Raw genomic sequence first — 144,179 nt, forward strand, 5'->3', positions numbered from 1 at the left:
GACATGATAGCACACATGGTGTCATGCCACTGCATCAATTGGTCCCAGGCATGCTCCCGTCACTCCAAGTCGGCGCAGACCTTGTGCACCAGGGTCTCATGGATGTCGCGCAGGACACTCATGTGCAGGCGCATCATGTACTTGTGCACCCTGGCATGCCTTCGGGTCTCCTAGGATCAGGCAGGTGGCTGTGGTGGTGTGGCTTGGCCCTCAGTCCTGGCTGGTCCAGCTGTGGAGAACACACAAGAGGGAGAGGTGGTCGGTTATCCCTGCAGACGCTGTCCCTGAGGCCAAGCCCTCCACTGTGAGAAGTCCACGGCCCAGAGGAGGGGGATATCCCAAGTGCAAGGCCATGTAGGGCCTGTACATCAGGCCCTGTCTCACTGGGGTCCTGACATGCCCAGAGAACCGTGCTGCTTGCTGCCTCTTCCTCCCTCCCCCGGCCCATGGACAAGCAGCCAAAGGAAGTATCTGGCCACAGTGGCATGACCCCATGGGCGGCAGAGGAGCTAAAAGCAGCCTGGGCCTCCCTGGAGTCTACACACAGAGGTGTGGCTCTCTGGGTTGTCTGTGGGACCAGCTGCTGCCTCGCATGTGCAGACATGCCTGCATGCTGTGTGTGGCACTCCTCAGTCTGTGTGGAGTCATGCCTGTGCCCTTGTGGCTAGCCTGCTTACAGCTGGGGCAGCCTCCCTCCCCATGGCAGGACATGTGTGGCCTCCCCTGAGCAGGATCACACCCATGCTCAGGGGCTGCCTACTGCATCCACGTGCCACACAGTAACTTAGCACATGGTTGCACATGCACAGACCACTGCTCGATGTCCAGCCCAAGCAGCCCGAGTGACATGCACTCCCCACCCCATGTACACCCTCCTCTCCCGCCCTGTGTGCCTGAAAGTGAGACCCATTCACCTGAAGATCCCTCCCAGGTGTCTGAGGAAGCCTAGGAGTCATCCTGACTCCCTTGCACCGGCTTGAGGGAGAGGGTCACAGTGTTTGTCTCCTCCTCCTCCTACTCTGCCGTGGATGGCTGGCCCAGGCCCTCCTGCTCTTCCTCCAGCTGGCTGATGATTGGGGTTTCCTGTCTGGAGTCCACAAGGATGGGTGGGGATGACATTTCCCCACCCCTAAGATTTGGTGCAGCTCCCTGTAGCAGGGGCAGGTGTGGGGTCCTATTGCTGAGCGGAAGCTGTGCTCGGTGGCATGGACATATCCCTGGAGAAGCTCTTTCACCTTACTCTGGACCTGTTCCAAAGTCCAGGGTAGGTGTTCGCGTTCTGCCAGGGACTCAGCCATCCGGCCATAAATGTCTGCATTGCAGTGCTTTTCCTGGGGATCCTGCAAGGCCTCCTCCTTGCCCCACAGTTTGAGGAGGGACTGGGTGGGTCCTGGGATCACTGGGGCTGCTCCCAGCGAGGGCCAGGGGAGTTGCGGGGGCCTTCAGATGTGGACATAGTTTGCAATTCCTGTGGCAAGGAGAGCCACGTGGTCAGGGTGCTGCTCTCTGGCCGGCTTCCTGCCACAAGGCTTATCCAGGATGCCTGCCCCTGAGTGTAGATAGGGAAAGTTATAGAACTCACCTGAGTTACCTTCCTCAGGATTGTCTGAAGCCTGGAAGACATCCTGGGAGAGGGGAATAGCTCTAGGGTGAGGAGCAACTCCTACCTCGTGGGCATGATCCCTCCTCCTCCTTGGCTGGCCTCCTCCTCCTCCTGCTTCTTGTCCACAACCCCACTCTAATGGAGGCTGATGCTGGGTGTGTCCTGGCTGGAGTCCATGACAATGGGGGAAAGGTGACCACCCCCTCCCAGGATGGCATCCAGCTACTCAAAGTAGCAGCACGTGTGTGGTGCCACCCCAGAGCATCTGCTCTGGTTCCTGGCTTTGTGGCAGACTTGCCAGAGCTCCTTTACCTTCTTGTGGACCTGGTCAAGGGTCTGGTCTGAGGACTTTGTCAGCCAGGCTGGCAGCGATCTATCTGTACATGTCCATGTTCCTTTTCCTGGTGCAGAGATCCTGGCAGTTGGTCTCCGTCCTCCATACCCTGATGAGGTCCAGGATCTCTGCACCAGTCCAGGCCAGAACATCTCCTGCATCCTTGGACACTGACAGTCGTGGGAGGCTCTGAGGGAGCTTTAGGATTGTTCATGGCTACCTAGGTTGCTGCTGTGTGGCATGGGGCTGGCAAAGCTGGCCAGGTGGCACAAGCCCTTCTCTTGCAGCTTGGAGTTTTAAGCTCTGCACGAGAAGGGGAGCAGTGTGGATGCCAGGTGTGGCCAGAGCGGTCAGAAGTGCAGCTGTGAGAGGTCTCTGGAGGCCAATTCTTCCAAATTAGTAGCTCTGGATCATCCACACTAATGCTATTTTGAAATAACAATTTCAAAATAAGTGTTATTCCCTGAGGAAAGCAGGAACACAGATTTTGAAATAACCAGCCCATTATTTTGAAATAATGGGCTTGGTATTGTGGACACTCCACTTATTATTTAAAAATAAAAGGGTTATTTAGAAATAACTCTCTGGTGCAATCCAGGGCAGGGTGATGCATTACCTGTCATCCAGTCCCAGCTTTTGGCAGTCAGTGATTTAGAGACACCCACAGTAGGGTGTTAGCATTCCTGAGCATATTGGCTAATATCCTCTGAGAGACTTAACTTTCATAATTATTTTTGAACCCACTTATAGTTTTCACCTTCATAATAGCCCATTGGCAACAAGTTTCACAGTTTGACAGTGCATTGTGTGAAGAGGGTTTCCTTACGTTTGTTTTAAACCTGTTGTCTGTTAGTTTCATTGGGTGATTCCTGGTTCTTGTGTTAGGTGAAGGGTTAAATAAACATTCTTCATTCACTTTCTCCACACCTATGCATGATATTATAGACCTTTATCATATCCCCATTACTTTTATTTTTATTCTGAACAGTCACAGTCATTTTAACTTCTCCTCATAAGAAAGCTATTCCATAGCTCTAATCACTTCTGATTCCCTTTTATGTACTTCACCAGTGTTCCCAGAATTTATCCCACACTTTACAGTGTTTTAAAATATTTTTTACACAATATCCAATTTATAAACTAGAAAACATACAATTTTCCATGTATAGTTAAAAAGGAAAATATCTCTTTAAATAAATAAATAAATAACCCAAACAGATAACAGAGCGTTTTTTCATGCAGAAAGACACCTATGACTTTTTAGAAATCTGTCTGGTCTAGCCAGTGATGGGAGTATCTATCAGAAATGAGACCTTGCTCAATAATGGCAGGAGCTGAAGAATCTTCTTCAACAGTCCCAGCTTGAGCTCAGGATTCACCTTAGCACACTGATAATTTACTATTTGATCATGCAATACTCCAGGTGGCCTGCCACAACTTCTGGCTTTTCTACAATTGCCTTAGCTTGTCCCTCAGTTCTCCTGTTACTGTTCCTACAATACTTCTTGGTCCTTCCTTATACACTGCTCATCTACCACAGCATCTTCTTGCCAGTATCCACTTTTGCTCCACAACTGTAGCTACCCAGTGGTGAACCTAATTTCTATCCAACCATCTATCCCAAGGCCTACACTGCCACTGTTCTGGTTCAGCTTCTGGGTTCTTCTTAGCTCCTTCCACATGGATCCTTTTGGTGGCAATTTGTCTTCTGAGCCATACATGTCCCTATGCTGCAGTGAATCCATCAAGAGCTTGTTCCTCAGTATCATGTCCCACCTTTCCTCGCTCTTGTTACACACAGAAGCTCTTCTGCATACCCAGGGACTAGAACATGGACAAGAGAACTTACTTCATGCTGGTGGGGCAACTGGACTACTCACTTTCCTAATCTCCTTTTCTAGAGGATTGGAAAATCGTGATCAGTTGTAAACCAGTCATTATGACTTTACATCACAAAAGAGCCTAGTGTGTGCATAGCTCTCCTCCTATGAAGAGTTATGCCAGTATTGAAAGCTTGTGAAAAATCCCACTCTGTATTTTTTAATGAATTGGTTTTACTGTTTTTACCCCCTCCCTAATGCTGAAACCCACAAAACAATATATAATAACCATACAAGTGACTCTGGTACAAATTATGAATATGCATATTCTCATGCAAATAAGCATATTCACACAAATACCATTTTCACATTCTGTTGAAAACATTTGTTGGAACAGTAATTGCCCACATGAATATGCATGTGAAAAATGAAATGGAAAGAGGTAGAAGTATGGTCAAATTGAAACAGCCTGAGAATTCAATTTAATGGTGGAAGAAAAATACCTCAGATTATTCACTCCACTTTGGTCTTTGTTTAAAATGCATTGAGCAGAGAGTGTAGATTTAAAATCTCACTGAGTGGCTCAATTACCTAATGATATTCATTAAGAACCTTTGGTAAAGTGACCACTCTTTTTCTTGTCAATGGTATTTACAATAACCAAACAAACTGTGTACTCAGAGGATCAATTTGTACCTGTGTACATAATTACAGTTGCATTCTCTGCAGAATATGCAGAGGGACACACACTCACAGCTGCAGCATAACTTTAACTGATGTTACAGAATGGATGTTTTCATGTGCTTAAAATGGTATAGTACAAATTTCATGAAATTCTTTTCATGGATTTTTCCTCTGATGGCTTGATAATTAGTTGCAAATGTACAGAATGCATTACTTTAAAGATAGATCATATATCAACACTCAAAATATGAAGACATCCTATTTAAAACATTGTGACATATCATACATGAAGCCTTATACGTGTGGGAGGACATATCAGTGGTATTTTAGCTATATTTTGTAGTAGGGATTGTTTTCAGAATGATCCTTTAATACAGTATGAAATTTGCTCACCTGTAAGGGAATGAGATATGGGCTAATGAATGCTGGAATAGGTCAAGCCATTAGTCATCTATAGTCAAATATTAGAAGTCAATTACAAAAAAAAAAAAAAGTTCAAGATACTCCTATGGCTATAAGAGGAAAAATGAATTTCCAATTTCTTCTTTTGTTTTTAGCTATCAAAAAGAGTAATGCTACAAAAACCAACCAAACAAACAAACAACCAAACAAAACAGAAACCACCACCAACAAAAACTTTTACCTTTCTTAATATGAAAAAAATCCTTGAAATAAGTAGCGATCTTCTCCTTATACTAGACAGGTATAAAAAAGTGAAAACAAGATGAATCTGTTATTTACCAGCATATTTTGATTTAATTTATTTTAATATATGTTTATTCATAACAAGAATATTTCTTCTTTTAGAAAGAGAGGAGATCCAGAGGCAGAACAGCTGCAGATCCAGACAGCGAGAGCCAGAAAGCCAGGAGACTGTGCCAGGAGACACCACTCACACATCCTCCCTGGGCCACTTCTTTCCATCTCTGGCAGTGAGTCAATCCAGGAGGCTTGCGGGTCCTCCATCTCTATGGCACAGGTCACTCCCCAAGGTTCCACCAGTTCTGAGGGCTCATTCCAGTCTCCTGGCTCTCTGGCTCCTGCTGTCTGAATCTATGTTTGCTCTGTCTCTGGTGCTCCTGCTGCAAGTCCTTCCTCTCCAGCATCCCACTCAGACTGAGCTGAGTTGCTCCCCTTTATGCTAGTCCAGCACTTGGAGCATGCCCAGTATTGCTGGGGGATGGGACTTCCTCCACCCACAGTGGATTAATCCCAATCCCAGTGCAGAATATGCACACCTCATCATAGTGATATATCTCTTCTTGACATATCACAGACAACCAAATACTTTTGGGTCTCAAGTAAACCCCAAAATGTTTAAGTATTAATTTTAGACAAGTAGCCTAATATTATCAACAAGTTGAAGAAATTACAACAATACTAAGACATGCAGTAAAAAATAATAGCTGGTAACATGTAAAAGAACTAGTAGAAAATTTAATGCTGCAGTGGTCATGACGGAGTATTGGCCAGACTCTGATAATCACAGGATAAAAGTAGTGGCACTCCTAAAAGTAAAACAATATACCCATCATCCCACCTATTTGTCACAGAAAAATGGTTTACAAGGGACACAGAAAAGTGTTTAAATAGGAGAAATATGCACCACATATCTCATGAAACATACAGATCCTCAGTGGACTGACATTTCATGGAGACCCTCTTCAGAATACTAAAAGCCATCACATTGGTTGACACATGATATTCATACAAAGCTGTTAAATTATCCAGAAGAAATTTACTAGCTCACAAGCTTTACAGTGAATTAAAGAGAAAGCATTCAAATATTCTGTAACCTTCTGGACAACATTTTTCTACACTTTATGTCAGCAGATAGGTAATAACAAAGAAAAAAGGTCTAGATCACTGATTTGATCTGCCTCGATAAAGAGAACAGAGGGAAAAAATCTGTCTCCTACAGTTAAAGTCCCTCTGCAGCCTGATATTTCTTATGACACAAGTTTTCAAGATGAATGCTTTTATGGTTTGTGCCTGCATTCTGGGATAAGTTTGCTGCCAGAATAAAAATAGTCTCTATTTATTTAGATACATAACACCATCATAATATAACTCTGCCGTATGACACAGGCATATGTTGAAAAATAAGAGTATTGCTTCCATTTAAAATAGAAACACTGACTCTTTCTGCAATTGACCCATTAAGCCCCCTACTGATTGAGTGTGCATACTTATCTGATTGGTTTAAGAATATTCACTTTCCATATCTTGATTTGTAGATCAAATTATACCCCTTTAGGTTTTGAGTTACATACCCTTTGGCTGTAAGCAGAATGGAATGAGGGACGATCAAGGTGATTAAGCTTTTGCTTGACTTTCTATCTGTGTCATAGACATTGCTATCCTAGTTTCAAATGTCAGCAACAAGGACAAATCACAGTCTGCTGATGAAACCATTGATTTTTAAAAAATGTATTTCACTTTAGTTAGACAATTGAAAAGTGGGATATTTCAGTGTCTTTAAAAAAGTATGGGACAGCGCTTTAAGAAAAAGCCAGTGTCATTCAAAGTGAAATGATTAGGCACTTACTTATTTAAGCATTTATTTTGGATATTTGATTTTCTGTACAGTCAGCCATTCACATAAGACAAGGTATTAAAAATGAAAAAAAAAGTTATATTGATGACTAGGTTGTATCCTGGCTCAATTTGGAAGAGTAACAAAGAATCAGTATGACCACAATAGTGTTCCGCTCATTGTGGCTCCATACATGACTTATAGAGTTCAGCTTTTAACATCTAAACATGATTTAATTGGTGTTGGTCCTGATTTTAACAGGGAATTGGACTAGATGACTTCCTGAGGGTATGTCTACACTAGTTCGTTAATTTGAGCTAGGCAGGCAAATCAGGCAACCGGAGTTGCAAATGAAGCCTGGGATTTATATTTACCCTCATAATACTCCATAAACCCATTGAACAACATGACTCACAAGCTGGAACACTGAACCATCCAAGAGGAAAGATTCCAGAATGCAGAAAAGCAATTGGCCTGGGGGGCACAGAAACAGAAAAGGCTGAAACCCTATGTGAGGACAAGAGCTTAAGGCCATAAGACAGGAGGCTCAAAGTTGAAATTTGGAAACTGAAAGGTAGTGCTTGGCACTACCATCCTTAATGAGTTTCCTTTTTTCTCTTGCCTTAAACTTCCCCAACAAAGGAGGAATTCAGAATAGCCCCAAACCATCTGTGATTGACCAGGCTGGGTCTGGGCACCGCTGAGGGCATCCGCTCAGGGTAAATTGCTCAAAACAAAGGCTCTTTATAGCCCCTGATCGGACACCTTCCCAAACAGGTCACAAATCGGTCACACCGAGCAAAACCCCTCAGACACTCCACAATCAGCCCCAGGCCTATCACACAGGCGAGGGGTTATAGAACCTAATCCCACCTACCCCAAATGGGTCTTTCCGGTCCCAAAGAACCAGCCACAAATCCCCAGTCAATTTACACTGTGCCACAAGATCACGTTGGGTCAATTCTTTAGAATCTAAAATCTTAAGGTTTATTAATAAAAGAAAGAAAAGCATGAGAGTAAGGTTATTAAGGAGAATACATTACATGCATCAATCACCAAGTTCTCAATGCAGGCTCTTAGCAGGGATGTTATAATCTGCTATCTTAAAAGTTTCTGGTGTAAGGCAGAAATGCTGAATAGAGAAAGAATTGTGTAAATTTTAAGGCCTACTACTTGTAATGAATCTAAGTGATATAATCTAGCGCTGTGTACTCTTGTCAATGCTGGGAGGAATTGCAAATTATAAGAAAATGTTTGTAAAGACCATTAATGTTGGAGAAACTGTTTAAATTGTAGTTTTCCAAAATGGAGTCCAAAACTCCATTTTGTATTTAGAACTTTGCAGAGTTGCTTTTACAGTTGAGTATGGCATCAAATGTGCAGGTAGAATATTTGAGTTTAAACCTTGAGCTACCTGACAGTTAAATTTGCATAAGTATGAATATGCATGAGCATTCATATCAGCCAATCAAATCATACCACGCTGGAAGAGCATCTTTGTCACATCCAATCAATTTAAACCATCTGGTTAATGAATATGTATGAAGCTACCTTATATAAGTTGTGACTGAACGTCAGTTCGTGCTGGTTCCCGGACCTAGCTGGGGCCTGCAGCGTCGTGGGTTCGTCGGGTTAGAGCATCCTAGCCTGGGCTCTTTTCTAGAAAGAATACCTTAATGGTATTTGTCCTGTACAGCATCTCTTAGTATCTTAATGGTACTAGATATCCTTGTGATACCGGACATCTTCATGGTGTTCTAGTTCTCCTCATCGGGTTATATGACGGAAGGTCATGATTCCCACTTTTAAACTAATTTAGTCCTTTTAGAGGTAGGCTAACGGAAGGTCAGACCTCCTCTTTCTTAGATTAGATTTTAGTTAGATTAGTACCTTAGATAGACTAGATACCGTCATCGTGTTTGTCCGGCAGGCTGCGTCGGTGGATGCATATCGGCCGTCGTCGAGTTTGTTCGGCGGGCGCGTCGGTATCTAGATAGGGTTTTGTTTTAGGATAAGGTTAGTGTAGTACAGAGTCATCCATCGCCTGATCCTGCTGCACCGAAGCGCAGGAAGAGGATCCGGAGACCAGAGGCTTCATGGAAGGTGAACCGACCGTCACCGAACTCAACCGGTACTTCGAGGGATCACCTTGGCTGTTCCTCTCCTGCGGCTTTCAATTAGCCAAAGGATTGTAGGTCGCCAAGCGACAGGATCATCCAACAAGGGACGCCTGGTAGTTCCTCCCTGAAGGCTTTCAATTAGCCCGAAGGTCGTAGGTCGCCAGCATCACATCAATCGGCTTCAGCGTCGTTGACTCTGTTGTAGGTATAGGGACCTTGAGGGACTTCCCCTCCTGGTCCATGTATTGAAAAGGGGACTGCCCCCTTGTGTGTTCATTAGAGGTATTGTTGTTAAAATTTTTGTTAAACAATATAGTCCTGTGGTTTTCAGTTTTAAAACAGACTTACGTTTTATTTTACGCGCCTGATAAGCTAAGATCTGACATTCGCCGTGATTAGATACGGAGTAGAGGGTCGTTACCTTAAGTACCATCCCTTGCGGATTGGTCAGGTTATTAAATCAACCTTCGGAGGGCTGTCCTTAAGACATCCTTCCTAATTCTGTCGATATACAGGCAACACTGGTGTACATCCTATGTCAGGATGGGTCAACGATTCTTTCTGTCTCACTGTTCCTCACAAGGCTGCATCTGGAATCAGTAGCAGAATTGAAGGCAAGATGGAGTCTGCCTCATGGCATTTTATATCCATCCCTGGTATCTTCCAAGCTGGAGCAGGTCACATGGCCCAGTGACCTATCCCTGCATCCCAAGTCAGCAGTCATGATATTACCTGGTTTGCAGGTGCCAGACACATTCCTCAGGTGTGTATTGGCCTCTCTGTGAGCCTTGCTAATTAGCATAGTCACTGACTGAACATTCCTGGCCCATTGCTCTGTCTCAGACAGAATCTTTCAGCATCAATAGAGTACATATTTATAACTCCACATACAGATATCACACAAATAAACAAAAACAGACATAAAATCAGTAGAACATAAGCTTTCATTTGACATTTCACATGGTCCCCTTTGTACAGACTTTAGGGTAAATCCCCCCTTCCCCTTGGGTGCAGCAGTGACCTGTCTGATCCCTTTAAAATACAGTAACAGGACACCATCCATTACCATTATTTGTTATTTTTGCAGGCTACTGATCAATGCACTTAAATTAATGGTGTAATAGTGAAGAGATACTTAGTGTCTTATTTACCACATTTCTCTTAGGTAAGAAACAACTTCATCAGAGACTATGATTAAATATCTGTGAACTTTTATGATGTTTTTGCTAATAATTATGTATAATTTATATGAACATCAGTTCATGGCTGGTATCTTATCCTGCACTGGATATATTCAAGCAGAGAGGACTTGATTTGTTTATGGGATTCTGACCTCTCTTAATCTTGCTATATCTTGGATCATAAGAGCCAGCTTCTCCATCTGGTACTAGATCCTCCTCAACCCAAAGCCCTGCCTCTTCCCACCCCTGCTCAGCTCTCACACCTTTTCCCCAAGCCATATCCCTGCCCCCCATTCCTCTAAGACCCTGCACATGGAAGGCCCCAGGTATGCCCCATCCTTGCTCTTCTCCCGATCTTCAGAAGCTTCTTGAATGCCACAAATCAGTTGTTCACAATGCTCTGAAACAGTGAAAGGGATGGGGATGAGTTGGTCAATGAGGCTACTGGGCAAGAGGCATTGGCAGGGATAGAAGCAGAGGGGGAGCTTCGACACTAATGGATGCTCAGCACCCACTAACACTTGCCTACAGGTGCTACAGCCTCAGAGTACTCAGGACGTCTGTGCCTATGTCTCAGATGCTAGTTTTATTAAAATTATATTCAGTTAATGTGGCTTTGTTCATCACACAGAACTGCCTCGGTTGTCTTTTCATTAGCATACCGTATTTAAGGAAACTTTTAAATTTATACTTAATAGAAATGTTATTGACAGGCAATTAACTCACTTTTATTCCCTTTTAGGGGTTACCTAGAGTAGGATAAAGACATGTTTTCAGAACAAATTAGCTAAAATGTTTTTAGTACAGTATTCTAAAACTGCGGTATAGACAGGGCAACTTGTATTTTATATGTTAGCTGGTCAAGGTTAGATAAAATGTGTTAAATAACTTACTTTATTTTTAAGGTAAATGTCATTCTAGTCTCAGTGGATACTTAAAGGTTCATGCATGGTTATGACTAAAATAATTTGATTTTACACTGTTCCCTTCAATAGGATCTTTCCATCAAGTTCAATAAGATTGTTATAGATCCTATATCGGCAAAATTCAGTTAAAGCAGACTTAAACATAACTATTTGATGTTCCAGTTCCAGCATTCAGGAAAAAAGCCAACAAGAACAAAAAAGTCATCATAAGACTAGAGTTGAAAGAAATTATGTGCAACTTTTTTAAAAAAGAAAGAAAGAAAACAATCATGTGGTTAAAGCACAAGACTAAGACTAATAAAATCTGGGTTCAGGTACTAACAATCACAGATTTGACATGTGACCATGGATATGTCACTTAAGACTAGGTTTACAAAACCATGTAGGAACCTTTAGGTATAGATTGGAATATAGTGGGATTCTTAAAATTCCCTGAGTTAGGCACCCAGGTTTCTAATACAATGAATGGGGGCTGGGGAGGGATAGATATCTTTGAATAGGATTCACAAAAGCCAGCTTCATAGGAGGTTCTTCACTTATAATTCCCAATAGGAGATGCTAAGAAGTGGTGTGTATTCTAAGCCCCACACATTTCTAGCAGTTCCATCTCTCCTTTGGTTTCTCAGTATCAAACCATTTCATTTTGGAGGTAGAAGCATAACTTTTAGCCCAATGATTAGGATGCTCAGCTGAGATGTGAAAGACTCTCAGTTCAAGTTCATGTGACCCCCCCCACAAGCTTTCCCGCTGAAGCTGTTCTACTTTGGTTAAATAACAAAAGACTTCCTGGATGAAAATATCCCACATTCTAAATGAGTGCTACACCACCTGGATTTAGAGCCACTCTCTCTATTATTTATCTGGCCCGTTGCCCCTGCATGGAACAAGTTCAATAGGAGAGAATGAGAGAGCCCTTTAGCAGAATATTCCATAGCACAGTGGTAAATACATACATCTTAGAGCTGAAAAAGCCCTGTTCAGACCCTTTTCTCTCCCTCTCAGCAGGAGGAAGTCGAACTGGAGGTCTCCCACATTTCAGTTGAGTACTCTAACCACTAGTCTAAAAATTCTTCCTTCTCAGCTATTTTGGTTATAAGAGCCAGTGCTGGTAAGCAGGCTCTGGGCCCCCACAGCTGAGATAGGCAAAGGAAAGCCTATCATTCCCTTATTCTTCATCACCCTATGGCTTAGAGTTCTGGTAACCAAGCATGAGGCAGTAGTACACATGCTCAGATTTAGAAAAAAATAGGTAACCAGGAGGTAGGTACTGCAAAAAAATTAGATGCCCAGCCAAGATGGGCACTTATAGAATTTGGTGGCAGCAGGGCTGGTTTGTTGTTGTTTTTGAATGCCACGAAGGCCTGATTCTGGGCTTTTGTGGCTCTAACCTAAGTTCCTGCCTGCATTTTTAGGCAACTATATATCTTTGTAAATCTGACTCTTCATCTCTGTGTGCATCGATTTACCACCCCAAAATGTGCATGACAATACTTCCTTTCTATAACCATTTTTTCTATATTGACTATGTAGATTGCAAGCTCTTTGGGGGCAGTGACTATCTCATGTTATGTATTTTTATATTATCTAGCATAGTGGGGATTTGATCATGTATCCTTTACCATAATGAGTTAATATAGATTTAGCTATTTTTTCATGTTTCTGTTATCCTTGAGGAGGTCACAACTTGTACAAATGTGTAATTTGCAGTTACATTATTTACTATTTTTGTTTGTGTTCTAAAACTAGATGTCTAAAACTTTATTTATCTAATTTCTTTTGACTAAGGGATTATGGACTAAGGGTACATCTAGACTATATTCTTCTTTCGAAAGGAAATATGTAAATTTGGTGCTAATTTGCATATCTTCTTCAGATTGTTTTTTCAAAAGCCTTTTTTTCAAAAGTGAAAGTAGTTTAGACAGGATATTTTTGAAAGAACCTCTCTTTTTTCGAAAGAACACTTCTTCCTTAAAAATGGGGTGTACCGGGGTCTTCAAAAAAGGGGGTTCTTTAAAAAAAACCCATCTAAACTGCTTTCACTTTCGAAAAAATGCTTTCAAAAAAGTGATCAGAACAAGATATGCAAATTAGCACCACATTCGCATATCTCCTTTCAAAAGAAGAACATAGTCTACATGTACCCTAAAAGATTAGAGACTAAGAGGAAAGATAATAGAGCAAGTAATTAAGGAATTCATTTGCAAACACCTGGAAGATAATAAGGAGATAGGTAACAGCCAGCATGGATTTGTAAAGAACAAATCATGTCAAACCAATCTGATAACTTTCTTTGATAGGGTAACAAGTCTTGTGGTTAAGGGAGAAGTGGTGGGATGTGGTATACATAGACTTTAGCAAGACATTTGATATAGTCTCATGATATTCTTATCAATAAACTAGGGAAATACAGTTTAGATGTGGCTACTATAAGATGGGTGCATAACTAGCTGGGTAACCATTCTCAGAGAGTAGTTAATAACAGTTCACAATCATGCTGGAAGGACAGAATAAGTGGGCTTCCACAGAGACCAGTTCTGTTCAATATCTTCATCAACGATTTAAATATTGGTGTAGAGAGTACCCTTATTAAGTTTGCACGATACCAAGCTGGGAGAGGTTGCAACTGCTTTGTAGGATAGGATCATAATTCAAAATGATCTGGATAAACTGGAGAAATGGTCTAAGGTAATTGTGATGAAGTTTAATAAGGACAAATGCAAAGTACTCCACTTTGGAAGGAACAATCAGTTTCACACAGAATGGGATGTGACTGACTAGGAAGGTGTACTGAAAAGACGGTTCTAGGGGTCATAGTGTACCACAAGCTTAATTTGAATCAGCAGTGTGACACTGTTACAAAAAAAGCAAACATGACTCTGGGATGCATTAACAGAAATGTTGTGAGTAAGACACAAGAAGTCATTCTTCTGGTCTACTTTGCACTTATTAGGCCTCAGTTGAAGTATTGTGTCCAGTTCTGGGCACCATATTTCAAGAAAGATGTGGAGAAATTGGAGAAAATCCAGAGAAGAGAAACAAGAATGATTAAAGATCTAGAGAACATGAGCTAGAGGGAATACTGAAAGATTTGGGCTTGTTTAGTTTAGAAAAGAGACGACTGAGGGTATGTCTAGACTACTTGGCTCCATTGACGGAGCCCTGTAGATGAGTTTACTAGTCATAGGAAAATGAAGTGGTGATTTAAATAATTGCCACTTCATTTACATCAAAATGGCTGCCGTGCTGTGCCGATAATCTGTTTGGCGGCACAGCGGGGCAGTCTGGATGTGCCGCAGTCAACAAGGGAAGCCTTTGTCGACCGCTCTGGTAAACCTCCTTTCAAGAGGCAAAACCTCATTTTCCTATGTCTAGTAAACTCATCTACATGGCTCTGTTGACGGAGCCATGTAGTCTAGATATACCCTGAGAGGGGACATGAGAGCAGTTTCCAAGTACCTAAAATGGTGTTACAAGGAGAAGGGAGACAAATTGTTCTCCTTGTCTTCTGAAGACAGGACAAGAAGCAATGGGCTTAAACTGCAGCATGGGAGGTTTAAGTTGAACATTAGGAAAAACTTCCTAACTGTCCAGATGGTTAAACAATGGAATAAATTGCCTAGGAAGGTTTGGAATCTCCATCTCTGGAGATATTTAAGACCGGGTTAGATAGACATCTATTAGGGATAGTCTAGATGGTGCTTGGTCCTGCCGTGAGGGCAGGAGACTGGACTCGATGACCTCTCGAGATCCCTTCCTGTTCTAGTGTTCTATGATTCTATGATTATTCAGAAACTCTGTTATTTTTCTATTATGTGAATGATGAAACTGGTTTAGAAAACATAGAGAAAACCCCTTTGATCAAGTTTTCTTTAATGGTATTTATGATTTTTTTTAAAAAAATTTGAGTAAAAGAAATATTCAATTGCTACTTGTTAATCAGATAAATAAGTAAGGAGATTTTAAGGGAGCATCTACACGGCACCGTTATTTCAAGATATCTAGCGTTATTTCGAAATAACAATGCGAGCATCTACACAGCCATTCCATTATTTCAAAATAATTTCAGAATAACGGACAGCTTATTCTGAAATCTGTAAACCTCATTCTATGAGGAATAACACCTATTCCATAATAGCTATTATGGAATAATGCCTGTGTAGATGCTCCACTGGTGCTATTTCAAAATAGCCCCTCACCGGGGCCATTCTAAATTATTCCTGCCCCTTGCCTCCTGTGGCTCTAAATCGAGATAGCATGTCTACATTAGGGAAACCCGCCTCAGATGAATTTTGAGACTTCCCTGCAGTGTAGACATGCTATTTCTAAATAAACTATTTAAGAATAACTATTCCAAAATAGCTCATTTTGAAATTAGCGTGCAGTAAAGTGGAATGAGAAGTAACAGTTAATTTGAACTGAGGACTTAGTTCGAATCAACGTTTCACTGCTGCGTGTAGCCGCGTGGCAGTGAGTTCGGGCTAGTGAAATTTCAAAATGGTGACTGGCCTGGAACATGCAAATAAAACCCGGGATATTTAAATACCGGGCTTCATTTGCAACTCCGGTCGCCTCATTTGCCTGTCTAGCTCGAATTAACAAGCTAGTGTAGACATACCCCAAGTCACAACTCTGTACCTTGACTTGAGGTATACCACTATTCGCACAACAAGTCATGGATTAGTGTTGTTCTAGATTCACAAGCAGTAATAAAATATAGATTGTAAGGTGTGTGGGGCAGGGATCACCTCTTTGCTGTGTGTTCATACAGCACCTACCACAATGAGGTTTGAGATTGGAGCTCCGAGGTAGTACTGAAATATATACAAAAATAGTAATGGTAATCATAGATACCTGCTTTATCTGTGGCTCGTATATGTTCTAGTGTGCATACAGAGCTGCACATACAAGTGAAGAATATGGGCCTTTAAAGAGAGAATCATCATCAGACCCAATTGACATGTACCAATAGCTCAATATTTCCTCTTTTGCACTGTCTCAGTTCTACTTTCCAGCTCACTGAGGGGACATTGCCAAGGCATGTAGAATAGCTGCACTGCAGAGGACAGGGATCTGCCTGCACAATGACCTCCAGTGCAAGTAATTGGCATGGGGTAGGTTCTCTAACTAAGAATCCAGTTAAAGAGAGAAGAAAACTGAGGGAGAGGCCTGAAGAGACAATTCTACAAAAATACCTGCTTTGACTATCACTTCCAATTGAGTTGGGAATAAGGACATGCTAGGTATTCCTAATGAATTTCAAATTAATATCAAGAAGTAATGCAAGTTGCACTTTTTAAAAATAATAAAGGTCTTATTTTTAATCCAGATTTATTACATAAAAAGGGGGGAGCATCCTTCGTGATCCAGAAAACCATGTTCTTCTACCCCTCAGCTGCTATTGCTTTTGCTTAAAAATGATAGTTTGTTAACTTAGGGTACATCTAGACTACAGGCTTTTGTTGACAGAGGCTTTGTCGACAGATACTGTTGACAAAGCCTCTGTCAAGAAAGAGCATCTAGACTTCAGTCAGTTCTGTCGACGAAGGAAGCCACTTTTTCAACAGAGAGTCTAGACGCTCTATGTTGAAAAAGCACAGTTTGCATGTAATAGCAGCTTTTGTTGACAGAACTCTGTTGACAAAAGATATTATTCCTCGTAGAATGAGGTTTACCGCCATTGACAAAACTGCCACGTTCTGTTGACAGAACGCAGTGGTAGTGTAGATGCAGGTATAGTTTTGTTGACAAAAGTCCACTTTTGTCAACAAAACCTTGTAGTTTAGAAACACACTTACGGTATCTATACACATCAACGTTAATTTGAAATAACAGCCGTTATTTCGAATTAACTTTGCTAGCCTCTACAAAGCCAAACCGCTATTTTGAAATAAATTCGAAATAGTGGAGCACTTATTTCGAATTCGGTAAATCTCACTCTACGAGGAATAACGCCAAATTCGAAATAGCTAATTCAAAATAAGTGTTGTGTAGACACTTATTTCGAAATAGGGGGCCTCCAGCCTTCCCAGGGTGCACTGGTGGCCACTCCAGCCTCAAACAAGAACACTCCTCTTCCTCCTCTCTCTCCCTGGAGCCCTTAAAGGGGTTGACTCTGGCCACAGTGCCTGTGCCTGTGCCAGCTCCAAGCCTGCTGCCCTTGACCCAGTGGCCCAAAACATGAGCCAGCAAGCCACTGGCAGTCAGCTGTGCACCGCTCTCCAGGAGCAGTCTGCCAGCTCCCAGGAGCCTGCTAGGGTCTGGAGAAGGTGGGCGCCTTCCTGGTCCAGGGTGGAGATCAGGGTGGACCTTACTCAGGATGCCCCCAATGTCAATGAACTCTGCATTAGATGGAGGAATGTGGACATCAATGGCAGGATAGCTGCCAGCCTGGCCACCAAAGGCCACATGTGAACCCAGGAGCAGGTTCGCATGAAAATCAAGTTGGTTCGGCAAGATCCCAAACCCTAAGCTCTGAGCTTCCCCTCCCCCTTCTTGCCCTTGCTTCCTCCTTCCAGCCCCTCGATGGACCTCCTGAATGGCAGCGTGTAGAAAGTGCAGCCAGGCTCACAGCAACACTTTCACGAGAAGCACCAGAGTGCCCAGGGATAGCTCCGACTCCATATTGCAGAGTGCTGTGGTGTCCTGAGTGAGGGCAACCAGAGCACACCGACTCACAAGTGCTTTGCAGTCCCTCATTGAGGGAAAGCTGAGAACCGGCTGCCCAGGGTGGGGGTCCCTTTAAGCACAAGCCTCAGGCAGCAGCCACGCAAAGGGTATGTCTACACTACAGTGCTACTTCGAATTAACTTATTTCAAATTAGTTAATTCGAAATAAGCTAAATCGAAATAACACATCTAGAACCAAAAACTAATTTGAAATAGTGTTTGTTTAATTCGAAATAGGGCATCCACATTGAGTGGGCCCTGAATCAAAGGTAAGGCTGGCCGGAGCCAGTACCAAAAGGGCATCACGGTCAGACTTAATGTGTGGGGTTGCTGCTTCAGGCTAGCCGAGGTCTGTGTTTAAAGGGACCCGACCCCCCATCCTGGACAGACAGTTCTCAGGTTTCTCTGCTTGCTAGTCTACCTTGCTGAGGGACAGCAAAGCATTTATGTCTTGAAGTACTTTGCTTGCCCTCACTCGGGACACCATGGCACTCTGCAACATGGAACCAGACCTGCCCCATGGGACTCAGCTGCATCTTGTGGACACATTGCCAATGGCCTGGCTGCACTGTCTGCTGGCTGCCATCCAGGAGGACCATCGAGGGGATGTCAGGATTCAGGGGGCCCTGAGGGAGAGCTTCCACACTGAGGAGCCCTAACAGTCTCCCTGGTCTGCCCCACTGGGGGCCTGTGCCCCATTCCTCCCTCTCCTCCTTCCACTTACCCTGCCCTAGCCTCCCCTTCCTGATGTCAAATAAAAGACACGTATTTTCAAAAATATAAACTGTCCTTATTTAATACCACTGGGGAGGGGGAATGAAACTCTGGGGAGATGGATGAAAGAAGGTGGGAGAGGGCAGGAGAGAGGGTGGGAGAGGGGAGGAGGAAAACTGGGAGGAGAGAGCTGGAAGGGGGAAGCAAAGGGAAGAAGGGGGAGAGGAAGCTCAGCACTCAGGGCTAGGGGTCTCCCCGGGACAACTGCCTTCCAGCACGGCGGAGGAGAGGGCCTCAGCATCCCCTGGGGGATGGGGAGGAGGGTCTGGAGGTTGACGTGGAGGGTGTGGAGGAAGAGGTGGGAAAGGGGCAGGACTGGGAGGAGGAACACTTGAGGGGGGCAGCAGGCGCAGGATCAGCATGGAGCAGCATGCTCTGCAGCAGGGCCTGCAGGTTAGAGTTCATGGCTTGGTCCTCAGCAAGCTGCTCCCAGCGGAGCTGCAGGTCCTCCAGCATCCAGGTATGGATGGTGCAGTGCAGGACTCGCAAGGCCCCCAGGTGCTGGTCCCGGTACTTCTGTCATGTGCTGGTGGTCCAGAGCAGGCCTTGGGTGCGGGAGCATGTCCTGGGCAGGGTGGTGCGTCCTGCACAAGCCGCTGGTGCAGCTATAGAGAAAGAAGAGAAGTGGTCAGTTCTCCTTGGGGACACAGTGGAGGATGCCCAGCCCTCCCCCCCCCCCCTTGTGACGTAAGGGCGACTGTCCTGCAGCTGTAGACGGCCGCATTCCTCCACCTAGTGTGGAAATCATGGAAGTTGGGGACCTCCCCCCAAACCTCAATTAAGTCCATGATCTCCCCACTAGTCCATGAGTTTGCGTGCCATCTACGGCCCCTGGGTGCTGGGGGACTGGGCGGGGCAGAGCTGGCTGCCACTGGCTACCATCCTGTGACCACTGGCTAAGGGTCTGTAGCTGGTGGCAGGCCTGGCTCTTGCAAGTGCCCAGTGGCCAAAGTCTGCCCCTTTAAGAGCCCCGGGGCTGGGGGAGAGGAGAGGAGTTTTCCTGGTTGGGCCCAGAGTGGCCACCAGGTGGAACTGGGAAGGGCTGGAGGCCCTCTAATTCGAAATAAATGTCTACACAGCACTTATTTAGAATTAGGTATTTCGAATTAGGTGTTATTCCTCATAGAATGAGGTTTACCAAATTTGAATTTATTTCAAATTTATTTCGAAATAGTGGTTTGTATGTGTAGACAGCTATTAAAGTTATTTCGAATTAACTCTGTAGTGTAGACATATCCAAATAAACTCCTGACCTGATGCCCTGCTGGACTTGGTTCCAGCCGGCCTTCAATGCAATTCAATGTTCACTCAGTGTAGATGCATTATTTCAAAACAGCAAAACACTATTTTGAAATGCATTTTGTGTGTAGATGTATTATTTTGAAATAAGTTATTTCGAATTAACTATTTCGAAATAAGATATTTCGAAATAACACTGTAGTGTAGACATATCCTTACAGTGTTACTCTCTTTTCTTCCAACACTCAAGATATAAAATGTGTAAAAGATCCATGTCAGGTTTAAATCTAAAGTCAGAATTGAATTCTAAACCAGAAGTTTAGTAATTTTTCCCATCTCTGGTAACAATCTGAGCAAAAATTAAGGAAATGGTTATCTAATTAATTGCATACTTATGCAGAAAGGGCTTTTTAAATTGCACAATGCTTTTTTGCATAAGGAATTAGCAAGGTACTGGAAGAGTTTCTGTTCCCCACTAACTTTATGGTATGTGACAATGCTGATAAAGAGTGATAGATAATATTCTGGAGCATTGCAGCATGAACCAGTATTTATAATTCAGAGATGAAAGGTTCTGCATATGAAAGCTTCTACAATCTTTCTAAAGGAAATTTTTATCTTGTATCAACAATGTATAGTAGGTAGGAATTCTAATTTTTGGTCCTATTGGCATACTACCAGTTTTAGTGGGGCAAGAGTGGGGGAGGGGGCCAACAAAGCCACTTCCAGATTACTTTCACTTTCAAAAGTGCCACTTTTGAAAGTGAGCTCGAAAGAAGATATGCAAATTCTCGCGGAATATGCATATCCTCTTTTGAAAGTCTAGCGTAGTCTATATGTACCCTCAGTCATAGAATCTTTTGTCTCTAAGGGTATGTCTACACTAGCCCCCTAGTTCGAACTAGGGAGGTTAATGTAGGCATTCGAAGTTGCAAATCAAGCCCGGGATTTAAATATCCCACGCTTGATTTGCATCTTCCCGGCCGGTCACCATTTTTGAAATTTACAAGTCTGAACTAACTGCCCGCATCTACACGAGGCGGGGACCCGGTAGTTCCAATTAAAGCCCTAGTATGCAAGGAGGTTTAACAGGTAGCTCAAACTAGGGGCTCTAATTTAAACTACCAGGTCCCTGCCACGTGTAGACGGGAGCAATAAGTCTGGACTTGTACATTTCAAAAAATGGTGACCGGCCGGGAAAATGCAAATCAAGCATGGGATATTTAAATCCCGGGTTTGATTTGCAACTTCGAATGCCTACATTAGCCTCCCTAGTTCGGACTAGGGGGCTAGTGTAGCCATACCCTAACTGCCTACTAATTAGCTCCCACTGTTCTCATCCTTAGACCTTAATTTTTATTACAAGTCTTTTTTTTTAGGGAGGAGAAATAGGTTAAAGGGTTAATTGATTGATAGTTTGACTACAAACTGGAAAGGTATAAAAATAACATGGCACACATTAAATGGCTAACTGATAGGTCTCCAATGCAGCAGTAAATGGGCAATCATTGTTGAATGGGGAGTTTCTCATGCAGGTGATTCTAAGCCCTGTGTTATTTAATATTTTTATTACTTGCTAGGAAGAAAACCTAAAGTCATTGAGGATGAAATTTGCAGATGACACAATAAATGGCCTAGTGATAATGAAGATAATACGTCTTTGGTATACAACAATCTAGACTGTTTGGTAAACTGGGTGTAAGTAAACCATATGCATTTTTAATATTGCTAAACATAATGTATAATCTGGGAATACAGAATATATCCATTCTCATAAGATGAGAGATTCTATCTTGGGAAACAGTGATATTTGGGGGACACAGTGGATAATCAGCTGACAGTGAGTTCCCAGTTTGATGCAGTTACCATAGGGCTAATAGAATTATAGGATGCATAAACAAGGGAATTTCAAGTAGTAGAGAGATTATTTCACCTCTCCTTTTGGTACTGGTGTAACCACTACTAGAATACTCTCTCTAAAACTGGTGTCCCCAATTCAGAAGGTTATTGATAAATTGGAGAACATTCAGAGAAGAATAAATAGTGATAAATTATTAAAGGATAATTAACCAAAAAGGTTAATTATCCAAAACTAATTAAAGGATTACAACACATGCCTTGTAGTGATAAAATAAATAGATAAAGCTCCTGAGTCTAACAAAATGAAGGTTAAAGGGAGACTGGATTGTTTCATAGGTGCCTTCATGGGGAATAAATATTTAATAAGGAGCTCTACAAGGAGAAAGGTATAAAATAATTCAATGGCTATAAGTGGAAGCTAGAGAAATTCTGACTTGGAAATAAGGTGCAAAATTTAAAAAGTCAGACTAAATTAACCACTAGAAAACCTTACCAAGGGTCAGGGTAGATTCTGCATATCTGACAATTTAAAAAAAAAAAAGATGATACTTTTTTATGGCATGTATTATACAGGGTATCAGATTAGATGATCACAATGGTCCCATCAGGTCTTGCACTCTGAACTTACAAAAAAGTGCATTGGAGAATCCATTCCATTCTATTTAACCTTTTCATTAGCTTTATTTTTCAGTGTCTCACTCACTATACTTATTTAATCTATGCTATATTCTTCTCCCTTGTCTTTTTTTCCTGGAGATTTTTGCCTACCAATCCCTCACTTGATTAACTCTGATTCTTCACACCACTTCATCCCCATAGTCTCCCATGAGTGAAGCACAAATGTAACATCATTCAAATTGATCTTCTGACCTCACAATATTAAAATTAGATATAATTGTCCAGGTCTTCATCTATGGCTTCAAAGCACATAGCAGAAATGGGGTGGAGAAAAATTCACAAATGTTAAAGTGAGGGAGTACAGAATGCTGGAAAACCTCACTCATGTATCTTTTCAGGCCACAGTCTTTAAAGAGAGAGAGGGCTATAGAGATGGAGAGGGTTTTTAGATTGACTTCCAACATGTAGGAAATACACTTGATTGCTAACATTTGAAGTGAGAAGGTGATGTTTTTATGGACATCTGTCTGTATGCTGGCTTTAGGGTACAGAAACTCCTCCCTTAACACTGTATTTATGTTTCTGAAAAATCAATTTTAAGTAAAATGATGTAAATAAATCCAGTTTTCTCATGAGAATTAGCGTAAATGTGTGTGCGGGGGAGGGGGGTTAAGGTTGCAGGATTTTTTTGCCAGACATATGGGATTATATATATAAAGGCTGTGTCTAGACTGGCAAGTTTTTCCGCAAAAGCAAGTGCTTTTGCAGAAAAACTTGCCAGCTGTCTACACTGACTGCTTGAATTTGCGCAAGAACACTGACGATCTAATATAAGATTGTCAGTGTTCTTGCGCAAATACTATGATGCTCCCGCTAGGGGAAGAAGCCCTCTTGCGCAAATGCTTTTGCGCAAGAGGGCCAGTGTAGACAGGTTAAAACTGTTTTGCGCAAAAAAGCCCCGATGGCGAAAATGGCGATCGGGGCTTTCTTGCGCAAAACCGCATCTAGATTGGCACGGACGCTTTTCCACAAAAAGTGCTTTTTGCACAAAAGCATCCGTGTCAATCTAGACGCTCTTTTCCACAAATGCTTTTAACGGAAAAACTTTTCCGTTAAAAGCATTTGTGGAAAATCATGCCAGTCTAGACGCAGCCAAACAGTATAAGTTTTAAACCATTTTAAACAAGCAATTGAATACAATATTAGTTTAAACAGTTTTAAACAAACAATATACTACAGTAGTAAGAAGAGGAAAATGATGTTTGTTGTATGCATGCAGGGGCAGAAAAATGTAGTTCAGGTGGATTGTTGGAATCCAGCTGAGGGAGCTGCCTCAGGAAGGAATTTGGTGCATGAAAAATGAAGAAAAAACTGAAATTAAATTTTGTTTTTTTCTTCCCCAAACAAGCAAAAATTCATTCTGAGTTAAATTAAATTAGTTCAACCTGACTTTTTAAAATGTTTTCCATTTAGTTTTGAGTGTTTACACCCTTTATTCAAATTAGCTATCTTTCAAAATAAAACAGTATTTTGAAATGAAAAGTCAACATATTTCCTTTCAAAATTATTTAAAAATATATTTCAGAAACTTGAACGGAAAATATTTCAACATTTGTCATTTTTTTCATCCGTTCAAATCCATTCACCAAATTCATACATCGTTTTGGTGCCCTAAAAAAAGTGCATTTATCAGCAACTTTATTCTTTGCCTTCCTGCTCTAGTCCATAACAGGATCCAATGCTGTGATCAATTGTGTTCATTTCTATAAACTACACATTATAACTTGGAAAGAATGAAAAGCAATATGATCCTTTTTCTTTGGTGTGTTTTTGCTGTTCTGTACTATTGGTTTGTAATCTTTCAAGATAAATTGTTAGTGCTGTGATAGGTAATTCAGGTAATTCTGTCATAGTCAGATCAACAAAAGTATTGATTTACTTCTTCATTATAACATTGGAGTAGACAATGACTAAGCCAGGAAAGTATTCCCAGGAGTGAAAAAAAATTGTGGTGAGAATGTTTTTAATAATACAATTAATACACACAGAAAATAAACACAAATATGTTTAAAAGGTTTTCTTCCTCTGTGTGGGGTTCTTTCTGCAATATTTTGCCAGTATCCTTCCTCCTGCATATTAGTAGAATATAATGATGTACTTACAAATAAGTAACATTTTGTGAGTGCGACCACTTGACCAGCTGCTCGATTGAAAACCTAAGCAAAATTTTAAAATGGAAGCATAGATCTATGCCTCAAACTGATGCTATGTTTATTCATAAGAAGAATATACAAGCCTTGCTGTATTAGTTTAATGCACTGTATTCAGCAAGACAGCTAACATCAAGAACTCTCTTAGGGTATATCTACACTACAAAGTTAATTCGAACTAACAGACGTTAGTTCGAATTAACTTTGATAGGTGCTACACATACAAACTGCTAGTTTGAACTTAATTCGAACTAGCGGAGCGCTTAATTCGAACTAGGTAAACCTCATTCTACGAGGACTAACGCCTAGTTTGAATTAAGTAGTTCGAATTAAGGGCTGTGTGGCCACTTAATTCGAACTAGTGGGAGGCTAGCCCTCCCCAGCTTTCCCTGGTGGCCACTCTGGGCACCACCAGGGAAACTCTTCTGCCCCCCTCCAGGCCCCAGAGCCCTTAAAGGGGCACAGGCTGGCTACGGTGCCCGTGCCAGGTGCAAGCCTGCCAGCACCCAGCCAGCAGACCCTGCACCTGGCACGGCTCGAGCCAGCCACCTGCTGCCACCCAGCACTCCGCCTCTTCCCGGGACCAGGCTGGCGGCTCCCGGGAGCCTACCCAGGTCCGCAAGAGGCGGGCACCCACTTGGTCTAGTGCAGACATCGTGGACCTCATCCATGACCTCCGCACTAGGCACGCCAGCCTGGCCACCCAGGAGCAGGTCTGCATGAAAATCAAGGTGGTCCACTGAGACACCCGACCCTGAGCCCTGAGCTTACAATGGCCATCCTGGGTCAGACCAAAGGTCCATCTAGCCCAGTAGCCTGTCTGCCGACAGCGGCCAACACTAGGGACCCTGGAGGGGATGGACCAAAACGATGACCAAGCCATTTGTCTCATGCCATCCATCTCCAGCCTCCACAAACAGAGGCCAGGGACACCATTTCTACCCCCTGGCTAATACCACTCCATGGACCCAGCCTCCATGAATTTATCTAAATTCTCCTTAAACTCTGTTCTAGTTGTAGCCTTCACAGCCTCCTGCAGCAAGGAGTTCCACAGGTTGATTCTTTGCTTTGTGAAGAGCAACTTTATTTTATTAGTTGAAGCCTGCTACCTATTCCTTTCCTTTGGTGTCCTCTAGTCCTTCTATTATGGGAACTAATGAAGAACTTTTCTTTATTCACCTTCTCCACACCACTCGTGCTTTTATAGACTCCTATCATATCCCCCCTCAGTCTCCTCTTTTCTACTCTGAAAAGTCCCAGTCTCTTTAGCCTCTCTTCATATGGGACCTGTTCCAAACCCCTGATCATTTTAGTTGCCCTCCCCTCTTCCACCCTCTCTCTTCCCCTCTCCCACCTCCTTTTCCCAGTCTCCCCAAGTTTTGTTCAATAAAAAGAGTTTCTATTTTTGAACACACGTGTCCCTTATTTTGTACATCAGGAAGGGGGGGCTAGGGAGGGGTAAGTGGAAGGAGGTGAGGGAGGAATGGGGTACGAGCCCCCAATGGGGAGGACTGGGGTGGCTCTGCAGGCTCTTTGGGGTGGAAGCTCTCCTGCAGCCCCTCAATTGACCCCCCCCCTCGGATGGCAGCCTGCGGCAAGTGCAGCCGGGCTGATGGCCAAGTGCTGTGATGTGCCGAGTGTGGACACTCAGGGCACTCCAAGCCAGGACTGCTTTGCAAGCGGGAAACCCCTGAGAACTGTCTGTCTGGGGTGGGGGTCGGGTCCCTTAAGCACAGCCCTCGTCTATCCTGAGGCAGCAGCTCCACGCTCTAAGTCCTAATCTAATGCCCTACTGGCACTTCTTCTGGCCATCCTTAACCCCGGTTCAGGGTCCACTCAATGTGGACATGCTAGTTCGAATTAGCAAAATACTAATTCAAACTAGTTTTTAGGTATAGATGCACTAGTTCGAATTAGCTTAGTTCGAATTAACTTCCATGTACAATTATCTGGGTATCTTAGCTGAGACTGCCAAGACTTGTGGTACTTTATATAAAGTAGACGGAAAATCCATAAAAAATTGAAACTTATACTGGGTAAGCCAAGCAATGTATTGAAGAAAGGGGTGTATGCACATTTGTTGAGGGAAAGAAACAGGAAGTAAAAATTGTATGTCTGCAAACAGATTTGTTAAAGAAATCATAGGAAAACTTGATCATTCCAAGTATGAAAGCTTACTAAGAAGTCAAAGACTGTGAAAAAACAACCCTGCAGGCTTTTCACCCTTTAAACACCCTCACATTTATTCACACCAAGTGTCATCTGCACAAGTACAAGCTCAAGGTTGTAAAAGTTAAAAGTTGCAAGGGGCCCTGATCTGTGCAGACCTTATTAAAATCTCTCTAGCTGAACCTGGGAGTTCACTGAACTATCCATAGTGTCAGGATGACACTTTCCTGGATGGAAGTTTCTCCATACAGTCTTGGTGCCCCACAAATGACTGCAGTTTCTTTTCTTAGAAAGCTTCCTCACTATCAAACATCATCAGCTGGTCTAGAAAAGTAGGGTGAGTTCTCTCCCAAGGCCTCTCTATCATGTTTCTCATTAGTGTGGGGTCTATACCCCCATCACACCTTGTTTTAAAACAAATATATAAGGGTATGTCTACACTAGCTCGTTAATTCGAGCTAGGTAGGCAAATCAGGGAACCAGGATTGCAAATGAAGTCCGGGATTTAAATATCCCAAGCTTTATTTGCATGTTCCGATCCGGCCTCCATTTTTAAATCCCCCTTAGTCCGAACGAACTGCCCGTGGCTACATGCGGCAGTTTAAAGTTAATCCGAACTAAGTCCTTAGTTCAGATTAACTGTTACATTCCACGAGGAGTAACAGTTAATCTGAACTAAGGATTTAGTTTGGATTAACTTTAAACTGCCACGTGTAGCCGCAGGCAGTTCGTTCAGACTAAGGGGGATTTAAAAATGGCAGCCGGATGGGAACATGCAAATAAAGCCTGGGATATTTAAATCCCGGGCTTCATTTGCAACCCTGGTTCCCTGATTTGCCTACCTAGCTCGAATTAATAAGCTAGTGTAGACATACCCTAATAATACTATCAGGTGACATTATGCATGGCAATAGTACAGTTTACACAAAGTAGACTAGTATTTGACTTTGATTATATGAAAGGTAGCAAGAAGGCATTAAAACTTCCCTAACACCTTACATGTGCTATACAGACTTTGGGTTTGGGTACTGTGATGGGATGGACTAAGCCTCGAATTCCCCTGGTGAACACTTGTGGTCTTGCCACACCTCACCACAGGAAAATAGCAGTAGAGAAGTCCTCCAAGATCCCTGGAGCACCCGTTTGAAAGGCAGTCAATCAGGGACCAGCAAGCCAGAGCCAAGCAATTCCAAGCCCAATGCACCTTTATTCCATCCCACATCTGTCTCCTTCAGTAGATGGATAATGGCTCCCACTTCTTCTACATCCTGGAGAAAAAGAGGGGCAGAGGAATGCATGTCACCTTCTTTTTGGTGGAAGAAGCCCCCCCTCAAAAATCTGAAGGAGGTGCCTGGAGGATGCCAGCCTCTTCTCCCCAGATCCAACTGATGCTGATGCCTACCAGGGGTTCTGGACTGACCTCCTCACAGTCTGCATGGGCAATCAGGATCAGCTGGAACTGTCTCTCAGTCTGGCCAAGTTCTCAGAAGTTCTTATGCCCACCAACACATTCTCTTTGGATTTTGACAAGTGAAGATTGGCTGACTGGCTGGCTGAGAGACCACCACTATGGTGGATTGTGGAGAGCTTATTGAATCTACTGAACCCCAGGGCTGGTGGGAAGAGCAGCAGAATCCTGAAGAGGATGTTGGTGGGGCTTTGAGACAAGGCCCTGAGGTAAGGGCAAGGATGGTGTGGGGTCATTGGGAAATGGCCCAGGAGGTCAGACTAGAACTTTAAAGAATGGGACTAAGCAGACTACTGCTATTGACAAGGTAATTGGGCCAGGACCCAGAGTAATTGGTGGCCTGGGTTCCACCCTCCAACTCCATACTAGCTATTTAAGGAGAGAAAGGCAATCCAGAGGAGGGAACTCTAGGACACCACTCTGTCCCAGAGCCAGAAGAAGCAACAAGAGCATTCAGGCACATACCCTAGTCCAAAAGGAGGCACTCACAAGAAGAGGGTGAACAGGTTGAAGTGGGGCTCGTCTATGCTTTCTTGTCCCCTGGATTACTCCCTACCCACTCCAATACTCTCTATCTGACCCTACTCTAACCCCTCACTGGCTATCACAACTAAGCCATTAGGGGACAGGAGAAGTAAATTACTGCTCATATAGGACTACTTAGACTACTATTTCATCTTTATCACTCCCCAGGAGCAATCAGGAAAGATTTGTGACTTGGACATATGTGCCTCAGTTGCAGCACTTTTGAGCAGTTGCAGTGCCTGTGGATACAGCTTACACAGCATTCCTTGCTGGACTACCTAATGTAAGGTTTTCAGGAAGCCTGAAACACTAATCTGCATTCTGAACGGCAATATTAACATCTTTTATAACAGTCAAAATAACCTTATTAGGCTCAATGTATTTTTCAATAAGAGATGCATTCTATATAGCTAAATCTGTAGCTTCTTTACTTGCTGTAAAGCAACCATGATCTCACTTGTTTGTGATAGATCGCAACTACTGCAACTCCCCTTGACTCTGAACAGTTTTGTATGATACATGAGTAACGCAGTTTAGGTAGAATAAAGCACTTACTGTGCCTAACATAACCACTGTTCACTGAAACCTAATCTGTGAATGTGGTCAGAATGTCTATATGGTGTCATTGCCAACAAAAGTATGATTGCACAGACAGCTATACTTGTTCTTTATATTAAAACACATTAGATTGGAATGTATGTCATATAAAGACTTTGTTTCTAATCAAACTTCTCTCTCTGCATTTCAAGAAGCACCCTTAATGCAATGATTCAGTTAGTATTTTAGTTTAGTTTAGATACCTAAAAATACCAGTCTTGGACAAGAATAACATCTTTTAAGTAATGGTTTCTCTTTCATTCTGAAGTGAAGAAGGATCTTCGAGACTGTCACAAAGTGTTAAATTAACTATCTAATATTTCACACACAAAAGGTTTATTCTGAATCAGTAAAATCTTAGAAAGTTAAATAGTCTCTTCTCTGCTATCTTATGCCTAAGGGCACATAATTTCTTTTTTGACAGCATGTGCTTTGCACTTAGCATTAATATAATAAATGAGAGCTTATGAAAATGCAGACATAGTAGACAGCCTTAGTACCGTTCTATATATGGGTCTGAACTGGCAGCTCTTATGAATGCACAACTACCATCAATGTTAATGGGAATTTTCTGCACACAATGACTACAAGGTTTAGCACACTGATTCTTGTAGAGTCTTTAGAAACTGAAAGATAATTTTTTTTGTTTTGTTTTTGTTTTGAAATTGGTTAGATGAAATATGTCGCTCAGGTTTTGATCAAACACAAACATTCCCACTAACTCCACATGGTTACCTAATATTGTACATAATTTCTCTTCAACAAAATACTAAGAATGAAAAATTAGTAGCAAATTGCTTCTACTCAGTATGTCCATGGAAACTTAAACACTCTAAACTTAATATTATGATGCATAAAAGCAAAGCTAAGAAATTGCCAAATATTATTTGAAGCTAGGAGAATATAGAATATCAAACAAAACTGAGATTGTTGCTAAGATTTCAGATTCAATCACATCGTGGGCCAATAGGAATACTGTGATTATTGTAAGTGTATAGTTTATACAATTTGAAAAATTATATAAAATTGACCAGTAGAGCTAAATCTATTCAAACTAACAGTAGATAATACAAAATAGCCTCAAACAATATATACAATCAGATTGTAGATTTGCAACAGCAGATATTTTTAAGTATCTGTATAGGACCGTAGTTATAATGGAAGAAGGATATGTCTACACTACCCCGCTAGTTCGAACTAGCGGGGTAATGTAGGCATACCGCACTTGCAAATGAAGCCCGGGATTTGAATTAGGCTTCCTAATCCGAACTAGCTGTACTCCTCATTCCACGAGGGGTACAGCTAGTTCGGATTAGAAGGCTAATCCGAACTAGCTACTCCGTGCTGCGTGTAGCCGCGCGGCACGGGGTTCGAACTAGCCGGGATTTAAAAATGGCGGTGCCCGGCTTATGCAAATGAAGCCCGGGAAATTCAAATCCCAGGCTTCATTTGCAAGTGCGGTATGCCTACATTAACTTCCTAGATCGAATTAGGAGGGTAGTGTAGACATACCAAAAGAGAAGAGAAGAGAAGAGAAGAGAAGAGAAGAGAAGAGAAGAGAAGAGAAGAGAAGAGAAGAGAAGAGAAGAGAAGAGAAGAGAAGAGAAGAGAAGAGAAGAGAAGACATAAAACTTAACCTCTTGCTAAAAGAGATGCAAAAAGCAAAGGATAATCTTAGTAAAAAGAGTCTGAAAAATCAAGAAGAATATTTTAAGAGGCTATTTTTTTCTGAAATATCTACATTCCATACATTTCTAAGTGAAAAAGTCAGCTCCTCTAATTTCTGTGCAAAAATAAATTATGAATAATTGATTAAAAAATTTACATGTAATTCATGGACTCTCAGACAGGAAGTGACCATCATTATCATCTATTTCCACCTCCTGCATATTATAGGCTATAGAACCTCACCCATCCACTCTTGTTAAAAACCCATACTCTCTGTACTTACTCAACTCCTTAAATAATGATTTAAACACCTCAGATAACAAAGAAACCACCATTTACACTGGTTTAAATAATAACTGCTGCAGTAGAAGGCAAAACCTCTTCTGCTCCTCTACAGTCTCTGCCAATCTGTCCCAGGAAAAAAAATCTTTCCAAATTAAAATATTGTGATCAATTAGACCCTGAGACTATGGGCAGGACCCATCAGCCAGATAACCAGCAAATAATTATCTCTAGTAACCAAAAAGTCTCACCTGAATCTAGTGTCTCATTACCAACCATTGGAGATATATGCTGATAGCAGCCATCAATCAGCTACATGCCATTGTATACAGTCTATCATCTATCTATACATTTTAGAAATGTATGTATATCTGTCCATCAGTGATTCTGTTTAATCAAGAATTCCTCCTAAACATTAAGAGGTAGGACCACTACATTTGGTATGCAACTTCCTATGATCCTAACTTAAAGCAAAGTCAGGGTTTGATTGTACAAGGAAAATGGGATAACCCTGGAATGGAATTGTTTTCCATGATACAGAAAGGGAGGGGGCTGTTAGGAGGGACAGTCATATGCAGAGTGACCACAAAAGTGCAGCCATACCAGTAATACAGTGGTTGGCTGGGGGATAGGCTTTGCATGTTAACGGTCAGGCAACCCTCTACGGGTAATTTTCTGGTGCTGTTACTGGGCAGGGTTTATTTGATATGGAATCTTTTCTATTTCTAGTTGGCCTGCTCTCTTTTCCTGTTTATTTGAATTCATCTTTCTTAAACATCAGAGACCAGAATTGCATACGATACTGAAGATGAGATCTCACCAGAATCTTATACAATAGTATTAACACATCATTGTATCTTCTGGAAATACCTTGGCTGATGCATCTGAGGACTGCATAATTTTTTTACGTAGCTACATTAGATTAGTGACTCATAGTCATTCTGTGATCTATCAATACAGCTATGTCTTTCTCCTCTTCTGTCACTTTCAACTTACAAATCCCTAGTTTATAGCCAAAGTCCTTGATGTTACTCTTAAGTGCATGACCTTTTTCTTTGCACTATTAAATTTGTTATTTCTATTCATGTCTATTACTCGAGTTCTCCAGGTCATCTATATCTTCTTCTATGATATCCAGGTCCTCCTCCATACTGGAAATACCTCTCAAGTTTCTGTCATCCACACATTGTATAAGCACACTCTCATTTTTTTGTGCCAAGGTCATTAATTAAAATGTTAAATAAGAGTGATCCCAAGATCAGCCCCTGAGGAACTCCACTAGTAACTATCCTCCAACCTGACAGTTCACTTTTCAATAGAACTCGTTACAGTTTCCCCCTTAACCAGTTTCTTACCCACCTTTAAATTCTCATTTTAATCCCCATCTTTTCCAATTTAATTAAAATGTTCTCACGTGTAACTATATCAAATCCCATACTGAAATCCAGATATGTTAAAACTAATGCATTTCCTTAGTCTTTTAAAAAATCAGTTATCTTCTCAAAAAAGGTAATCAGGTTTGTCTGGCATAATCTACCTTTCACAAAACCATGCAGTATTTTGTCCCAACTACTGCTTACCCTATGTCATTTATTTTTCCTTTCAACATTTATTGCAAGATCTTTCATGTAGTTGAGGTCAAACTATCATCACTGTAATTTCCTGGATTATTTATTTTCTTCTTTCTTAACAATAGGTACTATTTTAGCAATTCTTTGGTTATTTAGTTTGACCCTTTACAGCGTATTAAAAAGTTCTTGCCATTCCGTTTGCAATGTCATATCCCAGTTACTTTAGTTTGGGATGGAGATTATCAGAATCCCCTCCCTATAAAACTGTTTGATCTAAGTTAATGACTGAAAGTGGCTTTATTTTATTGGGTGGCTGTAGGTTGGTCAGAAAATGGGACCATATGATGTGAATTGCAGCAATCTGTATTAACTGCGGATAAAAAATAGTCATGGTTCACCGAGAAGTGGCTTGCTTACAGTAAAGCTGAATCTGACCTTTGGATTTGTTTGGGATGAAAAAACAAACTTTTATTCTCTATGTGCGCAAAATGGGACCTTAGAGAATTGCATATGTTCTAAAAAAAAATCCTGCTGTCCTTTCTCTCTTCGTAAAATGATTTACTTTGACAAATTGAATCACGCTCCTTGTTCATAACCCAAAGGTGATAAAATCCCAAGATAAATAAACTTAGTGTGGTTTAGGTGACCAAATAGACAAAGCAAATAACAAAAAGCTATAGTACTCATTGAGCAGGTAATCAGCATGTTGTAGTGAAGAATTTCAAGACAAAGGAACAAACAAATACACTCAAAAAACCCCAAACACCACAAACTTTAACACCTTTAGTCTAAATGGAAACAACTCATCTTTAACTTGCCTTTTTCATTTGAACACACACAGAAGCCAGACATTGTACACTTCCTGTTACTAGTGGAGTGAACAATGAAAGGCTGACCTATAAATGATGTTAGCTATGCTGCTTTATGCACTATAATAAAGTGCTCTGATACCAACACAATTTAAGAATCTCCAAAATTGATCTATCAAGGATACTTTATGAATAACTAAAACAAAAACAAAAAACTTGTTTATTGTGACTAGTTTATCTAGATCTAACTGTGATTTACTACAATTTAATATGGTTCTTAGATTTTGTTGTTGTTTTTTTTTTGTTTTTTTGTTTTTTGTGAACAAGACCAAATTCTCTCAGCTTATTATATTTATGTTGAGACTATATTTTTTTTCACGTGTAGAGATCTAATTCATTCCTTTTCTGTTTGCAAGGCCTCTGATTTCTCAGGGTCCTAGACTCATCACTTGGCTATCAATATGCTAAAAGTTATCCACAACGTTTTTTCACTTTTTGAGTTGTATGATGCATTAAGCCAAAGGCTATGGACTAGATACCGTTTGTAAGGGTTAGCCACAGTCAGGCCACCATATGATTTTGTTTACTTCAGCAGATGTGGAGTCATGCAACTCCCAGGCTGTGTCTAGACTACTTGGCTCCACCGACGGAGCCATGTGGATGAGGGTTGTAGGCAAAGGGAAATGAAGCAGTGATTTAAATAATTGCCGCTTCATTTAAATTTACATGGCTGCCGCGCTGCGCCGACAAACAGCTGATTAGCTCTTTGTCGGCTCAGCAAGCTAGTCTGGACGCTCCCCTGCTGACATCAAAGCCCTTTGTCGGCAGCCCCGGTAAACCTCATCCCACAAGGAATAACGGGGCTGCCGACAATGGGCTTTGATGTCGGCAGGGGAGCGTCCAGACTAGTGCACTGAGCCGACAAACAGCTGATCAGCTGTTTGTCGGCTCAGCGCGGCAGCCATGTAAATTTAAATGAAGCAGCAATTATTTAAATCGCCGCTTCATTTCCCTTTGCCCAATAAACAAATCTACATGGCTCCGTCGACGGAGCCATGTAGTGTAGACGTACCCCCAGTGGCTGCAGTTAGCTGTTTCTAGCAATAGGAGCTATGACAAGTGGCGGCCCAGCCCTCACTAAAGTTTTCATCTAAAGCTTGATATTGCTACAAGAAATCTGGGTGAATTATTTCCTGCAGGAGTATATTTTAAAACAAACATTCATTTTGATTCCAGAACATTATATTGAGTGATCATGACTGTGATTCAAAACAGAAATCTAATATTTCTAGATAGCATGTTCTAAGTGCATGATGAAGAGGAGAGAGAGATTCACTTGCTACTATAGCACCATCGCGTGATCTGTCGTTGAACTACAGAATATTCAGAGTAAAGTCCTGGTTGGCTCATCCAAATTAGGGTATGTACACAATGTAAGAGCAATAGTTGCCCAAATATGTGGAGCTGAGAAATGCTTAGTAAATTAACAGTGACTAACCTGAAAAAGTAGATTAAAAAAAGCTTTTAGTACTCCTAGAACAACTGAAGGCTTTAGTCTATGCTCATTAGCTGGATGCAATATGTCTGACTCACAGTGAGGAAACAAATAAAAACCTATTATTGTGTCTAACTCACACACAAAAAATGATAACATGCCTCTAGTCATTGTATTTGTTTCATACCCAGTAGTTAAGCAAAAGATGGAAAGATAATTCATTAGGTAAGACAAAAATATTTAAATGGATCTTTTATCATTCAAATTTATATAAATGAAACTACTATATTAATATATATTTTTAATAAGAGAATTGCCTTTGCCTTAGAAAGCTGTGCAGATAAATACTGTATGTGAACTACTATTATATCATTAGAATTACACCAAACTCTTTGGTGCAATGACTAATGCAACCATGTACTTCAATCAGATGCATGAGTAGAATATTATAGTTTGCTGGTTACCAGTGCAGTGCTATACAATGTTCAATCAGTGCTAAATTAGCTTGTAATCAAATCAATTCAAAATTTCCTTAAAGTAAAATGAGTCAAGCAAAATATAGATAATCTCTTCTGATGTGATTTCTCTTGAAGAAAAAAAAATAATGTGGGCGTCCGTCCTTTGTTTTTCTACTTTTTGGATGTGTAAAGAAAGCCTGAAAAGGTTACTTCCCCCAACAAAAACAACAACAATAACAACAAAAACTGTTTTTGCTGATTCATTTTATATTGTAAATCAAAACAGTCATGTATTATCATAAGTGCCATCACTGTACTTCACCAGAGCATCGAGGTTCAGATGTAGAAGACTATCACAACTTGAGAACCCAGAAAATGGAAGCCAAGCAACAGAAGGGAGCAAAGGTATTTAGAAAGGGGATGTTGAAAACTGTTTTTGTTAGCTCTGGTTAGTTAGTTAGTTAGTTAGTTAATGCCTATTACACCTGCTGCCACCTAGGGCAGCAACGAAGGTTCTCCATTTTTGTTTGTTTTGGCCATTTTCTCCAGTTTGTCCCAGTTATAGTTAATTCTCTTCATATCTGCCTCAACAGTACGCCGCCATGTAGTCTTGGGCCTCCCACATTTCCATCATCCAGTGTACAATGACATCTGCCTCCCCTCTCATCACGTGCCCTATCCATCTCCAGCGTCTTCTCATAATGATAGTAGTCATGTCCTCTTGGTAGCATCGCAGGAGCAGGTCATGATTGGAGATTGTTTTCATCCAAAAGATGTGAAGTATCTTACGAAGGTTGATGGTGTGATAGGATGAGAGCTTGGCACGGTTGCACTCTGTCATCCTCCAGCACTCTGAGCCATAGAGTAGTATTGATATGACACAGCTGTGGTACAGCTTAAGCTTGATGTGGACACTGTACTGTGTAGATCTCCATACATTGTTCATACTCCTGAGGACATTTCTGGCCTTACTTAATCTGCTCTGGATGCTGTTCTTGGTGCCTCCATCATGGCAGATGATGCTGCCTAAGTACGTAAAGCTGTGTGTGCTGGGTAAGTCTGCATCAGCTCTGGTCAACATCTACTTAAAGAACATCTCTGAGGATGGAAATCTATGTTAAAGGTTCCATAACATGACAATTAACAATATACATCCTCTGAGACCGATAAAATATCTAAGAAAAGCAGGGAAGAACAAATCCAGAGTTAAAAGATTAAACTCTTAAAAACTTACCATGAAAACAGTTCCACCGTTTTTAAACTTGAAAGCCATTCTGGCAAACTAATTTATTAGAAGTTCATTACATGTAAGGAAAATTTGTCTTGATTATAATTCATAGAATTTTCTCTCAAGATCTCACTATTCTGAAAGATGTAATTGTTTGGGATTACTGATTTTTAAGGAGAAATTCCTGTAAATAAAAATAATGCTATTTTTGTAAGAAGATTAAGTTCCAGACTGTAGAAGATGAAACATTGCAATGTTATAATGATATACCACAGGAAGGTCTGATTGCACAGCATAAATCACATAGATATTTGTCTAAACTTAATTAAATAATGATACTCTGTCAGGCTAATATGATTAATTTATAGACTGACAAGACACATTATTAGTTTTAAGTATTCAACAAATGGCAAATTTTGACTTACAAAATAATATGAAAAACAATAAAATAATAATACACAGAGCTACTAATATACAAGTCTATTGTTTTGTGAAGCACCCAGGTTTTAACCTATATAATAGAAACATAAAATTCTAGAACTGGAAGAGACCTTGAAATGTCAGCAAGTCCAGTCCCCTGCCATAACTGCAGTACCAATCACCATCTAGATCATCCCTGATAGAGGTCCAACCTTTTCCTAAATATCTCCAACGATGAAGATTCCACAACCTCCCTATGCAATTTATTCTGGTGTTTAACCACCCTGACATTTAGGAAGTTTTTCCTATTGTCCAACCTAAACCTCCTTTGCTGCAATTTAAACCCATTGCTTCTTGTTCTGTCATCAGAAATCCTTGGCGAGCTTAAACACAGGAAGGAAGCTTATAAGAAGTCGAAACATGGACAGATGACTAGGGAGGAGTATAAATATATTGCTTGAGAATGCAGGGGAGTCATCAGGGAGGCAAAAGCGCAATTGGAATTGTAGCTAGCAAGGGATGTGAATGGTAACAAGAAAGGATCTACAGGCATGTTAGCAATAAGAGGGTCATCAGAAACGGTGTGGGGCCCTCACTGCATGATGGAAGTAACCTAGTGACAAATGATGTGGGAAAAGCTGAAGTAGTCAATGCTTTTTTTGCCTCTGTCGTCACAGACAAGGTCAGCTCCCAGACTACTGCATGAGGCAACACAGTACAGAAAGGGGGTGAGCAGCCCGCGGTAGAGAAAGAACAAGTTAAAAACTATTTAGAAAAGCTAGACATCCACAAATCCATGGGCCTGGATTTAATGCATCTGAGGGTACTGAGGGAGTTGGCAAATGTTACTGCAGAGCCTTTGGCCATTATCTTTGGAAACTCATGCAGATCAGGAGAGATCCCTGATGATTGGAAAAAGGCAAATGTAGTGCCTATCTTTTAAAAAGTGAATAAGAACAATCCAAGGAACTACTAATTAGTCAGCCTTACATCAGTCCCTGGAAAAAATCATGGTGGGGATCCTCAAGCAATCTATTTTGAAGCACTAGAAAGAGGGGAATATGATTAGGAATAGTCAACATGAATTCATCAAGGGCAAGTCATGCCTGACCAATCTGATTAGCATATATGGTGAGGTAACTGGCTCTGTGGACATGGGGAAGTCAGTGGATGTGATATGCCTTGACTTTAGCAAAGCTTTTGATATAGTCTCCCACAATATTCCTGCCAGCAAGGTAAGGAAGTATGGATTGGCTAAATGGATTGCAAGGTGCATAGAAAGCTGACTAGACTGTTGGGCTCAACAGCTAGTGATCAATGGCTTGATTTCTGGCTGGAGATCTGTGTCAAGTGGAATGCCCCAAGGATCGGTTCTAGGGCCAATTTTATTCAGCATCTTCATTAATTACCTTGATGAGGGTATGGATTGCACCCTCAGTAAGTTTGTGGATGACACTAAACTAGGGGGAGAGGTAGATATGTAGGAGGGCAGGAATAGGGTCCAGAGTGACCTAGGAAAATTGAAAGATTGGGTGAAAAGAAATATGATGAGGTTTAACAAGGACAAGTGAAGAATCCTGCACTTGGGATGGAAGAATCCATAGTATTATTATGGGCTGGGGACCAACTGGCTAGGTAGCAGTTCAGCAGAAAAGGACCTGGGGATTACAGTGTATGAGAAGTTGGATATGAATGAACAGTGTGCTCTTGTAGCCCAGGAGCCTAATGGCATATTAGGGTGCATTAGAAGGACCATTGCCAGCACATCTAAAGAAGTGGTTATTTCTCTTTATTCAGCACTAATGAGGCCACATCTGGAATATTGTGTCCAATTCTGGGGCCTGCACTACAGAAAGGATGTGGATGGATTGGAGATGGTCCAGTGGAGGGCAGCCAAAATGATTAGGGGTCTGGAGCACTTGACCTATGAGCAGAGGCTGAGGGATTTGGGCTTATTTTGTGTGTAGCAGGGGCGAGGGGCGATTTTATAGCAGCATTCAACTTCCTGAAGGGAGGTTCCAAAGAGGATGGAGAAAAGTTGTTTTCAGTAGTGATGGGTGGTAGAACAAGGAGCAAGGATTTCAAGTTACAGTGGGAAAGGTCTCAGTTTGATATTTGGAAAAACTATTTCACTAGGAGGGTGGTGAAGTACTGGAATGGGATACCTAGGGAGATGGTAGAATCTCCATCCCTAGAGGTTTTTAAAGAATTGGCTTGACAAAGCCCTGGCTGGGATGATTTAGTTGGGATTGGTCCTGGTTTGGGCAGGAGGCTGGACTCGATGACCTCCTTAGGTCTCTTCCTGCCCTATGATTCTACGATCAACTAGTATAATTTTTCTCCCTCCTCTTTATAACACCCCTTTGGTACTTGAAAACTACTACTATTTCCTCTCAGTCTTTTCATTTCCAAACTAAACAAACCCAGTTCTTTCAGTCTTCCCTCCTGGGTCTGTTCTTCTATACCTTTAATTGTTTTTGCTCCTCTCTGGATCATCTCTGGATTTCTCCTCATCTTTCTTGAAATGTAGTACCCAGAACTGGACTCAATACACCAACTGAGGCCTAATCAGCACAGAGTAGAACAGACGAATTACTTCTTGTGTCTTTTGTACTACACTCCTGTTAATGCATCCCAAAATTGTGTTGCATTTTGGAAGAGGGGAATGTGATTAGGAATAGTCAACATTAATTCACCAAGGGCAAGTCACGCCTGACCAATCTGATTAGCATCTATGATGAGGTAACTAGAAAAACCAGACATTTTTATCACTTTATTATGAGCAAAATAAATCTTAGTGGAATAGTATTCAGATTCCTGATGCCTGCCCATTACATGGGAATGTTGGGATGAGCCACTCTGGTCCATCAACAGTTTCAGGTACTGTGAAAGATGGCAGCATCAGAGCAACACAATTCTTTGCTTGGTGATAAATATTTTCCTTTCCCCTCCTCTTCAAAATTCCCTCCTTTTATCTTGCAGTGTGTTTCTTCTTTCATACAACATTAATCTTATTACAATTATATACATATTTCCTCCTTTATATAGGATTTGACTGGTTGTTTGTTCATAAAAGAGAAATCTTTCAATTTTAAAAACCTCAGTCTTTTCATTAATTAAATTATGTTTTCTTTTCCCCTTGATTTTTTCTCTAGTGCCAAACCTATTGTATTTTGGAACTCAGATTAAAGCAAGCGATTAGACACCCATTAAACAGTACAAAGCTATATGCACATCGACACAGTGTGCTCTGCTATTTAACAAGGGAGTGATGTTATTCATCCACTTATGCATCTAAAAAAACAAAGGGCTAGACTGCAGTCTTTCAATCTGCTCTAAAATGGGGGCAGCTCAGGGACAGAATTATAACTTTATTCAGTACCTGTTTCCACCTCTTTACATGTGTAAAGTAAATTGGGGTGGATAGAGCAGCAAAGGGAAAATGCATGCCTGCAATTAAGTGGCAGGCTGCGACTTTTGTTAAAAATGTTAAAGCAAGGGTAGCACATTACCTGCCTATCAATCATTTACTCATGTAACAGGCTTTTAATTGGTTCCATTGCAATGATTACAGAGCTCCTTACCATATATACGGTTGTGACTATTTTCTTCCACTATTTGATCTCAGGAAGTGGGTCTGACCCATGAAAGCTCATCATCTAATAAACCATCTTGCTAGTCTTTAAAGTGCTACATAGTCCTGTATTTTGTTTTAACTTCGGTTAAGAACTCCTCAGCATATCCTTGGCACATAAGTTCCTCTCAGGCCTAATAATGTTCCCATTGTGAGGAGGACATAGGGTGCAGGAAGGCAGGGACCATGGCCTGCAAAGGCCACAAGATCTCATCCTATCCAATAAAACCAAGGCCCGTCGCAAAATCTCAGGTCTTTTACCTCTGGGCACTGTTTATTTTATTGTCAAATGGAAACTGGTCACAAGTTGTGACACTTGAACAACCTAACTCCAGTACCTCAGTGAATTATTATCTGCATTCCTAATTAACCCACTGTATTTTGTAAATGCTGCAAAGAAAAAGTAAAGTTCCCTGTTCCTCTGCCAATCTGAAAAAAAAAATCGTTCCTGACCTCAAAAGGGCAATAAATGTGATCCACAGATTCTTTCAGGTCATATTTTCATTCTGAGTTCTCAGAGGGTAAGGTGGGGCTGCTGGAATGATGTTAAAGACTTTCCATACAGACCCCACAGCAAGTTAAATCCTGGGAAATGGGAATGATGACCACTCAGCACTCTTCCCCCTTGATCTGACCAATGGGTACAAGCGAGTCCTGGGCAAATTTTCCCCTGCCCCACTAGCTCCAGGGACTATCCTCCTTCACAACTGACTCCATGAATTCCTCCATTTATTGAGGCAGATTTAAGGCATTTGTGCCTGAACTAAGCAGACATAACAACTACTGCATTAGCCCAGACATTGCGTGGCATTTTGAACAGCAGTCAAGGCTCTTCCATTGCTCATTCAGAGAAATAAGGTAATCATTACATTCCCTTGTTCCTGTGTTTATGCGTAGTGTGATCTCTTCAAATGTCTGTGCATGCCAAAGGTGAAATCACAAATACATCTTAAATATATTTGAGTATGTCTACACTAGCCCCCTAGATCGATCTAGGGAGCTTAATGAGGGCAACTGGAATTGCAAATCAAGCCCAGGATTCCAAGAGGAATGCCACCTAATTCGATTTAGGGCTTTATTCCAGACTCCCGTTTCACTGCCACGTGTAGGTGTGGGCAATTACTTTGGGCTAGTCAATTTTTAAAATGGCGACCAGCCGGGAACATGCAAATCAATTGCAGATATTTAAATTCCGGACTTGATTTGCAATTTCAGTTGCCCTCATTAGCCTCCCTAGATTAATTTAGGTGGCTAGTGTAGACGTACCCTTTAAGTGTTCACCATAACACTTTTTGATTACTTTTCTTTGTAATGTCTAGTGTCAGCCTCTGTTAGGGTATGTCTACACTACCACCCTAGTTCGAACTAGAGTGGTAATGTAGGCAACTGGAGTTGCAAATGAAGCCCGGGATTTGAATTTCCCAGGCTTCATTTGCATATAGCCGGGCGCCGCCATTTTTAAATGTCCGCTAGTGCATTAAACGAGGAGTAACGGTAGTTCGGACTAGGCTTCCTAGTCTGAACTACCTAGTCCGTGCCGCGTGTAGAGGCTTCAGCAGCTCCCAGGAATCACAGGTAGCATGAGGCCCCTATAGCTCTGAGCCACCAGCCCTGCAGCTTGAAGCTGTGACAGGTGGTGCTGTACCCCCCCCTCCAACAGCAGGGCTTGGGCTCTCATCCCCTCCTCAGACCCATTTTGTCATAGTTATTTTTAATAAAATTCAGGGACAGGCCATGGGCTTATATGCATTTTTGTTTATTGTCCAGGTACTATCCCTGAATTGTACTAAAAATAACCATGACAGAATCTTAACTTTAGTCATCAGATACACCAATATGTTGCCATGGTGCTCTTGTAGTCAAGCACTTGTAGATATTCCTATCTTAAAATATCCAAAACCTGATGTAAGCTCATGGTCCTGTGCAGTGTTTCCATAAATATCCCTTTTTGTCCATATGTGCAATGAAATTTGTAATGTTTGCTGTTGTGGAGTGTGACACATTACCTCCATAGCTGTGTACATAACAAAATCCATTATGCACAATGATAATCTGTGGTGGGGATAGGGCTGAGGGATTTGGAGTGTGGGAGGGGGCTCAGGCTTGGCAGATGAGGACTGTGGCTGAGGGGGATCCGCTATGGGGCTGAGGATGAGGTGTTTGGGATGCAGTGTGGGAGCAGGCTCAGGGCAGGAGGTTGGGGTCAGAGTGTGGGGACTGGGCAGGAGTTAGAGTATAGGAGAGAGGTCAGGATTGGCATGTGGGGTCTAGAAGGAAGTTTGAATGCTGGAGCAGGATCAAGGCTGGGGCAGGGGATTCTGGTATGGGACATTTGCCTGGGGCAATTCTTGTTTGGTGATGTTGGGGAAGAACTGGTTCTGTGCTGGCCTGCCCTCACCTGCAGGCAACACCTTCCATTGCCTGTGATTGCTGGCCAAAGGGAACTGCAGGGACAGAGCTTCCTGGTGCTCATAGGGATATGACTGCAACAGGGGGAAGGAATGGCAGTGCATGGAGCCTCCCTCCACCCCAAGGAAGAGTTGGCCCAGAACACAGAGGCTTTATGGGCTGCAGCCCAGGGCCATGGCAGCACCACGCATGGCTAATCTGAGCTCCTGCGTGGGGATTATTAGGAAGCTGTGTGGCCGTGCAGCTTCGGGGGAGGGGGAGAATCTTAGTCCTGAGGTTGACTGGTATCATCATGTAAAAACTTCCTTCTTACATATACTATTCTCAGTTCCCCAAATACAATGGTGAAATTTGGGCCTAAGTTTATGTGTGCCTAAGTTCACAGGCCTCAAGTCTCATGCTCAAGCCAATATCTTAAAGGACAGTGTAACACTGAAGCTAATTCCATGGGCTACAGTCCTCCTGAGCATTTTTTCAGATGATGTTTTCTACTCCTTCCTCTCTCCAGCAAGAGTGGGCTTCTTGTGCCTCTACCCTCCTTGCTGAGGGAAGAGTCATAGGGTGACCTGGGTGTTCCTAGATTGTGTTCAGGTTAGATTATGTTTCCCAAGATCACCACCCTAGAAGGAACTTCTGTAAATGGGTTTGAGGTAAAATGGTGAGACGGAGGGCACTGACCCCCATCTCTAAGACACATGTCCATAAATAGATATCAATTGTTTCAAAGTCCATCCAAAGAAAGGTTCAAAAAATGGAAATAGGGCAGGAGTGGGGCACCTTGCAAAGAGATGTGTAAAGATTAAAAGTGTGGATGCTGAAACCCCTTTTTGCCCAAAGAGAGATTGACAAGAAACCTGAGCCTGTTTCACTTGTTGCAAGAACTGGTTTCACTCATTCCATTATCAATGTAATAGGATACATCTCTAAAGATGTATCAGGGAAACTGAAGACAAGGGTACTTCTTGGTAGTACTGTTCTTTTGGAGAAGTGTTGCTACTAACTAAACAAAAGCAGGGCAACGACCTTGAATAAAGGCACAGGGACACCTGGGAATCATTCAAGTGGTAGGAAGGCCCCAGGGTTCATTCAAAGGACATTAAATTTGCCAAAGATCCTGAGGGGACAATCATGGAGGAACAATTAATGGGTATCTTCAAGTAGATTTCCTTCTCCTGCAATGCGAGGTTTACCCTGGCTATTGCTTTGGGGATAGGAGAGTGTCTTTCCATCCAATAGGTATATTAATCCAGAACTCCCTGCTCTATTTCAAATAGGAGTGCTTCATTGTAAAGGGATTCCATCTTTTTTTTTTTTACCTCCAAATTTCTGAGGATATATTCTGTGATCAGAAAAAAAAATAGGATTTTTTTTCTGATGAACACTGTTTGAAAACACCAATTTATATATGGACCAGCAAAAGAATAAAAACAGCTCTTGGGGCATTCTGATGAAACAGCCAAATTGCAAATTATAGAGCACAGGGAAAATATTCAGTATGATTCCAATTTTCTAGAAGGAATACAGCAGTAGTAAGGAGCCTGGAGTACATGTATTCCCAAGGGAAAGGGCTCAAACAGGAGCTTTTGGAATTCAAACGGAAAAAAAATAGCTCTCCAAAATGCTAGCTACAAACAGCAACATGGAAATTTACTGCCAAACCACAAAAAGCCACAGAGAGTCATAATAGACATGGCATATGTCCAGTACTTAGGCCTCTGTCCTGAAGATATAACCCACTAGCAAGAGTGTGTGTGTATGTGTGTGTGTGTTACAAATCTTTCTATGTGCCAACCCACAGAGGATACAAATTGTTATACCCCCAACTACAGAGACTTGGCTGTAACAGCTGGTGCTTTTATCTCTGGAGGGCCTTGGCCCTGGCTGGAACTAGACAAATTCAAACTGGAAATAGGCATAATTTCATATTGAAACAATTACTGAGGATTGTGGTGGATTGCCTATAATTGGCACTTTTTAAATCACATAAATACGATTCAGTTCTAAAAGAATTATTTTTAGGTAAGTGCTATGGATTGTGTTACAAAGAAGATCAGACAAGATGATCACAGTAGTCCCTTCTGGTCTTGGAATCTATGGTGTAAGCTTCGCCATGTCATCCAAGAGGGCAGCAGTCACATAAGTATGCAAGTGCATATATTTCTCACCTATTGAGTCCCATAGACGTCAATATATATGCTTATATATAAATAAAGTTACACATTTTGAGTAACTATTTACAGGTTCAGCACCATCACAAGTAAGACTCAAACCTATATGAACTAAAACTTCTAGTTGTTTTAAACAGTTAATTTAATATTATCTATGGAAATTTCCTTGTACATTATGCTGTATCTAACAGTTTATAATAGTCAGTTGGACAATATGATATTTCTTTTTTCTCCCTTCCAGCCCTCGCTAGTCTTAGAAAAATACTAAGAAAATATTGTCAAAATCATTTTTATTTTTTGATAAAAAACTTTTTTCAAAGAAACAGTTATTTTTAAAATAGTTTTGTTTTCTTCGACATCAGCTTTGATGTGAAATTTTCACTTACCGCAAACTCATAAAATGAACTCATTACCTAATTAATTTCACTGATAAGGTTTGTTGGGAAAGAGTGCAAAAAATAAAAACAGCAAACAAACTGGTAACCTCCCCACATGCCTGAATCTGCATAAAAGATTAATTGTGGATATGTTTGTCATTATAGACATATAGGGTAGTGCCCGGTCTTGATTATGATTATTTGACTCTGGATTTGATAAAAGAAGAAAGTCTAGGAGAACTGCTGAAACAGTATTGACCGCTTTGTTCTGTTTTTTTTGGGGGGGGGGGGGGAATGGCTTGTTTGTGTGTGTATTCATTTTGATTTTTATTTCGCTAAATTGAGGACTATTGTATAGTAATCTTTAAACAGCCTACCTTTTGCCACAATGAAAACAGCCTTGCCGTGAACATTTTTAAGAAATTGCACATAATGGAAGCTGTTATAATAGTCCTGCTTTTGATATATTTGGCTCCCATTTTAGATGTGTGTTCAATATCTTTAAATTTACTTTTAGTATTGTTTGACAAACATAAAGATAAGCACTGCAATCCAAAAGTTATTCTGCATCTACAGCCATAATTTAAAAATCAAATATCTTAGCCTTTGATTCTGAAAAGAAAGCAATTTTCTCTTAGAATAATATTGCATCTCTTTGTTCATTTTAACAATTTGAATGAACACCATTGAACTTCAGAGGTGCATGTGAACATCAAATAAGAACAAAAGTTTGGATCCTCGATTTTTTGTGCACCAAAACTCCCACTGAAGTCTAAAATAGTAGATAATAACAGGGCAAGGTTTTTTTTCTTCAGTACAGTAATGTGTTTTTAAAATCATGACTAACATACCCAGAAAAGAGAAATGACTGCTCTCAGAACAAAAGAAGGATGCTTTGGGAAACAGGACAGTCTAGTGCAGTGGTCTCTAAACTGTGGGGTGGTTCCTTAGGGGAAGATGGAAGAAAGGCCAGAGGGTGCAGCAGGTCCCATATCTCTTCCCATCATGGGGAGGAAAGAATACCAGAGCCCTCCTCTGTCCCCAACTCCACTCCAGCCCCACTTCTGACTCCCCACACTCCACCCTCAACTGCAACCTTGGCTCTTCTCCTGGCCTCTGATCCTTGACACAGCTTTGCTCCCACCTGCAGCTCATCCCCTGGCCCATGCCCCCAGACCACATCTCCACTCTCAGCCTGGGGTGGTGCAGATTTATTACATTACTGGAAAGGGTGGGGGGCATTATGAAAAAAAAATGGGAACCACTGGTCTAATGAATAGAGCAGAGTCTATGATCCAGAAATCTGTTAATGATCTGCTAAGTGATCTTGTTGGATAGTAACTAAATCTCTTTATACACCTGATCCATAGCCCATAGATTTGAGTTCTTCGATTAGCTTCAATGAACCTTAGATTACTCTCTCTCTCTTTCTTTCTCTCATTTGAACATCTGTACAATTGGTATGAATATACAGATTGAACCTCTCTATTCTGGCACCATCGGGTCCTGACCAGGTCCAAACCAGAGAATTTTCCAGACCATGGGAGGTCAATATTGTCTATCAGCATTACCAACACTTCCACTGATTATTGGGCTGTGAGAGTACATTTGGGATAAATTAGAGCTAAATAACAGCACAGAACAGTGAGAGCTAGGCCTTGGGCTGTAAACAAATTTTATGGGAAACTTGACTTCACCCATGAGAAGTGCGCATCTGGCTAACTAAAATAATTTTGAATGACAGATGTTTCCAGTCCAGAGAGTTCTGGACTAGAGAGGTTCAACCTGTAGTACTATATAAAAAGCTTGGATCTTAATTTAGTAATGCTTTTTTAAATGCTCTGAGATCTTTTGATGAAACAAGAGATAAACTGAAGTATCCTTAACATTAATACATGGTTTTGGTAATTTATACAGGTATATTCCTTCTTTAAATGAAAAATGTACTTGGGATCTCTTCCCATGTGATTGTACAACTGCAATCACGCCGCACTATTCATTCAGTACATTTTCAGATTTCATTATTTGTTGCTTTTCTAGATCTAATGATAGTAACAATATACTTCTAAACATGAACTTAATATAACATAATATAGTCATGATCCTTACTGAAATGTGAAGATAGCCTGAAACAATTGGTCAGACTGGTTTAATACAGCATTGAGATAAATGGCACGTGGCTCTGAAATATGGCTATCAAATTATTAAAATTAATTGTGATTAATCCAAATATTTTTTAAAACCATGAGTAATCACAGTTTTAATCGCACGGTAAAACAATTAACAGAATAACATTTATTTAAATGTTTTGAATGTTTTCTACATTTCTACAATTTCAAATACTTCAAAGTTCTGTAGACAGAGTTTCAAAGTGTTTATGAGCCAGATATGCTAAATATTTTTATTCCCCTTTATGCTTCATCCACCATTCCAGAGAATGTTTCCATGCTGATGACATTAGCTACCAAATTAATGTGTTAATTAAGTTTGTGACTGAATTCCTTGGGGGAAAGAATTGTATGTCTCCTGCTCCTTGGTTTTACCTGTATCATGGCATAAATTTTGTGTAATGGAGGTCTAGTATGACAACCCAGCATATGGCGTTAGATTTAAGAACACTTTTATTGCAGATCTGACAAAATGCAAAGAAGATACCAATAAGAGATTTTTAAAGCAAGCTATAGCTTTCAACTCAAGGTTTGCAACCTGACGCTACGTCTACACTGCACCTTCCTTGTGCAAAAGCCTAGGCAAATGAAGCATGGATTAGCATATTGCCACACTTACTTTGCATAATTAATTAGGGCCATTTTTGCACAAGAGGCTTTTGCACAAAAAGGAGCTCTGTAGAAAGCTCCTTTTCGCACAACCTCCCTCCCCCCCCCCTCCCCCCACCTGCACAAGAGCCATTCTTCCTGAAAAATGAGGTTTGGAACATGCTGTCAGAAGTTTTAAAAGAGCAACACTCTGATGCAGAAACTACTGAAGCTGAACCACCAAAATGAAAACCAACCTTGTACTGATGGCATCTGTCTCTGATGATGAAAATGAATGTACACTAGTCACACTGTTTTATATTTTTATTGAGCAGAACCCATTATCAGCATGGCAGTATGTTCTCTGGAATTATGATCAAAGTATGAAGGATCATACAAATGTTTAACATATCTGTCATGTAAATATCTTGCTACAGCATTGCCATTTCTTACTTTCAGGTGACATTGTAAATAAAAAGAGGGTAGAGTTATTGCCTTTTATTATAAACAAATATATTCATCTTAGCAATTGGCTAAATGAGAATTAGGACTGAGTGGACTTATTTTGTTTTCTAGTACAGTTATGTAACAAAAAGAAATCTACCTTTGTAATTTGCAGTTTTGTGGTAAGGGGATTGTGCGCCAACACTTGTATAAGGTCAAAAATATCATTTCATTTGTTTGTCCTTTTTACAATGTACATATTTGTAATCTACTATATATTAGAGAGTTTGTCTGTCTGTCTGCTTCTCTGTTTGTTCAAAAACTCCTCCTAAATGATAAGATCTAGAACCACCAAATTCAGAACAGCATTTTCTCTTAAAGCTTAAAGCAACATAAGGGTTTGGTTGTGCCAGGAAAATGGGATGTGCCCTGAATGGGATTGCTTCACCGAAAACCATAAAGAAAAGAAACAGAATCACCAGGCTGGTGGAATTGCTGTTTTGGCACCACTAAATCAATGCTTAAAGTTGAAGACTCTTCCTAAATGGCAAGAACTAGGACCATCACATTCAGTATACCATTTTCTCTGGTCATAATTTAAAGTGATGTAAGGGTTTTGTTTTGTCAGGAAAATGGGATATGCCTGGAATGGGATTATGTCTCCTAAAACCAAACAGAAAAGAGACTGAAACACCAAATCAAGGACAGTCCTCAAAACTGACATAACTGAGCAAATGTTGAAAGAGGGCTCAGACAGGGCAGGGTCTCAGAGCACATAGAGTGCCACCTCTGCCTGCTGCCCTTAACACAGATCAGCTGCAGCAGCTCCTTTCTGGGTTAATGGGGTGGTGTACTCTCCCCAGTTGTGGCAGTTCAGTGCTGAGGCCATCGGAGGAGGTGTCTAACCCCTACCCCTGGCAATAGCAGTTCCATGCTGGAGCGAAGATGGTGCCCCCCTGCCCCGCTTAGTCATATCTACCTCAGGCTGGGGCCAGAGGAGGGGACACTTCTTTGCCAGACATGGCACCCAACTCTGAGCTGCCCCAGAGCTGCCACTTCTGGGGGAAAGGTGATCCTTCTATGGACACCATGCAACCTAACCTGGACCTGGACCTGTCCCAGCCCACAGGCATGCATTCTCCCCCAGCTGTGTTCACTGGAACTACAGTGGCCATGGAGTGGTGCTTCTCACTTGGCCCCAACCTGCTGCAGTAAGAGAGGGCTCCTCTCTCCCTAGGACTGTTTGCATACTGAAACCCTCATTACCAGCCATAACCTAAAGCAATGATTCAAATGCAGCATGTACCTTTTCATTTTAATTTAAAACAAAAAAGAGTTAAGGACCTATGCAATACTATGTAGATCTTCTAGTAAAAAATAATTTAAAATAAGCACTGCACACTTATAATTGTGTGTTGTAATTGAAAGCAATATATTTGAAAATGTAGAGAAATATCCACAAATATTTAAACTGATATTCAATTATAGTTTATATGATTAAAAACTGTGATTAATTATGATAATTTTTAATTGAGTTAATTTATTTAAAGTTAATCATTTGAGTTAACTATGATTGACTGACAGCTCTACTATGAAACTAGTGAAATCAATAGAAATGGTATTGGTTGATAATTTCACACCTGATCCTTTTAATCAAAAATAAGTTATACATCCTGGCTGAATACAATGATGATAATAGGAATGTTAGTTGATATAAAGGAGTTTTGAGGTAGGAAAGTAAGATTTCAAACCCCTCTCTTCCCTACAAATTAAGCTTACCTCTGACTGAGCTCAAAAAGAGGAAGTGAGAGTGTATCATTTTCCAAAAGTTTCATCTGTCTCCCGAGTGCCAAAAACTACTGGTAAATTCCTTTCAGCATCCTCTCAGGTGGGAACTGTTGCTTACCGAGCTGTCAAAATCTCTGGTTGCCTTACCACAAATTCTAGTTATGACTTTTCAGTATACATGTTGAAGCATGTCAAGAACTGAAAAATCTAGGGGCAACTCAAGCATAATTTAATATCAGAACTATATATATATATATATATATATATATATAATGATGGAGATTTCTGTACCTTTTTGTCATATGTTCTGCTCCAGAGTAGCTCTGGGAGCATTCTGAGCAATTACAGTCTCTTTTCTGCTGCAGCTGATCATCAACACCCCTTCTAACAGTTCTGTGCCTCACAGTGGAGGGGAAAGAGTGCTTTCGTTATCATTTATGGTGCTTGAATTCAGGATCCTCACAAGGGCAAGCACTTGACTGGCGGTGCCTGAGGTTAGGGAAGTGCCTAGCAAAGCTAAATTCCCTCCCCATGCAGAGTAACCAGTGAAGCAACCAAGAACTGCGGTGGAAGAAAGAATCTGACAAAATGACTGCCAACCAAAAAAGGCTCTTTAACTCTTTCCAGACCCAGTGAAGGAGGGTATAATGTGAATTGCTCAAACCATCAGAATTTGAGTAAAAAACCATCAAACCAACCTCACGCTGTGGTCCACTGGCTTCCCTTACTCCATATGGCAGGGACGGTGGGGAGGCAAGTTCAAACACAGAGTTGTGCTGTCCTCTTTGTTCCAAATTATTTATTGTGGTCCCTTCACTGCTCTTATATAGAATGTTCAATCTGTGAGTTAACAAAGACAGCCATTACTAATGTAAATAGATTTACTGCTTATAGAACTGTTACAACTGATACCTCAGGTGTACGTGAAAATAAGTAGGACCTTCTACAGATTCTCCAGAGGTATCCACAGATATTTTAGTTGTACCATATTTAGCCCATCTGTCTCTTCATTAATTATATACAAATAAATTAAGACAGGTCCATGTTCTAGAGAACTTGCATCTACATCTGTAGAAAAATAAGAATAACTGCTGAATAAAACGCAACTATTTATCCTGGGTCACTTCCCTGTCTGTGAGTTACACTTGTCTAGTGCCTTTGTATACTAAAATTTCCCCCCCTAAATATAAATGCAGAGGTTCAGAAAGATGACAGCTGTAATTGTCACTGGATGCAATAGATGCTCTCAGCTTCAGAAATAAGAACTATAATGCCTGTAGTCTGCAGATTACTGTTCTACTTCTCATCAATCATCAAGGTTTCCTTGTACCCATGTGATAGTAGTCCAACTTTAATATTTGTGTAGATGTGAGCCTCATCATAATATCATATTAAATTCACATTTCCAGCCATAGGTCATCTCAAGCGTCAGAGAAAAGCATGTATATATTTTTAAACTATTGTCAGTGAGCAAATACAACATCCCCTCTGCCCTCTATATAGTTTTATTTCAGGGCAGAAATGCTGTGTCTCAGTTACTGCAAACAGACATTAGTTAAATGATGCATGATGCTAAAAAGTCACATATTGACAAATCAGAAAAATTATTTAAATAAACTGCAATTATTATAAGCAGAGCACAAAAAACAATTGTATACGACTTGTGAGCTCATTAGAAATAGTTTGAAAATGCACCGCGGAAAAGGAAAGAAAGCTCTCAAACATCTTAGTTGGTACAACATCACAAGACACTACAGAACAAAAATGTATATCATCTATGTCAGTAATTTCCAGTGGAAATTATGCCTCAACCCAAGTGGCCTATACAATTTCATTAAGACCAGAATGTAGGAAAGGCTGTTAATCACGAAATAGGGGGTGCTATTGTTCAAAGAACAGTATACAATACCTTATTCCAACATCAATTTTTGAAACAGAACTCCCCATTAATGTAATAATAATCTCTGTTTAAAATAAATATCCCCTAGTTTTCTTCTACTGCCCCACACTGTAATCCATATGGGGTATCAGTAAATAACTACATCCCTTCCTCAATGGGTTCACACCCTCAAGATATCTTTCATGAACACCCTTTTCTGCAACTCAAGCTCCCCTCCACTCTCTCCAAGCTCAATATCAGTAGCAAGCTCTTCCCATAGACCAGGACACTGCAATTGAAAGAGGCACCAGAGCCTGACAAAACAATGGATAGAAAACCCACAAACATATCTCCATTGCTACAATGATCAACTCCATCCACAACACACCTTTCAAGAAGTACACATACTTCTCACAACATCTAGTTCACTAATACCACATGAACAACTATGTGAATAAAACCAGACATTCACTACATTTTGAAAGAATATACACAGAAAATGATAAAAAAACAAAAGTATTTTATGGCAAAACACATTTCACAAAACAATCATTATAAATATGATGTTATCAGTCTTCTTCCTCAAAGGGAAGTTGCTTAACAGTTTCAAAAGACAACACTGGACGCTTGCATTCATGATTTCACTGGCATTGAAAATCATGGTCTTAATAAAGTCACTGGATTTATGGTTGGTCACAAAAATCTGTAGCCCACTAACCACCCCTTTTGTCCTATGACTACAGATGTGTTAATGGGCCGCTTCACCTTGAATGATCATTTAGAATGTGTGCTATATACTTATGCTGAACTATCTACTTGATCTTGTGTTTAGGAGTGATAGTCTGAGTACCTTTCCCAGACCTGAAGAAGAGCTCTTTGAAAGCTTGAAGACTTGTCTCTCACCAATGGAATGTGGTTCAATAAAACACATTACTTCATCCATCTTGTCTCTAATATCTGGGGACTGACATGGCTACAACAAAACTGTATACATATAAAAACTCAGGAACGTGGTTCATCTCAATACTTACCAGATGTCCCTACATGGTTCAATGTGAACCTCACAGTGTGGCTAGAGCACGGGTGGGCAATAACTTTTGATGGGGGGGGGCCACTCCAAGATTTTGGAGTGTGGTCAAGGGCTGCACCTTTCCATAGAGAGGATGTAGGGTTTGGGACAAATGTTGGGTGCAGAAGGGAGCTCAGGGTAGGGAACTGGGGTGAAGGAGAGAGAGTTTGGCTGATGTAGAGTGTCATGACCTGGGGCAGAGGATTGGGGTGCAGGATCTGTTAGGGAATAGGGGTTCAGGAGTGAATTTAAACCTGGAGGAGGGGTGTAGCAGGGAGATAACTGAGACCTGGGGACGGATGTGTGTGCAGAGTATTTGGGTGGTGACCTACGGCAGGAGATTGGGAAGTGGGAGAAGCTGGGGTGCCAGAAGCAGAGGCTGAGGAGCCAGAGGCAGGCTCTGGCCAGGAATCACTTACTTTAGGCAGCCCCCGGCCAAAAGCCCAAAAAGATCCCTGAGGCAGGCTCCTTCCTGCAGCAGCCCCAGGCTGCTCAAAGAGGTTCCCTCCATGTGCTGCTCAAGGCATGTGCCCTTGTGGAGGAGAGCCTTTGTATGCTCTTCTGCCCCACAGAACAATAATTACAGCTGGGAGCAGCGTCTGAGCACAGGGAACACGTGAAGTCTCTCACCTCCCTCCATCCCCTCACTCCCCTGTTTTGTACAGCCTCAGGATCTTGGCAAGGCAGGTTGCAGGCTGGATCAAATGGTTTGGTGGGCCAGATCTGGCCCAGGGGGTGGATCTTGCTCACCCCCTGACTACAGAGATGCACACTAACATGGCCCAGACTATCAGCATAAACATTTTGGTATGAGTGACCAGAGAAAGTTTTGACTAATACCACAGCATCTCCATTCTTATCTTTAGTACTCTAGCTCAAGCTCCACTAGTGCTTGTCCATCTATTCTAGCTGGGAGACCAACTCCCAGCTGTAGTGTGGACATACCCACTGACCTCTGCTTAACATGATTTACTTTAAAGACCCCTTTTGCCCACACCTCTGAAAACATGGATTATGTGGGAACAGCTGTGTTTTGCAAATATGATTATTTTATTAAGCCTTACACCTAATATTTAATATGTCAGTGTTCAGGATGTCAATACAGTTCAGTTAATAATGAACAAAATATAATTACTTTCTTCTCATCCTTCTCTCATTTTGCTTGAAAATGAACTCACTTGTATAATAGTAAGGTGGAATATGAATGAATTGTTTAATGGCTACTTTATTTGAAAAATATTTGCTCTCATTTAAATAATTCCAGTTATGAAAACTCATTGCTAGTCACATTAGCTAATATTCTTTAAAATATTCAAATTACTGTTTAACGAAACTTTGAATAAATTTAAATTACTGTTTGCAATTTTGAAGAGAGCTTCAAAGCAGTATTAAAATGCCTTTGCTTTAAAAATGACTATATACACACTGGGTAGCATTATAATAATTACTTAAAAATCATTTTAAAAGCCAGTGGGTAACCTGCTGAATAATTAGCTATAAAGAGAAATTAAGGTCATTTTATCTTTAAAATGCATCTTTGTACCATTTTTAAAACTCAGTAGCATTTTTATGTAAATAGAAAGGAGACCACAATAAACTTAAAAGCTGCATAAAAAGATTCAGGTATCTTCATGAGGAACTATGAACAAGGAAACAGGAATATGATGGGACTAAAGAGAAAGGAGATCATGTATTAGGAAGGATGCAGTTTAGTTTCCGCTGAAATCAGTGAGTCAGTTGAAGGAGGCCCATTGCTCCAATGAGAGTATGCTGCAGCCTCAAGATTGCAAGTTACTAACTCCCTCAATGATCAAAGAACTGAAATCAATATTTTACCTAAGAGGAGCAGCCAATAAGACCATCAAAAGAACAGGAGTTAACTTAAAGGCCTTGTCAACTGCTAGACTCATAAAAACAATGAAGGGGACCGATGCAGCTGCAGTTTCCTTGTAACAAATTTTCCTAGAGCATGTTTATTGTTGCAGAAGTACTGTAGAACCTATTAAGAATATGTGCCTGTATCTGATTTAGAAAGAGAATAGATTGTTCTTGAGCAAAACCAGCAAAATTTGGAATTAGTAAATATTAAATCTCTACTCCCTTGTCCAAAAATAACCCACAAAATAATAAAGCAGGAAGACCACCTCTGTGCTAATTGTGCCTCTGTCTGTCTAGCAATTTGACTGCTATGTAATCAGGATTTTCACAGACAGTATTCTCATCGTTTCTAACTGTGGACTGCTTGTTCATGTTGGCAAGTAGAGCTGTGTATGAAACTGAAAAAACTGAGAATTCTTTTTTTTTCCTTCCATTTTCATGAGGGTTAAAAAAGAGACCATTCCAATTTTGGGAGAAAGGGAAAAAAGTCTAGTGCAAGAGTCAATATGCCACAGGCCTGTGCCCCCTTCCAGGTGGCTCTGTCTGTCTCAGTGCCTTACCCACCAGTTAAATAACTATCCCAGGTTCACTTTCTCATAAAAGAGATGTTTTATTTATACACACAATTAAACATTAACTGAGTGATAGGGGGACACTGATGGGCGAGTAGATTACATTGTTTGTCGAGCCCTGTTGATTATATATGAAATAGCATATGAACTGAACATAACACCATTTTACAGAACAATAAAGGGACGATAAAATGAACTAAATGGTTACACCCACACCTCCCAATTCCCTTCCCTATGTCACCCCCCTCCCCTGAGCCTCTCTTCACTGGCAAACCCCCAGCCCCCGCCACCAAATTCCTGCCTTGAGTCCTTCCTCACTCCCAAACCCTCAGTCCTGCATCCCCCCTACTCCTGCAGCATCCTGACCTGAGCCTTCCACCCCCTGCCCTGACATCTTCACCCCACTCCCTGCCCTGAGCCCCTCAACTGCTTCCCTGACTCCTCCACATCTCACCCCCTTCCTTGAATCCCCCACCCCTGCTCTGACTCTAGCACCCTCACACCTTGCCCTGAGCCACTGCCACCCCCAAGCTGCTGCCCTGACTCCTGCACCCCCATCCTTACCCTGAGACCCCCAGAATGCAAAAAAAACCCTGTTTATTCTAGCAAGAGACAGGAAGACTGCAAATATTGTCCACCAACAAGTTCTATCTAATGTTTAATCACTTTAATTCTTTTATTAATATTACGGGGCTGCTCCCCCTGCTCACTAATCTTGCCAAACCCCTCTTGGGTGGGAAGGGCATGGGGCTGATGCTGCCCTGGCCTCAGCCTTTTCTCCCTCCCATTCCTGACCCACCTCAACTTTTTATTGCCCATCCTACTTGGGCTGCTAGAGAGAGATACCCTGGCCCTGGCTCCCCACATGCCATGGCACACCAGCCCCAGCTCTCCCTCAGACCTAAGGAAGCGGCTAGGGTGTGGAGAAGGCGGAGGTGGCACTCCCTTGGAGCACCAGAGAGGGGAAAGCCTCACAATACACCTCCTCCCGAGAGCAGGGAGAGGAGAGGCCATGCACCTTGTGGCTTCTGTCCTCTCCACCCTAATACCCAGTAAGGGGAGATCTGCATGACTCCAGGTGCCACATGTCTCATGGCTTCCATCCCCCTTCCCATCACCGGGGAGGGAGGAGGAGAGAGGCTATGTTTCTGAAAAATGCAATCATTTAAGTAAAGCATGTATATTTTTCTTTTATTTAAAAAAATGTTGGAATTAAAGACCCAACCAATACTGGGTAGGTCTACTGGTTTGCTTGAGTGCTCCCAGGGCTGACTGGGGACTGTGCTGGAGAAAAGTGGCAAGTGTGTACCATCACAAAAAAAGCACTGAATAGATCTATTAGACATATCTAAGGGTGTGTCTAGACTACCGAGTTTTGTCGACAAAAGTGGACTTTTGTCGACAAAAGTGGACTTTTGTCGACAAAACTATACCAGCGTCTACACTACCGCTGAGTTCTGTCGACATAACGTCGACAGAACTCAGCAGTTTTGTCAACGCTGGTATACCTCATTTTACGAGGCAAAACACCTTCTGTCGACAGAGTTCTGTCGACAGAAGGTGTTATTGCCTGTAGGGTTGCGTCCAGACTACGGGGTTCTGTCGACAAAGCAGCTTGATTTTTTGACAGAACTCAATGTGTCTGGATGCTCTTTATCGATGGAAGTTTTGTCGACAGTATCTGTCGACAAAACTTCCGTCAACAAAACGCAGTAGTCTAGACGTACCCTAAATCTTCCATGTTCCTTTGAGCTGCACCTATCCACTTTACTTCTAAATTTTAGATGATCATTTTATGTAGAAAAGAACAGCCTTCTTACAGCTTGTGCAGTAGGAATCCTGCCAGTAATCATCACAACCATTTTTTTACACTGTGAAAAATATAATGTAGCTACAGTGTTGAAGATGATCTGTTATTTATTGTGTAGGTGAGTAAGTGTTCCAGGAAATAAAGGAATGAGTGTGTATTGCTTTCATTAACTAAAGCTTAAATCAATCCAAACTTGTTAGCATAATTGCTGAGTCTGCAGGAAGACATCGAAGGTTTATGTGTTTGGGGAAAAAATGTTTCTTTCATCTCTGTGTAACTGTTGGGGGGATTTAACAGAGATTCTGGTTGTCTCATTCATGACAGCAAAAGCCATGGAAATCCCTTCTGTTCAGTAAAAGGGATGTTAATAGTATTCCAACAATCTTGTTCAAAATTCAGTTTCCCATTATAAGTGAAAGAAGATTTCAGGGGCTTTGCACTTGTCACAAAGAAGTACTGCTAAAAAAAGAAATTGAGTGGAAAAGTAAAACTTGCAATTATGGCTGAAAGCATTTAATACTCAATAAAATATTAAGTATTGTATAGACAATCAGGGAGTTTGTGGAACATTTTAATTTAAAAAGTCACAGAGAATATCCATTCAAATGTAAAATAATGCTTCTTAATATACTATCTCTTAATAAACCATAGTAAAGTCATAAGAATAAATTTCAAATAGAAGACAGCCTAATGCTAATCCCATTCAAATCAGTGTGCTTTTGCTATTAGTTTCATTAGGAATGGATCAGGACACAATCTGTAAAAGCATATTGTACAATAGAACATAGTGTTCATGACTCAACAATTCAGCATTTTCACCTGGGAAATTCTATAAAACAAGTCATCAATCACACTGAATCCAGTGCTATTCCCTCATTCTGCCTCATTACTTAAGAAAGATGAGTGACTAAAGTTGACCAGAGGACAACAAATCCATTTCAGAGCAGCTATCAAAGTTTTAAAATATATTTCTGTTCCATATTGTAATGAAACAAAAACCTTTAGAACATTTTACAGATGCAGAATGGCACTGAAATGTCCAATTTGAGATCAACACCTCATTAGGTGCATAGTCTGATGATTAAGGCAGAGACTTTTGATATAAGAAATGAAGGGTCAAATAACTCTGCTGCCTTATTCACAACACGGTTTTTCATACCAGATCACTCAATCCACTTTGACAAAGGAACATATTTTGATGAAATGTAATTTAATGAAAAAAAGATTTTGATCAGCTCTAGTGACTAATCTTCTGAAAACACAAGTTGGAAATCTCAGAGGAGAATACTCCCTCATCAAATTGTCACTTGAGATATCAAGTCTCAGCTTATTTCTGAAAAGACTAAAGCTACAATGTAAAGCTCATTGTTCATTTCTTACTCATATGGAGCATGCTCTATTAGCATCAGTGGAAAGACTCTCAATTTCTTCAGAAGGATTTGGATCAGATCCATAGCGCTGAATTTAAAAGAAAACCAATTGACTTAAGTGTCTTTGGCATTGACCTAAATAGTAAAACATTCAAGAACACACAAGCCAATATTAAAAATAGAAGAACCCTACAACACTCACACACACACACACACACACACACCTTACCAAAGCTAACAAAGACTAGTCTTCTGACATAATAGCTAACTATATATCATTGTTAGAGCAGATGGGATGATGAACATTTTGTACAACAGCAACTTCACAATTTGTTTTCATTCTTGACAACTTTATGTGATAACAGAATTGTGTCAAAATCTCCATTTTCAGAGTGTGCATGTGTGTCTGTTCCCATAGTTAGGGCACTGGTTAGAGATCCAGGTTCAAATCTCTATTTTTTTTTTTGCCTTTCTTATAAAACTTCCCCCCAATACTTTGTTAAAACAAATATGTCTTACATACAAAAAGCTGTATTCCTGTGCACACTCTGCTGTAAAGATGTAAGCTAGAAAAAAAATCTAGTTGTCTTCCATTGGCTCTTCAGTAATAGCAAGAGTGAAAAGTAAATTCATGTTTTTTTCTGAAATTAAGAACATGTGGCTGTAGTCACACAATAATAGATTCCTACCAGGCCATGCAATGGGAAGAGTAGAGTCTCCCACAGAGTTATAGCTGTATACCTTCCTTACTATTCACAGTGATCAACAGAACTGGCCAGCCACATGCCTCAATGGATACAGAAATGTATCCAGCTCTCCAGCACACTGGACAATTCCATGAAGAGTACTTCTGATGTTCTGTCTTGAAAGGTGAAAATCCACACAAACACCAATGAAGGTTTGTGGTGTGCAAGTCATAATCATTCTCAGTCATATAGTAATATACTGTCTATACAGTAATATCTAAGCATTGAATAAAAGGAAATTATATTAAAATCTATTTTAACTTGGAGGAAAATATGAGCACATATTCTCCAATATAGGAAAAATAATAGTTTTTGCATTTAATGTTTTCAGTGTATAGTTACCATTCCTGGTTATGAGAATCTCCTCTTGAAAATAATGTAGACTGCAATGATTGCACAAGCTTGTTTCTTATGCAACCACTTGACTTCTACTAAATCAAATATTCTAGGGACTGACAGAAGAAATACGTTGTGCCATCAAATTAACAAGATATATCCAAATGGTTCCCAGATTTAAATCCTATGTTCATGGGCAAGAGCAACATAACAATTGTGGTGAATAATCAGCATTGAAACAGAACAGTAATAAGTTGAATAGCTGATGTTTACCTTTTTCACTACAAAAAGGCTAAGTCCCCACTAAAGAATAACTGCCTTCAGTTTTGTTTGTTAAAGCTAGATCTTGCCAAACTAAATCTGTAGCCATGGTAAATGTAAGCATTGTTGCTATGTAACTGAAAATCAATTCAAGAGATTTAAACCCCTTATATATATTTCATTTGTTGTTGTTAAAAAATGGTAACTGGGTTGTGCACCAAATTTCAGCATAAGACAATTTAAAACAGTGAGAGGTTAATCTCTCTTTTGTCTCAGGTGTCTGTATCATGTGTTAAATAAATCCAAGAAATAAAATTTGGTCAGGCATCTTTTAATAAGGAAAAAATGCTGAAAACTAGCAGCAAAATTACCCAACCTGAAACAGAATAATTCCATGTTACCTAACAAATTCTAACACTTATTTATTGATATTTATTAACTGTGCTCTGTTCAGAAACTTGGGCATAAATAATATATTAAACAAAGAGCCCAAACAATGCTTATGCCCACAGATCACAAGAAAATATATACACCTCGTCTATTTACTCGCAATGCAATATCCTCTGTTTTTTTCAATCCCATCAATCAACCCTCTTCAAGAAAAGCTTGCAGACTGTGTATTCTTCCTGAAATACCCTGGTATTGGGTTGGATGCATGCATTTCAGGTCAAATATGTACATTCGCTTAGATATATATATTCAACTGAATCACATTTCCCTTTTTATTGTGGTTCTTGCTGCCACACATTGCTTTTTCTGTCCTCCTCTTCAGTAGGAACCTCCCTCAAGTATTACTCTAGTACTTGTATTCTGGATACATTCCTTATTTTCTGCTTTCTCGGCCAGCCTTTTCCTAAATCATAAAGCAACCACCCTGGGTATTGTTTCAACAGTGATCCTAAATGAAGCCTTGCTTCTGGAAGCACTCTTTTTAAAATTACAGTCTGAAATGATGATCCAATAGTACCCATACCTTCCTGCTGTGCCCCCAAAAATGTACATTTTGGATTAATTTGTGCTACTTGGAACTGAACATTTCACTTGTAAAATATGTGCTCATATCTACACAGAGGTGAAAGTAAGCTGGTATGGTCTAATACACCATAGCAGCAAGAAAATGTCCAGCAAAATCTGGCACACCATACCAGCTATTTAGAGCAGTATAGCATAATGGGAAAGACTCTGCCCCTACCGCCTACAGTCCCGCCATTGAGCTGCATCTCCTCTGACTCTCTCTGTACAGCAGTAGCCCAGCAAGAGAACAGGGCTGGGGTACAGCTGAGAGTTCTATGGCAACCAGTAGAAGTCCTGGCATTCTGCTCTTTCCCCCACTACCTACCCCTCCCATTGGGGAAAGGTGCAGAATGCCCAGCTGAGGGGGAAAGCAGCAGATCTGGATTTTTGTTTGCTACATTTTCAAATATATTGATTTCATTTACAACACAGAATGCAAAGTATACGCTTCTTACATTATATTATTATTTTTATCACAAGTATTTGTACTGTACAATGATAAACAAAAATCATTTTTTCAGTTCACCTCCTATAAGTTCTAGAGTGTAATCTCTTAATCATGAAAGGACAATTTTCAATGTAGATTTTTTTACAGAAATGTGCTCAAAATAAAACAATGCAAAATGTTAGCATCTACAGTCCACTCAGTCCTACTCCTTGATGAGCCAGTCACTAAGACAAAAAGTTTGTTTACATTTATGAGAGATAATGCTTCTATCATATTTACAATGTCACCAGAAAGTTAAAACAAGCATTCACATGGGACTTTTGTAGCTCACATTACAAGGTATTTATTTGCCAGATGTGCTAAACATTCCTATGCCACATCATGCTTTGGCCACCATTCCCCAGGACAAGCTTCCATGGGGATTATACTGATTAAAAATAATGTGTTAATTAAATCTGAGACTGAATTTCTTTAAGTGAGAATTGTATGTCTCCAGATCATTTTACACATATTCTACCATGTATTTCATGTTATCATGATTAGGCACATGTTCAATGTAAGATCACTTTCATAGCAGATTTGACAGGACATAGAGAAGAACAATCTGATCATTCTAAAACCAGCTACAGCACTCAATACTAGGTTTAAGAATCCAAAGTGCCTTCCAAAATCTGAGAGGGACCAGACATGGAGCATGCTTTCAGAAGTTTTAGAAGAACAACACCCAAATGCAGAAACTACAGAACCCAAACCATCAAAAAATAATTTCAAACTTCTGCTGGTGGCATCCAATTCAGATGGTGAAAATGAACATGAATCAACATGAATCAGTATGTATTGATGCACATGAATGAACATGAATGAACATGTCAGTATATATTGATTCTGACAATCTATAATTGTCTACGTCTGAGGGACACACATGCAAATGCTGCTTTTGTTTTTTGAAGATGGTGGATTATTGAAAACATTTTTATTTAGAATTCTACAGCATGAGCATATTATTTAACCATATACACATCTTTCTTAAATATCACTAGAATAATCGGCTTGTATGTGATTGACAGAGCAATATGAGCTTGAGAAAACCCATTTGGAGAGAAAAATCTTTACAGAAAAAAAAGCTCATCAAACTTTAGCATCTTGAGAGAACTTGACTAAAGTTGAAAGGAAAATCAGTAAGAAATAATAAAACAAAATACAACCTCTAAGATCAACTTGATAGAAACCAGAAGTCTGATTCTGGTGACTAGTAGTCTGCAGCATGGGATACTTCATGTATAATAAGGAATATCTGGAATGGAATGAATTACCAACAGCCAGCACTGTGATTTCAATTTAATCTACAGATGAGAATAAACAGAAATTCCTGGTAACTTTATTTTCTAATTTAATCCATAGTTATACCCTATTCTAAAAGATGTTTAATGGGAAAATTCTATCAAATATACCTTTTTTATTCCTTTGTTTGGCAATATTTGTCTGTCTCTTATATTGGATCTGGTAGCCAGTAAATTTCAGCCAGTAATCTTGTGTGTTTTAATGAACGCACAATATCCATATTTTAAGGGTTCTTTTCCACTATATTTATAGGTCCCCCTCCTATACATAGTCTAGGTCCCTATGCTAGGGTGAACTAGGTCCCAAAGCCCCCTGTTGGAGTCTTATGACCTTGCCATACCCTGCTCAGCAAACCATAGAAAAGTCCTCCAAGAAGCCTAGAGTGGCACAAAGGACACGACCAATCAGGGCTCAGTAAGCCTGTCAAAAGGAAGTTATTGGGCCAGAGGGAGGCAGTTCCTTCTTGTTGCTCAAAAGGCTCAGACAGGACTGGAGAGCTGGCTTGCAGGAGGACTGCCACAGAAAGGGGTGGGGCTACCAGACCAACCCCAGTGGAAGGGGTTATGGAGGAGTTGGTGAGGCTGCTGGCTCAGCAACAGCACAGTACATCTGAGAAACATAGAATATTGATTGAGGCACAGCATGAGGCACAGCAGGCTGCCCAAAAGCAGCAGGATGTACTCCTGAAACTGTTACAACTCCAGCAGCAACAGCAACAGCAGGATCATCAGTTTCAAGAAGCAGTGTTATGGTGGTTAATTGCCCCGGTGCCCTCGAACTCACTGAACTCAGGGCTGGGGATACTACTGGCCAAGTTGGGACTGTATCATGATACAGAGGCTTATTTGGACACTTTTGAATGGGTGGACACAATCAGGGTATGTCTACACTAGAAAGTTAGTTCGAACTAACGGACGTTAGTTCGAACTAACTTTCCTATGCGCTACACTAGCGCTCCGCTAGTTCGAATTTGAATCGAACTAGCGGAGCGCTTAGTTCGAACTAGGTAAACCTCATTTTACGAGGACTAACGCCTAGTTCGAACTAGTTTTTAGTTCTAGATGCGTTAGTTCGAACTAGCTTAGTTCGAATTAACTAATTCGAACTAAGTTAGTTCGAACTAGCGCTGTAGTGTAGACGTACCCTCAGTGACTGGGAGCAAACCACCTGGGCTGTCTACCTGGCACCATTCCTGTCTGGGGAGGCTCAGACAGCATACCATGCCCAAGATAATGATAGGGCAGACGACTATCAGACAGTTAAAGCTGCCATACTTGATCACTTGGGGATATATCCAGAGATTTGTAGACATGGGTTCCACTCAGCCTTTTCCCACAGAGGCTCAGCTCCGAGTAGTAGCTTGATGCCTTAAAAATTGAGCTGTCCATTGGCTATGCCCTGAAGTCCATACAACCCAGGAGATTATTGGTTCCATAGTCCTAGACCAATACTTGGAGATGTTACTAGTGGTAATTCAAACATGGGTTTGGAGACATAACCCTGCCCCGCTTTACTGAATCACTCCAGACTACCAAAGATTTTCTACTTGCCCCTGGGTTTAGCAAATCAACCCTGCCCCAGTCCAATAGCTAGGGGACTCTAGGCTCAGAAAGTTCAGCCTGGACCTAGAAGGGGGTGCCTCAGAAACCTGATCCAACTGAAAGGGAAGCCCCTCTGGATGAGGCAATGGAGCACCATACCAGAAGGGGACCCACTTTCCCCTCACCATCCCCAGCTTGCACTCGATAAACCCAAAGAGAAAGGGGTCACTCAGACCCTGTATTGGGTCCACGGGAGTGCTTCCGCTATGAGAAACTGGGACACTTCAGCAGGTCCTGTTCTCTCCTGGAATGTGACTATCTGAACAGTTATTATAGCAGGCTTAGGCAGGGTGAATTCTATTTCAAGTGTCAGAGTGAGCCCATCACAGGTAGTGGTAGTCAAGCTAGGAGGAAGACCAATGAAGGGCATTGTAGACTCAGGGTGTGGGTGTACTCTGGTTTGGGAAGACCAAGTGAGGGAAATCAGCCTAGACAGACACCTCCTTGTACATGTTTTGTGTATATATGGGGAAACCTGAGTCTGCCCCACAGAAGGAGGTGGAAATGGAGGTAGAGGGCCAGCGAGTCTGACTACAGATTGACATGGTCAAGGAACTGCCCTATCCTGTAATTTTGGTGGGAGAACTGAGTAGGTTATTCAGCTCTCCTGCAGAAAGGCCCAGGACAACAATACAGGGCTGAGACGGTCTGGGTCCATCTCAGAAAGAAAACAGAGAAGCTGAAAGCTGGGGTGAGAAAACATCAAAAAGGAGCCCAGATACAGGACCAGAAGGGCCCCGATGGGGAAGACCTGCTAAAAAAATGCCAACAGGAACTGATTGAGACTATCTCTTCAGACAGAAAATTATTGATCAACTGCTCCAAACAGAACAGGAGTTGGCCATGGTGCAGGTGGAAATCCGGGGGCAGAGGGAACAAAGCTCAACTCTACAGGAAGCACTGGCCCAGGCCCAGAGGGAGAAGGACCAGGATACTAAAGAAACCCAGCCCAAAATTAAATTCTAGCAAATTATTGTGGGAACTCAGGGTAAAACATTTAGTGAGTCCATTAGCAGAGAAGCCCAGATAGATTCAACACAGCTGGAGGGGCTGAACAAGAAGGTCTGGGATAAAACAAAAACAGGACTCTGGATTAGAGAAAAGGGTAGCACAATCAGGCTTTATGAACTCCGTCTTGAGAGAAGATGACTCTCTGGCATGTCTAAAGGATCTTGAGTTTGAGAATGAGCAGCTGACTGAAAGTAGGAAAGAGACTGTGCTCCAGAGAGTGTACTCCCATAAGACACAGCTGGAGACTCTGTATGCAGGACCCTGGGAGAAGGACCCTGGTAGATTGGGATACTGAAAGACTACAAGTAATGGACTTCCAGACAGGGAAGTTTGGGGAGAGGAAAGCCTTTTTGATGCAAGGCAAAAATGGGCTACAAGGAGAGGGTTCCTTTTGTAGATCAACCACCCCACTCTCATAAAACGGGAGAGGATTGTGATGGGGTGGACCAGGCCCTGGATGCCCCTGCTGGAGGCTTGTAGCCTTGCCACACTCCACCCAGCAAGTTGGTAGTTTGGAGGCAGGCTGTAGTGTAGATTACTTTGGATTTTGCTGGTGGCTGCAATGCTGGCCAGGCATCATCTTCCCGGAGACTCCACTATGATGTTCCTTGGGAGACACCTTCAGATCTGCAGGAGGCTTTACTTACTCTCTACCGGTCCCAGGTTTCTGCTGTGATGTTATATTTTGAGAGAGAGAGAGAGAGAGAGAGAGAAAGAGAGAGAGAGATAGATATAGATATAGATATTCTGGCCACTTCTCAGTTAATTTATCTGCTTGCAGGGTCTTTGTCTGCCTTAAAAGGACACAGATCCTAAACTGCCTTTTTGGTTGGGTATTTCTCATTCACACCTCAGACACATTCCACAGGTTACATACGTATTCATAAGCAATATGGTTTCTAAGCAAAATGGGGCTCATAGCCCTAAGTATAAGAAATTGCAGTGTACTACAGATAATATACCAAAGGCATGATAAAAAGCTTAACAAATTATAACTAAGAAAACCAATATCTGGGAAGAAGGGAAAAGCAGAGGAGTATGTCTGGTCAGCTAGATACCAGTGAAGAAGAGAGAGGGGAGTCATGTCCAATTGGTTACAAGTACCACTCTTTTATTATAATTAATTTATGCATTTTTGTTTGACTACTGAAAGAGACTGTAGAAAAACTTCAGAGATCTTTGAAAAAATTCACCATATATGTATGAACTCATACAAAGGGTAAGATCATAACAAATCTTTGTTATGAACGGTGCCCAGCAAAGCCAAAAGTACTTTTGTTGGTGAAATCTTCTATAAAATATAAGAATATGAGTATAGGGGTGTGTCTAGACTACATGCCTCCGTCGACGGAGGCATGTAGATTAGCCAGATCGGCAGAGGGAAATGAAGCCGCGATTAAAATAATCGCGGCTTCATTTAAATTTAAATGGCTGCCCCGCTCTGCCGATCAGCTGTTTGTCTGCAGATCGGGGCAGTCTGGACACGACGCGCCGACAAAGAAGCCTTTCTTGATCGGCACAGGTAAACCTGGTTTCACGAGGCTTACCTGTGCCGATCAAGAAAGGCTTCTTTGTCGGCGCGTCGCGTCCAGACTGCCCCGATCTGCAGACAAACAGCTGATCGGCAGAGCGGGGCAGCCATTTAAATTTAAATGAAGCCGCGATTATTTTAATCGCGGCTTCATTTCCCTCTGCCGATCTGGCTAATCTACATGCCTCCGTCGACGGAGGCATGTAGTCTAGACATACCCTTATAGGAGTCATCTATAGAGTTTATATGTCTGCTGTGTAATTCCATAGGATTATTTGTTCTCTATTTATAATGATTTTGAGGTTTAATTCCTGCACCTCTTTTCAGCTTTGTTCTGAAGTGTCATTCTATTATTTTCATTTTGTCTTCTGGGATTTTTTTCATGAATATATCTTTATAATTTCACTTATTTATCTAAAAGATGTAGGAGACCTTTGGGAATTGTGTTGTAGAGATTAATTTAAAAATCTTCATCAGTTTGCAGAACATCTGTCTTCTGTCATTTGAACTAGCTTTAATTACTGACAGCTTGGTAGCACTAAGTCATGGTTTTCACTGTGTGTCTAAAAGGAGACTAAATATAAAGTAAGACTATAGCATTTGACAAAAATAAAACCATGAAGGATTTATTGAGGAACATGTATTAAGGTCACCTACTTATATAGAAGGAAACAATATGGATTTTATGAACAGGGGAATAATTTTTCCCTTGGATTTCCTTTACTGTTATCTTTAGATCATAGGATAATTAGATCACAAGCTAATTGAAAAAGACCAATTAATTGTTCCAATTGTTATTTATATGAAACTATAGCCTTTTCCTGACAAATTTGCTTTGATGAGGCAAAGGAAGTACTTGACATTTTGCCTCTGAAAGTTAATTGCTCTCCAACGCCAATTAAAATGACACATAATTTGAACTGAATTGCTTAATGAGTTGTTCTGGAGGAGGGGGGAAAAAGAAAGAGAATTTTCAGGACCTTATGTGCCCAGGCTTTAGGAGCAAAATGTATTAATCCAATCAAATTGTAATAAGACTGGAAAGCCCTTGAATGTTAGACATTACTTGTCACACAGGTGAAATTCATAATTTCTGATTAGATTATCCTTGTCCCACTTCACCTAGTACCTTTATGGCTAATTTCTTAATTGTTTTCAGTGATGGAGGACAATTCCCAGGGCATGTCTATACTAGGAAATTATTTTAAAATAACTTATTTTGAAATAATAACTTCTAAAATAACTATTTTGAAATAGTGTGTCCAGACTACAGGGAAGCTTCAAGGCTTCTGAGGCAGTCTGAGGCAGGCTCCCTTAATGTGAACACGCTATCTCGACTTATAGCCCCAGTAATTACTGGGGAGTAATTACTCTGAATGGCTGTGGGTAGTAGTTATTTTGAAATAGCCACAGTGGAACATCCACACTACTGCTATTTCTAAATAACAATTTTGAAATAAGTGTTATTACTTGTGGAAAGCAGGAATTGTTATTTTGAAATAACGGGATTCATAGTGTGGACACTTTGCTTGTTATTTCAAAATAATTCCTTAGTGTAGACCAGGTCCCAGCGAGTGGGACCTAACAACAGCAGGAGCCAAGACTAAAGAGGAAATTCAGAAAACCCCCCAGCAATTAAACCTTTTATCCACTGTCTGACAGGCCCAAGATCAAATCCCTCCTCTGTCTCATGTGGAATGGAGACTTGAACCCATGTCTTCCCTCTGTTGCTTTCATTGGGGAAAACAGAAATATTTTTGTTGCTCACCAATGTAGACATTCACTTGGGAGAGACAAGATATGGTCCCTGCTCCACAACAGGGAGAGGATGGGATTTGAATATGGTTCTCCTATATCTTGAGTAAGTGCTGTAACCACTGGCCTACTTGGAAGAAAAAAAAAAGAACACTCACCAATTCATCTTTCATGTTGGGTTAGGCATGCCATGCCCAGGGCTGGCCTTACCATGAGGCAAACTGAGGTGGCCGCCTCAGGTGCTAGACAGTGGGAGGGGGGGCACCACTGGAAGTCAGATTGTAGAAAATTTTGTCTGTTGCTGGTGCATATGTATTCTTTCTGCTCTAGATGCACAGAGATGGTGGAGTGCTGTGCTGAAGGAGGGAGAGCACACGAGACATAACAGGCAGGCAGGAAAAAAGGTGAGAGGGAATAACAGAAAGCAGCAGAAGCTGCAGGGAGAGAGGGGAGGAGGAGCCTCTTATGTACCTCTCTAGAACCCTCAGGAGCCTGGACTGATTAACATCAGCTTCTCAGAGAGCTTCCTGTTTCCTGTTGCTTCCCTGAACCCACTTGAGGAGAACAGACAGTCAACTGAAGTAGTAGGAGCCGGTTAGCCCTTAAGACGCTGATATCTTCCCTCACTCAGGCCCTGATACCAGCCTGCTTATGGGTATGTCTACACTACCCTCCTAGTTCGAACTAGGAGGGTAATGTAGGCATACCGCACTTGCAAATGAAGCCCGGGACTTGAATTTCCCGGGCTTCATTTGCATAAGCGGGGAGCCGCCATTTTTAAATCCCCTCTGGTTCGAACCCCGTGCAGCGCGGCTACACGGGGCATGAACTAGGTAGTTCGAACTAGGCTTCCTAGTTCGAACTACCGTTACTCCTCATTTCACAAGATGCACAGTCCTTGGAATCAGCCAAAGAATAAAGCCCAGAGAAAGGGTGAACTGAAGCTGTACTGTGGTTGTTTATTAATATAGATTCTTAAGGGTATAGTGGTACTCACACATGCATCACATTCATGCTGATAGTTTGGAGACAGTCTACAGGCAGTGAGAGTTAGTTTTGATTTCACACAGGTGGCTGAAACTGGTCAGATGACACCCCTTGAGAGAGGAGGCTACAAGAATTCCCTGGAGTCCCTTCAGATTTATGAGAGGTCTACTGCTTCTGGTCCATCCCAGTCTTGGAGTGATGTTACATAAAGTATAAATATAAAAACCTTTATTCCGGAGTTCAGAGACAGACAGTGGTTATAAGGGAGTCACCTCAGGCATTTCCCAGACATCTATGAGAAGAGGTAGTGAAACTCTGGTGAGACTGGTGAAAGGAGGTGGGAGAGAGAAGAAGAGAGGGTGGAAGAGGGGAGAGGGAAACCTGGAAGGAGGGAGCTGCAAGGGGGAAACAAGGGGAAGAAGGGAGAGGGGAAGCTCAGGGCTCAGGGTTAGGGGTCTCGCTAGACAAACTTGATTGTCATGCAGACCTGCTCCTGGGTTCACATGTAGCCTTTGGTGGCCAGGCTGGCACTTATACTGCTATAGACGGCCATGTTCCTCCGTCTAGTAAGGAGATAATTGACGTTGGGGGCATCCCCCCCAAACCTGAATAAAATTCATTATCTCCACCCTGGACCAGGAAGGTGCCCGCCTTCTCCGGGCCCTGTCAGGCTCCTTGGAGCTGGCAGACTGCTCCTGGGGAGTGGTGGAGGGCTGGCTGCCAGAGACTTGCTGGTTCCTGGTTTGGGGCCACTGGGTCAGGGCAGTGATTGCTGGCTCGGGGCTGGCAGGCTTGGAGCTGGCACAGACTCTGGGGAGGGAAAGGAATGTTCTTGGTTGAGACTGGAGTGGCCACCAGGGCACCCTGGGAAGGCTGGAGTCCCCCTATTTCGATATAAGTGTCTACACAAGCACTTATTTTGAAATAGCTATTTCAAATTTGGCATTATACCTCATGGAATGAGGTTTACCAAATTCAAAATAAGCGCTCCGTTATTTCAAAGTAATTCCAAAATAAATAGCAGTTTGACTGTGTAGACTCTAGTAAAGTTATTTAGAAATAAGGGCTGTTATTTTGAAATAACTTTGCTGTGTAGAAATACCCAGAGAGAGAGAGAGAGAGAGAGAGAGAGAGAGAGCGAGCAAGAGCTGGCTACCTGTTACATTATTTTAAGCACCGTGCAGGATCCTTTCTAGCCTTAAAGGTTACAAATACTGGATTGACTTATGATTAGGTGTTTCTCATTCACACTTCCCCATGTGCTCATGCATATTCATAAGTAGGAATACAACTGATTATGTTAAAGCAATGTGACTTTTAATAAGTATGTAACGATTTTGGGTACTTCCTGAACAGGAGCTGCCTAGACCATAATAGGAAACTTTGTTCAATCCTCACCTGAAAAAGCTAGAAATACAAGAGAAGGGGGAAAAAATGGTGGTGTGGGGCAGTGTCCAATCAGCTAAACTCCAGTAGGGAGAGGGGGCTGCGTCCGGCTACACCCCTGACTTGGTCTTCTAACATTTCTCTGATAGTTTCTTAGGCTGTGTCCAGACTCAGGGGTTTTTTCGAAAAAAGTAGCCTTTTTTCGAAAAAACTTCACCTGCGTCCAGACTCAAGCTGCGTTCTTTCGAAATTAAATTGAAAGAACGCGGCTTTTCTTTCGATGGCGGTAAACCTCAATTTACGAGGAAGAACGCCTTCTTTCGAAAGTTCCTCTTTCGAAAGAAGGCGTTCTTGAATGTAAATAGGGCTTCTTTGAAAGAGAGCATCCAGACTCACTGGATGCTTTCTTTCGAAAAAGCAAGCCGCTTTTTCGAAAGTTCAACGTGCAGTCTAGACGCTCTCTTTCGAAAGAGGCTCTTTTGAAAGTATCTTTCGAAAGAGCCTCTTTCGAAAGAGGCTTGCAGTCTAGACATAGCCTTAAAGTCTCTCCTTAAAAGCACACTTCTTTCCATAGGCCAACAAACCCCATCCTTCCCTTCAAAAATGTCTTTGCTAAGCACTGATACAGAACAAGGCACCACACGGGCAGGGCACACTTGTAGAGAGCCTCATTGATTTGAAGTCAGTGGGGCTCTGTGTAGGTGAAAAGATTATAATAAATTTCCCTTCCGCAAAAAATAAAATGGGGTGACAGGAAACAAAACAAGTACTAAACATCACAGTTAAAATATCTGCCTATCACTATATCACATCGTTTGTTTGTTTATTTGTTTTATCAATGTGCAGGCTAATTATTTTGAAAGCCACTCAGAACAGGGACCTTAAATGAAATGGCTCCACTGAATTCAATGTCTTTGACTTCAGTAAGATCAGAATTCCTCCCTCTTCCCTTCTTCCCCCCATATTAACTTTAAAAAAAAAGCCACCTTGCTATCAGAACTATATACATATATTTATCTCCAATAACATTTATTAGAATAATTTTAAAATATATTAACTTATTTAAACTGTCTTTAATTTTATAGAGAATTAGAACCCACATCAATTATTTTTTATCATTGTAACACATTTTCATAACTACAGTATCAAGTTACAGCTATTATTGCAATATGAATACTGCAATAATATAAAATGAATAAATTAGGAATCCTATATCAAATTTAATATTTCTATATTCACATGTTCTGGTTTTCCTGGAGCTGAATAATTTTAAAAAACCAGTTTTAATGTAGATTTTAAACTCACATTAAATCATTTTTCTATACTGTTACGTTAACAAAGCCAAAGATGTACTAAAATTCTTTTGAAGTGTTAGTGTTTGTTAATGGTTAAATAACTACTGCTAAGACAGCAAAGAAAATGATTGTATTAAGGTCTAAGGGAATGCCACTTATTAAATCTCTCTAGATTACAAACAAATGATTTCAATAAAGATTCCTAATATCAAGGAGAAATGTTAAATTGCCTTTACTCTATTTGTGGAAGTCAGCTCTTCCCTTAATATTGGAAAATTTATTAAGGGATAAAATATCAAGTAACAAGGGCTAGTAAAAAATTATCTAGAAGCAGATATAGAAACTTCAGAGATTGTACCAAAAGCATTCCAACACAGAAGAGATCCAGAAAAAGTTTTTTAAATGGAACCATTACTGACATAGACTAAGGTAACTTGTAGACAGTCCAGTTCATTTCACACCCACAGAGTGGTGTAAGAGATAGGAAAGAGGATCACAGAAATCACCTAGATCTGTGGAAGGGAAAGCTCCACCTTGCTTTAAGATCTACTGTTTTGCACTCTTAGAATCTAGACAGGATATTTCAGTGCAGCGTGTGAGAGATGCTACAGATTGAAACCTGTTTCCCAGTGGAAATCTGGGCAAGAATCCAGTAACAGCTTCATTATGAACATTGATTCCTTGTTACAAAAGTGGTTAGGATGCAGGCACAGAATATAAACCTAAAAGCAGCCGTAAACCTACAAGTTGAGTCTCTGGGACTGGACAAAAAGAAAACACAATCACTCTTACTCTTCCGTGCTTCTTTCTTATGTTGTAATATATGGAGTTTGGAACACATTTCATGCTCCGTGGTTAAAGCGCATGCCCTTATTCAGAGAATGGATTCTCCAGTGGAAGTCTGTGCAATAGCTTTATCCATTTTCATTTAAAGCTCAGTAGTATAGTGACCTTGTCTTTATAACTGTGAGTAAAGCCAATTTAGTCAATGAACTGATGTGGTACTGAACATATGAACAATGTGCAGTGAAAGCCATCAGATTACCCTTTCTGATCTGGGCTGGTCACATTTTCTGTCAAAATTTCAATGGAAAATTTCCTGTGAAAGTGCCTACTATATATCACATTTTTTTCAATTTTGTCAAGTACCTGGAATAACCAATATTAAAAAAAAATGTTTTTAGCTAAAGACATTTTTATCTAATGATAAAAGCTAATTTGGAAATGCCATTGAGATGCATTATAGGGAGTTGTAATTCTAATATCTTGAGACTCCATTTTCATTAATGAGTTAAGTTCCATACCCAGACTACAACTTTCATGATGCACTGTGCCCAGGGACTTCTCACAGTACACATGATGTCTGAGCAAGAAAAGAGATACTGATGCATTCCCGTGGGTGTAGTCAGCTGGGAAGCTCAGCCATTAATAGAAAACGGGATATGAGGTGATCCTCATGAAGCACTGTAGTGGAATTTCCTAATCAAGTTTTAGATTTTCAACTGAAATCTTATGTTTTTCAGTTGAAATTTTTCTGACAGATTCCCTCCCCCCCCCCCCCCGAATAATTTAGTTGTTTTGCACTCATCAGATTTTTTACTGTTATTTTAACAGTGGCTATTATTTGGGCATTCTCCACAATGTCTTCTAGAGCACCTCTTATGAAGTCACACACTGGAAGACAAAAACTGAATCTGATTTCCATTCAGGCTGGGTCATGCTCTGCTTCCACTCTATTTAATATGCATGCATCAGGCAAGACAGATCAATTATTTGCTCACTGTGGATGTGTCTAAACTACATCTCTCTATCAGCAGAGTGATGTAGATTAGGCATGTTGAAATTGCTAATGAAGCAGGGATTTAAATATCCCGTACTTCATTAGCATAAAATGGCCACCGCTTTTATTTGGCATGGAGCTTTGCTGAGAAAAAGCGGCAGTCTAGAGACTGATCTTTTGAAAAATAGAGCCTTTTTCGAAAGATCCCTTATCGCTCGTACAATGAGGTTAACAATTTCGACCTGCCTAATCTACATCTCTCTGCCGATAGAGAGATGTAATTTAGACACACCCTCTGTGTAGAACACTATGATCAGGTGGCATGAACTAAATATTAGGTGGCTGTACCATTGTGAATTTGGGGCAAGTCACTTTGTAGCATACCTAATCTAAAACTTGGTAAGATGCAGTTATATAACTATAGCTAGCTCAATGCAAAAACAAGCATAAACTAACCTTCATCCTTCTCTGCAAGCCATTCAGGATCAAGGGAAGAGAACCTTATTCCACAGAGTATTTAAGAATTCATTAGCCACTATGAGGAGTGGGACAAGAAAGTGTCAAGAAGGGGGAACCTTCCTCTCCTTTAAGTAGCAAGGAAATAATAAAGGAAGATGACTGGAAGTGCCTGCTTTTCCAGCCAAAAATAGTGGAGTTCTCCCACAGGCTAACTAGTAATGGGAGGGGCATTAAGAAAAAGAACTGCATTCATGACCGGAATCAATTGAAGTGCCAAAATAATCTATGTCTCTTCTAAAAACATCTGTGGAAAAATGAAAGGGGTTCTGAGATCCATAGAGAGCTGCAAGATCTTTTTTTTTATTTCAAACATTATTTGAAACAATGTGTCTGCTTCTGCAGAAACCTTGTCTGAAGCAGAAGAAGGAGGTTTATTTTTTTCTTAGCTGCACTGTGATTTTCAAGTATTCATGAGACGAAGTAATAAATAAAATTAAACCACTGTATTAAAATAAAGTTATAAGAGTACAATCATGACTAAAAGCTTATCAAACTCAATCTTAAAACTACTATGTTGTTTGCCCCTAATTGCATACTTGGAGGCTGGGAGGGAATCTCACCCTTCTAAGGCTTGAAAACCTTCTAATTTCTAGCCTACATTTATTCATGGCTAGTTAATCTTTTGTTCTTGAACCAACATTGTTCTTTAGCTTCAGTAGCTCTACTCCCTCCTGTATGTTTGCTCTGTGATATAATTATGAAGAGCAATCATATCCCCTCTTTGCCGCCTCATAAACAATTTTTTGTCTATCATCAGTAATAAAAAGTTTTATTTTGTCTTGGTTTTTTGCTTATTAAACAATAGCAAAAATCTCACAAGAGAAAAAATCCCTTACTCAAAACTATACTTCGGATATTTTAAATGGGAAAAGCTAGGTTTCTAGCTCTCTCTATTGCTAGTTGAGTGCATGGAGGACTTTGTATTGTAATCTATGAAGTTGCTGTAGAACAATTTAAATTCAGTTTCCCTTTTACAGTACAGCTCTCTTTCCTGATTCATTACCAGAAATCTGTGGAACCAAATTGTCACCCCAGCATTAATCCTGTTATATTCTTTGAAGCATCAAATCTACTTTGGGAAGGTTGAGGGAAATTGAAGACAAAGCCTGAATTTCAGGTTCCTATTCTTCCTCTCTTCTTGTGCTTCAAATGAACAATTTATCTACCATTTTGTTAAGATTTTTTTTATGGATCATTTTCTCAACTTGGCTCTTCAATATGATAAATTATTTGTCACTGTACTGTAATTTCACTGTACAGAGAAAACCAAGGCCTGGAGGACTTTATTTTTTATTAGTAGCAAAAAGAGCAATTGATTTTAATTCCAAGGAGTAGGCAGTGAATGGATGTTAACGCTTGCACCCCAAGGGAATTATAAGAAAGAAGCAATTAACACATAAAAGTATAATGAAAGGCCTCAAAGAGTATGCCACTATGCCATGAAAGTGGGATTTGTTGAAATGAGTACACCAATAATCTTTTGTCAAGTGCTATACAAAGGTTTTGACCTAAGTTAGTTGAATTGCTAGGTAATTTACTGGGAAATATAATTCTCCAGACTATGGTAGTATTCAGATTAATCATACAGCAATTAACTGGATTCTAATTTGAACACCTATAGAATGGATTGTAATGCAAACCCCACATTTGGGTGTAAAAGGGTAATTCTTGTAAAATATGCTTTTATGCACACAGACTTGCAGAGTATATATATGTGAATGTTCCTGCAGAAAGGCCTAAGTGCAGAAGTATGGGCAATAAAGAAACAGTGGGTTCAACACCTTCAGATGTTTGAGGAGCAGTTATACAAGAGATATATTTTGAAATAAAAGTTTTAGGATAGAAGTCAAAGTCCGTCATATGGCTAATACCATCCAGGATGCATGATTTTGCTGTTCCAGACTCATGCACAGGGTGAATGAAGGGAGTTATTGAAGATAGCATAGCAAAAAACAGTAGCTAGAAAGACACTCTGAAGAAAGCCAAGGAAGTGAAGGATGCAGTGCATCAAAGAAGTTATTAAGCAGATGGACCTTAGCATAATCTTGGATATAAAAGATGGTGGATGCTTTTGTGATGACCCAACCTCTATTAAAGTGATAAGGAGAAGGAGAAAATACAGATCTAGGTATGTTAAGTCATTGCGATAAAAATAACACTTATTAGCTCAAGAATTGACATAGACCCCACAATCTGTTTTAGAGAGGTTTGTTTATATCATTAGAATTCATAGAATCATAGAATCATAGAACGTGAAGAGACCTTAGAAGGTCATCAAGTCTAGCCCCCTTTATGTTATAGGCAAGAAACGAAAGATTTGTGTCTCTTAGATGTGCTTATGAGTTTCATATAATTTTATCCCCAAATTACTGAAAATACAGTCTGAGAAATTAAAGTTTAGGTAGGCTGAAATACTATCAAGTAATAAAGTCAGGGATAGGACCTCACTATTTGTTATATGAAAGTTATTTCTATCCCAGAGGAATCATCATGGAATAGACAAGTGAATGATTTCACTTTCTGGAAGAGAAACTACAACAGGTATAACATATGATGAAACAATTGTCCGAGGTTCATATACATCAAATGGACACTAGTGGTGTTACTCCAGATTAGGAAGTATACTAATTTTTCACCATTGAAGAATATGGCAAAGGAGCTGGATTTCCTTAGCAATTTAAGTAGTCTAATCCTTGTCCTTAATGTACTTTTAAAATATAATCATCTTTGTCTGGTATCCTCCCTTGATATCCTAACACATTTTTCACAATCAGAAGGTTCTCCAGTTCCCAGAATAGGCATATTGGTGGAGGTACCTAGTTCTCCAGACAAGACACAATGTGACCGGCCCTTCAGAAGTGGCAACAGAGATTAATAAAAAGTTACAGATCTTCCATCCCAGTCTCATACTGCAACTAAAAGAGATCTGTTCTATCTTCCAACAGTCTATCTTGTTTCTTCTAGCTCCAACTTTCATCACTCCTCAGCTCTGATCCCCCCTCACGTGTTGGCAGCATGGAGGAACCCACAGGCATCCTCTAAAGTAAGTTTCTGCAATCCTTAAACAACTGGGCTGTCTATGTTCCAAACTGTGCTGCATCTTTTTCCCTTGTGGAGTTGGGCTACAACCTGGCAGAGGGGCAGCTAAGCCTGCACCCCTTGAAAGGGTCAACTTATTCTCTGACAATAATCATTGCTCTATTTGGTGTAATTGACAATCTCTGATCAAAGCAAATACAGATTAGGTGTATGAGACTGTGACTGAAATACCTTGACACTGCTGCCTGTGGAAACTTCCCTTGTGCATATTTATGCTAGCAATGATGTTGAGCCTTATGTTTATATATATACTTGTTATGGCTGGTGAGTGCTCATAGGCACAACCTAGCACTGGGAGCAGTGCACAGCTGTACCTCCTTAGGAGGAAAACAGATTCCTCACAAGCTTCCTCAGGATCCTAGGAGGGCACACATGACCCCTAAGCTATCCTCAGCCTACTCTATAGACTGCCATGACATGGGAGAAAGTATGACCTGGACATGCTTTCTCCTGCCCCCATTTGGTCACTGTGTGATGGAAGCAGGCTCAGTGCATTTTGAACAAAAAATGTGGTCTTGTACAGACTGTTCAATATAAAAAATTCTTTTGCATCTCCTCAGACTCAATCAATGCACAGGGAGGTTTCAATAATGCTGTCTTTGATTCTTCAGGAAATTCTGTTCAACAGGATAGTTGTTAAGGGAAATACTTAGGAGACACCAATAAAGAGAAGTGTACAATATTGAAATGGATATGAGCATTTTCAGCTAGCCAGAAGTGAACTGCATGAGAGGAAAATATGAAGGAGATGCAACTCACAATATCCTGAACATGAGCACTTTTTTCTCCTTTATCATGTTAGCAGTTTAATATGCATAGGCATGATCCAAAAGCTTTCCTTTTTAAACAAGCTAATTCTACAGAGTAGTTAAAACAGAAGCCATATGGAGAAATCTTTGGTACATTTTCCTACCATAAAGTAATACTAAGCAAATGGCTCTTCATTCTTATTCTGCCTTTATATATGTATATTCATTTGAGCAGCCCCACATGATTTTATTTTGTGCTTCTTATGACAGCAAGTCTTTGATCCACATTTTAGTGGCTTTCTAATGACCAGCAGGTATAAGAAATGTGCCTGCCCTTATTCAGAGTCTGAAAAGTTTTATTCATAATTGGATCTCCAGACACCAAGGGGCTAGATTCCAATGTAATTTACTCTGATGTAAATCAGAAGTAATTCTATCAAAACCAACTGTACAAAAATTAGTTGAAAAGCAGTATCAGAATCTGACCATATATATATTTAATTGCTTTCTAATGTTTTTTTAAGTCTGGTTCATTTCTTAAATGTAATCTAATTCAAATATTATCCTTTCTTTGTTCTATACAAACTAAAACTAAACTTTTAAGGCTCTGAAATCTTTCTTTCTGCTGTTGTTTTGTAATTTCTCCTTTTTTCTGACTATTGAAATTGATAGTCTGCTCTGCACCTTATATAGATTTCACGTTAGACACAAGCGTGGCTCTCATCAATCAACTGGACTGAATGTAGAAAGGGAAAACATGACAAAAATAGCAATTTTTTGTCATAATCCCAATTTATAGAATAGTTTTAACAAGAACAAGTAATATGCCCTGGAAATGTGATCATTTCTCACATGGTTATCTTTGAAGGATTAGCTACATTAATGTATTTAAAAAATGAAATTACATACATGTGGACACTATTGGAGATTTCACAGGAGGAGAAGGGGTACTTTTAAGGTTGCATTTGAAGTGGACATTTTGCTTTTTTTCCCCCCATCAAATATAGGTGTGTCTGTGCATTTGCTGTCATGCTAAAAAGTAATGCTTTTGCAAGATAATACTTATGGGACTTACATTAATCTTACTATGCTGATAAGCTAATATAGTGATTCTCTGAGGCACTGCTCCTGGGCAGCTGTTTGGAGTATTCATGATGCATGCCATATAAATTAGTACTTTTACACTTCTGCATACCCTTTTTGCAATACTGAAAATAATAAGTAAGTACTGTTTTCATTTTTCTTCTCTCTTTTTATAATTCTGGGGCATGGTACTGAAAAGGTTAACTGCTACATCATTTTTTGATTCCTCAATGTCACATGAAGAAACTAAAGGCTTTTCAAATATATAACACCTGGCATTAGGTGGAAGATATATAATATGCACTCTGCTGTATGTAAATGGTCAAAATGTGCAATGACACTTTAATACTAGGCTACTTCCAGAAATGGAGATTAGTTACCTGTAACAGATGTGTGATCCCTGTTTGTATTCCATACAGGGGTACACATGTGCAACATGCTCCGGAGACTGGCAAATCTCACAAGTAATGTCCATTGGTCTGTACGTGTATCCCGGTGCCTGGTCTACACTAGGGAGTTATTTCAAAATAATCCCCCTTATTTTGAAATAATAAGTGGAGTGTTCACACCTACCAAGCCTGTTATTTCAAAATAACGGGCTGGTTATTTTGAAATCTGTACTCCTGCTTACCTTGGGGAATAAGCTTATTTTGAAATAGCTATTTTGGGAACTATTATTTCCAGTGTAATTATTTTGAAATAATTTCCTAATGAAGACATGACCTGGGAAGCCCACTGCTCAGCCCCAAGAATATAATGGTAGGAGCAAACTGACCACCTCTCTACTTCCTTTTTTACCAGGAATTCAACCTGGTGGTGGAATAGAGATAGGAAACACATCAACAAGAACTACCAGTTACAGATCACTATCTCTTATTAGAATGCTGGTCCCTATTTATATTCCACCCAGAGGTGCAGGGGGAACAGCAGTCAAGCACGAGGTGAGAGGATGCAGATGGTAAAGATGTATGAACATGGCCATTCCAAAGGCTGCATCCGCAAAAGAGGCTTGCACTAAAGTGTAGTGTTTTGTGATGATGGGGATGGAACTCCAGCTTGCTGCCTTAAAAACATACAGCATATGTATTTCTCAATGAGATGATACTCAGCTTGCACCTACTCTAGTGGAATGGCTCCTTCCCTTGTCTGAAAGTCCACCCAGATAATCTCTGGGCAGATATCGCTTGACCCGTATTTATGCTGCAATAGCAACAAATGGTTTAAATATTTGTCTAATTGATTTGTTCTTTGTAGGGCAAATCAGCCATGAATGCTCCTGATCATTCACCCTTCTAGGCAGCATAATGGTGATTGATCAGGACATCCCGCATAGGCCATCATGGGATATCAAGCACCTGGTCAGCAGTTCAAAGAGTGACCTGGTAGGTACAGAGAGTACAAGTTAGAGGTTTCATTGCAGTGTCTGCTTCATTTCACAGAAATCTCCTTTTTATCAGGTGATAAAAACCAAAGTAACCCTTTACCCAATGGTGGATGACACTGATTGCTGCTATGTGTACATGCAACGAGCTAACAGAAAAACCCAACATCTAGAGAATGAAGATATTGTCCAGAAAACAACATAGGTGGACAACTGGTATTGAGGTGCCCAGGAGAGAAAAACCTCAGTTTAGCTAGATAACATTTTCTGGTAGAGTATTTTTGAGAGTATTCTGAATGGCCTCTGATCAGTAACAGTCTAAGTATGATGGCCATCCAAGTACTAGGCCATGAAGTAAAGACAGTTAGGGCTGGGATGTGTGAGACTACTTTTCTCCTGAGTCAGAAGATCCAGGAAGGGTTTCAGGCAGGTGGGAGGATGGATTAACATTCACAAGAAGTCAGGAAACCAGATTTACTTGGGCTGGTTGGGTATAATGAGAATGATTATAAATGAGGTGGTGGTCCCTCACTTTTCAATGGGGTAGGAAACCACAATGCCTCACTATATTGGGTGGTAATCCTTGAATGGCCTACAGAGGCAAAAAATCCATAACAGTCTGGGGCCCTTGACTCTGAGCTTAGGTGGGATAGAGCACTGAATTGTCTTTGGCTTGCAGCTCTTCAGGAGGGCTAACAGTACTTAATTTACAGCTCTGGCCCTTTGGATGGGACAGAGCTAGAGCAGGCCATAGGCTCAGGCTTCTTGCTATGGCAGCCAGCAAATTCACACAATCTGGAGCTCAGGAAGGGGGAAGTGCCCTAGACTGACAGAGAGTAAATATATATACAGGCCTCCTTCCCTATGGCAGGGGAAGGGGTTTTTGTCCAACTATACCATGTTCCAGCCTACGGCCCTAACAGCAGCACAGTGGTCCACCACCAGGCTAGAGAGGATTCAGCTACAACATGCTCACCTAAAAGCAGTGAGCATTGTAGCCAGTCAATTACTGGCTGTCTCTGTGCTACTTTCTACCTTCAGGGTTTTAGCATCTCTAGAATCCTCAGAATCTCTCATTCTCCAGGGCAGAAGAAGGCCACTCCACGTTCATGTTTTCATATGGAGAAGCTTGTGCTAATATAAAATAGGAATATTATAAAATAGGAGAAAAAGTGCACTTCAGGTAGAAAGTAGTAGAAAGGCATCATCTGTGTAATTCCAACCTAGGGGGTACAGAGAGTTTGGGTGGTGACCTGGGACTGCAGGGGCTGGTGAACTGAGGCAGGAAGTTGGGGTATGAGAGAAGGTGGGGTGCCAAATGCAGGCTCTGGTCAGAGGCACTTATGTAGGTGGCTCCTGGCCAGCAGCCCAGCAGGACCCTGAGGCAGGGTCCCTACCTGCTTCAGCCACAGGTCTCTCAAAGTAGCTGTCTGTGCCATGTATGGTGGGTGGAAGGTGGGGAGGCTTTGCATTGCTGCCTCCAACCCCAGCACAAGCATCACAGCTTCCATTTTCCTTATTGGTTAGAGACCATGAATTGGTTATACCTGACTTTTTTGGAAGATACAATCAAAGCAACAACTAGATATTCCAGTGGGGTTGTGAGAGGAGTTTAGACAGATCTGTGAGCTGACTGAAGAGGGATATTCAAATCTGTCTGTCTACAAAAATTCTGCTCATTAAGTTTGACTGCCTGTGTTGAGAGGTTAGAGCTGTTGTGGGATTTTCTATTGCAATTCTTTGAGAGACAGTCATTTGGGAATGGGTCACCAAATTATAGAAGTTGCCAGAATATCTATGATATGCTACAGTCTCCTAAATTCATTATGTATCTCAATTTCTTGAACTGGGTTTTTGCCACTTCTCACAGCAATGAATTTGGCACTATAGAAAGAGAACTCTGATCTGTATAACATATACTGCTCTCAGGAACAGTACTGAAAGGTCATTTTGAAGCTGTTTAAATAGACTTCAAATGAGGATTCTATGCTGGAATCTTTTCCATCTCCAAGAAACCTGTCTATCCCTAGTGCCAAGGTCATAGAGATTCTCTGGTGGTATAAAGAGCAACACTACTTTCCAGAAAGGTGATTGCTCAAGTAAAATCAATGTTCACAGAATATGCAAAGAGACTTGAATAGGCATTCAAGGCCAGGTTTCCTGAAAAATCTTTGGGGAAATGTATGCTTTACTTGGACTCAGAAACCAAAAGCCATCACTCTCAGAAATTCAAAAGCTTTCAGCAAACTTTCCAAAGTACTTTGACTCCAGCCAAGTGGAAGTACAGTATACATTGTACTCTAAGGATGACACAGTCAAGAAGATACTTTTCAACTCAGACCACTGTGGCAGTAACATTATCAAATTATGGGTTTTTTTAAAGTCAAGTAAGAGTAAATATAGTGATCTGGCAAGGATTTCACTTCTTTTACTGCCACTGAAACCTTATACATGTTGCTTTGGATGAGGCTTCAGCCACATGAACTCAATCAAAACATCCACAGGTATGTTGTGAGAACTGTCAAGTTGATATCTGTCTACATATTACAACTTCAAAAAAAGGACAAAGGACTTTGACGTAGCTATAAGGGTGAGGTAGAATTATAGAATCATAGAATACTAGGACTGGAAGGGACCTTGAGAGGTCACCGAGTCCTGTCCCCTGCCCTCATGGCAGGACCCAGTACTATCTAGACCATCCCTAGCTACATTCAAAAATACTGAAGTAACTTGAATATATTATTACTTGAATGTATTATCATTATTATCCATTAAGAACTATATATAATTGCAAGTACAGATAGGAGGATAGTACAAAGATAGCTTTGGACATAGAAGATTCCAACTCAGGCAGTGATAAGAAAAGGTCATTGGTCTACACCTCCCCTTTACCTTAGAACTTAGATGAGGAATTCAAGGGTTTAGGCAATAATAAATATACAAAACTCACAAGATTTTTGAGACATGATACTGCACATGTCTACCCAATGTGGAATACACATAAGGCCAGCAGTCAAAGAAACAAATTAATTATTTTGAGGAATTAGGCAGCCAGTCTGAATTTCTATACCCAAAAGAATGAAGTTTACAAGCCAAACTAACAAAAATCAAAACCCTGGATATTTCACATTCTTTTGATTTATGTTGGGATTGAGAAAGTGCAACTGCCACCAGGCAGATTTGAATCTGGGACCTCTGGAGCTGAGTTTAGGAGCCTCTACCCTCTGAGCTAAAAGCTAGCTCCCAGACCAGGCTGTAGAGCTCTCTTGGTGTTAACTGTTGCTGTGGTCTAAGTACCACTTGCATTGCTCAATAACCACACCAGGGCTATGTCTACAGTAGCGGCTTCTTGCGCAAGTAATATACACATGAGGCTAAGCGTGGAATATCGCTGAGCCTCATTTGCATACCTAATGAGCCACCACTTTTTCAGAAGAGGCTCTTGCGCAAGAAGGAGCGTCTACACTCCCCTTCTTGTTCAAGAAAAACCCTCTTGCGCAATGCCGTTCTTCCTGAAAAGTAATAGGTGTAACGGCATTGCACAAGAGGGTTTTTCTTGTACAAGAAGGGGCAGTGTAGATGCTCCTTCTTGCGCAAGAGCCTCTTCTGAAAAAAATGGTGGCTCATTAGGTATGCAAATTAGTCTCGGCAATATTCCATGCTTAGCCTCATTTGCATATTACTCGCGCAAGAAGCCGCAAGTGTAGACATAGCCCTAGTGTGTGGGTTACAAAAGCATATTGTCTTCTCACTGATCGTAAATCTGTCTTTGTTTATATCTTCATCACAACTTATTGAATCTCATTGCTGTGTGTAGAGAGTAGTGAGAAGCTGCTAAGCTGACAAAAATCTTCATGTGAACAGTGTTGTAAATACATTCATTTATAAACTTGTTTAGAACAATATGTACCTTGATGATCACGTAATCTGATTGTGATCAGCATTGAAGCACATTAACTGAAGGCACCTTAAAACAACTGACATGGGTTATTATCATATACAATCACTATGACAGAAAGTATCCTTTTAGTTTTCTTAAGTGGTACTTCTGGAAGTATATAAGTACTAGAATATTGTGAACCCATGTCCTATTCTTTAGATAATGGGTACCTTAAACATTTAGCATTAACTATTCTGCAATGTGAGTACAAATAAATGTTTTTGTAAAGGTCTTACCTACATTGCTTGTCTTGATTTAAATACAAATCCACTTCAAAATCAGATTCAACAATTACAGTTCTAAATGGTATTTGTAATGGAGCAACTACTGGTCAATAATAAAATAGAGTAATTAAGTTAAAAGAAATAATATTTGTTTTCCATGTTTATTGCTGTCATGTATTACAATATTTTAAAGCTTTACAAAAGATCAGCAACAGAGAAGAGAAGAGAAGAGAAGAGAAGAGAAGAGAAGAGAAGAGAAGAGAAGAGAAGAGAAGAGAAGAGAAGAGAAGAGAAGAGAAGAGAAGAGAAGAGAAGAGAAAGTGGTAAATAAACCTATCCATAAAATTAACAATTCCATTTTTTTAATTCAATGCAAAAAATCTTAATTCAATATTAGGGATATATATTCAAAAGTCATGGAAAATCAGGAAATGTAAATTGTTGGAGCTCAATAACGATATCAACATGGTTGCATTACAAAGCTGCTGTTTTGTGTTCTGTGCTTTCTTATTTTATGTTTAATGTTATCAGTGATAATTCTTATTACTGAAGTAACACATTCAGAAATGGCACTCAACTGAACAGATCCTTTTATCCTACACTGTTTGCAATCTAAGATGCAATGTGTAAAGACAATACTTAGAAGGATAGGCTAGAAGAAAGGGCACATGCAAATCATTCATATTATATAATGACATAGGTCTATTATGTGTGTCTCATGATTGTTCCATTAAATGAATTTGTATCCATCTGACCCTCCATGTGTTCCCCAGAACTGGTTAATTTAGTCTTTATAATTATTTAAACACTATGGCTACGTCTAGACTGGCCCCTATTCTGAAATAGCCATGCTAATTTCCAACTTTGGAATAGGGAAATCCGCGGGGGATTTAAATATCCCCCGCGGGATTTAAATAAACATGTCCGCCGCTTTTTTTCCGGCTTGGGGAAAAGCCGGAAAAAAGCGTCTAGACTGGCCCGATCCTCCGGAATAAAGCCCTTTTCCGGAGGATCTCTTATTCCTTTCAGGTAGGAATAAGAGATCCTCCGGAAAAGGGCTTTATTCCGGAGGATCGGGCCAGTCTAGATGCTTTTTTCCGGCTTTTCCCCAAGCCGGAAAAAAAGCGGCGGACATGTTTATTTAAATCCTGCGGGGGATATTTAAATCCCCCGCGGATTTCCCTATTCCAAAGTTGGAAATTAGCATGGCTATTTCGGAATAGGGGCCAGTTTAGACGTAGCCTATGAAAACACAATATACATCAGAGTAAGAAAAATCATGAGACTGGCTTAAAAATCTTGCAGTTCATTAATTAAAGCATTTGGGATTCTTCTTATTTGCTTTCCTGTTGGGATTATTTAAGACTCACGCTCTAAAGTTGTTCTCTGGAACTATGCAGGCTAGAAACTAGGGCTGGACAAAAATAATAATTCTATTTCTCAACTTTTGGAGGTTTCAGACTTTGGTTTCATTTGGTGTAGAAGGAAAAGGGGTGCCTTTGAAATATTGAATGTAAAAAAACAAGACAGTTTTGCCCCCAAAAAGGTCAATAGCCCAGTGGATAGGATACTTACCTGGGATGTAAAAGACCTAAGATCACATGTCTGCTCTGCTGGACAATGGTGAATCTCATTTTCTTGTTTTAACCAACATTCCATTCTCCAGTAAAATTTTGCCAAAACTGATATGTTTTCAGAACAAACAAAACTTTCATATAAAATTCTCAATCAGCATTTCTAGATTAAAAGAAAAGAAAAGAAAAGAAAAGAAAAGAAAAGAAAAGAAAAGAAAAGAAAAGAAAAGAAATATGACACTGTCATGTGATAGCCTGATTCCAAGAGCTGAGGCTTTAAGGGAAATTTCAAACATGGCAAGACTCATGGTAAAACTCTGAGCAGTGGCGACAATGTTTAATTGTATGTGTTTTTATCTATTTCTTTTGGGGGGTAATTCAGAGGTGACACAGATTAAAGCTACATGAAGACAGCGTAATAAGATAAAAGGAACAGGAACAGGAAGAGAGCTTTATAGGTAGAATAAATGGAGTAGAAAGGGTGAAGACATGGGTCATGGATGGAGATCGTGGAGGAGGCATAGTTGCTGGAACTAAGGGTGCAAAGAGTGCTGCAGCCACTTCCAACTTGAAGTTATATAGAGTTTAAAGCTGGTTTAATGGCTCTCAGCTCTTCTGCTATAAAAATTGTTCCAGCACCCGTGCAAAGGGGCAGAGATAATTGACAGGTGCTGAGAGCCATACTCATCAATGTAAAAAAGTATAATTTATTTAAAGGCCTTAAATAGAATATTGCAGAGAAGATGGTACTTGTCTAAAAGAAGCCTTCAATGTTGAATAGTATAATAGGAAGAAAGTGTGTATTTCACTGTTAAATGTAATGCCAATGCATATTTAATTTACACAGAACTTCCAGATGTGAGTTCACCATTGAATTCTTGAATTTGTGCATATTCAAAAGACTGTATTAAATATCGTATTGCTATTAATTCATTATTTCTATTTTATTTCAAGAGAGTAGTCAGTCCCTTTACAGACCAATTTAGGGCAGTTGACGGTTGAGCCACAGTTTATAGGAGAGGCCTGGGAGATTTAGTTTGCGTACCCAGACAGTGTACAACCTGGTGTTATCTCCAAAAGGGTCAGAGTTTGATTTGATAAAGATACGTTTCAAGGATTAGACTTCTCTGTGCATGCGGGGGAAGTTGTAAAATTAGCACTTACTAGGAGTCTAGGTGCCTCAGGGGACTGCTAATGAGCTGCATGGACTTTCACCTGTAGGGCCCAGTTTGAGTCCTGCCCAGATCATTAGGGATTAAAAATTGTTCCCATCTAATCCATTTTGGTGGCCCCTACAGCAGAAGAGTTTGAGTTTGAGCTACTGCATCACAAACTTGCCACTAGATTTTGCACTAATTGGCAGATTCAGAGAAGAGGCCAACAGCTCTCTGGGTCCAGGAGACTAAACTTCCTCAGAGATTTCATCCATCTCCTCACTGGCTGCATCAGGGTCGAACCAAGCTGTGAGGGCAGTGTGTGTTAGAAATGTGTTCAGCTGCAGACTGCAGGTAAACAAAGGACTTAGTTAACTAGTGCTGTTAAGACAGTGTCTTTCACTGCCGTTGAATCCAATGATTCCAACCACAATACTTTTTAAAATTAAACATCACAGTTAGGTTGTAATCTGTTACAGGATGGAACATGTTTCTATTATGTGTGAATAGAGTAGTTAGCCCAGTGAGGTCCAAATCCCTCACTGGAGCCTCTAGGAATTATCAAAGTACAAGTCCTAAATAATAGCAGTTATGTTATTTTTGCAAATGTGCAAAGAAAACCATGAAATAATTGGCTTTAAAGGTCATTCAGATCTGCACAATACTAGGCAGCTATGGTACCGATACGTTTTGTTGAAAAATAGAGTGGAAAAAAATGATCTGACCTAGAAATAATGAAATACTTTCAAAGTTGTCACATTCAAGTAAATGCCTTATCTTTATATCAACTTTCCTTAGCAGTTCTTCTTTTTAATCCTTTTTTTTTTTTTTTTGAGGGGTGAAAAGGGAAGCAGGAAGTAAACAGACAGGGGAGAAAACCTGTTTTCTCCCCTGAATTTTTCTTGAAAAGTTAATTACTAAAATAAGCAGGTTTCCCCCCCTTTCATCATTTTTATGCCAAGTGTTACTTTTTATATTTATTCACCAGATTTCCTTGCTTTTAACAGTCCTCCTAATCTTCCTGTTGCCCCCATCTTTTCCTATCTCACTTTCTTATGTAAGTCTTTTAAACTAGCACTATTTGACTTTTTCATTGTGACTGATGGATCATGCCTAAGCAGATCGTTGTATTTTATTTTTCTTTTACACTCAGATGAGATCTGAACTCCTTTTTCAGGTTTCTACTTTTCAAGGGAGGGGAACTAATGTAAAGACCTTAAATAGAGTATTGCAGAGGAGATGGTATTTGAATTTTACGGACATCTACTGCAGTTATTCCAACACTGAAGCGGGCATACACAAGATTTCCTTTCTGTCCCTTAGAGACCGGCATCAGTATAAATTAAATAGCTATATATCTAAACGTCCTATCCATACCATAGTATGTGAGTGCCTTCCATATAAAATCATAACTGTGCCACTTAAAACTAAAGTGTAAGGGCTAAGCCTTGGGACTAAGTACCTAATCCTAGTAGAGGGCTTGAGACTGATTATCTATGAGAAAAGAAATACTCGCTCCAGGGCTGTAGAATGCTAGTGTAACTGTTCTGGGGAAACTATTTCAGCCTAATGGCTGAGATACCCTGCACAGCCTCAAAATATAATCAGTGTAAGTGTGTAGCTAGGGAGGTAGTAATGTCCAGCAGATCTGTGCAGCATGCCTGAAAAGACAAGTTGCTTTGACTTCTATTAGTTCCAAAAGACACATTAATCAAAAGGAAAACAGGAAGATACATTTATTTCCTCTGGACTTTAACCAAACATATGTCCATTCATGCAAGAATGGCTTGTTTGAAACTTGGAAATTGTCACTGCAGCTGGTTAAGGACCAAATTATGATCCTGGTTGTACCAAGAGAAGCAAAATAACTTCACAGATATGAATGAAGGTACTCCAGGTACACAAAGAAGTAATAGAGCAGGTTCCAGATGTAGGTCATAAAAAAATCAGCATTTCATAAATCTCAAGCAGTGCCATTATATAGCAACTTACATTTGGTAATCATTTGTAATCCCTTTGATGTATCTGGCCCATTATCTCTACTGCAAATAACTGCAACAGAAAATGACAACTGAGGTGTTACTGTGCTAACAAGCAGACATTATATCAAGAACATTGTCACACATTACTGCCATCAGAGTCTAAACAAAGGTTTTGCAAGCCTGGAGAAATAAAGTGCCTTTGATTGTAGAGCTTGATATTTTCAGCCACCTCATCTTTTATTGGAAAAAAAATTAAAATGCCCAAAGCAGCAATTTTTGTTATTAAGCAATTAAAACTCAGTTTAGTCCCACTGTATTTCTAACCAAGAAATCCAATATGTTTGATAATTTTCTCCTTAATGATACTATTTGAACTGTATGCTTTGTTGTCTTTCACAGAATAATGATAACTTATATGTGCTTTCTCTGCTTGTGCTATATTAATTCCTTGTTGGAGTTTAATTAGCCTTTTGGCACTACAGTGATTAAGATGCGCCCAGTTTTATCCAAAAGTTATGCCCTGCTTTTAGCTGATGGCCAATCGACTCACATTCTCATGTCTAGTTTTCATAACTGTTCTTAACACTATCCTTTATAAACTTCAAAATTCAGAACCCGATCTATTGATTGGAAAATAAGCATATTTCATAGAGCAGCTTATAAACTGCACCCAAAAAAATAACCATAAACCTTACACTATCAGACCTGTGCAGCTCTGCATGCTTAACTATTCTGCTTACAGTATTGCCTTGTCTTTTTCTTAACAATCAAATTATATCTACTTTAGTTCTAGTTATGCACATGGCAAGAATCTAATAATAGATTCAACATATTGATCGTCATAGGGCAAAGTATTATTTTATTATATGTTAGAGTGGCTTATCAGACACAAAACCCTTTATGCCTCCCCAAATGAAAACTCAATAGTTTCTCATTGTCAAGACTATAATTTACATTTACTGGCCTTCCACTTGAATAAAGTCTGTGAATTCACAGCCAGAGAATGCTATTTCTCAACTGAAACATTCCTCTAAAGAACTTTCAGTGAAATGTACTTAAGGAGCTGTGAGCTGATATATGATCTTTCATGTTTCATGTTACCCAAAGTTATCAGGATGTAGTAACTGCAGGTTAATGAATAAATAAGAATACTTTACTTATCTATCACTACATTAAACTAATCAGGCCTTTCTTAACATAGGCAGCCTGCAAGTAATTACAATTTGTTGAAACTATTCTTATTTTCTTTTTTATTCAGTTTCCAATTGTCTAAACGATGATATAACATTCTACCTTAAATAGTGTCAGAATAATGAATGCATGATCTTGAGAATCTATTTGTATTATTAAAGTTAACTTTTGAATACTTCTAGTTTGAGTATAATAAAATGGTCAAATTACCTAATATTTGCAACTATTTGGATCTTCTGTGTGCCCCTAAAGTTCAGAGAACTTTGTATAAAAATAGGATTGTATATAAAATCCCAGGTAGAGGAGGGAAATTATGGGAAATGAAAAGAGATCTTTCTCTCTCTTTATAAAAGGATATGAATGTACATAATTTCTGAACTGTTTCCTACATACTCTTGTGTGGAAAAACTAGCATATATCTATTTACCACTTAAGGTTTCCAGTTAGGTGTTGAGTGTATCTTAAGTGTCGCACAGTCCTTGAGTGGACTCTTTACATGGGCAAAATTCATTTGTAAGAAGAACACTTGGATCTCTTTTTTTTACCACCTTAAACACATTTAATCTTTGTTTATATCTCAGCTAATATCTGTGTGAGTGTAAATTGCTTTTGGGGTATGTTGCAGTTAAGGGGGGGTTCAATTTATAAATGAATAGATCTTTATACCTATTAGTAAACTAGTCCTATGGGTAGAAACAAATTGCAGGAAAGAAATAGTCATTATGTACAACCTGGAATTTATTCTTGTGAAGATGTATTTCCATAAATGAGTTTCTTTTAACACTGATATTATACTATACATTCTTAGATTGCTGCCTACTTAAGCACTTGTTAAGAAAGAAAAATCAAATTCTTTAAAATGCAGCATCCCAGGAACTTTGGAGGAATTAACATCCCTAGAAGAAAGGCACACTGTGCAAGAGGACATGTGACTTCAAAATACATACATTCCGATCTCATTCACAAACAGTGGGTAGTCATACTCTACATCATTACTCGAAAGGTCTTATATCAGAACTCCTTATTCGGGCAAGTATCTCAGAGAAGTAAAGAGTTCAAGATTGAGCCCATATTTCCCCCCCTCACTATCTTTATCCCTAAAAAACTGAGATATCACCCCACAAGGAAGTCAAACACTTTTGAGCTAAGCTGTCACAAAGTCCTCAGCCAAAGAGGTTTTGATGATAGATCCCAACTGACAAGGTAATTCCTCACCAAAATCCTTCACGAGCTATAGAAAGCAAGGATGCCACCACCCAGAATAAACCTAAATCTGTTTCTCACCCAAAGATCCTCTGCCACACAAAACAATGTTTTGTACAATCAAGGCAACATGCGCATTTCTCCTCATTTGCTCTGACCTCAGAAGCTTAGTAATGAGATGATAGATTTTTTTTCAGTAAAAAAGACGGAAAATTGCTCACAGTATGGAAATGATGAACCTTTTTAGAAGGAAAGCAATAGGGAAGAACCATACGCTTTACTCTTCTCACTAGTACTGCCACACCCTTCCTTGGTAAGTAGAGTAGCACAGAAGAAGTCTATAATATGGCCATTACTAGGCACAAAGGAGTTTTTTATCAGTCTCCTAACCTGCACTCCAGGATCCTTCTCTGTCATTTCATATCACTGAATAGCCCACAAAGAGTTCCGGGAATTGCTAATAAGAACACGTTACTTCCAGACTAGGATAGCAGTGTAACGCCAATTACAAAAATTCCCCACTGAGTCCTGTGGTTTTGAAGATCTATAAGCTCTGTTAAATTTCTATTGAGTCTGCCTTTTGAGGCAGTCACCATTTTGTGACGCAGAACTGATGAAGAACCTTGGAGAGGAGACAACTGTGCTCTCTCACAGAAACCTTATTATGGCTATTTCTGCTTTATTTTAGATTAAGGGAAACATCTAAAATAATTCAAACTGTTTGTTCTTCATTTATGGGAGAAAAAAAAGGTATATCTCACTTTGGTGAAACAGGATGAGACCCTAACTTGAATTATGAATATGAATACATCATTTGCTGATTGCATCAGTGCTTCAAATCAGGGCAGAATTATAGTGTACCGCATCACCACATCTCACTGTTACTGGCTCTAAGAAAGAGAAACGTTTATTAAAATTTAAAGCATATTCCCACTTCTACCCCCTCATCACAAACTGGGTTATTTAAATGCTACCAACTAGCGTCCAAATGTTGAAGTCTGTGAATTGAATGGAACAAGATATGTGCTCTATCAATAATTAATTATGCATCTTCTTGATGTCTGGTGATATGACTCAGGATATGAGCCAATTAAAATCAAGTTTTTCCTGACTATAAGGCAAATTGAAAGTAAAAGATTATTTCACCCTGACAATCTGCTCCTACATCAAATGGAAAATAGCTCTTAAACGTTAACTATCTAGCTCCAGCTAAGCAGTATGACCTTGGGGGACAAAAGGGTATTTGTCAATTCCCAGCTGGACTAGGGGGATTGGTATACACTACTCTTAGAGGGGAAACTGCTGCATCCTAGGCTATGTCTAGACTGCAAGCCTCTGCAAGGCTATGTCTAGACTGCAAGATACTTTCGAAAGAGCCTCTTTCGAAAAAGAGCGTCTAGACTGCACGCGGAACTTTCGAAAAAGCAGCTTGCTTTTTTGAAAGAAAGCACCCAGTGAGTCTGGATGCTCTCTTTCGAAGAAGCTCTATTTACATTCAAGAACGCCTTCTTTCGAAAGAGAAACTTTCGAAAGAAGGCGTTCTTCCTCGTGCAATGAGGTTTACCGCCGTCGAAAGAAAAGCCGCGTTCTTTCTATTTAATTTCGAAAGAACGCGGCTGCAGTCTAGACGCAGGTGAAGTTTTTTCGAAAAAAGGCTACTTTTTTCGAAAAAAACCCTGAGTCTGGACACAGCCCTAGTGACTAGCACTATTTTTGGAGATGTTTTCTTGACTTTTCTCTTTGTATCAGTATTCTTTGCTAAAAAGAAAATTAGACCTAAAAGACATAGTACCAGAAACAATAGCCTCACCTCATCTGTAAGTGATTTCAAACTTTGTTACACTCTGGTTACAACCCAGGAACTTCTCTCACATATGTATACAGTTTTCTACTGATGGCTTTTTTCTTCCTTTCTGTTCCCTTCACTACATTGCAGGCCTGTATCTGATACTTTTCTTCCTCAATTCAGGCCTCCCCCAGGACCTTCCTTTCTATTCCATCAGTTATTTTTCAGTTCAGAAGACTCCTTTAAACTCAACATAGTTTCTAAACCTTAAGCTAGTTAGGACATTTTCAATTAAACTATTTTATGTGGAAATATGCCAATTTATTAAAACTGAAACTTTTTGCATGAAAGAATCAATTTGCATGAAACTTCCATTTAAAAGGTTTCTGAGGAGCACGATGGAATATCTGTTAGAATCATAGAAGAACAGCTAATCCCAGAATAGTACTCATTTAGGAGGCTAAGCAAGACCCATGTTCAGTTCCTTACTCTGTTTCATTTAGACTCAGGACTTGAATCTAGGCTTTCTGTTTCTCCAATGAGTGCCCTTGACCATGCTATTTGATAATCTGGGCTGGATCTTAGCTTCTCCTGGTGGAAGTCTGTCACTTTGTATTAATACTTAATAATCTCTTTTCCTGGGTGAGAGAGATAGACTCTAGACTCGGGGCTAGGAAACTCACCTGGGGTGGGAGAGACACTGCTTTAATTTCCTGCTCTGAATGAGGCAAAGCACAACCAGAGTCTTGCACAGCTGAGCTGAATGGTCTGACCAGGCTATTGGCTGCTTTGGGACCTCTGTCACTGTTTCTCTTTGTTAAAAAGAAAAAAAAAACCTCAGTTTTGTGCCACTATAGAATAGGAAAAAATAAAATCTCAACAACAACAAAATTAATGGGACAGGAAAACAGTCTGCTTCTAAACTCTACTTTAATCTCATCTAATCTATTCTTCACAAATGGCTTGTTTGCATCATTTTCTCTCCTACCAATCCAAACCCCAATTTATTTTTAGGATGATGAGGCAGGAGAAGAATGATTAAATGACACAAACACGGACCTAAGCAGCAACAGAATAGGAGGTCTCTAATACACTGTTCTTCTTCCCGTTGGGTTAAGTCCATCATTTCATTTTGAAAAAGAGTCTGCTTGAAGCATTTCTTTGGATTTTATTCAGTAGAAAGAGGCAGTCAGGCTGATGGAAAGTCTGCCTTAAGCTAGCTAAAAAGAGCTGAAGAGAGGGTGGTGATTTGGGAACTGGATGTTCTCCTATCTGGTTCTCTTAGTATCAGGATAAACCTGTTTCACTAGAAATAGCTAGGATGTTGAGACTTTATAATGCATATTTGGAATACCCCAAGAATTTTGCATTAATAGATATGATATTGATCATTTATTTATGCTATTTTGTGCAGTTTAAGTTAAGGTTCCCTCTTACTTACTAATGATGATATAGGACATAAAGAATACAGACAGTGTACTTTTTAACAGATTTTCCATATATGATCTTGCTAACTATTTGTCCGCTTCTCAACATCATGCCACACTGTTAGTATTAGTAATAAAGACGTGATATGTGTCTTTGCAAGCATAATCAGCAAAACCTACTAGTGCAATTTTGACATAAAGTAGAGCTGAGAACTTATTTTAGCAAATATTTACTCAAATTTACTCCCTTTTTTCTTTTTGTCAGTTATTTATACTTTTTATATCTTTGTTCACTATTACTCTAAATGGTCAATGAATGCCTTTTCCAGAATATGGCTTGTTTACAAATTAGTCATTTATATTGTGACTTTCACTATTTGTTTTGTTATGTTTACAATATATAACTATTCGCCCAGGAAATATTGTATTAATTCTATGCCCTGGCTGGATGACTGAAACAAGGAGAAATGCTTAAGATTTCAGTATACTCACATGTATTTTGAACATACACAAATCCATGGAGCTGGATCTAATGTATCTGAGGTTGCTGAAGGAGTTGGCTATGTGATTGCAGAGCCATTGGCCTTTATGTTTGAAAACACATGGTAATTAGGGGAGGTCCTGGATGATTGGAAAAGGCAAATGAAGTGCCCAGCTTTGAAAAAAGGAAGAAGGACAATTCAGTGAACTACAGATTAATCAGTGTTACCTCAGTCCCTGGAAAAATCATGAATGGATCCTCAAAGAATCCTTTGTGAAGCACTTGGAAGAAAGGAAAGTGATCAAGAATAGTCAACCTGGATTCACCAAGGACAAGTCATGCCTAACCAACCTGATTGCCTTCTATGACCAGGTAACTGGCTCTGTGGATAAGGGGGAAGGCAGTGAATGTGATATAGCTTGACTTTAGCAAAGCTTTTAATATGGTCTTCCATAGTAAGGAAATATGGATTAGAAAAATGGACTGCAATGTGGATAGAAAGTTGGCTAGATCATCGGGCTCCATGGATAATGATTAATGGCTCAATGTCTGGTTGGCAGTTGGTGTTAAGTGGAATAACTCAAGGTTTGGTTTTGAAGCCAATTTTGTTCAATATCTTTATTAAAGACCTGGATAAGGGGCTGGATTGTACCCTCAGCAGGTTTTCAGATGACATTAAGCTAGGGGGAGAGCTAGTTATGTTGGAAGACCTATGGGATAGGGTTCAGAGTGACCTAGGCAAATAGGAGGATTGGGCCAAAAGAAATTTGATGAGGTTGAAGAAGAAGGACAGAAGATGGAAGAATCCCAAGCACTGTTGCAAGCGGGGGACCAACTGGCTGAGCAGCAGTTCAGCAGAAAAGAACCTGGGGATTACAGTTGATGAGAAGCTGGATATGAGTCAACAGTGTGTCCTTGTAGCCCAGAAAGCTAATGGCATATTAGGATGACTTAGAAGGAGCATTGCCAGCAGATCTAGAGAAGTGTTTATTCCCCTTTATTTGGCACTGGTGAGGCCACATCTGGAATATTGCATCCAATTCTGGGTCCTTCATTAAAGGAAGGATGTGGACACATTGGAGAAAGTCCAGCAGAGGGCAACAAAAATGATTAGGTGGCTGGAGCACAAGACTTATGAGGAGATAGTGAGGGATTTGGGCTTGTTTAGTCCTCAGAACAGAAGAGTGAGGGGGAATTTGATAGCCGCCTTTAACTACCTGAAGGGAGGTTCCAGAGAGGATGGAGAGAGGCTGCTCTCAGTAGTGACAGATGACAGAATGAGGAAAATTCTCAAGTTGAAGTGAGAAAATTCTCAAGTTGAAGTGAGAAAGGGCTAGATTGGATATTATGAAAAACTGTTTTACTAGGAGGGTAGTTAAGCACTGGGACGGGTTACCTATGGAAGGGGTAGAATCTCCATTCCTAGAGGTTTTTAAGTCCCGGCTTTACAAAGTCCTGGCAGGAATGATTTAGTTAGGGTTGGTCCCGTTTTGGGAAAGGAGTTGGACTCGACCTCTGGAGGTCCCTTCCAACCATGTGATTCTGAGTCTATGATCATAAGTATTGAGGACACTTGATTTCTAGGAGCAATCTTGTAGGGAAAACAAATCATTAAAATGAAAGTGATGTGTTTTGTTTGAAATAATGTCAAATTTGTTGTTGTCATTATTATTATTTACTCACCTGTTATTATAGACTACTAGGGGGCTGTGCTGCCTGCTTGCTACACTCACCAAATCACCTCTTTTTTCTGGGGGTAGCTGTCAGGCCGGAGGTAGGGTGCAGGAGCAGTTTGGGGACAGGGTGTCTGGCCAGCGGGGAGGAGCAGGAGCAAGCAGGGGGTGGAGGGTCTTGGCAGAGGGTATGTGTGTGGGGAAAGGGGCTGGAAGTGTGTTGACTCGGCAGGCTGGAATGAGGCTATGGCAGCCCCAGTTCTTCTCAACATTGGGCTGAGGCTGCAGCATGGCAGCCCTGGTTCTCCTGCCCTGGTCACCGGGGATGGTCGAGGCAATGCCACAGCAACCCTGCCTCTCCCCCACAGCCACTAAGGAGGGCCAGGCTGAGGACATGCCAGCCCCAGATCTTCCCCCAGCCACTGGGCTGAGGTTACAGTGTGCCAACCCAGGGTCTCCCTCACAGCCACCGGGGAAGGCTGAGACCTTGGTGTGGTTGCCTCAGCTCTTCATCTGACTGCTGGGGTGGGCCAGGTTGGGAGGAGTTAGGGCTTGGCTCCAGGGGCGGGGCTGGAGTTTGCCTTTCCTAGCTGGGCTTTCACTGCCCATGCCTACTCCCCAAGCCACTGGGTACAGATGACATGATGATGTCATTCTGTCATCCCGCAGGAAATCTGTTGTGTATCTAGAGAGAGATAAACATTTGTTTTGTAAAATCTATATTCAGAGTGACTGGTAGTCAGTAGAACATTGATTCAAAGTTGTGTTCAAATATATATTTCACAGATGAATTCTGAAAATTAAATATCGCATTCGATGAAAATATTAACTGGAAACTAGTTATCCATGGATGCAACTGCAACCTTCCTTGCCTTGCATGTTATTTGATTCAAAAACACTGGCAGTTGTGGGTTAAACTAATGAGACATTTCTGTTAAACTATCCAACATTCAAATGTGGGAATGTAACTGTGCTATTTGAGGGATGAAAGCAGACTGATTATGTATGTAGACAATATATCATAAAAGTACTATGACTCTGAAGATGGCTTCATTTGATATATTGCTCCCAAATGTAATCCTGACTGGCAAAAATTAATTTCAGGAGTTGTATAAGCTGTTACTTCCAAGAACTTTTCATATTTGTTCTGATGTACAGCTCATATAGTTTTCAAGACCTGTTTGGCCTACTAAAGCTTTTTTTTTAATTAAATGTTTATGTGATTGTTTATAGCTTGAAGTTCAATCAACAAGATTTAGCAGTAAACTACTTATAAGGTAAGAACTCCTGTCCAAGTCTAGTCCTTGCTGGAGCACCCTAGCTTCAGAAGAGTGATAGAGCCTCTTATTTCTCCCTCTTCAGGGGATAAACCCCCTTAGGATTACTGGGCCCTGAGTTCTTTGCACTCATCTCCATCTAGTGCAGAGGTGGCAATAACTTTTGAAGGGGGGCCACTTCAGGAATTTTGGAAGTGGTTGCGGTCACCCTGAAAGGGGTGGGACCTCAGGTGGAAGAGGCAGGGCCTCAGGTAGAAGGGACTGGGTTAGTGGATGTCCCATGATTCCCTACCCACAGAACCTGATTGGCCTGGGTGTGAGGGAGCATGTGAAGTGTTTGCCTGCCCAATACTGCCCTGCCAGATGTGCATAGCACCTAGAGAGAACCACCAGCTGTTTTGAATAGGTTGTGATTTCCTCTGGTGCCGTGCACCCCTGGTAAGAGGAGGAGACTTCACATGCTCCCCCATCTCTCAGTCTCAACAGGCCTGGGGCTGGGAAGTGGCAGAGTATCTTCAGATCATATCAACTAGATTGCTGGGCTGGATCCAGCCCACAGACGCTGTCTTGCCCACAGTTCATCTAGGGTGTGTCTAGACTACATGACTCTGTCAACGGAGGCATGTAGATTAGCCAGATCGGCAGAGGGAAATGAAGCAGCGATTAAAATAATCGCGGCTTCATTTAAATTTAAATGGCTGCCCCGCTCTGCCAATCAGCTGTTTGTCGGCAGATCGGGGCAGTCTGGACGTGACGCGCCGACAAAGAAGCCTTTCTTGATCGGCACAGGTATGCCTCGTGAAACCAGGTTTACCTGTGCCGATCAAGAAAGGCTTCTTTGTCGGCGCGTCGCGTCCAGACTGCCCCGCTCTGCCGACAAACAGCTGATCAGCAGAGCGGGGCAGCCATTTAAATTTAAATGAAGCCGCGATTATTTTAATCGCGGCTTCATTTCCCTCTGCCGATCTGGCTAATCTACATGCCTCCGTCGACGGAGGCATGTAGTTTAGACGTACCCGTAGTGACTGGGTACATAAACTAACAGACTGGCCATTATGATATATAAGACTAGGAAACAAAAGATCATCAGACGAGGCTAAACAGTTATTCCCAGAAAGGATAGGGGTGGAATAAAATAAATAAATAAATAAATAAAATTAAAAAGAAAAAGAAAGAAAGAGGGGACTCAACTAATTAAAATAAACCAGTGATCAACCAATCCTACAGCAATAAATGCAAAATGTTCACAAACTACATAAAAGTACCAAAATGGTCTCCATAGCTTCTCCTCAGCCTTGGTTGATGGGTGAAGCTGAAGGTCAATGAGAGGGGCTGGTGTATCTTCTGAGAAGACACTAGGTATCCCTTTCAAGGGAAGTGAGATGCTGGTAGCATTAAGCTGTAAATGTTTTCTAGTTCCTGTGCAGAAAAAAGCTCTGCTGACAGGTGGCCTTGACAGTGCAGCAGTGGTGTAGGGTTTGTTGGGTCTGCCGCCACCCTGTTGGCTGAAAAAGGTAATATTGTACTTCCCTTTTTGTACAGGGAACAACTCCTGTTCTGCTTCTTCTGGTTCTTGTAACCTAACTCCCTGAACTCTGTTCTCCCCCACAAATAGTGTCACTACTTGGGCTCTCCTCACAGGTTAGTGCCATGCTGTTGCATTCAGGCTTTCTGGCTTTGTGCTTGCTAGCCTGAATTGTCTGTTGTGCTCCTGGTCCATCCCCCCCAGACTGTATGTCTCTCTGTGAAGCAGACAGGAGGTAGGCAGTCTCAATTTCACTGTAAAAGTGCTGCTTGTAGTCTCATGGAACTCATTTTCTTAAGTCTTTCACTGGCTAGCAGCTACTCAAAAATTTCCTAAGAAGCATCCCTTATGAGGAATACGTTTTTTTTAAGGGGGGGAAGGGATTTTTAGGTCTTTTCAATCATAATTCTGAGGTCATTAATCTATGACATCTGCCTCTGATTTAAACTAGACATGGGAAGAGACATGTTTCTAGTCAACAGTTGATCAATGTTCTATTTATATTATAGGATCAACAAAATATTAATAGGGACTCGTCATTTCACTCAGAAGAGTTGATTGAATTTCTGCTTCTTTAATAAAAGACGTAGAAGTTTTATGAGGGGAAGATCCAAAGTCCGTGGAAATCAGTGGCAATTTTTATTGTTCATTAGTTAATTGGACTAGTTGACAAACTACAGGCCAAATACGAACCAGAAACAATTTTTTCAGCCAGAGTTTCTTACACTCACGGACAAGGGACTAAGAAACTCACATCTACCTTGCTAACACTACATTTTTTGCTCACTTGTATGGACACAGATACCAGTGATGCTCTGACTGAGATACCTAAATATATATATGGCCAATATTTATTAATGTGCCATGCCAAGTAGCAGAGCAATTGAAGATAAGGAACATTAGAATATCTCACTATGGGTGTGTCTAGACTACAGGGTATTTTCAAAAAAAGTGGCCCTTTTTTGAAAAAACTTCCTCTGTGTCTAGACTGCTGCCACATTCTTTCAAAAGTAAATCAAAAGAACATGGTGGTTTTTTCAACCACAGTAAACCTCATTTTATGAGGAAGACCACCTTTTTTTGAAAGTGCTCTTTCAAAAAAAGGTGTTCTTGAACGTGAACTGTGCTTTTTCGAAAGAGAGCATCCAGATTGTGTGGGTATTCTCTTTTGAAAAAGCAGCATGCTTTTTTGAAAGTGCTAGTTGTAGTCTAGATGCTCTTTTTCGAAAGAGGCTTGCAGTTTAGATGTAGCCTATGTGATCTCTGAGGCAGATTTGTGGAAAATCTGCTCAGCTGTTTTACCAATACATGGATATGTCTAGACTATATGGCTCAGTCAAAGGAGCCATGTAAACTAGTTTACCCAGCATAGGCAAAGAAGTGGGGATTTAAATAATTCCCGCTTCAATAAAATAAACAAGGCCGCTGCGCTATGCCGACTATCGGCTGATCTGGCACAGCGTGGCAGTCTAGACACGGATCTGTCTGCTGGGGAAGCCTTTCCTGACTGATCCTGTAAACTTTATTTCACAAGGCATAGGGATTGGTCAGCAAAGGCTTCCCAAGGTGATAGATCCTCATCTAGACTGCCGCACTGTGCCGGATCAGCTGATCATCGGCACAGCACAGCAGCCATGTTCATTTTAATGAGGCAGGGATTATTTAAATCCCTGCTTCTTTGCCTATGCCAGGTAAACTAGTTTACATGGCTCCGTCAACGGAGCCATGTAATCTAGACATATCCTATGGGACTGTTCATGGGTAGTAAGGTACACAATGTGTTAAAAGAGTTCTCAATAGTTGAAGTTTTAGTGTAGAGAAGGCCCTGAGGTAGTGACAATGTTTTTAAAGCAGTATATTCTTTAGATTTATCCCATCCCCACCATAAATTCACACTTTCTAATTAGCTATTCACCTAGCATTCCTTTCTATTTGTAAGGCAGAAAAGATTATGCCTATGTAATATGCAAATAATTAAATGCAAATGCAAAATGTTTGATGTAAACCCAGTGTGTGTCACCTTGTACAGTGTTATAGGACTGATGTTATTGACAGATATATATAGACCAATCCACTCATTTGTAAGGTTTGTAACCTTGAAAATGTGTAAAGTTTTACAATGTCCCAAAATGGAGTCTGAAACTCCATTTTGAGTTTAGAACTTTTCTGGTAGCATCCATTTGAGTAATGCATGCTGTCACGTCCACAGGTAGCAGTTAGAGTTTAAAACCAGCAACTCACCTGCCTGTTAGAATTAGAATAACTTATGAATATTCATTAGCATCTTCCATCAACCAATCAATTTGAACCATGCTATGATAGCATTTCTATCGACCAATCATTTTAAAAGTAGAACAGTCATGAATATTCATGAGCCCTGAGTATAAAAGCTTCTGCTACGCAGCAGTTACTGGTTGCATCGGGGCAACTGTCTGCGTCGGGTTTAGGTGTAGGTTAGGAGAGATAGAGAGAGTGCAAGGTTCTAGATACCCTTGTCCTAGGTTTTAGAATGAGTGAGGTCTCATAAAGTATTCTTTTAGAGAAGCTGACGGAAGATCATGCATTCTCAATTTATTCTATTTTAGTCTTTTACTGAGATAGGTTGACGGAAGGTCAGACCTTCTCTATATTAGGTAGTTTAGGTAGTATAGTATCTAGATAGGCTAGTTTCCGTCATCGAGTCTGTACGTCAGGACGCGTCGGTCAACGCATGTCGGCTGTCATCGAGTCTGTACGTCGGGCACGTCGGGTTTAGATAAGGTTTTCATTTTAGATTAGGATTAGGGTAGGTAAGGTAAAGAGTCTAGCATCCATCGCCTAATCCTGCCGCACCAAAGCGCGGAGAAGGGATCGCGGGGACCAGGAGATTTTGTGGAAGACGAATCTACCGTCATCGCTCTCTACTCACGCTTCGAGGGATCACCTTGGTTGCTCCTCCCTGATGGCTTCCAATTAGCCTGAAGGTTGTAGGTCACCAAACGTTGGGATCAGCCAGCGAGGGACACCCGGTTGTTTCTCCCCAAAGGCTTTCCAATTAGCCCGAGGGTTGAAGGTCACCGGCAACTCATCAATCGTCTCCATCGCCTCAGACTCTGTAGTAGGTATAGGGACCTTGAGGGACTTCCCCTCCTGGTCCATGTAGTGTTAAGGGGACTGCCCCCTTGTATGTTGATTTGAGGTATTGTTTGATAAATTTATCCTCCTTTTTAATAATATAGTCTTGGCGTTGTCAGTATAATTCAAGTCTCCAGTTTTTATTTACGCGCCTTATTAATCTAAGCGCTGACACTCTGCCGGTGATTAGATACGGAAAGGGGGTACCAACCTGAAATACCATTCTCTTGCAGATTGGTCGGGTTATTAAACTAACTCTTTGGGAAATGTCTTTAAACACTTTGAACTTCCTTGTTCTGTTCGATAGACAGGTAACATATTTGCTGTAAGCTTCATCAGTTTTCACGTTGGTTTTTTTTCAGTCACCAAGGCTACGTCTACACTGGCCCCTTTTCCGGAAGGGGCATGTTAATTTCAGAAGCCGTAATAGGGAAATCCGCAGGGGATTTAAATATCCCCCGCGGCATTTAAATAAAAATGTCCGCCGCTTTTTTCCGGCTTTTAAAAAAGCCAGAAAAGAGCGTCTACGCTGGCCCCGATCCTCTGGAAAAAAAGCCCTTTTCCGGAGGATCTTATTCCTACTTCAAAGTAGGAATAAGATCCTCCGGAAAAGGGCGCTTTTTCCGGAGGATCGGGGCCAGTGTAGACGCTCTTTTCCGGCTTTTCTAAAAGCCGGAAAAAGGCGGCGGACATTTTTATTTAAATGCCACGGGGGATATTTAAATCCCCCACGGACTTCCCTATTACGGCTTCTGAAATTAACATGCCCCTTCCGGAAAAGGGGCCAGTGTAGACGTAGCCCAAAGGTACAAGGATTAGGCTAGAGAGGATCTGGCAGATGTACTAGCTGAGACACACCTTAGCTATGTAGAGAATCTCAGAGCCATTAGATGTGAACCTTAAACATAGAAGGTAAAGGCATTTAAAGGTAAGAAATTAACATAATGTAGGTCCCATGGGGAACAGAACCTTACATTTCCCTTTACAATGTGTCACCATGATATGTTAACTAACTCAATTAAACATTGACATTTAACAAAATAGTTGTCCAGATAAACATATGTTTCATTAGGAGCTATTGAGAGTAGCTTTTTTTTTCTCCAAATTTAGTTATGAAGTAATTGTAACCAGATGAATTTTGTATTTCTTCAAAGCGGATGGAGAATTAATAATAATGCATTCAGAAAGGCTGTATTAAGTGGTGTTGAATGACATGACTTAGAAAAGCAGACAAGATGTTAGAAGGATATTGCTATGGGGTATCATTATCCTAAAATGGTAGCACTATGGAATATTACCTATACAGGCAGTCCCCGGGTTACGTACAAGATAGGGACTATAGGTTTGTTCTTAAGTTGAATTTGTATGTAAGTTGGAACTGGCTCCAGATTCAGCCGCTGCTGCTGAAACTGACCAGGGGCTGACTACAGGAAGCTAGAGGCAGAATTGCTCTCCCCCCAGCTTCCTGGAATCAGCCACTGATCAGTTTCAACAGCGGCTGAATCTCGAGCCCAGGACAGAACAGCTGGGCTGCCAGGTAGGTGCCTGCGGGACCAACCCGGCAGCACCCCAGCTGCTCTTCCCCAGGGTCCACAACAAAAGCCTGATCTGCTGGGGGGGGGGCCCTAGCTGCGCCCCCCCCCCAGCAGACCAGAGGCACCGGGAGCAAAGCCGGGGAGGAGGAGGGGTCCCGCGCCTCTGAGGCTTTGCTCTGGCAAATCCAGGGAGGCGCGGGACCCCTCCGCCTCCCTGGCTTTGCTCCCGGTGCCTCTGGTCTGCTGGGGACCATCTCCAGCAGACCAGGGACATCGGGAGCAAAGCCGCAGCGGCGGCGGAGTCCTGCGCCTCCCCGGCTTTGCTCCAGGTGTCCCTGGTCTGCTGGAGATGGTCCCCAGCAGACCAGGGGCACCGGGAGCAAAGCAGCAGCGGCAGCGGGGTGCTGCCCCCTGAGGCTTTGCCAGAGCAAAGCCTCAGAGGCGCGGGACCCCTCCGCCTCCCCGGCTTTGCTCCCCGTGTCCCTGGTCTGCTAGAGACGGTCCCCAGCAGACCAGAGGCACTGGGAGCAAAGCGGCAGCGGCGGCGGGGTGCCGCGCCTCTGAGGCTTTGCCAGAGCAAAGCCTCAGAGGCACGGGACCCCTCCACCTCCCCGGCTTTGCTCCAGGTGTCCCTGGTCTGCTGGAGATGATCCCCAGCAGACCTGGGGTACCCGGAGCAGCTTTTTTTGCCCCGGAGGTCGAGGTGGCGGGACCGCTGCGCTCTCGGCGGTCCGGCTGCCTGCGAGCTCCGGGGTGAGAAAGCCCCGTTCGTAAGTGCGGTTCCGACGTAAGTCTGATCCACGTAACTCGGGGACTGCCTGTATCTATCCCTAAAGTAAACATTTGTAATGTAAGGGCCATAAACCAAGTCTCGGGCAAAATCTTTGATAAGAGGCAATCTCCAATAAGAGCTACAAAAATGAATTCTATCTAAGATTTTGGTGCAAGTGAAAGATATTAAAGCATTTAGAATTATCCTATTAATCTCTTCATTTACTGGTTCAGCTGAGAATTTGAAGTTCAACAAGAATATTTTTAACTTATTCTTGCTCAAACTGTTTTGTAAACAGTAACAACAAGATTGTGGTTATTTATGTAGCTTTGGGCATATTGGAGGGAGTGAGGAGAGAAAGAAAGCAGCTGCTTTTAAAACAATCTGTACAAGGCAAGTAAGAAGCCCTGCAAACCTACCCAAGTACTGAAAACATATGATCTGAAAACCCTCTGCTATGTTATTTTGTTGAGTGCAATCTGCACGCTACATCTACTAGCAAAGCTTCAGTCATGGCAGGGCTTCATCTTTGTATGTGTCCCCACTTCCCCGAATACGCAAGTATAGCAGCACAGTTCACAAGTGACTCCCTAAACTTTACAAGGAATGGGAGGGTAAGGCCCAAGATTTATGACTAGCTGCTAGATGGGGACACAAGGACACAGAAGTTTAGAAAGATCTTTGCACTTGTTTGCCTCCCTAGTATATCCATGTATGTTGTTCACAACTGAACCCTAACTAAAGACAGATACAACACCTTTGTGTTGTAGAAGATAAGTACACCTTTTATTGATGAGAAACAGTCCATATTCTAGCCAGTAATTGAACCGAGGTAGGCTCTTGGCCTATACCCTATAGTATTAAGTTCATATTACTAAACCACCTCTTATCACACACTAGGGATATTTCTGAAGTGATGTATGTACAGCATCAGTGAACAAACTCAAGTTCACTTGAGTCACCAATTAAATTTCACTTGGTGGTGGCATCAATGCTGGGCATTGCTCAAAAGCTAGAAATAATAAAATAGACTCTGTTTAGCAACAGAAAGTCTTCTCTGCTTGCACCCCAACCAGCTCCAGCTGATTCACCCCTTCATGTGTGCCACTGCTGATCGTGTTAAAGGAGTAATGCACTAAAAATAAAATTGTTTGGGGAATATAGGAAAATGAGAGGAAAATGACAACTATTTATTTTCTAAATCTGAGAAAATACGTAACATAGTGAGCTCTGTGTACAGGAACAAACCTATCCTTTAAATCAGCATCTGTGCCTATTGACTGGAAGACAGCTAATGTGACACCAATATTTAAAAAGGGCTCTAGAGGTGATTCTAGAAATGACAGACAGGTAAATCTAATATCAGTACCAAGCAAATTAGTTAAACCATAGTAAAAAATAAAATTGTCAGACACACAGATGGCCATTCTTATGTATTTATGTTCTTATGTTCTTAACAGAATTACTTTTAAATGAGTACAAGAAAAAAAATGTGATCCCTGTTCCCGCAGGGATGAATTTTAACTGATGAATTTGAAACTTGTTTGTGAGGGACACTGGTTTCTAGCAATGATACAATAATTAATTTTAAGTCATTAGAACCAAATTCACCACATAAATCTTCTTTGTTTTGCAGCACAGAACTAGAGATACATACAGCACTCAAAAAGACATTCAATTGCACCTATTTGTTTTGGTAGTTTTGCTGTTTGTGTACAGTTAGAATTATTTATTACTCATCCTATTTGATTAATCAAAACATTGTATCAAAGAGAAATTCAAAATTTAATACCAGAAATAATTTTAGGTCAGCTCTGAAGTTATGAACAATTACAAATATAGCATCTATAACAAACAAGCAGAGGTTGAAGTGTAGTTAAGTTAATATTGTATACATAGCCACAGGATATTTTCTAAATCCACAGGAAACTTCATTAAATTCTCGAAACACCAACGAGATCATGCAGTAAACTGCAGCATAAAAAATGTATTTAAAGGCATGTACTAAGAAAAGAGTATACAAAATCACAAGAACAGATTAAAATAGCTGAGCTCATTAGATAGATATATGAAAGCTGATAAATATATTAGATTTATAAGAGAATCAAGTCTAATCTTAAAACTAAAATCCTTAACTTAAAATGTTACTGAAAGGCTTATGAGAAATCTTTACAATGAAAGATACTCATTAAATTCAAAAAAGAAATACATTCTGTTCTCTTTCTTTCACACACATATATTCAGGTTTTCTAATATTTTCTTCATAGCATATACACAAAGAAGTTATACAAAAACAAACACTTTTTGATGTAAGATTGAAATTTAAAACTATTTCACTTGCTACGGTTCAGAGTGAGAACACACAAGAACCCCAAAACACGCAGAGAGGGAGAGGGAGAGGGAGAGGGAGAGGGTACATTTACAATGCAGAATTTTTCTGGAATAATGGAATAAAAGGCATATGTGGATGTGGATGAGGGAGGCTTTTTCAGAAAAAGAGGCCTCCAGGAAATAACTCATTGCAATGCTATAGTTACTGTCTTCTGTCAGATCTTAAAGCTGCAGGCACCCGGGACAAGGCTTGTGGCAGGAAGCCGGCCCTGGGAGCTGCACCTCACCACATGGCTACCACTGCCACACTGTTCCTGTGTCTGCATGGATGACTGACCATCTTTCTCTCTTTATTCTCCACAGACAGACCAGCAATGACTGAGGGGTGATCACCACCAGCTGAGGCAGCTGCCCAACCCCAGAGGAGCTTCAAGCACATGAGGAAGCATGTGGGTGTCCTCCGGGACATGCAGCAGATCCTGGCCCAAAAGGTACAGGATGATGCCCAAAGGTGGAGCCAAATGTGGACCGAGGTGGTACAGCAGGGCTGCAACATGTGTGCCACTATACAGGAGATGGTGGCATACCCAGCTCCTGTCCCTGTTCCTGCCCCTGCTCCCCCTGACATGCCTCTCCCGCCCCTCCCCCTTGCCATGCCTATGCCAGCTCCCCTTCCCCCTGCCATGCCTGACTCCACTCCAGCTTCCCCTCCTGCCTATCTCCCTGTTGTCCCTGGCCCTCCCCTCCCCTGAGGTCGCAAGGTCCCCAGACTCCCTCCCCCATCCAGATTCTAAGCCCGTCTCCTCCCCAGTTTCTTTTGTTTAAAAAAAGTAAAGATTTTGGTTGAACAAACTGTGTAGATGGCTCTTTTTTGTGCAAAATCCCCCTCTTGCGCAAGAGCTGTTCTTCCTCATTTTTTCCAGAAGAAAGGCTCTTGCGCATGAGGGGGGTTTTGCACAAAAAGGAGCCATGCAGATGGCTCCTTTTTGCTCAAAAGCCTCTTGCACAAAAAGTGGGCACTCATTAATTATGCAAATGAGGCTCGGTGATATTCCACGGTTAGCCTCATTTGCATATTTCTTGAGCAAAACAGGCACAGTATAGACATAGCCTCTGAGACAGAGAGAGAGAGAGAGAGATGGCTGCTCCCTAAAATAGAGAAAAATACTGGCTGCCTGAAAACTGACTCTGATTGCATGTTTCTCTGCAGAATTTCTTGCCCTGAAAGCTGGACCAGGAAAATTCTGAAGAATTTAATTTTACACAGTCTTAATACACTATCTCCAAAATATTATTTTACCCTTTATTAATGCACCAATTCTACAATATTTTAAGCATGAGAATAATGTTATGAATTATGATTAAACCACGAAGTCAATTTCTTCTTTATGCTTAGATTTAAACATGTGCTCATATATGTGTAGACTTGGAGCTTAAACTTGTAGGCAAATGCATCAATATAATGAGAAAAGATGATGGACATGAGGATACACTTCTTTAATTAGGAATTAGTGTTTTTTTGTTGGAGGTTTGGTTAACTTTTGCATGCCAATAACATTTGTATATAAATATAAAGGTCTTCTATAACAGTATAATGATCAACGATTATAATTTAGGAATCATTAATTAGGAAGTTTATGAAAATCAAACTCAGGTACACAGTTAGATTTTAAAGCAGAAGGATGCAATCATTATTTAACTCTATTAACTTTTAACTTTAAAGGAGGATGGAAGACTAACTTTCCTTCCCTCAAAAGATCAGGCATTTACTTAGGTCCAATGTGGTATTGATGGCATCGTGCTAAAGGTGTATGATAGGGTAGAGATAGTTTAAACCTTCCTGAATCCTTTAGGTTTTCATTTCACTTTGGGAAAAAACAAACGCAATGCTAAGGTAATGATGGGTATGTCTACACTACCCCGCTAGTTCGAACTAGCGGGGTAATGTAGGCATACCGCACTTGCAAATGAAGCCTGGGATTTGAATTTCCCGGGCTTCATTTACATAAGCCGGGCGCCGCCATTTTAAATCCCGGCTAGTTCGAACCCCGTGCCGCGCGACTACACGCGGCACGGAGTAGCTAGTTCGGATTAGGCTTCCCAATCTGAACTAGCTGTACTCCTCATTCCACGAGGAGTACAGCTAGTTCGGATTAGAAGCCTAATCCAAACTAGCTACTCCGTGCCGCGTGTAGTCGCGCAGCACGGGGTTCGAACTAGCCGGGATTTAAAAATGGCGGCGCCCGGCTTATGCAAATGAAGCCCGGGAAATTCAAATCCTGGGCTTCATTTGCAAGTGCGGTATGCCTACATTACCCTCCTAGTTCGAATTAGGAGGATAGTGTAGACATACCCGATGAGATAACACAGTCGCCCATGGTCTACTACTATAGATAGCAAGACCCATTCCACCAACTCACCGAGATGATCACCAGGATACATTGATATACTAATCTATGGGTATGTCTAGACTATGTTTTATTTTCAAAAGAGGATCTTCTTCGGATAGCTTTTGCAAAAGCAGGTCTTTCAAAAGTGAAAGTAAACTGAACGTGGTTTTTTTTTTTTCAGAAAAAAAAACCCTTTTTCAAAAAGGAGGTTTATGAGGTTTTTCAAAAAAGGTGGGTTTTTTTCCAGAAAGTAGCATCCAGACAACTTTCACTTTCAAAAGACCCACTTTTGAAAAATTCAATCATCAGCCTTTGTGAAGAACTGTTAGCATGCTTTGATAATAATGTCAACTGAACACATATTGAACTAAGTGAGATACAAAATGCCACCCTTCACCTTCCAGCATTCTCTCCAGCATCCAGGACCATACCAGCAGGTACTATTAACCTAACTATGTAACATAGAAATAGAATGCTCAGCTCTACAGTGGCTTTCTTTCCAGCAGAATTCAGAGTGCTGATGGATAACTGCTCTTCCTCTCGCTCCTGCAAAATCCCGCCAGAATCTACACTATCCTCATTTCCCTTCAACGTGTACTAATAGAGATAGTTAGACTCCCTCCCATAGGTTCAGCTGCCAAAAGTACGCTCATCTATGTTTCTCATTCTCAATTGATGTTACCAATTTCACTGCTCAGAGCTTAGAATACTTACAAGAAATCATCTCTTGGATGAAAAGAAGCTGATACCAGGTAAGACCAAAGTGATGTAGGGTAGGAAAAGGAAATATTTGGAAGAGGTATCTTTGAAGACTTATTTTCCATAAAATTATGTTGAGTGGCATTAATTATATTCCTATCATTTAATTCTTTATTAATTATATTGTCTATCGACTTTTCCATTCTCTTGACCATGATTGATGTCAGGCCTATGTTTACTGATGTTGTATTTCACTAGTCCATTTTTAATTTTGCCATAACATTAGTACTCTTCTCAGGGGTACTAGAACTAGGAGTGTGGGGATTGCTGCAGCAGTCCATGACTTGAAGTGGTTTCCATTATATAGAGAGTTCACAGTTTGGTTCAATGGATGTGAACAGTCAGACTATACAATTGTTCAAGCACCCCTGACCCTTCCGAGTTTCCCCAGTATTCCAAGATTTATTAAATGTTAATCTGAGGAGGCTAGGATCTCTGTAGCCAATTGATTGAAGACTGAGATATAACTAATCTGAACCAGAAAATTAAAAATATTTGTCTCTAGTAAATGTTTTACTTCTTATCCTTTATTAATACACTGGAAAATATTTCATCAACATCATGTCAAACATGTGAATAATCCTGCTTCTTCCAGATGCACAACAAGATTATTGATTGAATACTACTACCTTTTCTACATCATCCCTAACAATTTCAGTACATCCATCTAGTAACAGGACTCCATCATTTTTTATATTTCTTTTGTTCCTAGTATACTTAAAACTCCTTCTTGTCCTTAGCTCTGCCAAGAATGGAAATTTCTGTGATGTCTTTAGCTTCCCTTATTATGTTTTGTCACTTCATTACTTTGGACTTACATCAATTAATATCTCTTTTCTGCTTTTTATCCATTAGGTACACAATTCTCTTTTATTTTTGATTGCTGCCAATACTTCATCACTGAACAAAATAGCCTTTTCTCCAAAATTTTCCTCTTTCTTGACAGTGAAATCATAGTGTTCGGGTGTTTGTTTGTTTGTTTTTTTGCCATGTAATAACTTCTTGTTAAAGATTTATTCACATTAATTTAAGTTTGCCAGGAAACTTCATCTTTTTCTTCTGAAAAAGGAGCTGGTGGCCACTTTGATTTGCCACCCACAGTCTGGATTCCTATAATTTACAGTTTCTGAAGCAGAGTGTGAAAGCAAAACAGAAGTTTCAGATGTTATAGAAAGTGAGTATCTGACTTCTCAATGATGTAGGCCTCTGTAAGCCAATCAGGTTCATAATCACACTTACACAATCAGACTTACACAAGTGTCTCCATTGATTTCCAAGTGTCTCAGTGAGTTTCTTATGCCAGTTTAAGACTTTGATCCTAATCTTCAAGCACTTAATGAATCAAACTCCAGCAACCTAAAATTTCAATCTATGAAACACCGTAACATCTGCAATCCTATAGGACAATGCTGATAAAAAACTCAGGATGAAGCATGGAAAAAGTGGTGGGAAATACAGTATCAGTTGAATGGAACATATAAGCAGAGGCAATGAAGGAAATCTGGAGATCAGCTGTTTTTGAGGAACACTGCAAATTATTCCTATTCATAAAGGCCTTTCCACTGTAAAAATGATATTCACAACACTCCAAAAAACCCAACATCTCCCACAGAAATTCTAACATGAGCAGAAATTTGGTCCCACAAAAAACAAAGTGCCAGAGGTTCCATGAAGCCCACTCAAGACGTTGTAGTATAAAATTCAAAGGTTGATAATGTAACAACAGCAGAGTGGATATTCCAGGAACTGCCAAAGTTAAAGCTGCAGGTACAACTACAATCCTTCCTCCTGATATATACATGTTAAAAAACACAGTCTTTAATTTAATTCAGTATTATTTCCCAAAAATCATGGTGTAGAATTATTTAGAAATGCATGTTCACCAATTTGCAAACCCAGACCTTCCTCTCCCCCCCTCCCCACTTTATTGTATGACATGACTTCTATTGTTGTATTAATTTTCTATATATTACTTATAGGCTTGATTTTGAAAAGGGTTCAAAATTGAAGTGTCTGAGTATTTTACTGCAGACTTCATTGGCAAATTAGTTAGATCAATGCTAAATACTGCTGAAAATCCCCTCCACGTACTTGGCATACCGTATATTTTCTTCTTTGTAAAGTATCTATCATAACATTTAATTCATAATGTGTGCATCCCACATTTTATTTTCAACCAACAACCCACTTTTCTTAAATGAAATCCAGAGAAGAAAGTTTACTAGAAAATGTATTGCGCTTCTATATGTCAGGAAAGAGTAAAACTGGAAATTTTGCTGCCATGTAGTGATGCATACATTTTCAGAAAACCTGTGTAATGGCCTGCATACTATGCCTTAGCTATCTAAAGTTATTTGAAAATAGTACATTATTTTTAGTATTAGAAAATGTGTGATCGTACAATTAAAAAGCCTATCATAACTGTATGCACACCGACATGGGAATAAGGTTGTATATGCAATTTAAGCTTTGATATTTGCTGGCTCAAGCATACAATCTTTATCTTCTTTTAGTACAGTTTTTGAAAGAATCTTCTAACATTTTATAAGAAAAATATCTGAAAGCAAAAAGCATAAAATAGATTCACTGATCAGAACATTGAAGCTCTGCTGGCTTTCAATAAAAGTATAAAGCATATAGAAATTCTGTAATCTGGATATTGGCTAGATACCTTAGAAGTGTCTTTCTGACCTTCATGGCCATGTTGCAGAGAGAAGTTCTTTTGCTTTGAAATATCCCTCTAGAAGAAGTGCTAGCAGCTTTGACTCAGGTAAAAATAGTCCTTTTCTCTATAACATAGCCATGAGCATTAGGGACCTCTGCTGTTAGCATGGCTTCAGGTTCTAACAACACTCCCTCTATCCTGTCCTCTTGTCTGTAGGCTCCTGTAGATAGGAAAGTAGCATTTTCCTGGGAAGTGGGGTGTGATGGACACAGAGGAGAGAAGCCACATGAGTCACTACCCTGCCTGGCCCACATGAATAGATCCCGTCATCCTTCCTGGACACAGGCTCCTGCAGGATGGGAAAGTAGCATTCTCCCAGGAAGCAGGGTGTGAAAGACACAGAGGAGGGAAGCCTGCTCTCATAAGCTGCCCTGCCCCATTGGCATGACCAGACCCCATCCTCACTCTCACCTGGAGGATCATCACTTACTATGCCTGCCTCTAATTCGTGAGTTCGGATGTTCCTTTGAGAACTCTGTTGTGTACCTGCTATACAGTGGTCACTTTAAAGCCTAACTTTGACCTTGCATAGAACATAACTCCACTGTCTTTAGAGAGACCTTCACTATATGTTAAAAGATTAGATTTTAGGCTCCACAATGTATCTTCTGTAATGTTGCCCTTGTAACTTTTTGTTACAGTGGGAAGAGAAGGGAGCTTGCTGTGTACTCGTCCAGCTCCAGCAGCTATCCGGTTCCCACAAATCCTCCTGCAAAAAATGGACAAGGGAAGAAATATTTAAGGCAGGGGTGTCCAAACTTTTTTCAATGAGGGCCAGATTTGATGAAGTGAACATGCGTGAGGGCCGACCATTTTGCCTGACATTCTTTGAACCATTAAAATTAAATGCAAATTAACTATTTTATGCAAAGTTTATTGCAAACGGCATACTTTTCATTTCGTCACATGGATGACAAATCTAAACAGGTGTTAAATCACTCTGCCTTTCATATCTGAAGGCCAGATGAAAAAAAAAATCCAGGAAGCTGAAATATATGTCAGGAACATTGTAAAGTACATTACATATTATTGGTAATAAAGGTTGTCTGTCAACTTTTAAGTTCAAAAAATATGAACAGGAACATAACACCAAGTATACATGTTGTGTCCAAATATATTTATAACTGATTTAGACCAACTGACATTAACTGAGATTTTACAATGTATTCATCTCAATACATATGGATTCGTTGGGGGCCATAAAAGATAGATATTGCCAAATTACCTGGGGGGCCGTATTAAACCGGAACACGGGCCGCAATTGGCCCGCGGGCCGGACTTTGGACATGCCTGATTTAAGGAGTAAATGGAGTAAAGGAATACACTACTGCAGGAAATGTGAGCAGAATGGCAGGAGAGGACAGCGGAGCAGCCAGAGAGGCAAGAGAGGAAAGGATCCCCCCCTTGAAATCGTTTTATGTTCCTTCTGTCTTCTCACATAAAAACGCATGATTTCTGAACAAGAGGCTCTTTATTGTTTGCATTTTGTTTGTATTGCAGGGGTGAGGAGGGGGATTACAGGCAAACACACTGAATGCAGGAGTTCATCATTGAGAGCCATGTGAATGCGTCTTTCAAAGCCTTTCCGATTTGCACTTGTCCATACTGTGCTCCCCTTATTGCCCTGATGTCTGGCTGCTCAAAATCTCTTGCTAGGCACTCTGCCTCAGCCCCCCACCATGCCAGATAATCCCCCCGCCCTCCCTTAGTCTCACAAATACTATGGAGCATATGACAGGCTATTGCTACTTAGGGAATGTTGTGTTTGCTGAGGTCTAACCTAGTCAGGATATTTCTAAACCTTCACTTTAAACACCCAAAAGCACATCCAGCCATCATTCTGTCTTTGCTCAGCCTGTAATTGAATTGCTCCTTACTGTGGTCCAGGCTGCCCATGTACAGCTTCATGAACCATGGAAGCAAGGTATAGGCTGGGTCGCCAAAAATCACTATTGGCATTTCTACCTCTCTGATTCTAATTTTCTGGTCAGGAAAAAAAGTTCCAGCTTGCAGTTTTCTGAAGAGGCGCAAGATCCTAAAGATGCGTGCATCATGCACCTTTCCCAACCATCCCAAGTTGGTGACGGTAAAATGACCCTTCTCAACCACTAGCAGCTGCAGCACCATTGATAAATACCCTTTGTGGTTTATGTGCTTCTTGGAAAGGTAGTTGGCTGTATGGCGACATGCCTTCCATTTATCCCCCGCCTCAGTTAGGGAACCCCATCATGGCAGAGTCCTCCACCGCGGTATCTACATTCCCCAGAGTTACTACTTCCATAGCAGAATAGTATTGGTTGTTTTGGCTAGTTGTATAACAGCAGCCCCCAATGTAGATTTCCCCACTCTGAATTGATTCCCAACTGAGTAATAGCTGTCTGGCATTGCAAGCTTCCACAGAACAATTGCCACATGATTCTCCACTGTCAGATTGGAGATTATTCCTGTGTTCTTATGTCTCTGGGCAGAGGAAAGCCATTTGCAAAGTTCATGAAAGTGGCCTTGCACATTTGGAAATTTTGCAGCCACTGCTGATCATCCCGCACCAGCTGCACTCTCAGGTCCCACCAGTCTGTGCTTGTTTGACAGCACCAGAACTGATGTTCCACTGTTTCTAGAAGATTGGTTGTCAGCTGTGTTTACAATTCGCTCAGTGCAAGGGCTTGTCTGAACAGCATGCCCATGGCATTCCAAGATTCATTCTCATTCTCTTCCTGGAGTCCATAAATACATTCTTGACATACTGCACCCATAAGTGCACCAAGGTAGACATCAACATCACAATACTTTGATGCACAATGGGCTCACAAGGGGAGAGGGGAGGATTTTCATGCTTCCATGGTGTCTGCATGGGTAACCAGGGCCAAAAAATGCATGAAAAGATTATTTCCCATTTGTAGTGATCAATTGCGGAATAACTTTGTACATGCTAGATTAGGGGTGGTTAGGCCTGCATTCTTCCCCCCCCCCTTTACCTTTTCCCTATATCTGATGAGCCAGAAGCAAGTCTTTGGGAACATACTCCACTTAAGATAAGCGTTGTTGCCAGTATAGCAGGAACAAGTATAAGATAACAGTAAAGGGCAAGAACGCATAAACAATTCTGTTTACCCTAACGTACTGATCACGTAAACAGGGCCAAAAGACAAGAAGATTCAGATCAGAACCAGATCAATAACTAACAGCTAAGCTCTACATCAGCACTAACGAGTAAGCCCTGGAAATTTCCAAACTGCCAAACAGGACAGGAAAATTGTATTTAAGGCTGCCTCAGAGCCTAGCAAATCAGACCCCAGCGATGGGCTTTGGGTACCGGCACCTCGGAAGCTGAGACAACCTCCCACTTCGTCCGCAGCCTACCCGGGGTCCCAGGCTTGCAGGAAGGGATGTAAGATATGCTGCTTCTTTGTTATGTTGTTCTTCCATCTATGGGGCACATATTTCTTTATGTCAAGAAATTTGACAAGTGTTTGACAGATACCTGTGTAGTGTCCTTTGTACTTTGAGAGTCCAGTGTCAGGACCTTAGACTTACTCTGGCCGGCTACATCATTGATCTCCACCAAGTGGAGAGGGAGTAGACAAGTGCATTATAGGGCTCTGATGACAATAACCATGAACCAACTGCTGCTCATTTTTGGTCCCAGCATGCACCGGGAGCATAACTCAGAATGCAAAATGGCACAGGCAGTGTTGGATAGCTGCCCACAGTGCATTGGTGTCAAAGTCGATGGCAGTCTATGTACTGGGGACACGCTACTTCAAACTATGTTAAATTCTTATGCACAATGGGGACCTGTACCTTCAACTTTACAAAACTGAGTGGTAGGAAATCAACCTTAATACATTTGACTGTATCTTATATTGTAGACAAGGCATAAATGAACAGAGTCTTAATTTACCTTAGAATTTTCCATCCTGACCTCTAAAAGAGTCAGCAGCCAAGTTTTGCACCAATAGCAATAATTCAAGTTACATTGCACTGACAATTGTTCACATGATTAAGGACCATGCACTGGAAAAGTTGTTCTAAAATGTTCAATTTGTCAAGTTTCTTTCTTGCTCTTTCGTAGGGAAAAATCTGATCTAAAATCTAACTATAGACTCTATCTACTTATCTTGTTTCCAGGCCCCATGGTATGAATTATGTCGTAGCAATGATGTAATAATGCATCTCATACAACACAGACTTTTTTATTATATCAGAACCATCTTATCAAGAATTATGTGCTTTCTTCAATATGTTTAAGTAATTTGAGTATTTCAAGTATGTCACATTATAAAACTGAAAAAGAATTCAAAGCAATGCATATCATAACTATTTCCTCCCCAAAATCTGTTCTTTTAGAAAGCTTCAGTTTGAACAAGGGACATGCTCACATCACTAAAATGTTCGTAGCATTTGAAAGTTACAAAGTACTTCCTTTATACAGTCTTCTCACAATACAAACTTTGGAGATGGAATATGGCCCAGAGAAAAACAGTGTATCATATTCAGTTTTTTCTCCAAAGAGATAAAAAGATGTTTTTCTTTAAAATCTTGTTGTAAGATGTATACTTTACATTACAATATGATGACAATTCAAAGAAACTTGTATAAGATACTAGTAAATTCCTTGTTAAATTCTCAACAGATTTTGTTTTGTTACTTTCAAACTTCTTACACTGATTACTAGTGTATTGAAGAGAAACAGCAGCAAATATTTCCACTTACACTAGACTAGAACTAGACTACTTAGACTAGAACTTTTCAAGCTTACTTTAGATTTTACCTCTTTGTCTCCTCACTTTTCCTTCTGAAAATTATACAAGTGCATAGAAAATACCCTGAAATCTATCAAAGGTGCAAGGGCTTCCAATACAAGGCCAATGTAGAAAAGTGACATAAATAATATTTGTCATTCCTTTTTGCATTTGGAAAAAATAAATACTAACTGAATCTTGTAATTATCTGTGGTGAATGTGTAAGAAAATAGTAACTTTTATTTTCTGTCCACTAGAAGAAAATACAATGTTTAAGGGAAACAAGAGTTTTCTTTCTTTAAATCTCTCTTAAATATTGCACTAGGTTAAAAAATCCAATCATCAATATAACCATTCAAAGATCTTGAATAATCTGATTTTAAAATTCAGAAAAGAAATACAGTATCTCATATTTACTTTGATTTAATTTGCCTTCTAGTTTCTGAGGGTGAGTCTAGACTACAGGGTTTTTTCAACAAAAGTTGGCTTTTGTCATCTACACTACTGCCGTGTTCTGTCAACAGTACACAGAAGTTTTGTCGACAGTGGTAAACCTCATTTTACGAGGAATAAAGCCTTTTTTCAAAAGTATTCTTTTGAAAAAAGGCACTATAGCATGGAAACTGTGATTTTTTCAAAAGCCCTTTTCCCCGGAACTAAGAACCAGATACCATCAGATGTGTGTATAACTTACCTTCCACCATACCATCGACAGACTTCATCTGGACTCCTCAGTGTTCCTCCCTTGAGGCTACCCCAAGCCAACAGGTTGAAGGTCCTGAGCCTCGTGCAGTCATCTGACCTCAGACAGACTGAGTATAGTGCTCTCCTGTTTATATTTGCTGTGCTATCTTCTATTGCTTCTGGGGTGCGGTGTTGGTTTTACACAGTGTTATCCTATGTTTATTGTTCTGTGTTGAGTTATCTGTTGTATTCATAATATATATTTTACATTTGACATTTGTGTCTGTGATTATTCGGACTGGAGATATGCGCCGGTGATAAATGTGGTGGTTTCTAGGTCGGACCACCTTCTGGGACAAAGTCATTTTCCATCAACTCAGATCGGGCCTACCAAATTCAGTTTACTAGAGTGCCTTTGCTGGTAACAATACTGATCATAGTCTAGATGCTCTTTTTCGACAGAGGCTTTGTCGACAGTATCTATTGACAAAGCTTCTGTCAAAAAATGTGTGCAGTCTAGACATAGCCTGAGCCTGTATAGTACACTTAGGCCCTGTTTTCAGCTTTTCTCCAAAATTAAAAGGAATAGAAACTTAAGAATTTCAGCATAATAGTGTATGTGTCTATGTATATATTTGAGACTGTGCATGTGACCACATACATCCAGGATCATGGACTTTAAAAAGAAATACCAAGTATTGCTATATTTGCCAACACAGAGTCTTTGCCTTCAGAGCCATTCATGTTTTTGCATCTGCCTGCAATACAGATTACTACTTCCATCAGGAGCTCATTTGGCCTCCCAATTCTGGAACAGATGCCAATTCTGGTGCTCCTTCCCTTTTTCCCACTGACTACATTGTGCATTTTAGCATCAGTAGAAATATCATCCCATCTCAGTTCCCCAACCCACAAGTATCTCTTAGTTCAATCTTTCTTTATGAGGGGACAGACAATACTTTTGGAGGAGGGAAGTGGCTGATTATAGTGTGGGTTTGTGTTTAGGGGTTTCTTGCTGTGTGCTGAGCTTGTGTTTGGCTGTTTGGGTTTTTTCCCCCTTTCCCTTCCTCCCCTCCCACCCCCCCTGGAGTGTGCACTGTGGCTGGCAGGTAGAAGCTGTGAGTTTCTAATCAAGGTTTGAAATCTAGAAGCCTCTGCTCATTGGTTGAGCCTTAATCGGGGGAGGGGCTATCAGGCAGTCCAGGACTTTATAAAGGAATGAGTCAGAGACCAGGGAGCTGAGAAGATCCATTGTTTGAACCCGCACATGCCTAGAGCACCACCTCCCTGCAGTAGGATGGGGAATCCCTTAGCCTCACAGGCCAGATCTAGGCAAACTGTAGGGTGCATGTTGCCTGTGAGCTCTTCCTGGCAGGGGGAGGAGGAAGCAGATCTGAGCGATCCTCCCCCACCCCCACCCCTCCTGTCTGGGGGAATGGCAGTACAGTGAGGCACTTGTCTAGAAGCTTTTCCCCTACTGCTTCCAGTGGCTGTGCATCATGGCCAATCAGAGTGGTGGTGGCAGTTCCTGGGAGTGGTGGGGGGCACAGAGCCATGTATGTCCCCAGAAGCAGGGTGCTTGGTAAGCTTCCCATCCTCATCTCTCTCACACATTCTCCCTTCATCCCAGACCTTGCACCCTCACCCCTACTAAGAGTTTAAATACAGTGCATTAAGGATTTATATTATGATATATTATACATGTACAGTACTTCAAAATGGTTTGTACATAGTAAAACTTTAGTAATAGACTTTGTTTACCCTAGCATAGCCTATTTCCCAAGGCTGCCAGAGTGAAGAGGTTCAAGGATCTTCATTTTGTGTATCTCTATGTCCCCTGATTGGTCTTACCACTACACCAGGACTCACCTTCCATCCCTCCTCACAGAGAAGCCTTTCCAACTTTCTCTGGAATGCTTTCTTTCTGTTATATATCTGTGATAGGATTTCCAGAACTGAATTTAGTATTCTGGAAGAGACTGTATTACAGAAAAGCAATGACACTACATAGTTTCATTCTTCTTTTTCAATTCTTTAAAAAAATATACATCCTAACATAGATTTACTTTTTTAAACACCACTATACACTGAACAGAAGTGTTCACTCATCTGTCCACAACGATGCCCCTTTCTTTCCTCAGCTGTTACATTTAACTTTAAATCCACTAATATGTATTTCAAATTAGTCCATACAGTGTGCATTATTTGCATTTCTCAATAGTAAACTTTATCAGCTATCATGATGACAATTAAATTAGGTATTTTGGAGGGGCCTGACAAAACTCAAATTCGTTTCTCTTTTTGAATAATTGCAATAAATTTTGAATCGTCTAAATATTGTTGCTATACTAATTTAAAAAAAAATCACAAATTCAAAGTAGAGAATGAAAGTAAGAGTGTATGTCCAGGAATAAAATTAAATGCACCATAAACAAGCTTGAAAGAGGCCTTTATTTAAGCACTAAACTTTCAAAAGACAGTACTTTTAGCATTTAATAAGTTAGCCTGGCCACAACATAGAGTACTTTAAATTTGAGCCATAAATCAAAACACAACCCATTTTCTTCTCAAGGAACCAAAATTTAAACAACCAGACAGCATGATATCTTTTCAGGATCATGATGTGAAAGTCATTCATTTTCATAGTCTTTCAAGGAGCATGGTTCAAAGTTAAATTACTGACTATATTTTCACTGTGATTTATGCATTTCACTGTGTGATACATGCTTTTCTGAATAAAAGATTTTGAATTAAGTACAAGTAGCACTTCATAATGAAGGAAGTTCTCTATAAAGACAAACTCTTGATTTGGAATACTTAATTGTGTGAAAGTACAGTGGCATAGGGAGACAAGGTGAGTCAGGGTATGTCTACACTACAGAGTTAGTTCGAACTAACTTAGTTCAAATTAGTTAATTCGAACTAAGCTAATTCGAACTAACGTGTCTAGAACTAAAAATTAGTTCGAATTAGCGTTTTGCTAATTCAAACTAACATGTCCACATTGAGTGGACCCTGAACAGGGCTTAAGGATGGCCGGAAGCAGTGCCGGCAGGGCATCAGAGGAGGACTTAGAGCGTGGAGATGCTGTCTCAGGCTAGCCAAGGTCTGTGCTTAAAGGGTCCCGACCCCCACCCCGGACAGACAGTTCTCAGGGGTGCCCCGCTTGAAAACCAGTCCTGGCTTGGAGTGCCCGGAGTGCCCACACTGGGCACATCACACCACTCGGCCATCAGCCCGGCTGCTCTTGCCGCAGGCTGCCATCTGGGGAGAGGGGGCAATTGGGGGGCTGCAGGAGAGCTTCCACCCCCAGAAGCCCGCAGAGCCAGCCCAGTCCTCCCCATCGGGGGCTCGTACCCCATTCCTCCCTCACCTCCTTCCACTTACCCTTCCCTAGCCCCCCTTCCTGACGTACAAAATAAAGATAACGTTTCTTCCAACATTGACTCTGTCTTTATTGAACAAAACTGGGGGAGACTGGGAAAAGGAGGTGGGAGAGGGGAAGAGAAAGGCTGGGAGAGGGGAGGGCAACTACAATGATCAGGGGTTGGGAACAGGTCCCAGATGAAGAGAGGCTACAGAGACTGGGACTGTTCAGCTTAGAAAAGAGGAGACGGAGGGGGGACAGGATAGAGGTCTCTAAAAGCAGGGGTTGGGTGGAGAGGGTACATTCAGAAAAGTTCTTGATGAGTTCCCATAAAGAAGGACTAGAGGACACCTAAGGAAAGGAATGGGTAGCAGGCTTGAAACTAGTAAGAGAAAGTTGTTCTTGACGAAGCAAATAGTTAACCTGTGGAACTCCTTGCTGCAGGAGGCTGTGAAGGCTACAACTAGAACAGAGTTTAAAGGGAAGTGAGATCAAGTCATGGAGGTTGGGTCCATGGAGTAGTCTTAGCCAGGGGGTAGGAGTGGTGTCCCTGCCCAAAGTTTGTGGAAGGCTGGAGAGGGATGGCACGAGACAAATGGCTTGGTCACTGTCTCCGGTCCATTCCCTCCAAGGTCCCGAGGGTTGGCCACTGTCAGCAGACAGGCTACTGGGCTAGATGGACCTTTGGTCTGACCCAGTACGGCCATTGTAAGCTCAGGGCTCAGGGCTCAGGGTCGGGGGTCTCAGTGGACCCCCTTGATTTTCAAGCACACCTGCTCCTGGGTGGCCAGGCTGGCAGCTCTCCTGCCCAAGCCGGCCACTTTCCTGTGCCTAGTGCGGAGATCGTGGACGAGGTCCACGATGTCTGCACTAGCCCAGGAAGGTGCCCGCCTCTTGCGGTCCAGGGCAAGCTCGCGGGAGCCGCCAGCCTGGTCCTGGGAAGAGGGGGTAGGCTGGGGGACATCGGGTGGGTGGTTCTGTGCCGTGCCAAGTGAAGGGTCTGCTGGCTGGATGCTGGCAGGCTTGCACCTGGCATGGGCACCGTAGCCAGCCCATGCCCCTTTAAGGGGTCCGGGGCCGGGAGGAGGGCAGACGAGTTTCCCTGGTGTTGGCCAGAGTGGCCACCAGGGAAACCTGAGGAGGGCTAGCCTCCCACTAGTTCGAATTAAGGGGCTACACACCCCTTAATTTGAACTAGCTAGTTCGAACTAGTCTTAATCGTCGTAAAATGAGGTTTTCCTAGTTCGAACTAAGCGCTCCACTAGTTCGATTTAAATTCGAACTAGCGGAGCACTAGCGTAGCGCCTAAGAAAGTTAGTTTGAACTAACGTCCGTTAGTTCGAACTAACTCTGTAGTGTAGACATACCCTGAGATAATAACTGTAGCACTATTTTGGGATATCAGAATATCACAAAATAGCTATCCTGCGTCTTAACAGGAAACCCATTATTTTGGGCTTGCTATTCCAACTTCCCTGCAAAGCTTATTCCATGAAGAGCAAAGGACATTTTAGAATAGCGGGTTATTTCGAAATTTGGAACTGTGTAGACAGTGCCAAATTACAAAATAAGTTTTTTCACAATAAGGTTGAAATAAGAAATTAAATTTGCGCAGTTCAAATTACATATCTCATTTCGAATTACAGTGTAGTGTAGACATTGCCTTGCAATGGACCAATTTCTGTTTCTGTTTTAAGCCACACAGAACTGTTCCTCAGGTCTGGGTAACATTGGAAGTACTTTCCTAAATCTGACAAAATGTTTGTGGTTCTAAAGCTTCTCTCTCCCACCAATAGAAATTGGTCTAATACAAGATATTATCTCAGCTGCTTTATCTCTATAATATCCTTGGATCAATACAGCAACAACAACGTATTGCATGCAGCAGTGGCATAAAGTCAGATATATTTAACCAATTCCTGTATGCAGTGTTCTTGCAGTTATCTTGGTACCATGATATAGGGTGCATCTATACTGCACCCTTAGCTTGAAATAAGCTACACAAATAGAACTATGCAAATTGTGTAGCTTGTTTTGCAACAATTTCAAAATAGCTTATTTAAAAAGCTGGTGCTGTCTATACAGCACCAAATTTCAAATTGAACCGCTATTCTGAAACATCCCTCACTCCTCGTCAGAATAGCAACCCTATAATATTTCAAAATAATGGGCTGGTTTCAAAGATGTGGAAGAGCTATTTTGGGATAGTGGAAGTATTCTGAAACAGTGCTGCTGTCTTGATATACCCATAACAACCAAAGTGAGTGAAATTATAGCTTTTATTGGACTATCTTCTGTTGGTGAAAGAGACAAGTTTTCAAGCTTACACAGAGATGTTCTTCAGGTGTGGGAAAAGCACTCAGTGTGCCACAGCTCAATACGAGGTGGAAAAGATTGTTAAGCCTAAGGAATTAACTTGTTGCAAGAGACTGTTCAAGGTGAAGTATGCCGTTAATACCTCTTTGTGATATGCACCCCATAGATCACTGCAGTTGCAGGACAAAGAAGATTACTGATTGTTGTACCAAGACATTCAAACAGTGTCTTTATTGAGTTCACGATTTTTAGTGTCTCTCAAAGTTACATATTTAAGCTCCCAGGCTTGACTTCTGAGAATATTGTGCAAGTTTCCCTTGACAATACCAACTGAGAGGTCAGAGATGGAGTGATTGTTTTGTGAAAATTCATGACTTCCTGGTGATATAGTGTTTTTGTCTCCTTATTTTTTTCTGCATGATGCTATTCAAGAGCATACAAATTGTCTGGTTTCATCCACATAGTTATTGGGTCATTTAGTACACTGGATGGAGTACATCACATGTTATGATATGCACTTATGGACAGAGACCTGCACATCTGTGGATATCCAGTTTATATCCATAGATATCTGCATCTGTGGATGTGGATGTCCTCTTTTCATATCCACTATTATTTTTGTGGATCTGGATGCGGATACCAATTTTATATCATTTTTGCATATGTGGATACCAATTTTGTATCAATGCTGGGCTCTAGCCATGGATCTTGAAAGACGTACTGTGGAGATTCTTGATCATTATAGCAACAAAGATATGTCTGCAGCTTTTGTAAATGTTGTTCAAGAAGGGTCTGATGCTTCTTTGACTGGTGGGTATTGGTCTGTGGGAAGCTTACTTCTGATTATAAACTTGGCCAGGTTGAGGGTTGAGGGGTTTTGAAGACCAGAAGAGAGGTGTTGGGAAATATTTGCTTGAGGATGTGTGCCTAATCTAGTGATGGTTGAGTAGTGCTAGAAATGTAGCCGAATTAGTCTGGGGTAGCTGAAGCAAAATGCAGGACAATGTAGCACTTTAAAGACTAACAAGATGGTTTATTAGATGATGAGCTTTCGTGGGCCAGACCCACTTCCTCAGATTTTTGATCTGAGGAAGTGGGTCTGGCCCACGAAAGCTCATCATCTAATAAACCATCTTGTTAGTCTTTAAAGTGCTACATTGTCCTGCATTTTGCTAGTGATGGTTGTATTTAATGATACCCTATATGGGTTCCAGTATGGGTGATATGTGACAACCAGAGGTGAGTGGTTAGGGGATTTTTTTTTCTGTATTGAAACAGGTGCACTTTGCATATTTGAGTGGTCCAGTCCATGATGTAATCTATTTTTCTGGTGGAATGTCCATGTTTGATTAATGTAAATGTTAGGTGTGTTAATATCCCAGACTTTCTTCTTGGACTATTTTTTGGTAATATCTGAGTGCCCCATTGTAGGTAACAGATGTCATAGTATGTTTGGGGTGATTACAGGATCTGTTAAGGAAAGTATGATGACCTGTGGGTTTTTTGTATATAGAGGTTTAGAAGGGTCCATTACTAAAACTGATCCTGGTAAGTTGATAATTGTGTGGGAGTGTTCCCAAAAGAGTATAATGGATTGGGGGGAGGGCGGACAATTGTTGAAATTGTGGTGGAAATTTAAAAAATACTTGCAGTCATATGTCTGGAGAATAAAAATGTATTAATACATCTCAAGTATACCTTCATGAAATTCTTTCCTGACTCAGGAAGAGGAAAGCATGCTGAGGAGCCTTCCTAGTATCCATTTGCTATTCCCATGGTTTGAACAAAATGTTGTTGAAAATAAAGAGTATAATGAGGAGGATAAAACATGAGTTTGACAATGCGTTTGGGATAGATGTATGAGCATTATACATTGCTTTGTATATATTTGAGACAGACAATAATGACATCATTATGCAAGATATTGTTGATTTCTGTTGTGATAAGGATGGTGTTCTGAGGTAGGCTGTTAACATTTCTAGTTGGTTGTGTCTTTGACGAAACTGTCCCTTTGTGTGGTACATGGTTTAAGCTGGGTTTCTGGAAGTTCCACCATTCCTGCAATAAGACAGCCATAGCCACATCTGACTGCTCAGTCCTAAAAAGAAACCTGCACAACAACTTTAAAAGTTGAGCCTTGGAGCAGGAATTCATAAGCTTATAAGACATTCAAATACTTGTACTCAATAAAGGTACTGGATTTATGACTGCAGAGGCATAAACCTTTAAACCATTACATTTCTCTTACAACATGTTAACTCCTAATGCTAAATCATCTGTTCTACAATCTGTTTGACTGTGATTTTGCTAGGTAGGAGATTAAAATGCAGGACTTTTAAGATAGCATTCTCTGAAATGGTTCCAGTTCCACGAACAGAAAGCTAAGCAGAATGATGGGATGTAGCTGCATAGATGGTATAGGAAAGAAGGTTCTGATTGTATTGGGAATGGGGAACTCTGTGAGAAAGGAGGAGCATATCCCAGAAGGATGGTCTCTACCTAAACCAAAGGAGACCAGATAGGTGGTATGGAAAATACAAATACTTTAGAGGAGGTTTTTAACATAAGATCTTGGGGTAAGCCAAGAGGAATACATGATTCTAGAAGAGACATCCCTTAGGGATGGATTTATTCAAGGAAATGCTATATCCCAATAAAAAGGTTAGGGAGACAGTGAGGAATAATCAAATAAAAAAGAGTCCACATTAAGTGTAACAGATGGAGACAAGAAAATGAATATTAATAGAATGTGCAAGTGCTTATATGCAAATACTACAAGACTGAATAATGACATGTGTGAACTAGTATTCCTTGTATTAAATATCGATAGAATCATAGAATAGAATTGGGAGGGACCTTGAGAGGTCATCAAATCCAGTCCCCTGGATACTTGTCAGAACTAAGCACCACCTAGATCATCCCTGAGTTTATGACCAGTTTGTCTAGCCTGTTCTTAAAAATCTCCAATGATAGCTCCCTACGCAATTTATTCCATTGCTTAACCACCCTGAAAGTTACAAAACTTGTCCTACTATATCCAACCTAAACCTCCCTTGCTGCAATTTAAACCTATTGCTCTTTGTCCTTCATCAGAGATAAGGAGAATATATTTTCTCCCTCCTCCTCCATCCATTTATGTACTTGAAAGTATTTGTCATGTCCCCTCACAGTCTTTTCTTTTCCAAACTAAACAAACACTGTTCTTTCAGTCTTCCCTCATAGGCTGTGTTTTCTAGAATTTTAATAATTTGTGTTGCTTTTCTCTAGGCCTTCTCAATTTTTTGCACATCTTTTCTAAAATATGGTATCCACAACTGGACACAGTAATACTGCTGAGACCTAATCAGTGCAACGTGGAGCAGAACAATTACTCCTTGTGTCTGGCTTACAACACTTCTGTTAATGCATCCCAAAATGATGGTTGTGGGTTGTTTTTTTTGCAACTGTCAGAGTAGTGACTCATATTTGTGGTCCATTGTGACCCTTAGATTCTTTTCTGCAGTCCTTCTTCCTATATAGTTACTTCCCATTTTGTAGGAGTGAAATTGATTGTTACTTCCTTGGTGAAGTACTTTGCATTTATCCATATTGAATTTCATCCTATTCAGGCAATTTCTCCAGTCTGTTTAGATTATTTTGAATTATAACCCTATCCTCTTGCACTTGCAACTTTTCCCATCTTGATTCTGCATAATTTAGAAGCTTGCTCCCTATGCTATTATCTAAATCATTGATGAAAATATTGAACAGAACTGGTTACAAAACTGATTCCTATGACATCCTGCTTATTATGGCCTTCTAGCATTTCTGTGAACCATTAATAACTACTCCTTGATAATGCACCCGCTTTATAATAGTCCCATCTATGTTGTGTTTTTCTAGTTTGTTGATAAGAAGATAATGTAAAACTCTATCAAATGTAAGACTCTATCAAATGATTTAAAATCTAGGGCTGCGTCTAGACTGGCAAGTTTTTCTGCAAAAGCAAAAGGAAAAACTTGCCAGCTATCTACACTAGCCACTTGAATTTGCGCAAGAACACTGACGATCTAATGTAAGTGTCAGTGTTCTTGCACAAATACTAAGCTGCTCCCGTTCGGGAAAGTATTTGCGCAAGCGGGCCAGTGTAGACAGCTAAAAACTGTTTTGCTCAAAAAAGCCCCAATGGCGAAAATGGCGATCGGGGCTTTCTTGCGCAAAACCACGTCTAGATTGGCACGGACGCTTTTCTGCAAAAAGTGCTTTTGCGCAAAAGCGTTCATGCCAATCTAGACACTCTTTTCCGCAAATGCTTTTAACGGAAAAACTTTTCCGTTAAAAGCATTTAGAGAAAATCATGCCAGTCTAGACACCGCAGTGTACCATGTCCACTGCTTCCCCCCTTATCCACAAAGTTTGCTATATTATCAAAGAAAACTATCAGGTGGGTTTTGACATGATTGGTTCTTTACAAATCCATGCTAACTGTAACTTATCACATTATTTTCCTGATGTTTGCAGATGGATTCCTTAATTGTTTGCTCCATTATCTGCCCTGGCACAGATGTTAAGTTGACTGGCTTTAGTTCCCTTTTTATAGATGAGCACTGTATTTTCTCTTTTCAAGTCTTCTGAAATCTCCCCTGTCTTCCATGACTTTTCAAAGATGATAGCTAATGTCTCAGATACCTCCTCAACCAGCTCCTTGAGTATTATAAGATGCATTTCATCAGGACCTGGTGACTTAAGACATTTAACTTTTCTAAAAAAACAACAGATGGTCTGGTAGCACTTTATAGACTAACAAAATATGTAGATGGTATCATGAGCTTTCATGGGCACAGCCCACTTCTTCAGGTGATCAGAGTTTTGAGTTTAGGATGTGGAGACCCAAAAAAAAATTAGGGAGAAGGGAGGAGGGAAGGGAAAAAAAGGAAGGGGGCAGGAAACAAGGAGCAGAGGGTATGAAAACAAAAGGGATTACAAGTAGGCAGGTAACATCACAGTATGTGACAAATAAGTATTTTACTTTGTATCTTTGCACATTACTTCTTATAACAAGCAGTTACTCATTTCCTCATACACACATGTATATAGAAAAGCTCTATTTGTATGTTTTATCATGTAATTGCAAAGCAAGTGCACTGAAAATAGAGACAACATAACAGTGTATTATCTAGAAACACAGCTCACAGAGATTGCAATTCCATTCTAATTAGATTGAACAGAAAAAGCAATACTACAAAAACAAATGGACACATGTATACTATATTCTGGAAACATGCAAACTTAACTTAATGTCTGAATCAATGTTTATGCTTCTTTATCTTTTTTTTCACCACTAATAGTAACTAACCGGGGGTACAGCAGTTTGATACTTAATGAGTTATAAATGATCTAATTAAGTGTCTCCTTGCAGTTGTCTTCACACTTCATTAGTGAAGTGGTTATTCATTGAGCAATGAAATTTATTGTCACACTAATAATTCATTCAGTTTTAGTTAAATATCCAAATGTTTTGATGGAATTATTTGGATGAGGAGCTAATATACCAGCACAACAACATTTCCTCAGAGGAATTGGTCAAGAGGAGATACTAATTCTATATCTTTTCAGGTAATTGGTGAATAAAACTTACAATACTCACATACTGTACTTGTTTTTTAGACCATTTCATCTTTTATGCACTCAGTGTATGCTGTACTGCCTCAAAATGACATGGTCCCTTTAGTTTGGAAATATTAGGAAAATTACTCAAATCAGATCATGCTATTGATGATCATGCCCTGTAAGCATTATATTTTTATCATGTTATTGTATTCCCTGATCAATCAAATAAAAGTTAGACTTTTATACCCAGGATTACAATTCTATCCTTGGGACAAAGGGAGATGAAGATTGATGAAGTGCAGTATTAATAGGGGTGTATATTATTATTCTATGGTAGTAGTTTCATTTTAGCTGCACTGTTTTTATGATTTGACAAAGGAAGTAGAGCAGCAGTAGTAAGAAACAAAACACAAGGAATTTAATTTATGGTCATTAAAAGACAGCTGCATAAGGGATGTAATTGAACAATGGTAGCCTTGCTAGTATGACACAGGTGTTAGAACAGTGAGATACATGCATTACAGTGGCAGAACAGTTTTCTCCCCTCCTTCTAATGCTTTCTTCCTTTAGTTTCTCTTTCCATACTATCTTCTCCTCCTCCTCCTCCTCCTTCTCCTCCTCCTTCTTCTCTCCTTCCTGTTTCATCTGTCTCTTTTGTCTGTTAGCACAAATAACCGCTGTACCATGTACTAATATTTAATTGAATCAGGCTGCTAGATTAAATCTACCTTTAGCTTTCTCTCTCCTTGAATACTCAAGATAAGATTTGGTTCAATACATCACAATTGCATGGTCAACTTTCTGGTCAATGTATGCCTTTAGGTTGATATAGAGAAGATAGACTTCTGTTTCTTTGTGGTGTTTAGTTAATACCCATATAATGAAATCTACAAAAACAACAACAAAAACAAAAACTTTTTTTTTTTTAAAGCAACATTTACCAAAACTAGTTTGAGACTTGAAAATGCAATGATCTGAAATTAGTCACGAAGAAACAATTCTAGGGAAAATAAAGCCTTTTCCATATGATTTACAAATAATCTCTTGCATGTCTTTAACAATATTTATGATTTACAAAGGTCAATCTGTCAGGATTGTATGGAACCTTCAATTTTGGTTTTGAAAGCATACCTGATAAATTTACCAGAGGCAGCTTTCATGTATGAAGGCTTTTGCAACACCATTGGATATGGTGAAAGGAGAGAAGAAAACACAACTCTCAGGCAATGAAACATATTGACAGAAAATAGTGAGGGGAGTCCTTATTGAGATAACATTACACAGAGAACGCCTAAAGACTAACACATTCCTAATAGTATCAGGGATTTTGTAATGAGTTTCAAGGAATATACAATTGCTAAAACTTATGTATCCTATTTAGAGATCTCATACTGTTCTGCACTCCCCAGACTCTCATTTTTTGCAGAATAATTTAAGAACAAAAATATTTTCTGTAATAGCTTTTGGTCTCAACAGTTCTCTATTCCCCCTCCCAATACAGTTTCCATCTCTGAGCTATATTGTGCAAATTTCAAACTGTTTTAATGTACAAGAGCGTCATGTTCTAGCATCCTATAGGCTGATAATTCAGTAGATAGTTTGCTCACTAGGGTTTATCAATCTCTGGCGCCTTTTTAGGTAGGAAGAGAAAGCCCTTTGTCTATGTCTAAACTACATTCCTCTTTCGAAAGAGGAATGTAAATGAGGCTGATCAAAAATTCAAATCATTTAAAAATCTTGCACTTCATTTGCATAATCGTGTGAGCGCTCTTTTTAAAAAAAGGGGTTTTCGAAAAAGAAACCACAGTGTAGATGGGGTTCTTTCAGAAAAAAAAAACCTTTTCCAAAAGAACCCATGTACTTCTTTTTTTTTCGAAAAAGCGCTGTCATGCAATTATGTAAATGAAGTATGAGATTCGTAAATCTGCGTTTCATTTGAATTTTCAATCGGCCTCATTACATTCCTCTTTCGAAAGAGGAATGTAGTTTAGATGTGCCCAAATTTGGGTGCAGAGATATACTGAATATCTGACACTGTTCTGTTGCTCTATAATATCAAGTACATTTATGGTACTATATTCTGTAACGATGAATATTAAGCTAAATGTTCTTATTTCTAAAGAGGGATGTGTGATTGGGAGAAATTCACTCCATCTGTAAGGAACATACACAAAGACTATGTAATACCAAGGTCCCGTACTAACCCTAAAAATAATTGTTCAAATGGAATATAAGTGATACACAGCACAATTGCTTTGCAGGCCTTTGCCACAGGGGGAATTTGACTTGTGAATAACATGGTCTGATCTTTCTCTACATATAATCCTCTTCATCATACTGAATAATTACTCACTTTCCTTGGAAATCTTTGTACCTCTTATGTGCTTCTGATTTCTATTACGTTCAGTAGATCCAATGGAGTATACAGATTTTTGTTCTTTTCATTTTGTCTCATTAGCTCATCCAGATATTTAATCAATTGAAATGATCTTTTCTTACTTCTTTCCAAGTTGGCAACATACTCTTAATTCTGAGGTACTAAAAAAAATATGCAGAGATGTGAGTGAAGCTAATAACATCAAAATCAGTATTGTCTATTTTTTCTAAGACCGAATCTCATTCTATTTTCTGCCAACAATTCTAATCTCTCTGGGTTCCATTTTATTATTTCTTTGTACTCACTGGCAGTTGTAATTCATCCCAATTTAATATCATCTTCAAATTTAATTAACAAGCTTTTTATTCCTCTTTCCTGATCAGTAATATAGATGTTCAGTAAAACTGGGTCTAACATAAATCCCTTTGCCTTCTTGTTGGATATCACTCTAAATCAATACCTTTCTGTTTGATAACTTCAGAGGGGTAGCTGAGTTAGTCTGTAACTGGAAAAAAACTTAAAAAATAACAAATAGCCTGGTAGCACTTTAAAAACTAACAAAACATTTAGATCAGTGTTTCTTAAACTTTTTAAGACCAAGGAACACCAAACAACATTTTTTTTGTGAGGAACACCAAGGATTTTTTGTTGAGCATACACACACACAAAAGGATCGGGGGGAGAAGGGTTGGAGGGGAAATTATTATTGAAGAGAAAGAAAGGGCTGGGGGAAAGTTATCGAGCAAAAAAAAAGGTCGCCTACCCCTTTAAGGTCGTCCATTTTGAATTCTGTTGGTCTCTCGGAACACAGTTTAAGAAACACTGATGTATCATGAGCTTTCATGGGCAAAACACAGATGACTGGGTCTGGCCCACAGGAGCTCATGATACTGTCTACCTGTTTTGTTAGTCTTTAAGGTGCTACTGGACTATTAGTTGTTTTTTAAGTTTTTTCTGTTTGATGTCCACCATCCAGTCTTTGGTTTTACTGTAAGTAAAACGGTGATACTCCGTTTCAAATACTTCAGTTACCAGGTATCATATCATATGAATTGACATCATATTCATATCAAATCATCTATTGATTTTTAAATAGATAAAAAAAGGGAATCAAGCATGTCTGGTATGTTCATTAAAACCCATTTTTCTTTATAGGTTCGTCAGCTACTTGTAGTTCCAGAATTTATCTTGAAACAATCAGTCTGTCATTCTACTAGGGACTGAAGTTAGCAATTTCTATGCAGAAAATCCAGGGATTTACATATTTAAAATGCAGAAAACATCCAAAAATATTTACATAAATTATAGTCTATTATTGTATATCCATGTGATTAATCTTATGAGTAATCGCAATTTTATCACATGAATATTTTTAATTGCTTGACACTCCTATTTTTTACCCATAAGTTAAGTAAAGGTGGAAAAGCTTCATGATCCCTATTTTACAGTTGGGAAACTGCAGTCCAGAAAGACTACCTAACATGCCTAATGTGGCACACAGTAGCTGAGGCAAAAATGAGAACAGAATTTACTTTCTGAATCCCATGATCCATTCTATGCTTCAAACCAGGTAAAAGCCAAAAAATAAAATAAAGATGCTGCCAATAGAGTGGTTAAGAAAACTAATTGTGTGGAGGCTTATTTTTTTTTTAAAAAAATCATCCACTACATTAAAAAACCCTCAGTTTCTATTCTCTGTGCCCATTTCTTATTTATTACACTTTATAATTGTTCTACAATATTTAGTCAAAAATGTACTTTAAGAATGTCTAATTTTTTTTGGTAAAACATTAACACTTGTAGTGTGACTACATGCCATACAAAGCTATGTTTTAAGCATCAGCTAGAGAATTCTATGATCAGGAAGTTTCCACATTTAGTAAGCTCTCCAGAGCAACACATCCTGGTCTTCTCTGGTAACTGTGGAGGACCAGGAACTCTATAACCACTTCATATCTCCTAAAAAAAAAAGGATCAAAGCAAATTATAAAGTGTACACATACACAACAATTCAAATAATAATATACAATCTGGGCATTTCTACCAAGTTCCAAAAGTCAGAAGGTTTTGATCCAGAATTTGTTCTCTGGTCTCAGTTCAGGAAGTAGTTTTGTTATGTGCTGAACACTGAACTTCTGTTGCTACAGGTTGAATCTCTCTAGTCTGGCACTCTCTGGTCCAGCAGCATCTGTGGTCCAGCATGAATTTAATTAGTTGGATGTCCACTTATCATGGGAGTGACCAAGTTTCCCACAGTCCTATAAAGTATGTTTTAAAGCCACCAGTCCCAATTTCCAGTGTTCTGGGCTGTTATTTAGCTCTAATTTACCCCTAAATGTCGTCCAAGTGCCCAGAAAGCAGTGGAAGTGTTGGTAATGCTGCTAGACAATATTGACCCCTCCCAGTCTGTGAAATTCTCTGCTTCAGCACTTGTCAGATCTTAAGGTTGCCAGACTAGAAAGGTTCAACCTGTACTGACTTTTCCTTACAGCATACTTATTTGCAAAATTCTATCAACTCAGGTCATTTTGGTATTAACTGTATCAGTGTCAAAGCTAATGGAGTCCTTAACCATCTTCCCATCAGAAGTTCTTCTGCAAGATGTCCAGAAACAAGCCAATATGCCAAGAATGTTTTATATGAGTGCCGGATTTTTCTGCTGTACTCTCTCCACCTCCCCATGCTCAGAGGTAATGTGGACTACTAGTAAGATATCCAAAATCAAAATTCTGTGCAAATTTCAGGGATGTTTTTGAGGTTAATTGCCAGATAGGAGGAGATGAGGTACTACATTACTAGTAAATATTTAGTTTCTGGATGACCTGTGATGACGAGATCTGTGTAAGAATAAACAAGTCCATATACCTGGAGAAGTGACCTATTTTAATAATTAGGGTCCTACCAATTTCATAGCCATGAAAAACTGTCACAGACTGTGTAATTAGCTCTGCCCCATGAAATCTGATTTCGCAGAAATCAGCTGGGCTATAGAGGGATAGGACTTTTCTTTCCCCTGCTCGGCTATTACTATCATCTCCACAGGCAACATGGAAGTGAGAATATTTCTGTGCTATAGCAGCCCCAAGCTGCTGTGCTTCAAGCTCCTGCAGAGGCTCAGGGAACCCGTAGTGGGGGTTGCTGCTGCTGGTAGCTGCAGTTCTACCATTATTCCAGGCTGCTCCTTCTCCCTTAGCTCCTGCAAGGTCTGGGGGACACCTGGGCCACACGAGCCAAAGTCCCAACAGCTACTCTCATAATTTTAGTTCCATAGCATGTGCTTTGAGAGCCTGGGTAGTTGACCAGAGCTCTTGAGACTCACTGCAGCAGTGGTGTTTTATTTGTAGTCCTGATGTCATTTTGTTAAATGCTGTGGTTTTTCTTCGAAGTAAGTTTTTATCAAATAGCAAACAGACAGAAGTGTGATATTTTACTATAATTATAAATGCACAGCAATTAAAAAAGAATGGTTATAGCAAGAAGCCTTGTCATGTTCCTTGCCCTACATTACAGTCATACAGCTCTATAGCAGAGAGACATGAATAGGAAAACTACACTATAGAATTAAATCGTCTAGGACTCGACCGCCAGGTTGAAAAAAAAGTATTAATCTATATGACTGAGTGAATGGATTAAAATTCTAACAGCCACTAAAGATGGGGAAAGTGTTTGCTGCGCTTGTGGAAAGTGTTAGCTGTCCTTCCAGCATGTATACACATTCAGACATACAGACACAGACACAGACACAGACACGCACACTTTATTTTAACTGTTGCTTTTTTCTAACTATAATTAACTAATATAAGTTAGGAATCTAACATTTTCTTTAATGTAATATATTTGAAATAATTACTTCACACATAGAATCATAGAATCATAGAATCATAGAATAATAGGACTGGAAGGGACCTCGAGAGGTCATCGAGTCCAGCCCCCCGCCCTCAAGGCAGGATCAAGCTCCGTCTACACCATCCCTGACAGATGTCTATCTAACCTGTTCTTAAATATCTCCAGAGAGGGAGATTCCACCACCTCCCTTGGCAATTTATTCCAATATTTGACCACCCTGACAGTTAGGAATTTTTTCCTAATGTCCAATCTAAACCTCCCCTGCTGCACTTTAAGCCCATTACTCCTTGTCCTGTTCTCAGAAACCAAGAGGAACAAATTTTCGCCTTCCTCCTTGTGACACCCTTTTAGATATTTGAAAACCGCTATCATGTCCCCCCTTAATCTTCTTTTTTCCAAACTAAACAAGCCCAGTTCATGAAGCCTGGCTTCATAGGTCATGTTCTCTAGACCTTTAATCATTCTTGTCGCTCTTCTCTGTACCCTTTCCAATTTCTCCACATCTTTCTTGAAATGTGGCGCCCAGAACTGGACACAGTACTCCAGCTGAGGCCTAACTAGTGCAGAGTAGAGCGGCAGAATGACTTCACGAGTTTTGCTTACAACACACCTGTTGATACAACCTAGAATCATATTTGCTTTTTTTGCAACAGCATCACACTGTTGACTCATATTCAACTTGTGGTCCACTATGACCCCTAGATCCCTTTCCGCCATGCTCCTTCCTAGACAGTCGCTTCCCATCTTGTATGTATGGAACTGATTGTTCCTTCCTAAGTGGAGCACTTTGCATTTCTCTTTATTAAACCTCATCCTGTTTACCTCTGACCATTTCTCTAACTTGCTAAGGTCATTTTAAATTATGTCCCTATCCTCCAAAGAAGTTGCAACCCCACCCAGTTTGGTATCATCTGCAAACTTAATAAGAGTACTCTCTATCCCAATATCTACATCATTGATGAAGATATTGAACAGTACGGGTCCCAAAACAGACCCTTGAGGAACTCCACTTGTTATCCCTTTCCAGCAGGATTTAGAACCGTTAACAACAACTCTCTGACTACGGTTATCCAGCCAATTATGCACCCACCTTATCGTGGCCCTATCTAAGTTATATTTGCCTAGTTTATCAATAAGAATATCATGCGAGACCGTATCAAATGCCTTACTAAAGTCTAGGTATATGACATCCACCGCTTCTCCCTTATCCACAAGGCTCGTTATCTTATCAAAGAAAGCTATCAGATTAGTTTGACATGACTTGTTCTTCACGAACCCATGCTGGCTATTCCCTATCACTTTATTACTTTCCAAGTGTTTGCATACGATTTCCTTAATTACCTGCTCCATTATCTTCCCTGGGACAGACGTTAAACTGACCGGTCTATAATTTCCTGGGTTGTTCTTATTCCCCTTTTTATAGATGGGCACAATATTTGCCCTTTTCCAGTCTTCTGGAATCTCCCCTGTCTGCCATGATTTTTCAAAGATCATAGCTAAAGGCTCAGATACCTCCTCTATCAGGTCCTTGAGTATCCTGGGATGCATTTCATCAGGACCTGGTGACTTGCTGACATCTAACTTTCCTAAGTGATTTTTAACTTGTTCTTTGTGTATCCTATCTTCTAAACTTACCCTCTCTCTGCTTGTATTCACTACGTTAGGCACACCTCCAGACTTCTCGGTGAAGACCGAAACAAAGAAGTCATTGAGCATCTCCGCCATTTCCAAGTTCCCTGTTACTGCTTCTCCCTCCTCACTAAGCAGTGGGCCTACCCTGTCCTTGGTCTTCCCCTTGCTTTTAATGTCTTTATAAAAGGTCTTCTTGTTTCCCTTTATGCCTGTAGCTAGTTTGATCTCATTTTGTGCCTTTGCCTTTCTAATCTTGCCCCTGCATTCCCGTGTTGCTTGCCTATATTCATCCTTTGTTAGTTGTCCTAGTTTACATTTTTTATGAGACTCCTTTTTTATTTTGAGATCATGCAAGATCTCCTTGTTAAGCCAAGCTGGTCTTTTGCCATATTTTCTATCTTTCCTACACAACGGAATTGTTTGCTTTTGGGCCCTTAACAACGTCCCTTTGAAATACTTCCAACTCTCCTCAGTTGTTTTTCCCTTCAGTCTTGCTTCCCATGGGACCTTACCTACAAGTTCTCTGAGCTTATCAAAATCTGCCTTCCTGAAATCCATAACCTCAATTGTGCTGGTCTCCCTTCTACCTTTCCTTAAGATCATGAACTCTATTATTTCGTGATCACTGTCCCCTATACTGTCTTCCACTTTCAAGTTCTCAACTAGTTCCTCCCTATTTGTTAAAACCAAATCCAGAACAGCTTCTCCTCTGGTAGCTTTTTCAACCTTCTCAAACAGAAAGTTGTCTCCAATGCAGTCCAGAAACTTATTGGATAGCCTGTGCCTCGCTGTGTTAGTTTCCCAACATATGTCTGGATAGTTGAAGTCCCCCATCACCACCAAATCTTGGGCTTTGGATAGTTTTGTTAATTGTTTAAAAAAGGCCTCATCCACCTCTTCCACCTGGCTAGGTGGCCTGTAGTAGACTCCTAGCATGATATCACCCTCGTTTTTTACCCCTTTTAGCTTAACCCAGAGACATCTAGCATTGTATTTAAAATATGTTCTTTACCTCACTGGAATTTTCTTCTTTGCTTCATTAGAGGGGAGGAGTGGAAAAAGAAATATTATTCCTTTTAAAAAAAATTTAAAGCCAGATATATTTATGTAGCAAATCACCATTTTACCATGCAAAGAAAAGAGAGTTGAAATACCTTTGTTTTAAAAATTTACTAAAGGTGTACAATGCATGTCTTATTCCCATAAAATGCTACAAGCACAAAATAATTGTCATTTGATCTTAATAATTCAGTATTCTGTTTATTTATATTACTTTTTTAACATCCTTAGTCAGGTCAGTTTTCTTACTCAGGTCAGTTTTCCTCAATGCATGGATAAATTTGTGTTAGTATATGCCCATCATAAGCAAAGAGTTCACCTTTCATTGCTGTAGTGTAAACTGAAGGCTCTGTGGCAATTATTATGACTATTTATTCAACATGTGTGCCATAGTAATTGAAAACAGTTTCATGAAGAGAAAAATAAATTATTATGTGTACTACATTAACCAGTGTTAGCTTTGCTAGCACATTGATGAGTACAGAACTAATATGACAAAGGATTTAGTTATTTGGTATAACTTTTCCAAAAAATACAAGAACCACTATACTGAATATACTTAAAAACAATGAATAATCCTGCAGCACCTTAGGGTACGTCTACACTACAGCGCTAGTTCGAACTAACTTAGTTCGAATTAGTTAATTCGAACTAAGCTAGTTCGAACTAACGCATCTAGAACTAAAAACTAGTTCGAACTAGCGTTTTGCTAGTTCGAACTAGTAAGTCCACATTGAGTGGACTCTGAACAGGGCTTAATGATGGCCGGAAGCAGTGCCGGCAGGGCATAAAAGGAGGACTTAGAGCGTGGAGATACTGTCTCAGGCTAGCCGAGGGCTGCGCTTAAAGGGTCCCGACCCCCACCCCGGACACACAGTTCTAAGGGGTGCCCCGCTTGCAAAGAAGTTCTGGCTTGGAGTGCCCTGAGTGCCCACACTGGGCACATCACACCACTCGGCCATCAGCCCGGCTGCACTTGCCGCAGGCTGCCATCTGGGGAGAGGGAGTAATTGGGGGGCTGCAGGAGAGCTTCCACCCCCAGAAGCCCGCAGAGCCAGCCCAGTCCTCCCCATCGGGGGCTCGTGCCCCATTCCTCCCTCACCTTCTTCCACTTGCCCTTCCCTAGCCCCCCTTCTTATTGATGTACAAAATAAAGCTAATGTTTCTTCCAACATTGACTCTGTCTTTATTGAAAAAAACTGGGGGAGACTGGGAAAAGGAGGTGGGAGAGGGGAAGAGAAAGGCTGGGAGAGGGGAGGGCAACTAACATGATCAGGGGTTGGGAACAGGTCCCAGATGAAGAGAGGCTACAGAGACTGGGACTGTTCAGCTTAGAAAAGAGGAGACGGAGGGGGGACAGGAAAGAGGTCTCTAAAAGCAGGGGTTGGGTGGAGAGGGTGCATTCAGAAAAGTTCTTCCTGAGTTCCCATCAAGAAGGACTAGAGGACACCAAAGGAAAGGAATGGGTAGCAGGCTTGAAACTAGTAAGAGAAAGTTGTTCTTCTTCCCAAAGCAAATAGTTAACCTGTGGAACTCCTTGCTGCAGGAGGCTGTGAAGGCTACAACTAGAACAGAGTTTAAAGGGAAGTGAGATCAAGTCATGGAGGTTGGGTCCATGGAGTCCTATTAGCCAGAGGGTAGGAGTGGTGTCCCTGCCCAAAGTTTGTGGAAGGCTGGAGAGGGATGGCACGAGACAAATGGCTTGGTCATTGTCTTCGGTCCATCCCCTCCAGGGTCCCTAGGGTTGGCCGCTGTTGGCAGAGAGGCTACTGGGCTAGATGGACCTTTGGTCTGACCCAGGACGGCCATTGTAAGCTCAGGGCTCAGGGTCGGGGGTCTCAGTGGACCCCCTTGATTTTCATGCACACCTGCTCCTGGGTGGCCAGGCTGGCAGCTCTCCTGCCCTAGACGGCCACTTTCCTGTGCCTAGTGCGGAGATCGTGGACGAGGTCCACGATGTCCGCACTAGCCCAGGAAGGTGCCCGCCTCTTGCGGTCCAGGGCAAGCTCCCGGGAGCCGCCAGCCTGGTCCCGGCAAGAGGGGGTGGGCTGGGGGGCATCGGGTGGGTGGCTCTGTGCCGTGCCAGGTGCAGGGTCTGCTAGCTGGGTGCTGGCAGGCTTGCACCTGGCACGGGCACCGTAGCCAGCCCGTGGCCCTTTAAGGGGTCCGGGGCCGGGAGGGGGGCATAGAGTTTCCCTGGTGTTGGCCAGAGTGGCCACCAGGGAAACCTGGGGAGGGCTAGCCTCCCACTAGTTCGAACTAAAGGGCTACACAGCCCTTAGTTCGAACTAGCTAGTTCGAACTAGGCGTTAGTCCTCGTAAAATGAGGTTTTCCTAGTTCGAACTAAGCGCTCCGCTAGTTCGATTCAAATTCGAACTAGCGGAGCGCTAGTGTAGCGCATAGGAAAGTTAGTTCGAACTAACGTCCGTTAGTTCGAACTAACTTTCTAGTGTAGACATACCCTTAGAGACTAACAAAAAATGTAAATGGTATCATGAGTTTTTGTGGGCACAACCCACTTCTTCAGAGAGTGAGAGAGAATGAATTTGTTCTACAGTCTTACCTGAGAGCCAGCTGGCTTTATAGCTCAAGCTATAGAGTTTCATGCAGTAAGCTCCAGAGATCCCAGGTTTAGTTCTGCCTGTCAGTATTATAACACTAACAGGACAGCTTTTCACATTGCTGTAGTTAATCTACCTTTAACACAGGTAGTAGCTATAATTGCATTGGTTAGGGTGAGGTTTGGGATTTTTTACATGTCTAAACAATGTATTTATACTGTTATGGGTCTGTAATATAAACCTGACCTATGTCCCTTTGGGTATGTCTACACTACCCTCCTAGTTCGAACTAGGAGGGTAATGTATGCATACCGCACTTGCTAATGAAGCCCGGGATTTGAATTTCCCGGGCTTCATTAGCATAAGCGGGGAGCCGCCATTTTTAAATCCCCGCTGCTTCGAACCCCGTGTAGCGCGGCTACACGGGGCTCGAACTAGGTAGTTCGGACTAGGGTGCCTATTCCGAACTACCGGTACACCTCGTTTCACGAGGAGTAACGGTAGTTCGGAATAGGACCCTAGTCCGAACTACCTAGTTCGAGCCCCGTGTAGCCGCGCTACACGGGGTTCGAAGCAGCGGGGATTTAAAAATGGCGGCTCCCCGCTTATGCTAATGAAGCCCGGGAAATTCAAATCCCGGGCTTCATTAGCAAGTGCGGTATGCATACATTACCCCGCTAGTTCGAACTAGCGGGGTAGTGTAGACATACCCTTTGTGACTTTGGACTTGAATTATTTGAACTCTGGTCAGTCTGAAGAAAATCCAAAGATAGTAAGGGTAGGCATAAAGCTGCATTTCCCCCAGAACAGCTTCTGCCTCTAGCCAGGTCAACACTAGACCTGGAAGGCTGGCTTAAGGTATGCAATTCCAGCTACATAGAATACATAGCTGGAGTCAGCTTATTTTAAGCCAAGCTTGATAGTGTCCACACAGCCAGAGGGTGATGGGAGCAAATGTTCCCATTGGCGTCTTACTCCTTGCAACCATGAGAAGTAGAGGCACTGCCTGAAGCTGCCCTCAGCATTCCATTTATGGGTCTATACTATACCAGCTAAATCGAATGCTAGCACATTGATCAATGATGCTGTGAGTGCAGACATGCCCTCAGAGTGAAGAGATGGTAATTATTTCCTCTTCTTTATTGTGGTACAGACTGGTATCTTTTCGTAAGAGGGGAGAGAGAGTTAAAATAAAGTTCCACCT

The sequence above is a fragment of the Pelodiscus sinensis genome, chromosome 1 (assembly GCF_052426305.1).
Source record: "Pelodiscus sinensis isolate ZL-2025 chromosome 1, ASM5242630v1, whole genome shotgun sequence".
In the NCBI taxonomy this organism is placed as follows: Eukaryota; Metazoa; Chordata; order Testudines; family Trionychidae; genus Pelodiscus; species Pelodiscus sinensis.